This window comes from Equus caballus, chromosome 2 (genome assembly GCF_041296265.1).
Source record: "Equus caballus isolate H_3958 breed thoroughbred chromosome 2, TB-T2T, whole genome shotgun sequence".
Taxonomy (NCBI): Eukaryota; Metazoa; Chordata; class Mammalia; order Perissodactyla; family Equidae; genus Equus; species Equus caballus.
In genome coordinates, this window is record NC_091685.1 from 6,539,819 (window position 1) to 6,683,997 (window position 144,179).

Sequence of the window (144,179 nt, forward strand, 5' to 3'; positions counted from 1 at the left end):
CCTAAAGTACCACCCTCAAGGACAGTCTCCACTTCTCTGACCATTTGGTGCACATTCTTTTCTGTACCATTCATTTGATGCTTAATCACATATTTCCTAAGATCTAAGAAATCTCATACTATTATGTAACAATATGGTGGGGAGGGGGCACCCAGTGGATTCCAAGTTTGGAATAAGAATTGTAGTGCAGAGTCTGTCACTGACTTGCTGTGTGACTTGGGCAAGCTCATTTTACCTAAGACTTAGTTTCTTCAACTATAAAACAAGGTTTCTGAAACCAAAATCACTAAGGATTCCTCCCAGCCATGAGGTTCATGTGTTATACTTTGTTTTTTGGTAACCTCCTTCACTAAATTCACTTAAACAATACAAATTATATCAGTTAATTATCTCAATAGTTTTGTGAATGAATGTCAACCCAAATATTATGTTCTCTAGGAAGTCTCCTTGGACTGCCTAAGGGGTGCCCAGTTTGCATTAGGTGTGGTCTCTGTGCCTCTATAACAAGCACGGTGGACTGTCTGTTATACAATGTTAAATAATATTTATTTATCTGTTTACTTATCTTTCTTCTTCTCCATAAAGCAGTCAGTTCCAGGAGGGACTTATAAATTATATAAGTTGCAACATTTCAACAGGATCTAGCATACGTATTTAATGAAATGAATAAATGGAGCTCCAGTACTAGAAACATTTGCAGTAAAATCGTTGATCTTTTTCAGCAAGCAATTGTTACAAGTGGATAACTAAGGAATCTGAATCTTGCATTAGTATTAAATTGTAAAGCAAATGTCTAGAATCAAAGTAGACAAGACACATTACATAAAATTTTAACATTTATTTAGGCAAAAAAAAAAAAATTCCCCAAACAAAAATCTGTACACACAACATTAATACCTAAGTGATGTCCTGATTTAAAATATAGCATGATTCATGTACAGAACACTCCCATTCATCTGGCCACAGTGAGAACAGTGCCTTCAGTCCAGATAATTGAGAGAGCCTTTGAAATGTATACATATTATACTTTCTAATGAATTTTTCATATCTTTTGAAAGGAATTAAATTCTTCCATTAGAATTCAAGCAAAAGACAGCTTTTTCACACTCAAAGTCACTGAGAATTTGACAGTGGGACTTCTACACAAGTCAGGGATTTTTAAGTTGTATTCTCGCAGATTATCTGAGAGCATAAATCTTGATATAACATCCTCCCATTTTTAAAGGGAAAAAATGCTCTCAAGAATTTCCTGCTTTTATGAAAGTGTCTCAGCTTTTATTAGCTAAGTAGCTTCTTGCTTCTACAGTGATTAAAATCAACTTAAAAGAACCCAATTTGAACAGTTTTCCCAAAAGTAAGTCCCAAATTAAGCACATACTACTAATGAACTAGATTTACGATTTCCCATACAATAATTTTGATAAATTTGGGACTTTTTAGATATTCTTAACAGCCAGTCTGTCTAGCTATAAAGTTAGGTTGTGCTGTTCAAAAGAGCTTTGCTTCATCCTGAGAAATGAGAAACAGCACTGACTTTCCCATAATGAACCCCAAAAAACTGGGAAGGGGAGAAACAGGCAGAGAAAGCTCTTCTAAGGCTACCAACCAGTTAACATAGAGTGTCTTAGGTTAAGATTTGGAAATCGAAGAATGTAGAATTAGGAGTGTACCATGTCATGCAAAGTCTATGAAATACTAAAAAAGATAAAGCATTTACTCATTTAGAGCCCATTCAGCAAATTTTCCTATCATATTGCTATTCTCATCACTGGATGAAGGGTGGATTTGCATCATTCCTAAAATGAAGAGTTCATGAGTTAACACTAAAAGTTAAAAATGTGTCAATACAAAGCAAATGGTAAAGATTAAACATCCAATATCCACACAATCATGTGAAACTGCTACAATGGATCTGAGAGGGAAAGCTGAAGTTGGCAAACCTCTCCGTAAGCTGTCTTAGAACACTACTCTGAGGGCTTAGCCACATAACATCCCCAAATAAGTAACACACAGATAAAACTGCCCACATCAGCTGACAGTATGATACTGCCTTCAACTTACACGTTTAGTTTAATAATACTGTTTATCCCAAGATAAAAGTTGCATAATAATTAAATAATGTAAACATAACATTAGAGGGAGAGGAAGGGTGGGTTTCAACATACACAAAACAGTAAGTTTGTTTTCCCTGCTATTCATGACCTCTTTTCAACCTCGGGTGCTGCTGCACATTGTTCTATGGGGGGGAGGTGGGGGGTGTCATGCTTTAAAATAGTAAGTCAAAAGCATGGTTCATCAATCTGATCTACCTTAATTTAGCACATAAAATGCTAAATCAAAGTGACGAGGGAGAAAAAGGGCCAACTCAAAAGGTCCCGTTAGTAAGAGCAATTTCCTAGGCTGGATATATAGGATTGCTATTTTTAAATATGAATCTTTGATTACTTGGAAGTTCGCAAACCAAAGATATCATGAAATTAAGTTTCCATGGCAGCTTTACGGTGATTCACCTCCACCTTGGATAATTCACTTCAGTTGACTAGTGCCACTACATGGCATTTCCGTCCAGGAGTGAGGAGCAGCAATATTTAAGGTCAATTTCTGGAACTGTGGGCCTGATATGATTTTAAAAATCCTCGGCTAAGATCAGTAGTCACTGAGTCCTTGGCCAGAAAGTAAACCCATCCCTTATTATGACTTATTTCATATTTCTTTTCAACTACAAAAATAAAAAATGATTTTTTAGAGTACAAAGACCATAGCAAAACTTACTTGATGGAAGGAACGAGATGCCTTGATTATTTTTGCTTTAATTGTTCTTGTTTTATTCAATGACACCAACATGCATCATTATACTCTAAAATGTCTGTTTCCTTTAGTAGATCTAAACTTTGCTGCTGCTTGTGGACTGATGTAGTGATATTGTACAATATCTGAGCACACCAATGATTTGAGCAATGAGTGGTTCACCCTAATCTAAATTGTGCTTGAAACAGCACCTCTAAGCCATTGAAGAAGTCATCCTTGAAGGTACCAAGGACTGTTACATTGTAGCACACAAATGCAAAAGGAGGCCTGATTGATTCTAACTGTAGAGACAAGCCAGTTACGCCTCATAATTTCAATATATATATCTACTATATTTTAGCCAGATTCAAGACTTTACAGATGATTCTGTGCCTTAAACATATACACAATTTTAAAAACCATCCCAACCACAAAGGCACTACAATTTTTATATATTTGGGATGCAATTAATTATTTTGCTTTAAGACTCGGATGTATCTGGTCATTATTCACTGCTCAAAGTAGTAAACTTAAATTTAACTTTAAATACTTCTGAGTCTTTATCAACAAGTTATTCTGAGTAATGAAAAGATTTACTGTTTTCTGTACATTTTTAGCCATTTCTGAAAACAATTTATAAAGAGAAAAACCTAGGATTAGCCTATAAAACATGCACTTTTGTCTTGAACAGGATATGAGAAACTTGATGCAAAACGTCTCAAATAGGCTGTCTCTTAACTAGACAAGCTAAAAGACTTGGAAATGGTCGACATAGCTAGCAACTCCCAAGCTATTGTAGGTATCCTATCTTCTACATTTTGCCTTAGACGTTAAAATTCAGAAAAAAGAGGAAAAATTTAAAAGAATTTTCCATTTCCTCTGAAATAGACAATCTGTGAAAATTTATCTTGCATCTATAAAAATTCCTTACATCAATTAAGTCAGAATGAACCTACAATTTAATATGGTTTTTAGTGATTCTAAATACCTATTTTGTTTTAGTTTTCATCCCTGTGAAGGAGTACCAAATGATTCAAGTATGATTATTGTGATAGCGGTACGAAACGTGTATGACAAAAATGTTATCAGCATAGTAACAAGCCAGCTCCTTTCTAAATAAAAATGTTTCTGAATAATCACCATAATTCATATATACCATTTAAAAATCTCTACTGAAAACATTTTGGCCATCTATGAAAAAATTCAGTCATCTGAGATTGTGATTAACCTTATTCACAAACTAAAATTTAAAATGGGAGCCAGCCCTGGTGGTGTAGTGGTTAAGATCCGGCACTCTCGCTTAGTTCTTTCCTGGTCGTGGAACCACACCACCTGTCTGTTAGTTGTCAGACTGGAGAGGGCTCACAAAGAAAAATAAACTAACAACTAGGATACACAACTATGCACTGAAGCTTTCTTTCTGTTTTTTTTTTTTTAAATATAGGTGTTACATAGGAGACATTTTAAAGATTTTATTTTTCCTTTTTCTCCCCAAAGCCCCCTGGTATATAGTTGTGTGTTTGTAGTTGTAGCATGTGGGATGTCGCCTCAGCATGGCCTGATGAGCGGTGCCATGTTTGCGCCCAGGATTCCAACTGGCGAAACCCTGGGCCACCAAAGCGGAGTGCATGAACTTAACTGCTGCGCCCTGGGGCCGGCCCCCTGCACTGAAGCTTAAAAAAATTTTTTTTAATGGAAATTAAGTTCCATGGTGAATTGCTGCCTCTCAGCTGCCATTATTAATATAATGATAACTGATTCTTTACTATACTGTAACAAGTATCTTAAAAGGAAGGCAATTGTCTAAAAAATAACCCATCAAAAAATATTTCCTTTTATGCACTGCAACTAGAATCATTACTTCTAACAATAGTCTAATTCTTCTCGTTCATTTTTGGCAGTGAGATGTGGACATCTTTCTCCAACATGAAAACATTAAGATACATGTATTTTGAAACAAAAGGAAATAATTTCTTGTGGCAAAATTTACTGTTGTTAATTGTATTGTAACTGAGCAGGTAACACCATGTGTAGTCTATTCCACTGAACAAAATGACTTTGAAATAGAGGGAAAAGAATGCTCAGTTCTAACAAGAGACAATTTTTTCTAAAATTCACATTTTCACAACAATATGACATATAGAGATTCAGACACTTAATCTTTAACACAGAATGCTGTAATATCACACTGTGATGCTTGGGGAAATATTTCTAGAGAGTAACCAGCAGTCAATGTAGGAAGCGGCAGCCCATGCTTCCGGCAATAAAAATAAACTACAAACTACTGGTCACTGTCTCAGGAGAGGTGGGCCCCAGAAGGATAGCCTGTCCCGGTTTAAAAACTATACATACCATAAGAGCAGACCATTTCCCAATTCCTAAAATCTATTCTTCCTTAATAGTTTTTAATATATTTTTCTGCCAGCCATTCAGGCTCCAGCCAGTGAGTAGCTTTCACAAGGAGAGGACTCAGATTTCCATTCTTTCACACTAAGAAGGACATCTTATAAAAGGTACACAGAGAATAAAGGCATTTTATACAGAAGCAGTATAAAATTTACAACTGAAGCAGTGCCAGAAATCAGGTTAACAGCTTATCTGAAGCTGCAAATTGATTAGAAGGGACTTTAAGATCAAAAAAGTCTGGCCTAAGTGTTCGTGCAAACTTTATCATAAAACTGTAGAATTTCAAGCACGGGTAAGTTCAAACACTGAAAGATGTGGAAAATTTCCTAAAAGGCAATGATGAAGGAAGAGACCCTTCTTGCCTTGTAAGTTAAAAATCACAAGACAAATTAGAGACTGTTCACGTGGGCAGTACTGTACATCATCAACCCCTAACCGAGCTTTTGACTCTCGTCATGGAAGCTTCCAAGACATCACAGAGGGTAAGAGATTCCAAATGAACCTATCACAAAAAGGATCCCTGCGCCTCCGTTATCCAATTACCTATGGCTGTCAATTGAGTCTGGCCTGGGGCTGCTTTTTACAGGGAGGTGGTCTCCCATGGCGTACAATGTGTTTTTCTAAGCTGTCCAGAATGGCCACAGCAATCTGTTGGACATGGGGATCAGTCTGTTCATGTTCTTTGATGTTGTACAAATGCTGCAGCCCTCCTTCCTCGATCAGCATGCTGCAATACCTTGAGGCTGAAAGAAACAGGACAAAGAGCTTTTCTTAAAACCCTTAAAAATTATTCCACAAAAAAATGAGTTCTTTCGTTGCTTAAATTTTAGGTGTTTTGTTATTGACCACTAACATATGCTGCAGCTTGAGAAACACCTCTGTAACGATGTTATGTCTACACTGCAAGGCCCCACACATAAATGATACACATGCCATTTATATATATATGTATTTTAAATATTTTATATAATATATTTAATATAAAAATATATACATATTTTTAAATCATAACTTTAAGACATAGACAATCTGGAAAAAAAATTTCTTTGACCCAAAATCGTACGTAAGATAGGTACTACACTTTTATGCATTGCCTATGCTTTTTTTTTTTTTTAAGATTTTATTTTTTCTTCTTCTCCCCAAAGCCCCCGGTACATAGTTATGTATTTTTAGTTGTGGGCCCTTCTAGTTGTGGCATGTGGGACACTGCCTCAGCATGGCCTGATGAACGGTGTCATGTCCGTGCCCAGGATCTGAACCAGCAAAACCCTGGGCCGCCAAAGCAGAGTGCACAAACTTAACCACTCGGCCACGAGGCCAGCCCCTGAAAGTGCTTTCTTGAGATGAAAACTACTCATGGTGCAGATGCCGTAAACATTGTTGAAACGACAACGAAGGATCTAGAATATTACATAACCTTGCTGGGTAAAGCAATGACAGGGCTTGAGAGGACTGACTCCAATTTTGAAAGAAGTTCTACTGTGGGTAAAATGCTACCAAGCAGTATCACATGCACAGAGAAATCGTTCGTGAAAGGAAGAGACAATCGATGCGGCAAACCTCACTGCTGTCTTATTTTAAGAAATTGCCGCAGCCGTCCTGCCTTCAGCAACCACCATCCTGATCAGTCAGCAGCCATCAACATCGAGCAAGACCCTCCACCAGGAAAAAGATTTCACCTCGTTGAAGGCTCAGATGATGATCAGCACTTTGTAGCAATAAAGTGTTTTTTAATAAGGGTATGGACATTTTTAGAAATAATGCTATCACACACTTAAGAGACTACAGTATAGTGTAAACATAACTTTTATATGCACTAGGAAACCAAAAAATTTGGGAAACTCGTTTTTTTTGAGGAAGATTAGCCCTGAGCTAACATCTGCTGCCAATCCTCCTCTTTTTGCTGGGGAAGACTGGCCCTGAGCTAACATCCATGCTCATCTTCCTCTACTTTATATGTGGGACGCCTACCACAGCATGGCTAGTCAAGCAGTGCCATGTCCACACCCGGGATCCAAACCAGCAAACCCCCGGCAGCCAAAGGGAACATGTGAACTTAACTGATGTGCCACCGTTCCGGCCCCAGGAAACTCGCTTTATTACAATATTCACTTTATTGTGGTGGTCTGGAACCGAACCTGCAATATCTCTGAGGTATTCCTGTACATATGTGAGTTATAGATGTGTAATATTTTTCTACCTCTGGATGGTACTGTCAACATTAATTTGTAAAAAAGCTCCATTTGATTGGCCCAAAGAAAAATAAGTGCTTATATGAATTAAGTATTCCTAAAATTCTCAGAAATATAATAGAAACTGGGGCCGGCCCCATGGCCTAGTGGTTAGGTTCAGTGTGCTCTGCTTCGGCAGCCCAGATTTGGTTCCTGGGTGTAGACCAACATCACTAGTTGGGGGCTATGCTATGGCAGCAACCCAGATACAAAATAGAGGAAGACTGGCACAGTTGTTAGCTTGGGGTGAATCTTCTGCAAGCAAAAAGAGGAGGATTGGCAACAGACGTTAGCTCAGAGCGAATCTTCCTCAGCAAAAAAAAAAAGAAAGAAAGAAAAGAAATATAATAGAAACTAACTCAAATGCTTTTCTGGATCATGTGATCTGGGAAAATATTCAGTATTAAAGCTAATTTAAATTGTTGGTTTAACAAAAATAGACACATATATTTAGAGTTATTAGCATTAAATATAATACGAACATACACCTTTTATTTACCTGGGTTTATCAGTCAAATAAGCTCATGTTATCCCTGTTATGAAATTTGTCAGCAAGAAAAATAACTTGATCTCTGTGGTATGTCTATGTAAAAATAGTTTACAAATCTTTTTGGTAACCTAAAGCCTTAAAGTTTTGCTAAGTTAAATTAAACGATGGCTAGTCATTAAACATGTAGATTATTTCCAAATAAGATACTAAAACACTAATGATCGAACATAAGTTTACCCACTTTTGGTTTCCTTTTGCAGAGACACTAAAGATATTTGGGTCTATTAGTAAACATGTTTTGTGCCACATGAAAAATTACTAGGAGAAAGCACATTTCTAAAAATTATAAAAAGTATTTATACATTTGCCAAGCCACAGAATGCTAATGTAACAGTTCACAATTGTTTATTTCTTTATTTTCACTAGAAATTAAGGTTTTTAATGGTTAAAAATTTTAATACAGATAAGCTACTAGAAATGATAAGGGAAACAATGCGAGAAAAGTAAGATGTGTGTTTCCAGTAAAAGAAGAAACAAGGAGTGCAAATGCATTTTGGTGAGGGAAAAGAAAATAATTTTGTCCTAAAATGAGACTGGTTGTTTCAAAATGAGAAAGAGAAAAAAACATAAGACAAAATTTGAATGAAAAAAAGGAAAGACAGTTGTAGAAGGTTTATGGAAAAGATATCTTGGAAAAGAAATTTTATGTGTGGTCAAGCTGGCTAAGATTGGAATGGATATAATTAAGTTTAAAAAAACAAGAAATGAGTTTTATTACCAAAAGTAAGTGGGTGCAATATTAGAATTTGGGTTTCTCTCTGTTAAAAGGACAAAGTTTTCTTGGTCTATTGGTCTATAAGAGATTGGTCTGATAAGAGGTTATAAAAGGTTTTTCTTTACTTTTTAATTAATTTGCATAGAAAACAAAGATTTTCTGTCATATCAAAATAATTTCCTGTGTTTCATGGTGTCTTTTTTTCCTAATTTAAAATGTATAATTGAATAATTGATTTTTTTTTTCAGCTTTGTTGAGGTATGATTGATAAATAAAAACTGTATATATGTAGGTTGTACGACATGATTTTTTTTAAAGGTATACCTGAATAATTTTTTTTTTATTGAGGTAACATTGGTTTATAACATTATATAAATTTCAGGGGTAACATTATTATATTTCGATTTCTGTGTACATTACATTATGTTCACCACCGAAACAGTAATTCAATCCATCACCACACACACACACACACACACACACACACACACACACACACACGTGCCTAATCACCCTTTTTGCCCTCCTCCCTCCCCGCTCTCCCTCTGGTAACCAACCACCAATCCAATCTCTGTCTCTATGTGTTTGTTTGTTGTTGTGGTTGTTTGAGGAAGGTTAGCCCTGAGCTAACATCTGCCACCAATCCTCCTCTTTACTGAGGAAAACTGGCCCTGAGCTAACATCCGTGCCCATTTTCCTCTACTTTATATGTGGGACGCCTGCCACAGTGTGTAGGTCTGCAGCTGGGATCTGAACTGGTGAACCCTGGGCCACTGAAGCAGAATGTGTGAACTTAACCGCTGCACCACCAGGCCAGCCCCTGTTTGTTGTTGTTTTTATCTCCTATTTACAAGTGAGATCACATGGTATTTGACTTTCTCCCTCTGATTTATTTTGCTTAGCATAATACCCTCAAGGTCCATCCACTTGTCACAAATGGCAACATTTCCTCTTTTTTATGGCAGAGTAGTATCCTACTGTGTATATATACCACATATTCTTTATCCATTCATTCCTTGATGGGCAGCTAGGTTGCTTCCAAGTCTTGGCTATTGTGAATAATGCTGCAATGAGCATAGGGGTGCATGTATCTTTATGCATTTGTGTTTTCACATCCTTTGGATAAATACCCAGCAGTGGAAGAGCTGGATCATATGGTAGTTCTGCTCTTAACTTTCAGATGAATTTCCATACTGTTTTCCATATGAGCTGCACCAATTTATATTCCTACCACCAGTGAAAGAGGGCTCCCTTTTCTCTACATCCTCTCCAATACTTGATATTTCTTGACTTTTTAACAATAGCCATTCTGATTGGTGTGAGATGATATCTCATTGTGGTTTTGATTTGCATTTCCCTAATAATTAGTGATGCTGAGTATCTTTTCACGTGCCTGTTGGCCATCTGTATATCTTCTTTGGAAATATGTCTGTTCATATCCTCTACCCATTTTTTGATTGGGTTGTTTATTTTTTTGTTGTTGAGTTGTATAAGTTTTGTGGTTTTTTTTTGAGGAAGATTAGCCCTGAGCTAACATCTGCTGCCAATCCTCCTCTTTTTGCTGAGGAAGACTGGCCCTGAGCTAACAGGGTGCTCATCTTCCTCTACTTTGTATGTGGGATGCCTGCCACAGCATGGCTTGACAAGCGGTGGGCAGATCTGCACCTGGGATCCGAACTGGCGAATGCCAGGCCACTGAAGCAGAATGTGCAAACTTAACTGCTGCGCCACCAGGCTGACCCCAATATAAGTTCTTTATATATTTTGGTTATTGACCCCTTATTGGATATGTGATTTGCAAATATCTTCTCACAATTGGTAGGGTGTTTTTTTTTTTGAGGAAGATTAGCCCTGAGCTAACTATTGCCAGTCCTCCTCTTTTTGCTGGGGGGAAGCCTGGCCCTGAGCTAACATCGTGCCCATCTTCCTCTACTTTATATGTGGGTTGCCTACCACAGCATGGTGTGCCAAGCGGTGCCATGTCCGCACCCAGGATCTGAACCCGCGAACCCTGGGTTGCCGAGAAGCAGAACGTGCGAACTTAACTGCTGTGCCACTGGGCCGGCCCTGGTAGGGTGTTTTGTTTTTGTTGATGGTTTCCTTTGCTGTGCGGAAGGCTTTTAATTTGATGTAATTTGTTTATTTTTTGTTTCCCTTGCCTAAGGAGATATTCAAAAAGATACTGCTAAGACTGATGTCAAAGAACATACTACCTATGCTTTCTTCTAGGAGTTTTACAGTTCAAATCTTACATTCAAGTCCTTAATCAATTTTGAGTTAATTTTTGTATATGGTGTAACATGATGGTCTCCTTTAACTCTTTTGCATGTGGCTGTCCAGTTTTCCCAACACCATTTATTGAAGGGACTTTCCTTTCTCCACTGTATGCTCTTGGCTCTTCTGTCAAAAATTAGCTGTTCACAGATGTGTGGGATGCTAAGCCTTCCTTATGCTGTATTTGTCTGGGTATATAAGAGTCCTAGAAACTGTATGAATTTCCTAGAAATTTGATATGTCCTGGTATATCACTGGTCAGTCATAATTCTATTTATTGTCTTAAAATGTTGCATATCACAGAAATAACCAAATATCCTTGTCATTTCCATTATAACAAACTCTCATGAGATCTTTAACCCTGGGCATTTTTTTAAGTCTTTTGTCATTTACAGAGAGTTATTGTTTTACTATGATGCTTTTGCAAAAGTATTCCTACAAAAGCGCTTCATTCTCTAGGACATTCATGGAAAGGACTTTGACAAGTACAGGTTTCTAATACCTTTGTGATCATAAAACTGAACTAGGTAAAAATTTCTAAAACTAATAGAAAAACTAGATTCAACCAGAACAAGTATTAATTACACAAGACTGAACAAACTGAGGACGATGATTATAATTTTGATGACTTTTTATTTGAAACGTTGCTGGTTACTTAACGTTTTGTTTTTTCCAGATTTAAAGAAACCTTTTCGGGGTGGCCCCGTGGCCGAGTGGTTAAGTTCGCGCACTCCACTTCAGTGGCCCAGGGTTTCACCAGTTTGGGTCCTGGATGCAGACATGGCACCGCTCATCAAGCCATGCTGAGGTGGCGTCCCACATGCCACAACTAGAAGTACCCAGAACTAAAAATATACAACTATATACCAGGTAGCTTTGGGGAGAAAAATAAAAAATAAAATCTTAAAAAAAAAAAAGAAACCTTTTCTTTTAAGCTATCCATGGCTTACAGCAATTTGGTAAAGTATGAAATATTTACTTTTGCTCCCTACCTGATCCCTCCAGGATTTGGAAATTCTTGAATATACTTTTTGTTGCAACATAGCTATTTGCATAAGTTCAATCAAAATCTGTTCTCCTTATAACAGGACACAATTGGAAACATTCGCTGTATTGCCAAGGCTTTGACTAGAGTGCCATATTCGAGAGAGACGTGTATAGACTCAGATACAATCAGTAGCTTTAAGGAACTGCTGGGAAAAATCGGCCTGGTACCTTTCTTAAACGGTTCCCGGCAGCCTTACCAGGTAAAATCTGATGGCAAGTCCTTGCCTTGGTTTTTTGGACTCGGAAGATTTCAAGAGTTCATTCTGAGATTCCTTATGAAAAGTTCCAGCAAAGCAGTCTTAAAAAGAGCTTATATGGCCAATCACTATTCTTGTTGCACTTATATCAATATCAGGCCAAGTTTAATGCAAACAAATTAGTTTTAGTGTGATTATCTTTGGTAAGAAGACAAAAATGGGGGTAATTGCAGAGAGAAAAATTATGTTTGCACCTTTTATTTTTAATTAATTATTTATTTATTTTTTGAGGAAGATCAGCCCTGAGCTAACACCTGCTGCCAATCTTCCTCTTTTTGCTGAGGAAGACTGGCCCTGAGCTAACATCCGTACCCATCTTCCTCTACTTTATATGTGGGACGCCTACCACAGCATGGCTTGACAAACAGTGCCATGTCCACACCCGGGATCCGAATCAGTGAACTCTGGGCTGCCGAAGCAGAACGTGCACACTTAACCGCTGCACCACTGGGCCAGCCTGTTTGTACCTTTCAGACGTTAGATTTTAGTCCTGTTAATTGTTTTCGAGGTTTTGTTGTATATCTACAAACTTGACTGGACCCTGAATTATTCTAGTTTCCTCAAATTTCTGGCTACAACTCTCCAAACTAACATTCCCAATTCTCTCCCACTCTTCTCATTTGTAATCACTAAGAACGAAGACTGCCCTTCGATCTCCTTGGAAGGGACTATACCAGGTCCTCCTCACTAGCCAGATGGCAACCAAACTTCAGGGACTTGAACCTTGGGTACACATCTCACAGCTAAAGAAGGCTCCACTGGGGCTGGCCTCGTGGCCTCGTGGTTAAGTTTGCACGCTCCGCTGCAGGTGGCCCAGTGTTTTGTTGGTTCGAATCCTGGGCGCGGACATGGCACTGGTGATCAAACCCCACTGACGCAGCGTCCCACATGCCACAACTAGAAGGACCCACAACGAAGAATGTACAACTATGTACCTGGGGGCTTTGGGGAGAAAGAGGAAAAAAATTTTAAAAATCTTAAAAAAAAAAAAAGATTGGCGCCTGAGCTAACAACTGTTGCCAATCTTCAAAAAAATAAAAAATAAATAAAGAAGGCTCCACTTGACGTTTGGTCCTGTGCAGACAGTGGAGACCTCTGAATTAAACTGCTGATAAAGAGAAAGAGCTGACATCGATGTAGACTGCTTCCACCCAAGATGCCGGATCAAGACTTCATACTTTAAACATGAAACCCTTTCTTCTTTCTTTCTTTTACTCCGGCACTGGCTTGGAAGGATAACATCATCATCCATATCTCCCAGGCCATTGCTAAAGGAGGTGATCTTTCAGACTGCTGGATTTGTCATAAAAAACTCTGATCTGTCCATTAACAATGCCACCTTAGCAGGAGTGGTTTGTGTCCTGACAGGATTTATTTTTATCTGTGGCGGTTATCATGCTCCTTGGGCCTATGAATGTCTGGAGGGCTGGTGCATCACCAGGCAATGCCTTTTAGGTTACCTGACTGTGCCCCTGACTATTCACAGACAGACTGAGCCATCTCACTGGTCAACAACCCTGAATTGATACTGTCGAGTCAGAAAGGACCTACCAGGAGGGTTTCATGATTCGGAATTTCCTTCCTTTGGCAGGTCCCTACTTCACTGGTTACGAATGAGTACAAATGAGGCTATGATTAGGAATCTCTCCATAACTCTTGAAAATATTGCAGAATCTGTTGCGAAAAAGCGATAGCTGCCCAACAAAAATCCTTAGACTCTCTGGCCAAAGTTGTTCTTGATAATAGGATGGCCCCTGATCATCTTTTAGCTGAACAAGGAGGAGCCTGTACTGTAGCCAACACCATTTGCTGCATCTGGATTAACATTTCTGGGGAAGATGAAACTCAGGTACATAAGATCACTGAACAAGCCACCTGGCTTAAGAAAGTGACTCCTTCACTGGCGTCTTTCTTTGACTTATTTGATTCTGATTGGTTTGAATCTTGGGGACCATGGCTCTGCAGTACACTCTAGACATTATCCTGCTTATCACAATCATAGTAGTCTCCCCGGCATGCTGTATTTTCTCAAAAGCCTTAAATGCATGTTCACAGCTGCTGACCACCAAGCAAATGATCTCCCTAAGACTGGTATACCAGAAAAGCAATGAAGAAAATGACTGACTAAAAAATTATGAGCCTAAAAGTTGTGACCTGTGAATATAACAGAGATTCAGAAAAAAAAAAGTCATGGACTGTGAACGTCCCACAGAGGATGGGTAAGAGGTGGGACAAGAACTCAGCAGTCGCTGAGAGTGGCGCTAATGTCTTACATTTTTATCACATCTCTCAGTTTGGCTGACGGTCTGATCAAAAAGGGGTGATTGTTCAAAAAGAAACAACAGGCCCAAAATGGAGTAATTTGTGCTAAGCCCCACGTCAGCAAATCAAGACTTAACACCTACCCTAACTGCAGTTTCAGCCTCTCCCAGGAATGTGATCTTCAGCCAGTCAGTCTGGAATTACCTGGTCAGCACGAGCAAGGCAATCTGCCTGACAGAGCCCCACCTTCTCCCAAGGAAGGTGACCTTGCGCGAAACTTTCTGCCCTTTGTTTGCATAACTTCCTTGCCTCGCCTCTTTCTGCCCATGAAAGTCTTCCATTTTGTACAGTTTCTTGGAGCTCTTTTCTATGTAGTAGATGCTGCCCATTTCATGAATTGTTTAATAAAGCCAATTAGATCTTTAAATTTACTCAGTTGAATTTTGTTTTTAACACTATATTGTAGGTCCTTTGCATTTCTATATGAATTTTAGAATCAGCCTGTCAACTTCTCTTCAAAAGCCTGCTGAGATTTTGTAAATCTACAGCAAATTTGGGGAGAATTGCCATTTTAACAATATTAAGCCTTCTAATTTATGAACATGGTAGGTCTCTCCATTTAGTTAGGCATTCTTTAACGTCTCTCAGTAATGCTTTGTTCAGCACACAGGTCTTGCACATCTTTGTCAGATATATGCCTAAGTATTTCATAGTTTTTGATGCAACTATAATGTCACTTTTCCATTTATATTGGTTGTTGCTGGTATACAGAAATGCAAGTGATTGGTGTACATAGATCTTGTATCCTGGAACCCTGAGACACTCACTTATTAGATCTAGTTGCCCTTTTGCAGATTTCATGGGATTTTTCTACATAGATAATCACGTCATCTGCAAATGAGAACAGCTTTACTTCATTCTTTCCAATCTGGATGCCTTTTATTTGTTTCTTTCCTGATCCTACTGGACAGAACCTCCATTACAATGTTCGATAGTGGTGAGACTGGACACCCTTGCCTTGTTCCTGATCATAGGGAGAAACATTCACATTTAATTTTTCACTATTAATTTTGATGTTAGCTGTACGATTTCCTTATATGCTCTTTATCAGGACTGTATGCCAACATTTGTCAAATGCTTTTTCTGTATCTACTGAGAGGATCAAATTGCTTTTCTTTCCCGGTCTGGTAGCAGGATGAAAAACTCTGATTTTCAAATGTTAAACAACATTGCATTCCTGGAATAACCTCCCGGGATCCTTTTTATAAGCTGTTGGGTTCTGTTTGTTAAAAAATTGTTAAGAATTTCCTCATCTATGTTCATGAGAGATTGTTTAGTAATTTTCTTTTCTTATAATGTCTTTACCTGGTATTGCTATCAGGGTAGTTCTAGTGTTCTTTCTTTTTTTTTTTTTCAGCTTTCTTTCTCTCTAAGCTTCAGTTTGCACAGTTTCTGTTCAATTTCACTGACCTTTTCTTCTGTGTTATCTATTAAGTTCCTGTGGATATTTTTCATGTTAAATATTTAAAGTTTTAGCTGTAGCACTTCTGTTTTATCTTTTTCTCCTCTTATTATTCATTTGTTCTTTAAAATCTTGGATTATATCTATAAATATATGTTTTGAAGTTCTCTTCTGCTAATTCCATCATCACCATCATTTCTGGGTCTGTTTCAATTGCCTGATTTTTCTCCTGGTTATAGGTCACATTTTCTAAGCTTCTTCCCTCATCTAGCAATTTTTGTCAGATACTAAACATGTTGTTGACTGTCTAGATTGTGTTGTTTTTTTAAAAAAAGTGCACACTCTTCCGCTGGCAGATAGTTTATTTGCAGAGCAGCATGACCATTTCAAGACTTGTTTTTACACTTTGTTAGGGTTGCCCTAAAGAAGCCTTTATTTGGGGGCTAGTTTAATCTCTTCTAGTTCTTTTGACATCTGTAATGAATGCCTTGGGTACTAAGTTCTTTCTACTGTTTAGAATTCGAATATTTCCCAACCCTGTGTGACCTCCAAATGTTCAGTCAGCAGTTCCTGGTATTTGTTCTTTTTCAGGCCTCAAGGAGTCTCACCCTAGACATGCACAGCTTAGTTTCAGTCAAAGACTCAAGAAACCCTTATGAAGATTTCTGGAGTTCTTTCTAGATGTAGCTACCACCTCTGCATTACTCTATCCCACAAATTCCAGGCACCTCAGTCTTGCCAAACTCTGATTTCTGTCTCCTCAGTTCAAGGAGTCAATGAAATTGCTGTGCTATACTTGGTTTCCCCACCCTAAGCCTGGTCTGGTAAATGCCTCCAGGAAGAAAGCCAGGGAGACTGTAGAGCTCATCTTATTTGTTTTCCTGCTTTCAGGGACTGGAATCCTTGCTGTCTTTTGTCTAACGTCTAGAAAAAAACTGTTTCAAATTTCCCCTCCAGTTTTCTATTATTTATGGCTGGAGGGCTAGTCTGGTACAGTTATTCTGTCATGGCCCAGAGTATAAGTTTCTGCTTATATAATTTTCTGTCATATCTTCTTCACTTATAATGACATGCAAATATTCCACTGTCTGAATATTCCGACTTTATCTAACATTTCTCTATTGCTGGACCTCTAGGTTATTTCGTTATTTGCTATTATAAATAATGGTGCCATGAATATCTCTATAAAAACAAGCATTTGAGTATAATTTTAAAATTAAAAGGTAGACTACCTAAATGTTCAATAGGGAAATGGCTACATAAATTACTAAGTCCATTTAATAAATGGATAGCCATACGTTATGGATCATACTGTGTACCCCCAAAAGACAGGTTAAAGTCTTAACCCTCAGTATTTCAGAATGCGACCTTATTTGAAAATAGGGTTGTTGCTGATGGAATTAGTTAAGATGAGGTCATTAGGGTGGGCCCTAATCCAATATGACTGGTGTTCTTATGAAAAGTGGAGATATGGACACAGAAACAGACACACACAGAAGACGATGTGAAGACACACAGGGAGAAGACGGCCTTTTGACTAGAGAGATGTATCTACAAGTCGAGGAATGCCATGAATTGGCAGCAAACACCAGAAGCTAGAAAAGGCAAAAGAGGATTCTCCTCTCAAGCCTCCAGGGAAAGCATGGATCTGCTGACATCCTGATTAGACTTCTAGCCTCCAGAACTGCAAGAGAGGACATTCCTTTTGTATTAAACCATCTATCTGTGGTACTTCTTACGGTAGCGCTAGGAAACTAACACACCATATAGTAACGATTATGTGATTGTTACAAATGACAGTGTCAAAAACTTTCTAAAATATGGGAAAAGGTTCATCATAATGTATGAAATAGGCACTATTATTATTCCCATTTAACAAATGTGGAAACTGAAGCCCCAGGCTTAATAATTTTCTCAAAAGGGCATACATAGTAAGTGCTGGAACATGATTTGAATCCAGGTAGGTTCCTGTGTGCTCTTAATCACTATGCAATAGTATCTCTTAATCATTAAAAGCCATAAACGGCATTAAAACTTTTTAAAGCAAAGTGAGAAGTAAATTCCATTTAAATATAAACAAAACAAGCCAGGAGGGCAAGAAAGTAGGAACCTGAACTATCTGAGTTGAGATAAAATATTCTAACATTCCCCCAATTACAGTGCATTTTAGAATAAATTCTTTAGGGTGGTCATTCCATAGAATAAACTTGAAAGAATAGCAATACCTCAAGTATTAACAAAAATAAACAGTTATATGAAAAAGCACTATTATCTACTTATTATTTTTTATTTTCTCCTATGGAACTGTAAAAGTGCATCCTTGAGTAATGAGGACAGAAGGCTAGAGATTATAGAGGCTTGGCATAAGATGGGGTAGGCTTAATAAACTAGGGAGTTCTCACAACCTGTGGGTTCAGCACAAGAAGATAATTTTTAGTGCAGAGGCAGTTTAATGAGGCTAATGAGGCAGTCTTACGTTATAAACAAACAACTCTGCTTGTGGGGAATTTAGTAAGAGCAGCCAGAAACCCTGCCAGGTGGAAGTTCAGGTGGTTACAAAGCAGTTTCTCTGTCACATCCCATTCCCTAAACCCTCCTCCTCTGTCCACCTGACACAGACGACCTTTTGCTGACTTGCCTTTTTGTGGTACACACTGAGTTTTCATCAAAGAATGCAACAAGAAAGAATCTAACAAAATGTTACTGCTATTTGCTATAAGACTATTGTTAAAAACAACTCTTGGAGGGCCAGCCCTGTGGCGTAGTCGTAAGTTTGCACACTCAGCTTCGGTGGCCCAGGGTTTGCAGGTTTGGATCCTGGGCACTGACCTACACATCGCTCATCAAGCCATGCTGTGGTGGCATTCCATATACAAAAGAGAGGAAGACTGACACAGATGTTAGCTCAGGGCCAGTCTTCCTCACCAAAAAACACCCCCCAAAACAAAAAAACACAACTCTCAGGGCCAGCCCCACGGCCTACTGGTTAAGTTCAGTGTGCTCCACTTCAGTGGGCCAGATTCAGTTCCCGGGCACAGACCAACGCCACTCATCAGCAGCCGTGCTGTGGCAGTGACCCACATACAAAATAGAGCAAGATTGGCATGGATGTTACCTCAGGGCGAATCTTCCTCAGCAAAAAAAACCCAAAAAACAACTCTCATATTTCCTATATAAGGCCATTTACAATATGGCCCCTATTAAGGTCCTATAAAAGGAATTTAATTTGTAGGTAACTGCTCAGAAAAGCTTTACTTCCATCTGAGGATATGGAATGTTTTTTCCCCCTTATATGGAAAGAGAGCCATGTAGCTGATTATTTGGAGTCCAGCCACAAAAAAGTATATGAATCACCATGAACAGCCTACATATCTACATTCTATTTCTACTCTTTTCCCTCAAACCTTTAATGTTTTTTCAAATTATTTTTCCTTGTTCCTGATTATTTATTTATTTTTTAACATAAAAAAATTTATTTATTTACTTTTTTGAGGAAGATCAGCCCTGAGCTAACATCCACTGCCAATCCTCCTCTTTTTGCTGAGGAAGATTGACCCTAAGTGAACATCTGAGCCCATCTTCCTCCACTTTATATGTGGGACGCCTACCACAGCATGGCTTGATGACTGGTGCATAGGTCCATGCCCGGGATCTGAACCGGCGAATCCCAGGCTGCTGAAGCAGAGTGTGCCAACTTAATTACTACGCCACTGAGCCAGCCCCAGGAATGTCTTAAACAATGGAATTTAGTGTGGATGAGGCCTGGGCACTGGAATGCACCATAAACACTGGATCTCCTTAAGACCTTGTGCTCAACATATGGACTCACTGTAGGCTCCTAATCTCTATATTCCATAAGGTTAAAAGAGTGTGTCTCATTCACCAGTGTCATTCGGTATCTAGTATTGCCATTCTTTCATTCTGAAAGAATAAATCTAGTTTATAACCTAAAATTCTCTTACATTGTATTGTTTAAAGTCTGCGTCCCTAAAACTTACTTCAACACACAATTTAGAAATGGCTTTCCCATGTAAGGAGAATTTCACTTGAAACAGAAAGACAAATTTCTCTTTTTGGTACATACGATTTTTGCTGCAGACATGTTGCATAGCCCAAACTGCCCACAGCTGGACTCCTGGTGTCGTGAAACAGCCAAGTAATGGGAAAAATGGATTAAAGGACCTAAAGGTCAAAAGGAAAGAATAAAAGTTACATCTTATACTTAGTGTTATTTCCTAACACAATAATTCCATTCTAGAAACCACATTCTACTATTTTTAAACTAGTGTAAATGAGCTATAGAACATCTTTTCTTCGTCTTAGCCATTTGAAAAAGGATCATATTCACACAAAAGTCTTGGGACAGAAGATGGAAAGTGATCAAAACATGGTAGTAACAGAAAAAAAATTTTTTTTTAGATTTTTTTTTTCCTTCTTCTCCCTAAAGCCCCCTGGTACATAGTTGTACATTTTTAGTTGTGAGTCCTTCTAGTTGTGGCATGTGGGATGCCGCCTCGGCATGGCTTGATGAGTGGTGCTAGGTCTGCACCCAGGATCTGAACCAGCAAAATCCTGGCGCCACCGAAGCAGAACACACGAATTTAACTACTTGGCCACGGGGCCGGCCCAGAAAAAAATATTTTTTTCCAAAGTACTTTTTTGGTCTTGAAGATACATACTTGAAGAACAGCAGAACTTGGTTTGGAAACTTAGAAAAGGAGAAGTTAGCTGATAATTAACCGGTAGAACGCCATGAAGGTCTAGAATTAGCCTTTCCATTCCACTGGTCCTCTGCCCCAAAATGGATAGAACGTAAGTTGGGAGAATCAAAAACGTTGGCGGCATCAGCATTTATGAAGTAGACAACAAAAATAAGTTGTAATAATATTTATGCAGCAATGCGTAATACTTACATAGCTATCAAGTCACCTAATTGTCATAAACAGAGTTGGGAATCCAGTATGCACTTTCATAAATTTTTATTAACTGTTTCCTCAAACTAATCTGGTGTCTGGTTCTTTCAATGTCACCTTTTTTAGACCTCTGCATTAATACATTGTATCCTCTTCCTAAAATCTTCTGCCCTTACTTCTTTCTCAAAACTCAGCTCACAATCCACTTCCTCTGGATTTTCCAGGACAGATTTAAGTATCTAATGTTTAGTTTCATAGCACTCTTGTAGCACTTTCATATAACTAGTACAATAGTGAATTATACCTGATTCACATTTGGTCTCCCCTTACTAGGCTGTAAGGTTGTTGTGTGCAGGCACTGTCTTACTCATCTTTGAATTTCAAGAGTATAAAAGAAGTCCCTGACACTTGTCTTCAAAAACTGTAGAACGAAGGACTGAGGAATGATAGGTAGCAGAAAAAAGTAAAAATACTTTTTTTAAAGCCAATACAAAGATGGATGCCTCAGGGAAAAACTATACACCCAGTAGGAATGATCTCTAGGCAAGCAAAATGACTAGATTACTGGCTTAATATTATCTTGCTAATTACCTGTATGCTACCATCTCACACTCTGGAGTCGGCCATTTCAAAATAGCTGAATGCTGCAAGATACAAGACACAAGAAAGGATTACAACATTTATTTAGCACTGCATTATTGCATTATGAGGTTTTGATAGTTTAACCACTACAAATGTTGTTTATATGCTTCCAGAAATCACAAAATGACCCTACCAGATCATCCAGAAGAGAATTTCTCTGGCTACGGCTCAAAGTCCAAGCTTGTTCACCTCTAGATATTAAATGGGCAATAATTCCAGCTGCAAAGTAACTGACTTCCACTTCAACACTATGTAGAAGGCTGCTGATGTGGTCTATAAAATCCTTCCACATTAATTCAGAGTGCAATTCTTGTACTTCAGCTATATTGTTCTGGAAAAAAAAGAAGACATAAAAATCAAAGTTATATGTTTAGCAAATGGCTAAACGACCCCCAGCATTCTAAGAAAGAGCAGAGACTGCAATGATTTAAACATGTAGCTGCATATGGACAAAAGGTGAAGATTGTTGCTGTGTTAACACAGTGGGATTATGGGTGATTTTTTCCTCTCCTCCCCAAACAATAAAATAAAGAAACAGTAGTGGGTTCCTTTTCAGGCAAAATGGTGAACTAGATAACCTAAAAATTTACCGCTATAACATATGTAGAAATGCTGGGTGAAAAATAGCTAGCAGCCTTTAAATATCTAACTTTATTTGCTGGGATAAAAAGCAAACAAACCCAAACTAGAGCAGTAACAGGCCATCACTGACCTGCAGGAGCAAGAGAACTGGGTTTTAATAGCCGTGCAAGAGCAGAAGGTAAGGGCTAGAAATTGGAACTGAGACTTCGCATACAAGGCAAGGACTTTCAAAGCGTTAAACCTCAATAAAAGAGTCGACTGGCACAGATACGTGAAAAAGAAGCCTATTATATAACCTGGGCTCTGGCCTAAAAGTAGAAGTCTTCCCTTGTAATTTACAACCAGAGGCCTGCCCTCATGCAAGATTGTAGTTCAAATTTACACCATCTGTGTGGTCTGGAGAAACTCCAAGCTGAAAAGCAACAGCAAGAGAGGTAGGAAGAAAACCAGGAAAGTTTGTTTCTAGAAAGCAGAGAGGGGTGAGTGTCTCAAAAGGACGTAGAGATTACCAATTCTGAATAATGTGGAGAGCCTAAGTAAGATGAAGACAAAAAAGCATCCATTTGTTTGAGCAATATAGTGATCTCATGTCTTAAAAATTTCATAGCCTTAGACCTCCACCGAATGCCAAAGTTTGCCTGCTGGCCTAAAGAAGGTAGGTATCTGGATTTGGGGTGTGGTGGCTTCCCCAGGCAGTACATAAGGAAGACCTCTGTTCACAGGGGAAACAACTGAGGGGTTTCCAATTTATACTGTGATTGATCTCCCAAAGGATCTAAGATCTAACTTATCTCAGCACTCTGAAGATTAATCCTTATTCTTAAAACTTCATTTGATCTACTATGAAATCATAATTCTCTTCCTAACAGATTTATTCCATTTCTTAGAAACCAAAAACCCTGGTCTTTTCATTGTTAAGAGACTATTCACTCCCTAGCTTAAATCATTCTATAAGAAATGAAAATGAAAGGCATCATGTCCAAATGTATTCTTTGTAATGACCAACAAGTTTTCTTCTCCAACCATGAAAAAGAGTGAGGGTAGAAGAGACAAGTTTAACTATACTCACTACATGAATGTGTATAATCTTGTATTTTTCTATCGCATCAATGATTAATCAAGGTCTCCTATGTCCCTCTCTAATCGCACATATTTATACAAGAAAAGGCATTTCACATTAATTTTTTATTATTACATAATTACATAGCATGTATCATTTTTATAGCGACACAAAAAGAAAGGAAATATATGCCATTTAAAACAAACAAACGAGTAGGCCTCCATCTCCTCCAAGCTTGGGGAAGCTTGATAGAAAGAAAGACAAAGACCCCACACCCCTGGAACTCAAAGCCCCACAGAAGACACATCACAATGCTAAATTACTATTCACAATGAAAACAATCCATGACGAGTAAGAATCAACAAACAATAGTTGATTAGATCCCCCAAGAACCTCATATAATACAACTACAAGATAGTAACTGATAAAAAAAAGTAAATACACACACACACACACACACACACACACACACACACGAGAAAACACAAAGACAGGGCCAGCCCAGTGGCACTGCATTTAAGTTCACACATTCTGCTTTGGCAGCCCGCGGTTCGCCAGTTCAGATCCCGGTGTGGACATGGCATCGCTTGGTACGCCATGCTGTGGTGGGTGTCCCACATATAAAGTAGAGGAAGATGGGCACGGATGTTAGCTTAGGTCCAGTCTTCCTCAAAAGAAAGAAAGAAAACACAAAGACACCACTATTAAAACAAAACACAAAAAGGAAAAACTCAGAATAGAACAAAATAGAACATCAAAAGAATTATGGCCATTCTTTCCTGCCCTAAACAAGTTACCAGAAAACCAGACAAAATATATGAGAGAACTATTTTCAGACAGTGGATAATAGGCTATACAGGAATGTGATCCCTGAGAGAAGGTATTCAAATGGGGCAGTTTCCAGATTGCTGTGTATGTAAAGGAAATCTAAAGAGAAAGAATCTGGCAGTTTTGCTGAGTTGAAGAGACAGAGATCAGAGTTCAGGGTGGCCAAGGCAGCAAACATTTGTAGAACAGAGTACTGAAATGGAAAAAGCTTGAGAGAGAGAGAAAAAGAGTGAAAGACACCTGCAGAGGGATGCCTTCAAATCTTTGGTTGAGTATTGATATGGGGTGAAACTCCATGAGGCTAGGGAAAGAATCACCAGAAAGCAGTGCATGAACCAATCCCAAAGCCACACACGGTTAGGAATAGTTCACATTCCCATCAGCCAGAGTGAAGAGATCTCATAATAAACAAAACATTGGACAGTAGTAGGGTTAAATCATATATCAGTCATAGGGTAAAGACTGATCTGAACCATTCTAACAAAGTAGATAAATAACCTTTGAAAGGGATAACTTGATCTGCGAGTAACTTAACTGCATGTCAGACAAAATCCAAGATTCTTTAAAGGAAAACAATAAAATCCAGCAATTAGCAATGTAAATTTCACAATGACTGCCATCCAATCAAAATTTACCAGGCATACAGAGCAAGCCCTGATGGTCCAGCGGTTAAAGTTCCATGCTCACCACTTCAGCAGCCCAGGTTCACTTCCTGGGTGCAGAACCACACCACCCATCTGTCAGTTGCCATGCTGTGGTGGCAGCTCACATAGAAAAACCAGAACAACTTACAACTAGGATATACAACCATGTAGTGGGGCTTTGGGGAGGGGAAAAAGAAAATGGGAAGGTGGCAACAGATGTTAGCTCAGGGCCAATCTTACCCTGCAAAAAAAAATAGTTACCAAGCATACAAAGATCAGGAAAAAACATGACCCACAATCAGGAGAAAAATCAATGAATAGAAATGACAGAGATAACAGAATTAGCAGACATGGACCTAAAACAGCTACTATAAATGTTATAAATATGATTCAAGTTGAAAGGAAAATACCAGAAGGAGAAAAATGAAGATTAAAAAAAAGATCTAAATGTAACTTCTAGAAATAGAAAAAACATATATATATCTGAAATGAAAAATATACTGGATGAGGGGCCGGCCCCATGGCTGAGTGGGTAAGTTCATGTGCTCTGCTTCAGCGGCCCAGGGTTTCACCGGCTCAGATCCAGGGTGGGGACCTAGCACTGCTCATCAGGCCATGCTGAGGCAGCGTCCCACATAGCGGAGCCAGAAGGACCTACAACTAGAATATACAACTATGTACCTGAGGGCTTTGGGGAGAAGAAGAAAAGAGAAAGAAAAGAAGATTTGCAACAGATGTTAGCTCGGGGCCAATTTTTAAAAAAATATACTGGATGAGATTAACAGCAAATGAGATGCAGCAGGAAAAAAATCAGTGAACTAAAAAACATAGCAACAGAAAACATCCAAGTCAAAAGCACAGAAAGAAAGAAGAGAAAAACTGGGAAAAAAGTCAATAGGTACTTCTGTGACATGTGAGACAATATCAAGCAATCTAAGATATTTGTAATTGAAATCTCAGTAAGAGAGGACATGAGAGAGGGTACAGAAAAAAATTTTGGGGGGCCAGCCCAGTGGCACAGCGGCTAAGTTCACACGTTCTGCTTCAGCAGCCTGGGGTTCACTGGTTTGGATCCTGGGTGTGAATGTATGCACTGCTTGTCAAGCCATGCTGTGGCAGGTGTCCCACCTATAAAGTAGAGGAAGATGGGCATGGATGTTAGCTCAGGGCCAGTTCTCCTTAGCAAAAAGAGGAGGGTTGGTGGCAGATGTTAGCTCAGGGCTAATCTTCATCAAAAAATTTTTAAAAAAAGAAGAAAAAATATTTGAAGAAATAATGGCCAAAATTTTTCCAAATTTGATGAAAATTATAAACCCAAAAACTCAAGAGAAAAAAATGCCCAGTTAGACATCAATAGCCTGAAACAATTTACCTTTTGAAAATGAAAGCGAAATAAAAGACTTTTTCACACAAACAAAACCAAATGAAAATTCATCGCCAGCATACCTACACTAAAATAAAATTGTTTTTTTTGAGGAAGATTAGCCCTGAGCTAACATCTGCTGCCAATCCTCCTCTTTTTGCTGAGGAAGACTGGCCCTGAGCTAACATCCATGCCCATCTTCCTATATTTTATACGTGGGATGCCAGCCACAGCACAGCTTGCCAAGCGGTGCCATGTCTGCACCTGGGATCTGAACCAGTGAACCCTGGGTTGCCAAAGCGGAACGAGTGCACTTAACCACTGTGCCACCGGGCCGGCCCCTAAAGAAATTTTTGAAAAACTGATATAATATGGTTGGTGCAGCCACTATGGAAAACAGTATTGAGATTTCTCAAAAAATTAAAAATTGAAATACCATACAACCCAGCCATCCGACTACTGGGTATCTATCTAAAGAACGTGAAATCAGCAATTCCAAAAGTCCCGTGCACCCCTATGTTCATTGCAGCATTATTTACAATAGCCAAGACGCGGAAGCAACCTAAGTGCCCATCAACAGATGACTGGATAAAGAAGATATGGTATATACATACAATGGAATATTACTCAGACATAAAAGAGGATAAAATCGTCCCATTCACAACAACATGGATGGACCCTGAGGGTATTACGTTAAGTGAAATAAGCCAGATAGAGAAAGACAATCTCTATATGACTCCACTCATAAATGGAAGTTAAACATGTAGACAAAGAGAACAGATTAGCAGTTACCAGGGGAAAGGCGGGGTGGGGGGTGGGCACAAAGGGTGAAGTGGTGCACCCACAACATGACTGACAAACAATAATGTACAACTGAAATTTCACAAGGTTGTAAATGATCATGATCTTAATAAAAAGTAAAAAACAAACAAACAAACAAAAACTGAGTAATATGGGAAATATGTGGATAAATATAAAAGACAAATTTCTCATTTTTAAACCTATTTAATGGAAGATTGATGAGGACTCCTGCTTCTGGCAAAGATGGTGTAAAAGGGGCCAGATTTACTCTCCTCTGTGAAAGAACTGAAAAAAACACAAACGTGAAACAACAGTTTTCAAGGCACTGGACATTAGGTAATAAAGGACAGTAACCTTTAAAGATGGAAAACAAACAGGTGAGACATTGCCTTGAGAGGATTTCTAGGCTGCGGCACAAAGATACAGAACTGAAGCAGAGCCCAGTGCGGACTCATAGAGCTGAAGAGATGGAGCTAAGAGTCCAGGGAGCCCAAGGCAATTCACAGGACAGAAGAGCAGAGAGAAGAGCACTGCCCAGAGGGAAAATCCAGTCAGCTGCAGAGAGTGCCACTCGACGCAGCAGAGCACCGATCAGAGCACCGATCAGAGCACGGCTGTGAGGGAAGTATTTGAGGGCAGGAAAAGAACCATCAAAACAGAGTAGAGAGCAGCTCCCGGCACTCACCCAGGGCCAGGAATAGTGCTTGTTCCCACCATCCAGTCTGGAAAAACTCTTCATTCTCAGGGCACTGTGTGGAGGACTCAGGAAGGTCTTGTCTCAGTAGTACAGAATAATTAGCCCTAGCCTGAGCACTGCTCTGAACCCTCCTAATAAATCATAAAAGCAGGATCCAAAATGATCAAACTGTTTAAAAGTTAATTACATCCCAGGAGAAAGCTTAAGAATATTTTATGGGAGAACAAAAATATCCAGCACCCAACAAAGTAAAATTCACAATATCTGGCATCCAATCAAAAACTACCAGGGATACAAAGTGGCAGGAAAACACAACTCAAAATGAGGAGAATAATCAATCATTTGAAATTGACCCAGAACTGACACAGACATTAAAATTAGCAGAGGACAGTAAAACAGTTATTAAAAATATATTTCATATGTCCAAAAAGTTAAATAGAAACATGGAAGACATAAAAAACAAACCCAAACTGAACTTCTAGAGAAGAAAATGATAATATCTAGAATGAAAAATACACTAGATGGGGTTAACAGCAGATTAGACACTGCAGAAGAAACAATTACTGAATTAGAAGGCATAACAATGGAAATCATCCAAACTGAAACATACATAAAACAAGAATAAAGAAAATTAAAAGACCACCAGTGAGCTGTGGGACAATTTCAAGCAACTTAACATATGAGAAATTGGTGTCTCCAAAGGACTCCAATGGGTTGGGGGCAGGAGGAGCGGTGCAAAAAAATTTTTTTTGAAGAAATAATGGCCAAAAACTTTTCAAACTTGAAAATTATACACCTATAGATCCAAGAAGCTCCATGAATCCCAAATACAGGGAACATTAAGTAAATTACAGCAAGACACATCATAACCAAATTACTGAAAATTGTTGCTAATCTTAAATCTTAAAAGTAGACAGGGGAAAAAAAATCATGCATATACAAAGGAATAAAGATAATGATGACATCAGATTTCTCGTTGGAAAGACGCAAGTCAGAAAAAAGCTAATCAACATCTTTAAAGTACTGTCAACTTTGAATTCTCTACCTGGCAAAAATATTTTTCAAACAAAAAGGTTAAATAAAGATGTTTGCAGGGGCCTGCGCAGTGGCATAGCAGTTAAGTTCACATGCTCTGCTTTGGTGGCCCTGGGTTCACCTGTTCAGATCCTGGGCTCAGACCTATGCATCGCTTATTGGGCCACGCTGTGACAGGCGTCCCACATATAAAGTGGAGGAAGATGGGCACAGATGTTAGCTCAGAGCCAATCTTCCTCAGCAAAAAAAAAGAGGAGGCTTGGGGGTGGTTGTTAGCTCAGGGGTAATCTTCCTTAAAAAAAAAAGTGTTTGCAGACATACAAAAGCTGACGATTTCATCATCAGCAGACCCACACTATACAAAGCTTCAAAGGACGCCTTTTAGGCAGAAGGAAAATGAAACCAAATGGAAATCTAGACCTACACAAAGGAAAGAAGAGCATCAAAACTAGCAGCTACTTGGTAAACATATAAGATTTTAAAGATTATTTAAATCTCCTTGAAAGATAATCAAGATTTCAAATAAAAATAACAATGTGTGGTTTATAACGTATGTGAAAGTAAAGTGCATGACAACAATAGCATAAAACAAGGACGATCAGAAATGGAAGTCTATTACTGTAAGGTTCCTACACTATATATGAAATTGCATAAAATCACTTAAAGGTAAATTGTGATTAAAGATGTATACTATAAACTCAAAGAAATAATTAACACAACAAAGGAAAGAGGAATATCTAATAAGCCAAGAAAGGACATCAAATGGAATCATAAAAAAATACTCAACCAAAAGAAGGAAGAAAAAACAAAGAAGAGACGGGACAAACAGAAAACAAACGCCAGGGGCCGGCCCCGTGGCCGAGTGGTTAAGTTCGCACGCTCGGCTTCAGCGGCCCAGGGTTTCGCTGGTTCGGATCCTGGGCGCGGACATGGCACCGCTCATCAGGCCATGCTGAGGCAGCATCCCACATGCCACAGCTAGAAGGACCCACAACTAAAAATACACAACTATGTACTGGGGGGCTTTGGGGAAAAAAAGGAAAAATAAAATCTTAAAAAATAATAATAATAAAATAAAATAAATAAACAAATAAATAAATGATCCAAATAGCTCAAATAAAAAGCAAAGATTATCAGGATTGGATAAAAAAGTAGGATGCAAAGTATATGCTGTCTACAAGAAACACACTTTAAATACAAAGACAAATATAGGTTAAAAGTAAAAGGATGGAAAAATATAAACCATGTTAACATTAGGCAAAAGAAAGCTGGAATGGTTATAGTAAGAGGAGACAAAGGAGATTTCAAAGTAAAGGATATCACCAGAGATGAAGGTCATGTCATAATGAGAAAGGGATCAATTAATCAAGAAGGCATAACAATTTTGTTATTGAACCTAATAATAGAGCTTTTTTTTCACAGAGCTTTAAAACACATGAGGCAAAAATTGATAGAACTGTAAGGAGAAACAGACAAATCCACAATTATATTTGGAGATTTTTAAACCCCTATAGATAATCGCTAGAGCAAGTAGGCAGAAAATCAGTAAGAATATGGTAGACTTGAACAATATCAACCAACTAGACCTGACTGACACTTACAGAACACAGAACATTTACAGAATCGAACAACAGCAGATTACACATTCTCCTCAAGTACACATGGAACATTGACCAGGACAGACCATATTCCAGGCCACAAACACAACACAAGTCCCAATAAATTTCAAAGGACTTAAATAAAACAAACTATGTTCTCTGACCACAAAAAATTAAATCAGTCAATATCTCAAACTAAATTATTGAAAAAAATTCAATCACAGAGTAATGGAGAAAAATATGGAAGGGAGCATATGAGGTTGTATTAATTACCTCATGGAGATGAACATGATGGAAGGTTGGGGACAGAGTTTTAAACTTTTTAAATACATTTTTGCACTATTTCACTAGTTATAGTAAACATGTATCCTTTTTAAAATTTAGAAAAAAAAGATTTTAAAGCCCTATGAGATCTCTCTGAATCCTTAAAATAATTTCCCTTTTTCCTCTTCCGAAGACTTCAGCCAACTTCTGTATCTAAAATCCTATGAAGTCCAAATAAAACAATCAAATACTATAATTTATTTAATACTTCCCTATTACTAGGCATTTAGGTCTTTTTACATTTTCTACTTTAGACAACTAAAGCTATAGCGAATAGACAGGTCCTCCTTAAATGTCAGCCCTCAGCCTTTCCCAAATCCATCTCTCATTGCTCAGTATCTCATACTCTTGCATCCGGAGAACAAACATTAATCTACATTTTTTTTACTCACTAATCTAATCTACGCCTCCTATGATCTCATTCCTCAAGAGCTGAGGTCTGTTCTAAAATGGCTTTTATCAAGTAGGTACTTTGCCTGTTGCAGTGATTAAAGGTGATAAAAACATTTAATCCCTCACCTTTGACTCAAAATCCTAGAGAGCTCATTTTAATCTATATCCAATATCTTCACAGAATATCTTATTTGTTAAGCAGTCCTTTAAGCAGTAATCGTTAATTACCAAACATAGCATCTAAGAACCCTTGTTGGCAATATTTTTAAATAAGATCTGTTTTTTCTGATTATAAAAATAAAACATGCTCACGGTGAAGCTTTGTGCTATACCAAAAAATAAAAAGAAAAGTGTGTAATTTGTATTTTTCCTTTTAATGTGGTGAAAATCTTAATATGCATATTTAGTTTTATAGTCTGCTTTTTCACTTAATTATATTATATATACTTTCTAATGTCATTAAGTGTTTATAAATAGAGTATCAACTTTCAATGTATTACCTCAGATGGAAAATAATTACAGCTTAGAATTTAGCAGGAAATGCTTATATCTTACCAAAAGTCCTAGGACTTTCTGCTGGATGGATGACTCAGTTGGGAAAGACTGTAAAAGGAAAGAGAAACCTGTAACTATCTAAAGAACCAAATATAATAAATCAATGCTTAAATCAACCAACGTCAAAGCTGTCGGCTAAATTCCCATTCTAACCTCTAGAACCCTCATGAAGAGTTCTAACCCTTGGTTTTCAATAAAGTGTCTGCATGTGGTTGGCGATTCATCTGTGAGGTTCCAAAGTGCACTCAAAGTAAACTTCAAAGTAGTGTCCACTGAATTTTGATTGGTTTTCTGCTTCACTATTTGAAGAAGTTGCTGAAAGAAGGAAAATAGAATTAATTTCTCTTTATTGAATTGTTATTGCAATTAGTGGTAATAACCATAAGTCCATGAAGATTAGTCTCATGGCTTAAAACATTCCCTATAAAATGTTTTTCATAAGTACAACAAACAGTCTCTTGGATCAGACTTTTCCTTCAACGAGAAAAAAGTATAAGATCTTCATAAATATTTCTATATTATTCTGATAATACCTATAATCTAATTGCCTGTACATAAAGTGAACAACAAAATGATAAAGCTTAGGACCAAGTATCTTACCCAATTGGTCATAACATACACTCATTTCAGATCCTGGGATGAAAATAGTGGAGGGGGAAAAGGAGAAAGAAGCTAATATTTATTAACCATCAGCAAATTATTTCCTATATTGTAGTAATGTTATCCCCATTTTTCAGGAGAGGAAATTGAGTCTAAGAAATATTAAGTAATTTGATCACGGTTAGCTGAGTAAGAGAAAGTAAGAACTGAAAGACCCAGTTCTATCTAACTCCAAGTTTTCCTTAAGAAAAAAAGAAAGGACAAACTACATACAATAGTTAGAGAATTTAAGTCTATATTGGATTTAAATAAGATAATAGCTTTGAAATTCCATTTGTAAATTATTTCTCTCTTAGCTTTAAACTAAGAAATTTAAGTTTGAAAGATAAATGTTTTAAGACCTACATAAGGCATCCATAATTCCATTTTTAGATTACACTTCTGGGGGTAAAAGGGATCTCTACTAAAACATATAGAAGCAAACATTAATAAACACTATTACTTAAAGATATATAGAATTCAGGAAAACATTTTTAGGGAACACAAACATCTAGGTGCAATTATGTAACTTAACAGTATAGTGGCTAAGATTGTGCAGCACTAGAATCAAGGTACTCGAGTTTAAATGGAAACTCTACATCTGACTAACTTCACAACCTTGTTTGCCAATTGAATTCTTGTTTGCTCATCTGTAAATTGCAGGTGATAATTACGAACTAAAAACAGAAAAAAAAAGGTAGCTATCAACATCATTATTACTACTACTAATTCCTGCTTAAACCAAGCTTAATTTTCCCCCAAAGCATGAGTGGACTACTTTCTTAAAATCTTTGAATATATCTCCAGCCCAAATTACTGAAACACATGTATAGCAATAAAAAGTCATATTTAAAATTAAAATGTCATTCCTGAAAATAGTAAAAATCAGCATCCTTCTCTACTAATCTAACATATATTGTATTTTGTGTTAGGCACTTAGTATATATTCCTTTAATTAATCTTGTTTTCCTTTTCATTTAGTCTTCACAATAACTGCATAAAGTATTTTTTCTATTCTTTTCTTTCTTTCTTTCCTTTTTTTTTTTTTTCGGTGAGGAAGATTGGCCCTGAGCTAACATCTGTTGCCAATCTTCCTCTATTTTTTGTATGTGGGATGCTGCCACAGCATGGCCTGATGAGTGGTGTACAGGTCTGCACTCAGGACCTGAACCTGTGAACCCCAGGCCACCGAAGCAGAGTGTGCAAACCTAACTGCTACGCCACCAGGCAGGCCCCTGTATGAAGTATTTTTTATCACCCCTAAGAAAATTTATTGACTTGCCTCAAATTACACAGCTAGTAAGTGACAGAATTCGGAATAAACCCAGATATGTCGACTCCAGAATTACTACTCTTTTCATTACACCACCAGAGCCATCTCTCTTTACATTACTTTTTTTATTCATATCTATATTATTATACTTATTAGATTGTATTAAATTGTCTACACAGCTATTTTCTCTACCATACTGTGAATTTCTTATGGACAGGAATTATAGATACAATTCAGTGAATCCCTAACCACCAGTAAGGTGGTAGGTACCTGTTGATACTCCATACATATTTATCAAATGAATGACTTACTCTCTCATTACATACATGATTTGTAAGTCATAGAAAAAGGGAGTCTCTCCTTTGACTTTTCCATCTACTATATTATTGTTAAAACATGCCATGCCAGGATTGTAACAGCAAGCTCACTCCTAAGTGGACTTTTTGCCTCCAGTCCTCTCCAAGACACTGTTAATACTTATTCTCTTTAAAGCATCTTAACTTTTCACTGTTCATTATATTATTTCCACAACTAAGTGTAAGCAAGCAAAATCATATATCAGCTAAATCTTCTTCTTCCCAAAAGCATCTAGTACAATCTTATGCCTATAACAGTGTCTCTACATTTTCTTTATAAATAACAAAATCACAGAATTTTAGAACTAGATAGGATCTTAAGGCTCATTTAGGCCCCAATGGTTCAGGCAATTTGTCTAAATTCACAAATTGAGTTTACAAGCTAGATCCTAGGTCATCTGACTCCTAATTCAGGGATCTTTCCATTTCCAATAAGGAGTAAAGCTGTCTCTATGAAAAGAAATGAATACACTCATTTAGAAGTAACAAAAATAATTTTTTTTAATATAAAATGTCAGAAGATACACAACGCTGCCTGAAAACAATAAAATGAAAACTGTCTAGTGGTCTGCATGGAGGAGACAACAGACTTACTCTGACAATGAAGAGCTCAGCACCAAGCTGTGCAGTTTGTTCTGTAGAAAGCTGCAAGTGAGCAGAAGACAAAGTAAATGCCCAAAGACTCACTAGTGTGAGCTAACACCACTTACAGTCACAAAGACTACGATCTCTGATCGACTTGGAATTCTGCAATAGTGAATGCAGCTTGAATAAGCAGCCTGGCAGAGAGGCTTACAGACATTTCTGGCAAACAGATTTTGGGAAAAACAGTAACTAGAATGAGAAACAGCTGCCTACTGAAAATTATTCAACGAAAGTTCAGGTACCTTGGCAGCCAGGATGGAAATGATAGCAACTGCCATCCTCTGCATGTTTTGATCCTCATGGTTGCAGAGCCACTGCATGACAAGCTTGGCTGCCTCAAATCTGAAAACACACAAAGGGTTTCATAAATTAATCCTGGAGGCCCAGGTACAGTTTCAGAACTCCAGCTGGCAATTGATGCTACAATTTAGGTGAGTGAGAAGGAAAAGGAAAATTCCTCTTAACTGATAGAAAATAAAAATGACACTTAGTGTTTCGGAGATGGTACCTCATTATTAATTCTGACAACACTTTGTAAAGAAACAAGAGTTTGGAAACCATGGTCAAAACTATCTGGCATTCATCTTCTAGAATTATAACATTTTTAGTCTATATTTCTATTCTATAGTGATTTTTAAAGATTATATTTTTTCTTTTGCTCCCCAAAGCCCCCAGGTATATAGTTGTGTATTTTCAGTTGTGGGTCCTTCTAGTTGTAGCATGTGGGATGCTGCCTCAGCGTGGCCTGATGAGCGGTGCCACGTCCGCGCCCAGGATTCAAACAAGAGAAACCCTGGGCCGCCGAAGTAGAGCATGCGAACTTAACCACTCGGCCACAGGGCCGGCCCCACTATAGCGATTTTTATACTATAGTAATAATTGATTATTTTCTGGGCTCCTCACAGTACCTGGCACAATGGGAAGATTCATCACTCACAAACATTTACTGAGCCCATGCTTTGTGCCAGATACTGTTCTTGGTGCTGGAGACAGAGTAGCAAACAAGACAGAAAAATATTTCTGCTCTCATACAGTGTATTCTCTAGTGGGGAAGACAGATAATAAATTGTATAAATAAGTAAAATGTATGATATGATTAGGTACTGACGTGTGCTAGAGAGAAAAAAATAAAGCAGGAAAAGAGAGGATATGAAATGGTGAAATTTTATGTAAGGTAACTAGGGAAGGCCTCACTGAAACTTTTGAGGAAGAAAGAAGCCAGCCATGTGGATATCTTAGGGGAAAAGCATTCTAGGCAGAGGGAATGGGAAACATAACAACCTCTAAGTGGGAGTGTGCCTGGAGGTTTTGAGACAAGCATGGAGGCCAGTGCAGCCAGAGCAGAGAGAACAAGGGAAGGAGCAGCACTAAGAGATGAGGTCAGAGGTAACAGGGGATCCAGATCACAGAGTCTTAGTAAAGAATTAGCTTTTACCCTGAATGAGACAGAAAGCCATGGAAGGATTTTGAGCACAGATATGACAAGAACTGACATGTTTTTAATAGGATTATTCTACCAGCTGTGTTTAGAATAAACTTCAGGAGGGCAAAGACAGAAGCAAGGAGAGCAGTTCAGAGGCTACCACAATAATTCAGCAGGGAAATCACTTTTAGTCTAGCCCAAGTGGTAGAAATGGAAGTGAAGAGAAACTGTCGAATTCTGGATATATTTGAAGATAGAGCTGGATTTGCCAAAAGACTGAATGTGGGGTGTGAGATAAGGAGAGAAATTAAGGACAACACCAAGGAATATATCTGATTATCTTACCCATAATTTCATCTTTCAAGACTTGGCTCAAATAACACTTCCTTTGAGAAGCTTTCCTTGACAAGTTTATCATTGCCTTCTCACTGCTCTTTAGCGTGTGTTTGCAACTCAGAGAGCTGCGATTAGCTAAGACTCACCTGAATCCCCTATTGGCCAGTGAGGGAAGGGATCATATCTTGTTTAGCCCTTTACACCAAGAACCCAATATAGAGCTTTACACACAAATAGTGTTTTTTGTTTGTCTGTTTTGTTTCTTTAAGGAAGATTAGCCCTGAGCTAACATCTGCTGCCAATTCTCCTCTTTCTGCTGAGCAAGACTGGCCCTGAGCTAATATCCATGCCCATCTTCCTCTACTTTATATGTGGGACGCCTGCCACAGCATAGCTTGCCAAGCAGTGCCATGTCCGCACCCGGGATCCGAATCAGCGAACCCCGGGTTGCTGAAGCAGAGCGTGTGCACTTAACCACTGTGCCACCAGGCCGGCTCCACAAATAGTGTTTAATACATGTTGGCTGAATGATTATATTGATGTAAATTATTCCTCTGCAACTTCCCTCAGATGTACTGTTACTTCCTTTCTCTTCCCAAAGCCATCTCTGAGCAAGCCCATTACTGGCATGCCACAGTAGATTCCTAACGGGCTTCTCTGCCTCTATTGTTTCCCTTCATTTGTGCCAACACATTGGTAATAAATAAATCTGTCAGAGGACTCAGGTATGATGTCACTCCTCTACTCACAGCATTTTAAGACTCTAGCAATGGACCCATACACTCAAATCTTTTTTCCTGCCTACTCTATGATTACTGCAAAGTGGACTGCTCATTAGTCCCGAAACATGCCCACAATCATGAGGTAATATAGCCTGGCAGTTAAGGGCACAGATTCTGAAGTTGTTTGAATTTGGGGTTTGAATTCTAGTTCTACCTAATGCTAATGGTAATAATAAAATAAATTATTTTATCACGTGAGGCAATGCAGTGAAGTCGTTAAGAACATCATACACTTTGGAGTCAGCCTGGATTCAAACATCACCTCTATCACTTACTAACTTTGGGACCCTGGGCAAGTTCCCTAATCTCTCCAAATTTCAGTTTTCTCATCTGTAAAATAACAAGATCTATTCCATAGGACTGTTGTGAGGATTAAATGATATCACATACAAAGCTTAGACTTAGTATAGAACTTGGCACATACCAAGCCTTTGACACAGGTTAAGTTTTACTAGTATTATTATTGACTTCTTGACTTCCTCTATGCCTCATTCATGCATTTCCCACAACGTAAAACAATCAGCTCAACCAGTTCTCATCTTTGAAGGAATACAGCATGGACGTAAAAAGTAGAGGCTCTGGAGCCACTCTGGATTTAAATCTAAATTCTACTACTTACTATCTTCTCACCTTGAGCAAGTTACTAAATCTGTGCCTCTGTTTCCTCATCTGTAAAATGAAGATTACAAGAGCAACAATTTCAAAGGACAGTTGTAAGAATGGAATTAGCATATGTAAAGCACTTAGCACAGTGCCTGGCAATAGCAAGTGGTTCACACACGTTAGTTGTTACCTTTATTATCTCAAATGCCATCACTAACATGAAATCTTTAATGATCACCAATCAGATGGAATCTTTCCCTCCTCACCTGGGGGCCCAATGCATTCTGCCATCCTCTATTATCAGAAATTCTGTCTTCTATTTACTCATTCATTCATTCATGCATCCATCCATCCAACATCCATTTAAGCACTAGAGATAAAGAGATTAACCAATCACAGTCTCTGACCACAGAGAAGCTCAATTCTGCACGGTGCATTGGCAAACCACAGCCCACTCACAGTGACGTTATAGCTGTGGGCCCAGCTGTCTGTTTTCTAAAGCTTTATTGGAACATACTTACCCCATTTGTTCATATATTGTCTATGGGTGCTTCAGAGGTACAACGACAGAGTTAAGTAGTTGCAACAGAGACTCTATGACTCATAAGCCTAAAATACTTATTATCTTGTGCTTTAAGGAAAAGTTTGCTAACCCCTGGGCTAGTTTACAATTTTCTTAAGGGGAGTGACTATATCTTTCCTACCTATGACTTCATGTGATCAGTACAGATGCTCAATATTCATAAAATAAAATTAGTAATCTACATGAGATATACGTAGTTGTATTTTTATCCAAACTATTTATTTCAAAAAGTAGATGAAACACCTCATTCCTCAACCAGGCCAGATAACAGTGTACTGTTAGCCAAATAAAAGCAAATCACAGTAAAATTTCTGCTTGAGAAATATACTTTTCATTACAACATAAAATATAAATTTATTTTTGAAAATACCATTATTAAAAAACTATTTTAAAATAGTAAAATGAAAAAAATCACCTTTTCAGCTCCCAAATCATAACATCTCAGAAAACAAGGGAATCCTTTATACTTACTGGAATCCAACTATATGGCCTCCTTTAACCTCTGCTTAAAAAGTTTCTTCTATAATTCAATATCAAATAAACAATAAGAATAAGGTATGACACAGAGGAAAGTACACTGGACCTAGAACGAGAGATGTGTCTTTCTAGCCTTGCAGTTACGGGTCAAAAACTATGGGCAAGACACTGAATCTCTGTATGCCTCAGTTTCTTTGGCCCACAATATTCTAAAAACTATAAGCAATATAAATTATCAAGCATAGGGCTATGAAAACAGGGGCCAATCCGTATCATGAATGTCAAAGCACTAAATTAGAGAAGAAGATTTAGCATCCTATAAGGCAATGCCAATACCATCCACTTGATTAATTGTACACCAGGGATATTTAACTGGGAAGAAATGAGCCAAGACAGATTTTACCCCATTTTAAATTCTAGGGTTATCACTTGCCTGTTAAATGGAACATCTTGAAGGATCCGGTCACTGCAAAGTGAAAGGAGGCAATTCTTCTGTAACTAAAGAACCAAAGAGAGAAAAGAAAAATCATGAATAAAATATTGGTTTGTTATTTTCTAACCTGGGGTAGCCTCTATAAAAAAAGGAAGAAGCCACTGATGAAACACCACTTATTTCTTATTTATTCTGCCCACCTACTGTTGAAAGACTGATTTCCACTAGACACATATAAGTTTACTTGCATATTTTTTTTTTTGTCTTTTCCATTAGATGAGAAATAGGATAATTCCAGCTAATCTCCCTCCCTTCTGGTGACCTTTGGGTGGATCCTGCCTTGTCTTCTGTCTATCTGGCATCCAGAGGCCGCGAAAATCAAAGCCTAAAGTTCATCTAGTTCATCAACTGACCTCAATGAGCGAAGCTGGGTTTAATGATCCACTCACCAATCTGAGTTGCCAATTTTACTTGGTTTTCGGCCTCTGAGTATTTTTTACTAACTTGCCAACTCACTGCTAAATTTTAAGAGTTAAAAATATAATTCAAGCAGCATTTTTAGTTTTCATCCTGAGGACAGGACAGATTATGTAGTCCACCACACTGCTAGAAATAGAAAATCCACGTCTTACTCATTTCTGTATCCCAGGACTTGAGAGTGCCTAGCCGAGAACAGACGCTCTATGCCTGTTTGCTGAAATCATCACAAACTCAAGATCTGGGTGGAAGATGAGTTTATATGGCTTGCACTATTTCCTTCAACATTTGGATTTAAATACTTTTAAGCAGGGAATGCACTCTTTAGTTTTCTACTTCTCTGTTGTCCTATACTCAGTCATACCACAAGTTTATTACTTTACAGACGCCGAAGGCATTTAAATTGCCAGCCTTGGTCTGCTAAACTGAACTGTAGAAGGACTATCTGAATGAGAATTCCCACACGTCTACCTGCTGGTGATTGGGGAAATGTTCCATGGCTTTGAGCAGCAGATGGGTCACGTCAGCCAGGAGTCGAACAGGCATTCCTGCGGCGAGATCCTGCTTGGTTAAGTTAAACACACAGGCGCTCGCAGCAAGTTGCACTGGCAAATTCATAGGGTGGTTTCTCATCCCAGTAACCACAAGCTGGAAAAAGAATTAGTTCTCTTAATCCACCTTATAAATACAAGCCCTATTCACATAGCAACATTACCTTTGTTGATCTATAATAGGTTTTAAGATGTCTTAAGTACATCTTTTTTTTTTTTTTTTTTGAGGAAGATTAGCCCTGAGCTAACTACTGCCAGTCCTCCTCTATTTTGTTGAGGAAGCCTGGCCCTGAGCTAACATCCGTGCCCATCTTCCTCTACTTTATATGTGGGACGCCTACCACAGCATGGCGTGCCAAGCTGTGCCATGTCCGCACCCGGGATTCGAACCAGCGAACCCTGGGCTGCTGAGAAGCAGAATGTGCGAACTTAACCACTGCGCCACCGGGCCAGCTCCAAGTATATCTTTTTTATCCTCATGTGCAAAGAGCCTAGGACAAAGCAGTTACTCACCAATATTTAGTTCCTGCCCACCTGGTCAAGGTAGGTATCAAGCTGTTCATGTCCAGAGATTTTTCTGTCAGGCTAATGAATCTTTTCTATTCAGGTAACCTCATCTTTGTATTTCCAAGATCTAGTACAGTGCCTGTTACATGCTAAGCACTAAATAAATTCTTACTGACTTGACTAGAGTAAACTAGTGGCACACTTCACTTTGAAATTCCAACATTCACTTCTTTGAGAACAGCACTACAGTTAGAGTACAATAAAATCCATTCACTTCCCTCTGGCCTAGATAACTATTTCTCACTTTTTTCTTCTCTCCTCGAAATCCCAACAAATCCTCCCCATTCTTCACTATCAGCTGAAGACCTCGCTCCAACTATACCGAGAAAACTGAAGCCAATCACAAAAGAACTTCAGATTCCCACTACCACATGCACCCCCCTTACCAGCACACACACATGTATCTGCTGCCTTCCTGTCTGTTACCATAAATGATCTTTTTGGGCTCCTCTCTAAAGGTAACCCTTCTACTTATATGCTAGATCCTTCCCCTCTTATCTACGCAAGGACGTTGCTTCATCTGTTCTCCCTTCTCACTCCTACATCAATTTTTTATTCTGTACTGGACCATTCTTATCAGCATACAAACAAGCTAAGTTTTCTCCCATCTTAAAACAAAACAAAACCACCCAAAAACCTGGGCTGGCCTTGCAGCCAAGTGGTTAGGTTCGTGTACTCCACTTTGGTGGTCTGGGGTTTTCTGGTTCAGATCCTGGGTGCAGACCTACACACTGCTCATCAAGCCACGCTGTTGTGGCATCCCACATAGAAGAACTAGAATGACCTACAACTAGGATAATATACAACTATGTAGTGGGGCTTTGGGGAGAAAAAAGAGGAAGATTGGCAACAGATGTTAGCTCAGGGCCAATTTTCCTCACCAAAAAAGCATACTTTAAAAACAAACAAACAAACAAAAAATCTACTTCCTCAGCCAAGTATCACCTTTTTGCTTTGTTCCACTTTGCAGCAAAACTCCTTAAGAGAATTGCTTATATTCTTTTCATTTCTCTCTGCATCATTCTCTGAATGAATGAATGAGTAAATATTTCAGATCAGGACTAGAGGTCTAGTCTTTTGTTGCTCAGGTTCACAGTAACCCAAACTAAAAAACATAATGCAGAAAGCAAGTGCCAATATCTTCTGGTACGTATGGAAAGGGTAACAGGTGTTGGGGATAACATCCTAGGGACTGAAACATTACTGGCTCCTATGCAAGCACCCCGTTCTCAAAATTTAAGATACCTGGGAGGTTAAGTCATTTCTGGTTCTGCCATTCATTGATACTTAACCTCACAGACCCTCAGTCACAAAATCTGTAAAACAGAAGATAAAACTTATCTCTTGGGACTGTTGTGCCCACTCAGTCAGGTACCAAACATAACAAAGTCCTACACTCACTGGTCTCAAAATTGCACGGGCATAAAGATTATCTTGGGGGGTTATTAAAATGCAGATTCCTGTACCTCATCCAGCCCTATAGAATCTAAATTTCTTGGGTGGGGTTCACAATTACACTTTTTAAAATAAACAATATTCCAGACTTCTGGTGGACAAAGGACCACATTCTGACAAATAACTGCTCTAAGCCATCAACAAAATTAAGAATCTTCCTTTCTTAGCCTTCAAAAGCTGTCTTGGTTAAAATACTTTAATTGAGGAATAATACAGATTAGTTATGAAAGCATAGGAAGTTCATCAATGATATGGAAAAGTGCCTTCTGGAAATCCAATACTATATTTCATTTTTTTTTAAGATTTTATTTTTTTTAAATTTTTTTCCTTTTTCTCCCCAAAGCCCCCCGGTACATAGTTGTATATTCTTCGTCGTGGGTCCTTCTAGTTGTGGCATGTGGGACGCTGCCTCAGCGTGGTTTGATGAGCAGTGCCATGTCCGCGCCCAGGATTTGAACCAATGAAACACTGGGCCGCCTGCAGCGGAGCGCGCGAACTTAACCACTCGGCCACGGGGCCAGCCCCAATACTGTATTTCTAAAAAGACCCTATAAGGAAGCAATACAAGGTGAATATACAATGCAGTGTCCTGATTCCAGTAATATACTTCTATTTTCTACTAGCTGGTGAAAAAAGATCACACTGGTTATAGGTTTTAGGCAGTTAATATGAACAGGAAGGCATTTACATTGTTTAATGAGACTACTATAAAACTTCAATAACACTATGTAACTACGTTCTTTCTCCTTTATAGCTGATAACTAAAACCACACATCATCAATCCCATTACAAAGAAAAATCAAAGACTAAAAGCAAATTTTCACCAATGTTCTTCACAAAACTATCATCTATCCAGGGAGAGAATTTAAAAATTTCTGTATCCAGTTTCTTACTCTTACCTTTAAAATTTCTGGCTTTGTTTTTTCCATCACATGAGTCAGGCTAAACAGGTGAAACAGAGCTTCCCGGACAAAGAATGCTCGTTCACTGTACCGCTTCAATGCTTCTGCAATCTGAGTTTCATTGGCTTCTCCAGACACCTTTGAACATAGCCAGAGGTTAGCTTTTAGGATTCCTTTCAACTTTCTAACTTTCTTTACCCAAACATCACTTGTATAGATGGCATCCAGGATAGCTATGTAAGGCTTGAAACAAATGGAAATGATTACTTTCCAACCCATCCAGAACAGGCATCCTGTGGAGGGGCACAGATGCTAAAGAGATGTATTTTAGATAGGCTCAGACCCTACTATAATTCTGTGGGTAAAATTTTCTATACTCCACCTAAAATAAATCTCAAGATATCAAACACTATTTAGAAGGTCTTACTATGTGATTAGGTTCCTATTTGCCTGTTAAGGTAACCCTCTCCCCTAACTCACAATGCTATAGCTACATCGGCCTTTTTTTCTGATCTTTCAATAGGCCAAGCTCTTTCCCAGCAAAAGGCCATTATATATAATATCCTCTCTGACTGAAACCTTCCTTTCTTTCTTTGCCTGAGTAATTTCAACTCATCCTTCCCGATTCAAGTTAAATTATACTTCTTGAGAGAGGCCTTCCCTGACCCACCAATTTCAGTCAGGTCCCCCTGAAACATCTCCTTCATAGCTATTATCATAATCCCCCACTAGACGGACCCACTCACCAGTGTACCCCAACAGCTAGCATTATGTGTGACTCAGAATAAGCACTCAATAAGTATTCATCAAATAAATGTATTAATTAACTTCTCCAGATTTATCAAGCTCCCATTCAGCATCAAGAGGTTCTGTTCAAAATTAAGTCTATCTCAGAATCTCCCATTTACACAGGTTAATATACTTATCTTAAACTATGGTTCACGTACCATTGTGTAACCAAATGTATATAATGGGAAGTGGGTCTTAATAAAAGTAATCCAACTAATAAGTGAAGAAGAAATTATTAGAATATCACCATGATCCCCAATGAATTAACAGAATGAGGTATTAAGTGTCAACAACTGCAAACATCACAGAAAGAAAAACAACCAGACATTATTGACTTCCCTAATGAAAGAGCACAACACCTAAGGGTCCTACTGAAGGGATCAAACATGAGTCCAATTAAGCCTCCAAATCCAGTTACTGATTTCCACATAAGACAAAGAGAGAGAAATATGTACCATGAGTATACAATCCAGAAAGTTCAGATCGAGGGAAACTTCACAAGTCAAGAGCTAGATTCTTTAATAGACAAATTCTAAGGAAAAGAAAAGGGTGGAGACAGAACCTGTAAGCTAAAAGATACTCAAAAGACATATAATTTTGAAAAATGAGCAAGATTAAGTGCCTAGAGGTCAAGAGTTGGGTCATAAAACTACAAAGAAAAGCAAGGACATGATTATTATAAAAAGCAGGCTAGAGGTTGCGTTTGTAGAGAAGGAAGGCGTTGTGATCAGGATGGGGCACACGGAAGAGCTTCAGGGTAGCTGACAAAGTCCTATTTACTGTATTAACCTGAGAGATGGTCTCAAATGTGTTCACCTTATTTTCACTCATTAAGCTATACATTTGTTATTTACACTCTTTGTATCTGTCTTATTTTACAATCAGGTAAAAAAAAAAAACAACATGAAAAAAACCCTGTCATTCAGAGACATATAATCTTCTCATTAAGTTGGAAGACTGAGTCTTTTTTGGCAGTAGCATTATACAAGGTGACACAAAAATAAATACTTTAAAAATATATTACTCAGTAACTAGGTTTTATGTGAACGTATAGTATTCAAGTGGGAATGTGCAACTTTGAGGAAACAAAGGGCTGCATCATGGCTGACATTTCAAACACTGATATGATACGCTACAAAGGTCTAATATGAATTATACTACAGTACAGACATGTGCCAAGTGACACAAGGCACATGCTGAGTATTTGTAAGACTGTGGAAATAACAATGGAAATTTCTTTACAAAATGCTTTTTAAACTATGTATGTATAGTACACATATATACACATTGGTCTTAACTATGTATTCACATATATAAGCAGTTATTGTATAATAAAAATTTTGCAAAGTGTTCAGTTCTTTTTAAATCACTCTGAACATTTTCCTAGATTATGTTAGATTTGGAGAGACAATGAAATGCTATATGAGATAAAAGAGATTTTAGGAGTGACGTCAGCAACATGGCAGAGTGAGCTGTTCCCTTTATCTCTCCCTCTCTGAACTACAACTAAATGGATATTCATTGATCAATGGAGGATACCAAAACAGTACAAGTGGATGCCTGAGAGACCCACACAGCTATACATCTGAAGGGGGACAGACTACCCCCAGGAGGTGGTGGAGATAGGTGGGCACTCTCCAGCACCCCCAGCAGCCCTGTGCACACAAGTGACTGCTCTCCTGGCTGGAGGGCCCATAGCAACACTGTGGCCACAAGGGTGGGAGTGCACCTTGGTGCAACTTCAGGAACAGGTGACAGCAGCCCTGAACCCCTGCATGATTGCTTTCCTGTCCAGTGGAAGAGCCCACAGGCAGCTGCCACCCATGGCCCCAGGGAGTGGCCCAGGCTCAGACCCAGTGTGGAGGCCCTGCCCAGCAAGCACAACAGTTACTGAGACTTAGGAGGAGATGGCAGCAGATCTGTGTGCTGGGGCAAATAAGTTCCTGGCTGCCACGAACACCCAGAGTACTGCTACAGCCCCAAAGAGGGGAGTGGGTCTCGGCAGGACTGTGAGAACAGGCAGCAGCAGCTCTGAGCCCCTGCATGATCGCTTTCCTGTCTTGTGGGAGAGCCACAGTGCTGCTGCAGCCTCCAGGGAGTGGCCCAAGCTCAGATCCAGTGAGGAGGTCCTGCCCACCAAGCACAACAGCTGGTGTGACCGAGGAGGAGACGGTGGTGAATCTGCATGCCCAGGTGAATGAGTTCCCAGCTGCTGCAAATGCCCATAGTACATTAGACCGCAGCCCCAAAGGGAAGAAAGCATCTTGGCAGGACTGTTGGAGCAAGTGGTGGCAGCTCTGAGCCCCGTGTGATTGCTTTCCCATTTGGTGGGAGAGTCCAAAGGGCTGCTATGGTCCCAAGGAGTGGCCCAGGCTCAGACAGACACAGCTGACAGGGACTGCGGCGGGCTCAGAATACACAGCTTCTGCCTCCCGCAAGTGGTGGCAGGTGGAATCTGTGATCAGATATTATCACCATGCAAAGGCGCAAATCCATCCCATCAAATACTATGAAGAGGTATATTAATACTCCAGACCAGAAAGAAAAAGACAAACACCCAGAAATCAATGCTGAAGGCACAGAAATTTACAATCTAAATGAAAAAGAATTCAAAATAGCTATTGTAAAAAAACTCAACAAGTTACAAGGGAACTCAGAAAGACAGTTCAATGGAATCAGTAATAAAATTAATGAACGGGGGGCTGGCCCAGTGGCGCAGCGGTTAAGTGTGCACGTTCCTCTTCTTGGTGGCCTGGGGTTCGCCGGTTCGGATCCCGGGTGCAGACATGGAACTGCTTGGCAAGCCATGCTGTGGTGGGCGTCCCACATATAAAGCAGAGGAAGATAGACATGGATATTAGCTCAGGGCTAGTCTTCTTCAGCAAAAAGAAGAGGATTGGCAGTAGTTAGCTCAGAGCTAATCTTCCTCAAAAAAAAAATATTAATGAACAGAGGGAATTCTTCACAAAAGAGATTGAAAATATAAAGAAAAAGCAATCAGAAATGTTGGAGATGAAAAAGACAATAACAAGACAAAGAAAAATCTGGAGTCCTTAAATAACAGAGCTGATTTATGGAGGACAGAATTAGCAATTTAGAGGACAGAAATACAGAAATCCTTCAGCTGGTGGAGGAGAGTGAAATAAGACTAAACTGGCAAAAGTCAATGACAAAGAAAAAATATTAAGAGTAGCAGGGCAGAAGAAAATAAACTACAAAGGAACTCCTATCACGCTTTCAGCAGATCTCTCAGCAGAAACCTTACAGGCTAGGAGAGAGTGGTATGATATATTCAAAATTCTGAAAGAAAAAAACCTTCAGCCAAGAATACTCTATCCAACAAAAATATCTTTCAGATATGATGGGCAAATAAAAACTTTCTCAGATAAAAAAAAGCTAAGGGAGTTTATCACCACAAGACCTCTCCTACAAGAAGTGCTCAAGAAGGCCTTCATACCTGAAAAAAAAGAAAAGGTTTACAAAGCCTTGAGCAAGAAGATGAATAGGCAGACAAAATCAGAAAAGTGCAACTCTCTATCAGAACAGGTTAGCAAACAATCTTAACATTCAAGATAAAGGGAAGGAAAACATCAAGAATAAATGTAATCACTTCATTTTAACCACAAACTCACAACACAAAACAGAATAAGTTGTGACAACAATAACTTAGATGGGGAAGAGTAAAGGGATAGAACCTGCTTAGAATAAGGAAATAAGAGGCTGTTAGAAAATGAGCTATCTCAGGGCCGACCCTTTGGTCAAGTGGTTGGGTTTCCATGCTCCGTTTTGGTGGCCCAGGGTTTCACCGGTTCAAATCCTTGGTGCGGACGTGGCACTGCTCGTCAGGCCATGCTGAGGCAGCAGCAACCCACATGCCACAACTAGAAGGACCCACAACTGAAAATACACAACTATGTACTGGGGGACTTTGGGAGAAAAAGGAAAAATTAAATTTAAAAAAAAAAAAAGAAAAGAAAATGAACTATCTCATCTATGAGATCTTTTAAACAGACCTCACAGTAACCACTAAATGAAAAATCAGAACAGTGACACAAATGATAAATAAAGAGAAAACTGAGAAAACCATCATAGAGACGCACCAAACTGAACTGGCAGTCTGAAATACACAGGACAAGAAACAAGGGAAATATAGAACAACTGGAAAAGAAGTAATAAAACGGCAGCATTACACCTTCATTTATCCATCCAATCACTCTAAATGTAAACGGGTTGAATTCTCCAATCAAATACACAGAATGGCTGGATTGATTGAAAAAAAAAAGACCCAATAATATGCTGCTTCCAGGAACACATCTCAGCTCTAAAAACAAACACAGATTTAGAGTGAAGGGATGAAAGATGATACTCCAAGCTAAGAGCAAACAAAAGAAAGCAGGTATTGCCATACTTATATCAGAAAAACTAGAATTCAAAATAGAAAAAGCAATGAGAGACAAAGAGGGACAGTATATAATGATAAAAGGGACACCCCACCAAGAGGACATAACACTTATAAATATATTTGCACCTAACACAGGAGCACCAAAGTACATAAAGCAACTATTAACTGACCTAAAAGGAGATATTAACAGCAACAGAATACTAGTAGGGGATCTTAACACCCCACTTATATCAATGGATGGATCATCCAGACAAAGCCAATGAAGAAATACTGGAACTAAAAGAAAAACTAGACCAGATGGACTTAATATATATAGAACACTCTATCCAAAAACAGCAGAATACACATTCTTCCCAAGTGCACATGGAACGTTCTCAAAGAGAGACCATGTGTTGGGAAACAAGGCAAGCCTCAATAAATTTAAGAAGATTGAAATCATATCAAGCATCTTTTCCAACTATAATGCTATGAAACTAGAAATCAACTACAAGAAAAAAGCTGGGAAAGGGACAAAGTTGTGGAGACTAAATGACATGCTACTGAACAATAAATGGATCATTGAAGAAATGAAAGGAGAAATCAAAAAATATCTGGAGACAAATGAAAATGAAAATACACCATACTAATCATATGAGATTCAGCAAAAGCAGTCCAAAGAGGGAAATTCACAGCAATATAGGCCTACCTTAGCAAAATGGAAAAATCTCAAATAAGCATCTTAAACTACACCTAACAGAATTAGAAAAAGAAGAATAAACAAAGTCAAAGTCAGCAGTAGGCGGAGAATAATAAAAATTAGAGCAGAAATGAATGAAATTGAAACCAAAAATACAGTAGAAAGGATCAATGAAACTAAGAGCTGGTTCTTTGAGAAGATGAACAAAATTGACAAGCCCTTAGCCAGACTCACTAAGAAAAAAAGAGAGAAGCCTTAATTAAATAAAATTAGAAATGAAAGAGGAAAAATTACAACAGATAACACAAAAATACAAAGGATTATACAAGAATACTATAAAAAAATATGCCAACAAATTGGACAATCTAGAAGAAATGGATAAATTCTTAGACTCATACAACCTCCCAAAACTCAATCAAGAAGAAACAGAGAATCTGAACAGACCAATCACAAGAGATTGAAACAGTAATCAAAAAATTCCCCAAAGATAAAAGTCCAGGACCAGATCGCTTCTCTAGAGAATTCTACCAAACATTCAAAGAAGATTTAACACCAATCCTTCTCAAACTATTCCAAAAAATTGAAGAAGACGGAACAATTCCTAACACATTTTACGAGGCCAACATCACCCTGATCCCAAAGCCAGACAAGTACAACACAAAGAAGGAAAATTAGAGGCCAATATTGCTGATGAACACAGATGCAAAAATCCTCAACAAAATATTGGTAAACCAAATACAGCAATACATTAAAAGGATAATACACCATGATCAAGTGGGATTTATACTAGGGACACATGGATGGTTCAACACCTGCAAATCAATCAATGTGATGCACCACATTAACAAAATGAAGAATAAAAAACACATGATCATCTCAATAGATGCAAAGAAAGCATTGACAAGATCCAACTTCCATTTACAATAAAAACTCTCAATAAAATGGGTATAAAAGGAAAGTACCTTAACCTAATAAAGACCATATATGACAAACCCACAGCCAACATCATACTCAATGGGGAAAAACTGAAAGCCACCCCTCTGAGAACAGGAACAAGACAAAGGTGCTCACTCTCACCACTCTTATTCAACATAGTATTGGAGGTTTTGGCCAGAGTAATTAGGCAAGAAAAATAAATAAAAGGTATCCAAATTGGCAAGGAAGAAGTGAAACTCTTGCTGTTTCAGACAGCATGATTTTATATATAGAAAACCCTAAAGAATCCATCAGAAAACTATTAGAAATAATGGGGCTGGCCCCGTGGCCGAGTGGTTAAGTTCACGCACTCCACTGCAGGCGGCCCAGTGTTTCGTTGGTTTGAATCCTGGGTGCGGACATGGCACTGCTCATCAAACCACGCTGAGGCAGCATCCCATATGCCACAACTAGAAGGACCCACAACAAAGAATATACAACTATGTACCGGGGGGCTTTGGGGAGAAAAATAAAATCTTTAAAAAAAAAAAAAGAAAACTATTAGAAATAATCAACAACTACAGCAAAGTTGCAGGATACAAAATCAACTTACAAAAAAAGTTGCATTTCTATACTCTAATAATGAACTAACAGAAAGAGAACTCAAGAATACAATCCCATTTACAATTGCAACAAAAAGAATAAAATATCTAGGAATAAACTTAACTAAGGAGGTGAAAGACCTATACAATAAAAACTATAACACATTACTGAAAGCAATCGATGATGACACAAAAAAATGGAAAGATATTCCATGCACATGGATTGGAAGAATAAACATGGTTAAAATATCCATACTACCTGAAGCAATCTACATAGTCAATGCAATCTGAATCAGAATCCCAATGACATTCTTCACTAAAATAGAATAAAGAATCCTAAAATTCATATGGGGCAATAAAAGATCCTGAATAGCTAAAGCAATACTGAGAAAAAAGAACAAAGCTGAAGGCATCATAATCCCTGACTTCAAAATCTACTACAAAGCTATAGTAACCAAAACAGCAAAGTACTGGCACAAAAAGAGACACACAGATGAATGGAACAGAATTGAAAGCCCAGAAATAAATCCACACATCTTCGGACAGCTAATCCTCGACAAAGGAGATAAGAACACAGGTGGAGAAAGGAAAGTCTCTTCAATAAATGGTGCTGGGAAAACTGGACAGCTAGATGCAAAGGAATGAAAGTAGATGGATGTAAACGGATGAAAGACTTGAAGGCAAGATGTGAAACCATAAAACTCCTAGAACAAAATATAGGCAGTACACTCTTCGACATTGGTCTTAGAAGGATCTTTTCGAATACCATGTCTACTCAAGAAGGGAAACAAACAAAAAAATAAACAAATAGGACTTCATCAGACTGAAGAGCTTCTGCAAGGCAAAGGAAACCATGAACAAAATGAAAAGACAACTCAGTAACTGGGAGAAAATATTTGCAAATCATGTATCTAACAAGAGGTTAATCTCCAAAATATATAAAGAACACATACAACTCAACAACAACAAAAACAAACAACCCAATCAAAAAATGGGCAGAGGACATGAGCATTTTTCCAAAGAAGATATATAGATGGCCAACAGACACAAGAAAAGATGTTCAACATCACTAATTATCAGGGAAATGCAAATCAAAACTACAGTGAGATATCACCTCACACCTGTTAGAATGGCTATAATTGCCAAGACAAAAAATAACAAATGTTGGAGAGGATGTGGAGAAAAGGGAACCCTCATACACTACTGGTGGGAATGCAAACTGGTGCGGCCACTGTGGAAAACAGTATGGAGATTTCCCAAAAAATTAAAAACAGAAATACCATATAATACAGCTATCCCACTACTGGGTATTTATCCAAAGAAGCTGAAATCAACAATTTAAAGACTTATGCACCCCTATGTTCATTGCAGCATTATTCACAATAGCCAGGATGTGGAAGCAAGTCAAGTACCCATCAATTGATTAACAGATAAAGAAGACATGGTACACATATACAATGGAATACTACTCAGCCATAAAAGAGGACAAAATCATCCCATTTGCAACAACGTGGATGGACCTTGAGGGTATTATGTTAAGCGACATAAGCCAGACAGAGAAAGATAAACACCATGATTTCACTCATATGTGGAAGATAAACAAACACATGGACAAAGAGAACAGATTAGTGGTTACCAGAGGGGAAGGGGCTGGGGGGTGGGCATAAGCAGTAAAGGGGCACGTGTATGGTGACTAACAAATAATAATGTTCAACTGAAATTTCACAATGTTATAAACTATTATGACCTTAGTAAAACAAAAAAAATTTAAAAATTTAAAAAAGATTGTAAGAGGGAAAATGTATGACAATGAGTTCAGTCAGATGTCTTTTACCCACATTTGGGTTGATTCCAACAGCTTTATAATATCTTACATAAAATACAGCCTCAAGTTACCTTTGCATATAAATAAAAAACTTTTGTAACTGGAATGTTAAATACTCTAAACCAATTTCATTGCCTGTATGTTTTATTCAGTGATCAACACTTCTTTAGCCAGTAATAACCCCTCAAATCAAGCAATCCAGCTCCTCAAACTATAAGCATCTTCAATTCAATCATTTTCATATGCTTGATAAAAAGAAACAAGTGTCTGTATACATCAGTTCTGCAAACAATTTAAAACAGAGAAAATGTCCTTAATCACTAAAATAAGCCTTATTAATATTTAATATATGCATTAAAACTTACATTTTAAGGAAAAATTTTCTCATAGCACTTTGTACATAACTCTACTATAGCATCTCTCACACTGGATTAAAGCTATTTTTAAATTTGTGTCTCCTCTCCACCAGACTAGAATTTCTCAAGAGCAGGGGCACTAACTCAGGCATCTTTAAAAAGTACTTAGTAAATGTTTTGTCTGTTTTTTTGGTGAGATAGATTGGCCCTGAGCTAAAATCTGTTCCCAATCTTCTTCTTTTTCCTTGAGGAAGATTGTTGCCGAGTTAACATCTGTGCCAATCCTTTATTTTTTCTATGGGGGACGCTGCCACAGCATGGCTTGATGAGCAGTGTGTAGGTCCATGCCCGGGATCTGAACTAGCAAACCCCGGGCTGCTGAAGCGGAACGTGCACACTTAACCATTACACCACCGGGCTGGCCCCTGTAAACGTTTTCTGAAATGGATCAATTCCTCTGTTTAAAAAAACTTCTATGTACCTTCACTGGATGTTGAGTACTGCAGTTCAATATAGGAGTCTTAGTTCAAGGGAGGAGTTTAGGCTGGAGACAGAAAGTTAGGAGTCATCAGCACATAGGTTTAAAGACTGAGGCATGCACCACTCCAATATTTAGCGGTCTGAGAGAGGAGGGAGAACCAATAAAGGAAATTGAGACTGAGTAGTCAGAAAAGTAGGAAAAAAGCCAGAGAAGTGTGATATCCTAGGAGCTAAGCAAAAAAAAGTATTTCAAGGAGGATAAGATCAGCTGTGTCGAATGCCACTTTAGATCAAGACTGAGAAGTAATATTGGGTTTAGCACATTTCCAGTCATTCTCAGGAACTGGGAACCACAGCTTGGCAGAAAACCCCAGAATCTGGGAATGAGGTGGCCAAGAAACCTAAGAATCCTAGTTGTGGAGAAGTGGAAGGTTCAGGAAACTGATGGTGACAGAAGAGCAAATTGGGTGGGGAAGAAGCAACGACAAAGTTGGAAATGCTATGGTATGAAAACCCTCTGTGTTGGGACTATAAACTGAGAGGAAAACAAACAATTAAGACACTCAGAGGCAATGAGATGTGGTGGAAAGGACACATGCTTTGGAATCAAATAGTCTGAGGACCCAAGGGCAGGCTCCAATATCAATGTGACCCTTAAGAAAGGCACTCCCTTGGGGCCAGCCCCATGATGTAGTGGTTAAGCTCATGTGCTCGGCTTCAGCAGCCCAGGGTTCATGAGTTTGGATCCCAGGCGCAGATCTACACATCGCTCATCAAGCCATGCTGTGGCAGCATCCCCCATACAAAATAGAGGAAGATTGGCATAGATGTTAGCTCGAGGCCAATCTTCCTCACCAAAAAAAAAAAAGAAGAAGAAGAAAGAAAGAAAGAAAGAGAGAAAGCCATTCCCTCTCGCTGAGGACAAGAATACTTCCTTCACAGAGTCAAGAGATCAAAATAAGTTATCCATATCAAAGTGTAATACACAGACTGTTTGTTCTTTATAACCACCCACTCAGAGTACCACATAATGCCTTATAAAGAATACTGGAAAGTCACACTGTCTCTATTTCTTGCACCCTTTAGTGCAGCCTAAAAAACTGAGGCATGTAAAGCCAAAAAGTCAATCTAAACTAATGAAAAGCACCACAACACCAAGACAATCATTTCAGCCAAGTTTTTCCATCAACTTTGCTATAGCGGACAATTCTAAAAAGGGAGACATGGCAATCTCACCTCTCTTCCCATGACCTATTGTTTTCCAGTTCTCAAATCAATATTCAAACAAATAATTTAAAAGGAACACCAATTTCTACATATAGTTGAATAAAGAGCAAAGTTGTAATGATCTCTTTTTTAAAAAATTATTTTAAAACAATGATTGTCAACTTTGGCTGTATATTGCAATCACCTAAGGAGCTTTAAAAAACACTGATGCCCAGGTCCCACTTCCCTGTGGTTCTGATGTAATTGTCCAAGATCCCCAGGTGATTTTTTTTAATAAAAATTTTTTTTCCAGCTTTATCAAGATACAACTGACATGTAAGATTGCCTAAGTTTAAGGTATACAACATGATGAGTTGATATATGTATATATTGCAAAATAATTACCATGATAAAGTTAATTAACACATCCAGCATCTCACATAATTACCTTCTAGGTGATTCTCATTGTAGTCAAAGTTGAGAATTACTGCTTCAATGTCTACAGAGGTGGAAATTAGAGAATGATGGCCAATAAAGTAGATGCTTCCTATGGCCAAGATTTCAAAGCAGTAACAGTTCCATTTGTAAAATCAAACTGTTCCACAAAAGCATTGTGGTATACAGATGTCCTACTAGCCACAATTTAAAAACGTAGGCAATTCACTCTGTTGGTTGTAAGAAGAATCAGCAAAAATCATACTGTTTTGGGATCACAACTACTATAGGATTTTCCCCTTGAGAAGATTATTTAGCTTAATGTACCAGGAACACATTTCCTTCATCCTTTGGGATGCAGGTCAAGTTTACCTCTTCTAGGAAATCCTTCCTCAACTACCAGCACACAGGGATTTCTTCCCCTTTAATTTTTACAATTCTTCGCTGTCTGATCCATTTGTTAGAGAGTTAAGCAACATTAAAACAGTAATTTACATTTTTATGCTTCCTTCATCAACAAGCGCTGTGCTTGAAATCTATCTCGTTCCATAACAAGTTGTTAGGTAAGTTCCTCACACTTCTAGTTGCCCTGCACCTGGCTGACATGACCTGGCCACACCTGGCCCTGGCACCTACTTCTCCAGCCTCATCTTATCACTCTGACTTTCTACTGTTGAGCTCTAGCCACAGTGGCCTTCTTTTAGCTCCTTGGATATACCACGCTCCCTCCAACCACACACCTTTTGCATTTATTATTCTCTCTGCCTGGAATGTTGTCAACCAAGCTGCTCAAGATCTCCACTCATTCATCAACTTCTCAGAGAAGACTTAAACTAAGTTGAGTCTCTCTGGTAAATATTCTCATAAATAGCACTGTGTATCTTCCAGATTCTTAGCAGTTTAAAGCATATATGTGTGCATAGATTATATAAATACATATGTATGATACACAAATATACATATTTAAAGCACACACACAGCATATATTTGAATGTTTGACTCCATTACTAAATTACAAGCTCCATGAGGGCAAGACCATGTCTGTTTGGCCTCACCATCAAATCCACCATGTCCAAAACAGTGGCTAGTGCACAGAGGTACTTGACAAAATATTTATTGAATGAATAAATAAGAAAGTGACTCAAAATCATTAATCATTTTCTACATTCTTTTTTTTTTTTTTGAGGAAGATTAGCCCTGAGCTAACATCTGCTGCCAATCCTCCTCTTTTTGCTGAGGAAGACTGGCCCTGAGCTAACATCCATGCCCATCTTCCTCTACTTTATATGTGGGACGCCTACCACAGTATGGCGTGCCAAGCAGTACCAGGTCCACACCCGGGATCCAAACCGGCAAACTCCGGGCTGAGAAGTGGAACGTGTGTACTTAACCGCTGTACCACTGGGCCAGCCCGTCTACATTCCATTTTTTAAATTTTTTATTTATTTATTTTTTTGAGGAAGATTAGCCCTGAGCTAACTACTGCCAGTCCTCCTCTTTTTTGCTGAGGAAGCCTGGCCCTGAGTTAACATTGTGCCCATATTCCTCTACTTTACACGTGGGACGCCTACCACAGCATGGTGTGCCAAGCAGTACCATGTCCACACCCAGGATCCGAACCGGCAAACCCCAAGCTGCCGAGAAGCGGAACATGCAAACTTAACTGCTGTGCCACCAGGCCGGCCCCTACATTCTATTTTTTAAAGTCTAAATTTACAAATCTCAGAACTGAGATGTTTATAAGATGTTTATAACTAATCTTTCCTTCTTTTTTGAGATCAGTGATCATTGCTCAAAAAAGATACCTTGCCATTTTGGTCACAATATCCACTTCTGGGCCCTCCCTGACTCTGTGCCAGGTAGCAACAAAGGATGCTTCTGCTTAAGTGTTACAGGTAGTAAGGAAAAAAAATGGGCTCTGGAACAAGACTGATGCAGATCCAAATACTGGTTCTGAACAATAGTAAATCATATAATTTCTATGAGTCTGTGTTTTCCATATATAAAATGGAGTTAATACCTATCAATATAAAGCATCTAGAGGATACAGTGTATCCTTACCTGTGATCACATCATCACCACTCCTATCAGACTAAGCTCCACGGAGGCAGATCCTATATCTTTTTAATTTTTGAATCCCAAGCTGTACCAAGCCCAATGGATGTTTGCTAAACTGAATTTAAACCATTAGGCACGAGAAACCTTAAGAAAAGCAAAATTTTACCATTTCTACAGTAGAGATCTCCCTGGAGAACTTGATCTCCCATTAGATCCTTGATTCAATAAGGAGTTTCTTTGAAGTGATCCATTAGAAATGGTATGTGTAAGTGGCTCAAAATATCTAAACATTATCATCATGAGAACTATCATTTATCCAGGGCCTACTATGTGACTTGCACTTTACATGTATAATTATTAATTTTCAGAAGAATTCTGCAAGATAGAAATGATATCTATTTTATTAATAAAGAAACGGAAACAAAAGAGTTACATGATAGTTTGCTCTGGGTCATAAAGCAAGTAAGCTGGGATTTTAATTAGGACTCTGACTCTAAAGCAAGGCCTTTCCACTATACAATGACCTGTTTCATGAACTTGTTCCATATATTAGACATTCATCTTAAAGGAGTCTTATGCAACTAAGACATTGGTCAGCCTGACAAAATAATACATTTTTAAAGTCTAACCTTCAAATGTCCTTCGCCTGTGAGGAATTCAGAGTAACCAGCATCAGTGGCCAGCAAACCTACAAACTGCATGCTGGGTCGTTGTTGTATAAAGGCTTCAACAGCTTTATCTGTCACATGCTTTCTCCCAGAAACATCCAGGGAGACAAGGTTGGGTAGGATATCTTTTTGTTCTAGTAAGCGAAGAGCTATGTCTGACGTAAACTGTTTATCATCTGAAATATCAAGATGGTTCAGATGTTTTAGTTCCCGAACAACATCCAGTATCTGAGTAGTTGTCATTTTTAAACATTTCAAGTGGTGCATGGTTAAAGACTTGAGTCGGTCTTTGCAAGCCAGCAGAGCCGTGATGTCTGTGATCGAGGTGTTAGAAATATCCAGGCTCTCTAATCTTGGTAATGAGGCAACTTCAGCCAGGTCTTCATTATAAAAGAGAACGTTGGTGATGCTTAATGCTCGAAGGCCAGAAAGTCGGCTGAAGCACCGCTCATAAGGATCTTCAAGGGAGAGAGTTAATGAGTTCAGCACTAGGCACTGGAGATTCTGCTGGATCCATTTGTTACTGCCAAGCCCACTGATGATGTCTGTAATTGTGATGTCAGCATTCACTCCTGTGGCATCAAGTTCTACCAACTTGTGGTGGCAGAAAGCTTTCCGGAAAGCAACAGCAGAGATCTTGGCTTTGCGAATGCAAGCTCGCTTTAAGCGCATCTGGTTGCCCCTAAAAATACCTACAGTTCCATCATTTAGTAGACCTGGAAAAAAAACAAGCAGCACTTTAGCTTCAAAAAATGGTTAAGGAATAGCTAAAATTTCCAGCATACTTTCTATCTCCAAAGCACTCCCGTATAACAATATTTCATTTAATATACATAACAATTCAGTGAGGTAAAAATATTACTTACAATTTATAGATCAGCAAAATGGGGCTCAGAAAAGTAGCTTTCCAAGATCACAGTGCTAGCAAGTAGCAAGTGTGGTAGACATTACTGATATTCACTAACATCTGGTTCGCCTCACCTTCCTGGACACATGGACAACTACATTTCCCAGCCCACCCTTGGACTTAGATGAGACCATGTGTCTAGTTCTGGCCAATGGGCTACAGGCTGAAGAGCCAGTGCCTGATTTTCCATGCTATCTTTTCCTGCCATGACAAATGAGGAGCCTTCATGTTCTAGACAGTGTAGCTTTATGAGCGTGGAGCCTCCACCACCCCGGATCCCGGGGCAACCATCAACCAGAACCCTCCATGGACTTGTAGCACTTCTGTACCATGAGTGAAGTATAAAGTTTGTGTTAAGTTGCTGGATCTGGGGGGTTAATATGTTACCAATGCATTTCTAGCCTATCCTTTAAATTCACTATACATTATTATACACACAAACACATATATACACACACATATAAAGCAATGTCTATAACTCATTATTAAACTACTAGCTAGATCTGAAATCTCATCAAAAGGATCTAGAGGTTATAGTCCCTCCCTGTCAGATGAACTCAAATAAAGTAGACACAGTAACCTCTTGAAGTCCCTTAGAGATCTACCTAACTACCAATTAATAACACCAGAAGCATATGATGCTTTGGGGCCACATCTACCCCAGGAACAGCACATACCAACTAAACACTGACTGTGGGAGAAATAACAGCCATGCCAATCAAGGGTAGTCTAAGAACAGTCCAGGGCCAGCAAACAGTTGGCACCAGGTAAATAAACAGACTGGAGTCAAGGGAAGAACTCTAAGCGGCCCCTCAGCAGACTCATACTAAAGATACAGCTCAGGCTGCCAGCCACTCACCCTTAAATTAGAACTGAAGTATTTTTTGAAAGGGAGCACTGCTCTCTAGTGGATTTTGAAGATTTAATTATCGTTAAAGAGTTAAAATTTAAAAAAAACTTTTACAAAACCTGTCACAATGGACAAAAATGACTAATTATATGTTAAGAATTCCATTATTCTAGGGACCAGCCCGGTGGTGCAGCGGTTAAGTTCACACGTTCTGCTTCAGCGGCCTGGGGTTCGCCGGTTCGAATCCCAGGTGCAGACATGGCACCGCTTGGCAAGCCATGCTGTGGTAGGCGTCCCACATATAAAGTAGAGGACGATGGGCACAGATGTTAGCTCAGGGCCCGTCTTCCTCAGCAAAAAGAGGAGGATTGGCAGCGGATGTTAGCTCAGGGCTAATCTTCCTAAAAAAAAAAAAAAAAGAATTCCATTATTCTAGAGCTATGCTGTCTAATACAGTAGCCATTAGTCCCACATAGCTATTGAGCACCTGAAATGCAGACAGACCAAACTGAGGTATGCTCTAAGGATAAAATACAGGCCAGATTTTGAAGATTTAGTACAAAAAAGATAAGAACGCAAAATATCTCATTAATAATTTTCTATATTGACCATGTTGAAATGGTATTTTGGATATATTGGGTTGAATAAAATTATTAAAATTAGTTTCACCTGTTTCTTTTTACTTCTTAAATGTGGCCACTAGTAAATTTAAAATGAGAGACATGGCTCTCATTTGTGGCTCCTGTTATATTCCTATTGGCAGTCTATTCGAGACAGTCTTTTAAACTAGCTGAACTCCAATTCAGGGGGTAAATTTCACGGTGGGGGTTCCATCTACTGAACACTGATTAAACAATTACTATATGTCAAACACTACCAAATGTTGTGGCTACAAAGAAATATGAGGTATGCCCCTATACTCAAAGATACAAAATTCCATGGAGCAAAAAAGTCTCAAACATGGCAAATCTCAAATTGAGATATATGGTAGACCAGAGCCAAGTACTAAGTACATAGAAGAAAAGAAAAGGAAGCAATCCAACACACCTAGAGATCTGGAAAAGATTTGATGGAAGAAGTGATCTTTGAGCAAGTCCTTCAAAGATGAAGGAAAAATTCAAACATGGAGAAAGAAGGTGAGGGCTATTAAAGGAAGAATAAATGGTATAAACAAAACCTTAGAATACATTTATCGAATCATTATGTTGTACACCTGAAACTAATAAAATGCTATATGTCAATTAAATCTCAATAAAAAAGTGCAAAAAAAAGGTCTTAGAGATATGAAAGCACATCACATGGTTAGAAAATGGCTAGTAGTTCTATATTGCTTGAACATAAACAACTAGAGCTATAAGATGATTCTTTCCCTGATAAAGAGGGAAAGAAGAACACAGATAAAGACCTACATATGAGTGAGAATGTGATGCATTTCTGGAGATTTAAATATGCAAGTGAGGTGAGACAAGAAATGAGGCTGAGGAGGTGAGTTGGGGCTAGACCACTCTGAAAGGTCAAGAGAAGAATATGGACCAGCTACGGACCTTGGAACCCAAAGAACAACATGGTGGAGCTCCTGGGTTTTGTTCTTGCCCCATACATCCCAGACTTGAAGAAGTTGGCAACCCAGAAATGTCAACAGACAAAAAAAGATCCAAAAAAATCTGCTCACTCTAGCCAAAGCACCAGGAGAGGGGTAGACTAGCAAGACAGAAAACTTTTAGAGTAACTAACTTACTTCAGCCAAACACCACAGAAAAAAATTGTGGCCCCACCCTCACTCACACCAGCAAAAGCCAAGAGGGGAGGCTAGACTTTCACCCTTGCTGGGCTTTAACTAGTTGCCCCAATCTCCCAACAGGGAGGTGTTAGAGAAGGCATAGTAGGGAGCCAGCGCTTTCGTTCCTGCTGGGTGCTAAGAGCCACTCTCTCCCCTGTGACGTCAGTGGAGCCATCTGGGGAGCCTGGACTTTCACACCCACCTGGCAGCAATGAGGTGCTCCTCCTCCTCCCTGCTTGGGTGGTGTCATAGGAAGCCTTGTGAAGAGTCACGACTTTCACCACTGCCCAACAGTAATGAGGCCACCGCGCCCCAACATGGTGTCAGTGCAAGCCAACTGGGAAGGGAAATGAGGTAGTCACACCCCTCTCAGCTAGGGAGGCATCAGTAGAGTCCTATAGGGAAGCAGAACCCCAACCCCTGCACAGGAGTAGTGAGGAGCCCCACATCTTGGGTGTCAACAGATATCAAGTGGGAAACCAGAACATTTACCCTAATTACAAGGCAGTGCCTCAACCCTCTGCTGCTGGAGTGGAGTGAGAGACAAACTAAAACAGAAGAGTCTCATAACATAGTACCTATAATGTCTAGATTTTAATCAAAAATCATCGTCGTACCAAGGACCTATAAGATCTCAAACTGAAAAAAGACAACCTATAAATGTCAGCACTGAGGTAACAGAAATGTTAAAATTACTTGACAAATATTTTAAAGGAGCCATCACAAAAATGCAGAAGTGAGGGATTACTAATATGCTTGAAACAAATGAAAAATAGAGTCTCAGCAAAGAAATAGAAGATATAAAGAAAAACCAAATGAAAATTTTAGAACTGAAAAATACAACAATGGTTGGGTTCAATGACAGAATGGAAGGAACAGAGGAAAGAATCAGTGAACTAAAAGATAAAACAATAGAAGTTACCCAATCTAAGCAACAGAAAAAAAAGAGACTAAAAAAATACTGAACAGAGCTATTTGTCATTGAAGTCACAGAAGGAGAGGAGAAAGTGGGTGGGGTTGAAAAGGTACTTGAAGAAATAATGGCTACATATCTATCAGATTGGCTCAAATAAAAAACTAGTAATAACACCAAATGCTGGCAAGTAGGTGGAGAAACTAGATCAATCATATGTTGCTGGTAGGAGTGTAAATGGTACAGCCACTCTGGAGGACAATTTGGCAGCTTCTTAAAACCCAAACATGCAACTACCACACAACCCAGCAACAGCATTCCTGGGTATTTATCCCAGAGAAACTAAAACTTATGTTCACATATGCTGTACATGGATGACTACAGCATAATAATAGTCATAATACTGGATATTATATTCATAACAGCTAAAAACTGCAAACAGCCCAGATGTCCTTCAGTGGATGAATGGTTATACAAACTGATGTATCCCGTAACACTGACTACCCCTCTGCAACAAAAAGGAACAGACTAACACAAACGACAATGCGGATGAATCTCCAGAGAATTATACTGTGCCCAAAAGTCCAATCCCAAAAGGTTATCTACTGAATGATTCCCTTTTTACAACGTTCTTGAAATGATAAAATTATAGAAATGGAGAACAGAAATGGTTGCCAGGGCTTATGGAGGGGGAAGAGGCAGGAGAGAAGTGAATGTGGCTATAAAAGAGCCACATGAGGGATCCTCGTGGAGCTGGAAATCTCGACCATATCATGTCATAGCCTGGCTGTCACACTGTACTATGGTTTTGCAAGATACTACCACTGGAGAAAGAGGCTCATCTGTGTTATTTATTATAACTCCATGTAAATCAACACATAAAACATGTAAAAAATGCAAAGTTTAATTTTAAAAAAAGAGATAACTGAGGAAAACTTGAAGGTGTGTTGACATGGAGTTAAGGGAATTCCATCTGACGGCTTCAATTTTCTTGGCAAGGATAAATAGCAGAACGTCTGAGAAGAGCAAAGAACACCTGAAACGACCGTTAGGAGCACTGGGTAGCTGATCAGGAAATACTCAAGAATTCCTGGGCAGTGCCAAGAAGCCCCACCTTTATATTGCCTCCTTATGCAGGTTTCAGCCTCGTTATTGCCTCCTTGGAGAAGCTTTCTCTGACCAGCCAAGCTAAAGCAGATGCCTACCTTTTTTATCCTCCCTTAGAGAACCATGTTCTTTTCCCCTCGGAGAATCTACCACAAGTTGTAGCTCAGGTTTGTTTGCTTCTTAATTGTGTCTCCCACTGGACTATATGCTCCATGACGGGCAAGATTCATGTTGTGTTCAATATTGTACACTCAACACCTAACACAGCGCCCGGCATGCAACAGGTGTTCAACAATTTTCTTCTTCTCTGGAGCTTCCTTCTCATACATTTTACTTTTATTGGGCTTCTGCATCTTCTAGTAACTCCTTTCACAATACATTAAGGACATTCTACTAAGGACCCTTGTAAAAATCAAACATAAAAAGAGACCCTGAGATAAGATCAATGTTTTCCTTGTTTATGCCACAAAATAAATTCACACTTTTTTTTTTTGAGGAAGATTAGCCCTGAGCTAACATCTGCCGCCAATCCTCCTCTTTTTGCTGAGGAAGACTGGCACTGAGCTAACATCCGTGGCCATCTTCCTCAACTTTATATGTGGGACGCCTACCACAGCATGGCCTGCCAAGCAGTGCCGTGTCTACACCCGGGATCCAAACCGGCAAACCCTGGGCCGCCAAAGTAGGGCATGCGAACTTAACCGCTGCGCCACCGGGCCAGCCCCAAATTCATACATATTTTTAAATGTTAGTTTTGTTTTTAACAGCTGAAACTTCAGACTCTTCAGTTAATTAAGACTGATTTTAACCTTATAGTTACTATCACAGTGCCTTACGAAATCTGCTCTCAAATTTTGAGACTGTATACCTACATTTAGTAAAATGGGTAACCCCTGACCTCTTTGGGTCAGTCTACATTAACTGAATTTTTCTAATAACTAAGTCTGAATAAGTGTAAACGCCTAGGTTCGAGAGTAACAGAACTAAAAGAGCAAGGAATTAAAAAAAAAAAAAAAAAAAAAAGAGCATCAGATCTAGAAACTAGTCCTGTGTTTTTGAGTCCTGGTTCCAACATTTATTTGCTAGTTGACACTAAACACTACACGAATTTCTCCACAAGTCTAAGATTCCTTATCTGTAAAATGTGAATTATATCTCCCTCACAGGAATTGCTGTGAAGATTAAATAAGGCAATATACATAAAGAGCATCTTGCAAACTGAAAGCACACAAATGTCATTAACCATATCTGAAGGAAATCTTTCTAGATTACCTTTTCTTTCTTTTAAAAATAAACATACTGGGGGGCCAGCCCAGTCGTGTAGTGGTTAAGTTTGTGCACCGCTTTGCTGGCGGCCCAGGGTTCCCAGGTTCAGATCCCACGCATGGACCTAGCACCACTCATCAAGCCACGCTGTGGCAGCATCCCACATAAAGTAGAAGAAGATTAGCACAGATGTTAGCTCAACAACAATCTTCCTCAAGCAAAAAGAGGAAGATTGGCAACAGATGTTAGCTTAGGGTCAATCTTCCTCACAAAAAAAGAGAAAAAATAAAAAAATAAAAAGAAACATACTGAAGAATCACCTGTCTTTCTCCATGAACAATAATCGTACTTACTAACTGTATTTAAATGAAATCTTCCTTTCCTGTCACACTATCCACTTGGGTTATTAGTTAGCAGCCTGTCCCCTTCAGATTATCAATTCTTAATTTGCTATGGTCAGAGAACCAAGGTAATTAGAACTGTCTATATTTAAGAATCAATATACTCGGGCTAGCCCCGTGGCTAAGTGGTTAAGTTTGCCTGTTCCATTTTGGTGGCCCGGGGTTTGGCCGATTGGGATCCTGGGTGCGGACATGGCACCGCTCATCAGGCCATGCTGAGGCGGCGTCCCACATGCCACAACTAGAAGGACCCACAACTAAAATATGCAACTATGTACTGGGGGGATTTGGGGAGAAAAAGCAGAAAGTCAAAAACAAGACTGGCAACGGTTGTTAGTTCAGGTGCCAATCTTAAAAAAAGAAATTTTTAAAAAAGAATCAATATGCTCTAAATGTGGGTTTCTCAAGGGCTTCTTTCAATGAGTAAAGGACAGAGCCTAAATAAAAAGATTTTGCCCCAAAGTATGTTTTACTTCTTTCTGGTTTAGGCTATAGACAGCTGGGCTGACCAGGATTGTGACTTCCAAAATAAGTGGTCAGATAAGTGACCCCCAGATAAAGGGTACTAGTCTGGGAGTACAAACCTTCAATCACCTAGAAAATCTATTTTGCTGTTCAAAGATACAATCCATAATGTTTCAAAAGATATTCCTCTTTTCAATTTAATCCCAAACCAAAAGGCTGAAAATGTCAAGGTGCATCAATTTAGATTAGGTAGACAGTATAACACACAGGCATTATCATTAGATGGCAAAATTCTTATTCTGATTCCCGGCTCTTACACACACCTTTTCTGGAAAATCTTTAGCACCGAGACACAGAATGAGCAAAGATTATGACACGAGAATCATAGATCCCAATAAATAAAACTTGTCAGCATCAGGCCTATTTTAACAAAGACTGCTACCAATATCATTAATCCTTCAAAACGGGTAAATAAGTAAAAGATTTTAAATGTAAATAATATGTTAAGTATTTTCTAAAATCATTATGTTATTTAAAAAATATATTACCAATTTTAAAAGCATTCATGGAACAACTTCTTTCTCAAATATTTTATTATGAAAATTTTCAAACAGAAAAATTTATGAAACAGCTTTTAAAAATTGTGACAAGAATTGGCAATATGTTCTTTTGCATATTATCAATAGTATCCACTGTTGATTGTTTGAAGGTGGATATCATTTTTACAAAGAAATTAAATAATTCAGAACACTTTTTGATGAATAAGGCAGATAATCACATTGGAGTAACACAAATAGGGGCAGCAAGTTACTTCTCTGACCCTCAGTTTCCTCATCTGAAGGCAGCTTGAAAAGAAGCAGCAGAAAACACATTTTGATCAAGCATATAACCTCTCCTCTCCAAGATACTACTCTGGAGGACAATTATTTAGTTACACTTACTTAACACAACTACTTTCATTATTTTACCTATATGAAAGTATTTGCCACAGTGTCTGGCAATGTCTTACAAGGTTTCAATAAATGTTAGCTGCTATTATTAGCTATCAGTAGCTATATTTCAAAAGGGATCTGGCAAAGTTAAAACTTTAGTTAACATTTTATTCTTTTGTTTTATAAAACTCGTTATATGTATATATATTTAAATTGAATATGCTAAGCATTATCATTAAATTGAGACTAAAAAGAAACGTTAGCACTGGCCTAATCTCTTAAATTGTTGTGCAGTTTTGTATGGGACCTCTAACATATATAGTACCTACTGAAATTTACCCTAGTTCCTTTGGCAGGTTGGAAGAATTCAAAGAGACCATAGACTTGAGCAGTGAAAATCAAGGAGTGCAGATGTCTTCTTCTTTCTTAAATTATTCCAAAATGCCTCAATTACAGCCTCATTTCTCCCATCTTTCCTTGGAATGCATTTTCTGCATTCACGATTGATACATATGTATATATGTGTGTGTATATATAAAGTTACAATACAAGCGTATAGCATGACCTGGCATCTAGGAACAGGGATACCTTTAATGTAGGTGTAGGAAGGTTGTGTTGCACAGTGAAAAGAGCAAAGATCTGGAATCAGACACATTTGTATCTGAACCAAGACTTCACCATTTACTAGCAGTGTGACCCTTAACAAGTTACTTCTCTGAATCTCAAGTTCCTTATCTGTATATAAATGGGATAATAATAGCTACTTTACAGGATTTTTGAGAAAATTCAAGGAAAACATATAAAATGCCTGGCATGTAACAGGCAATCAATAAGTGCTAATTATTATTATTGCCACATTTTCATTCTATTTTATAGTTGTAGACAAATTATATTTCCTACTTGTAAGAGTTTATAAACCCTAAGTATACAAAGGGTATTGCATGTCTTTCAACTTAAAACTTACACAGAAGTACCAAAACTCCTCAATATACATAACCAGAATTCCACAGATAAGACTTTCTCAACTTATTTTCAGAATTCATTTTGGAAAATAGAAGTACTAAATTAGCTATTATTTCCGATTTCAAAAGTCAAAAGCAGAAACTAGTTTTCCATAACAGTATTTATTGATTCTCCCACTGCCAAAAAGAGATGTAAGGTATTTTATACCAGTAGACTTCTAAAAGGATATTTTGGAAGTTAGAGAAGTTATTTTTGCCATGAGAATGGCTTCCCAAAGCAAAAAAAAAGAAAAGAAATGATTTGCCCAGATTAGAAAACAAAAATGCTTATTCCAAATTACACAGTAAATGGCAGGAAAGGCAAAAATAAATGAAAGCCTTTTCCTGGAATCAGGCTCATCTAGCCTTTTCTGTTATTTCTAAGAAAATAATTAAATGGCACAGCAGTACTGCAAAATCCAATGCCAATTAACAGCACATAATTTTTGTTTCCTCTGTTTATTTTTTACCATGAAAAGCCATGGTCTGAAGCAGTCGATCAGCCACCTCCTGTGGGAATACTCCAGGCTCCTGCAGACACAACGTTCCATCTTGTCTTTCTGAACAGAACTTCTCAAGGTGAGTAGTCAGGAAATTCAAGCAGATATCAAGTAAGGAATAGGGAGATGCCTCCTCCTTGGAACCCAGGTAGAAACATAAAGGGAACACAAAAGTCAACAAGTTTAGTTTCCAGAAAAGAAGACAGCAAAACATTCATTTACTCCTTCAACAAGTATTTTTACTCAGTGTCTATGTAATAAATACTGCATTTTTTTGGTTTGTTGTTAGTGCCATCAAGTTGATTCTGACTCCTAGCGCCCCTGTGTACAGCAGAGCGGAACCCTGCCCAGTCTTTTTTTTTTGTCTTTTTATTAAGATTATGATAGTTTACAACCTTGTCCTGCCCAGTCTTTTTGCTCCATTCTCTCATTTTCCGGTACTATATCAGACAATGCTCCGCTGCTATTCTTAGGGTTTTCACGGCCAAGTCTTTCAGAAGCAGGTGGCCAGACCCTTCTTCCTAGTCTGTCTTAGTCTGGAAGCTCCAGTGAAAACTGTCCACCATGGGTGACTCTGCTGGTATTTGAAATACCAGTCGCATAGCTTTCAGCATCACAGCAACACACAGCTGTCATAGTATGACAAGCGACAAATGGGTGGTGTGGTTTCCCTGATCGGAAACGAATCCGGGCTGGGGTGGTGAGAGCACCAAATCTTAATCACTAGACCACCAGGAGCTGGCTAGATACTGTGTTCGGCAGTGGGAATACAACACGTAAACTCAGGTTCTCAAGAAGCAGAAGAAGTGAAACATTTAAACAAATATTTACATAAATACTATTAAATCCTATAATTGAGGACATATTAGGTAGCATGTAAGCACATAGCAGGATGCCCTAATCAGTCAAGGATGGACAGAGAAGACCTCGGAGGCACAGCAGATTAATCTTCCCAAATTACCCCTAAGACCCTCCCCTGCTCAAACCTTCGATGGACTTCCATGGGTCTGAAAACAAAATACAAAATTCTTAGATTCTTACACTGTTGCCTGAGTCCTTCCAAAATCTAGCCCCAGTTTACTTTCCAACTTGATCTCCCACAGAATCCCCATCCCAACTGGATAGTTCAAATATGATAAATTTTTTTGGGTAAAAGAATTTGCTATAGGTGTTAGCATCCTAAAAAAGAAAAAGGTTAATTCAGTTATTCCAGTCTGAGGAACAAAGAACTAATCAAATAAGCAGAAAGATTTAAGTGTAAGGGTTTTAATTATAAAAATAAACACTCTAGCTTTGGCAGTGGCATGGGCAAAGTATGGTCCTCTGCTGATCTTCTCCACCTGTCTTGGAAACCACACCACCTTTGAGAGTGGTAGAGCCCTGACTAGCGATCCCAGAGTTTATAGGAGCCAACTTGATATATATGAAGTAGACACCAGAGTTCATATAAATCTACCCATTTGTTAACTGCAGCCCTTTTAGTGTTCTTTTAAAAATGGCGATGTAATTATGTCATCCTGATACTTTAAACTCTTCAACAATTTACCAGCATTTTTAGAATGAAGACTGAAATCCATCCCATGATCTTCAGGGCCCTGTATGATCTAGCCCTGCCTCCTTAGCATTATCTCATGTTATTTCCCCCTGCACTATCTTTCTTCAAGTCACATCAACTTTCTATTTCATGAAAGACACATTCTGTTTCTCATCTCAGGAGCCTTGCACACGCTGTTTCTTGTACCTAGAATAATCTTATCTCCCTCTCCTTTTTCTAGCTAATTTCTAATCATCTCTCAGAGCATAGCATAAATTTCGATTGGCAACTGGCTCCTTCACTTTCTAATATGAAGTCAAGATCTCCTCTACTTCCGGAAATCACTGTGCATCTTATTATTTTTTTAGTAATAAGAGTTGGAATAAAATAAAGAACTTTCATTAATAAGAATGTATCAACATGGGTTCATTTATTGTAAAAAATGTACTGTACAAATGTAAGAGGCTAATGACAGGGAAAACTGGCTGTTAGACAGGAATGTTCTGTACTACCTCTGCAATTTTTTCTGTAAATCTAAAACTGTTCTAAAAATAAAGCTCACTTAAAAATAAATATAAAAAATAAAAATAAAAAAATAAATAAACACTCTAAATGTCCCCCAAAAACAATAATATAATGAAAATATAACTACAGCAGCTACCATCCACCAGGTGCTTTCTGTACGACTCTGTGAGTGCTCTACGTGAACTATCCAACATTTCATTGATTCCTCACCCCTATTTTACAGAGTACTCAAGCATTACCTTCATTTTTGCATAATGGAAAACTGGCTCAGCAAAGTAACATCTTTCTCAGCATTCCAAACACAGTAAGTGACAAAGTGTAGCTTCAAATCAAAAACTGATTCAGGAGTACAACCTTAACCACATTATACTACACATGTGGTATTTTAATGGCTGAATAATATGCATTCTTTAAAAATTAATGTTCAAAGATAGATTAATCACATAGAAAAATACTCATAATACAAAGTAAGGTACAAAAACTAGTTTATAGAACTTTCTCGACCTGATAAAGGACATCTATAAAAAACCCAGTTAGTATCATACTTCATATTGACAGTCTGAATATTTTCCCCCTAAAATCAAGAATAAGACAAGACGTCTGCTCTCACCACTTCTATTCAACATTGCACTGAAGGTCCTAGAATTAGGCAAGACAAAGAAATAAAAAACATACACATTGGAAAGGAAAAGTAAAACTACCTCAATTTGCAGATGACGTAACCCTGTATAAAGAAAATCGTAAGGAATTAACACACACAAAAAAACTATCAGAACTAAAAAAAAATAAGTTCAGTAAGGTTGTAGGATATCAGATCGATATAAAAATATCTATTCTATTTCTACACATTTACAATAAACAACCTGAAAATGAAATTAAGGAAACAATTCCACTTACAGTAGCATCAAAAAGAACAAATACGGACAAATTTAACAAAAGAAGCATAAAGTTAAAAAATTAAAGACCTAAATAAATGGAAAGACATTTGTATTCATAGATCAGAAGACTTAATGTTGTTAAATTGATCTACAGATTCAATAGAATTCCCATTAAAACCCCAGCTTCATTTTTTTGCAGAAATTAACAAGCTGATGTTAAAATTCATATGGAAATACAAGGGAACTAGAACAGCCAAAACAATCTTGGAGAAGAACAAGCTGGAGGGCTCAAACTTGTCAATTTCAAAACTTACTTAAAAGCTACAGTAATCAAAACAGTGTACTGGCAGAAACAGACATATAGATCAACAAAATAGAGTGGAGAGTTCAGAAATAAACTCTCATATTTAAGGTCAACTGATTTTCAACAAGGATGCCAGGACAATCCAATGGGCAAAAGAATAAGTTTTTCAACAAATGGTGCTGGGACAACTGGACATCTACATGTAAAAGGATGAAGATGGAGTCCCAACCTCACATCATATATAAAAACTAACTCAAAATGGATCAAAGACCTAAATGTAAGAGCTAAAACTATTAAGCCCTTAGAAGAAAACACAGGTATAAATCTTTCTGACTTTGGATTAGTTTCTCAAATATGACACCAAAAGCACAAACCACCAAAGAAAAAAACAGATAAATTGGACTTCATAGAAATGAAAAACTTTTGTGCTTCAAAGGTCATCATCAAACAACAAAAGACCCCAAATAGCCAAAGGAATTCTGAGAAAAAAGAACGAAGCTGGAGGTATCACACTCCCTGATTTCAAAATATACTACAAAGCTATAGTAAGCAAAACAGCATGGTACTGGCACAACAACAGACACACAGATCAATGGAACAGAACTGAGAGCCCAGAAATAAACTCACCCATCTATGGACAGCTAATTTTTGACAAGGGAGCCAAGAACATACAATGGAGAAAGGAATGTCTCTTCAATAAATGGTGCTGGGAAAACTGGACAGCCACAAGCAAAAGAATGAAAGTACACCATTATCTTACACCACACACAAAAAGTAACTCAAAATGGACTACAGACTTGAATGTAAGACATGAAACTTCTGGAAGAAAACCTAGGCAGCATGCTCTTTGACATCAGTCTTAGCAGCATATTTTTAAGTACCATGTATGACCAGGCAAGGGAAACAACAGAAAAAATAAACAAATGGGACTACATCAAACTAAAAAGCTTCTGCACAGCAAAGGAAACCATCAACAAAACAAAAAGACAACCTAACAATTGGGAGAACATATTTGCAAACTGTATATCTGATAAGGGGTTAGTATAAAAAATATATAAAGAACTCATACATCTCAATAACAAAAAAACAATCCAATTAAAAAATGGACAAAAGATCTGAACAGACATTTTTCCAAAGAAGATATACAGATGGCCAACAAGCACATGAAAGGATGTTCAACATTACTAAATGTCAAGGAAATGCAAGTCAAAACTCCAATGAGATATCATCTCATGCCTGTCAGAATCGCTATAATTAACAAGACAGGAAATAACCAGTGTTGGATAGGATGTGGAGAAAAGGGAACTCCCATATACTGGTGGGAGTGCAAACTGGTGCAGCCACTATGGAAAACTATGGAAATTCCTCAAAAAATTAAGAATACAACTACCATATGATCCGGCTATTCCACTGCTGGTACTTATCCAAAGAACATGAAAATACGAATGCATAAAGATATATGCACCTCTACATTCACTGCAACATTATTCACAATAGCCAAGACTTGGAAGTAACCCAGGTGCTGATCAAGGGATGAAAGGATAAAGAAGATATGGTATATAGACACAATGGAATACTACGCAGCCATAAAAAAGGATGAAATCTGGCCATTTGTGACAACATGGATGGACCTTGAGGGTATTACGCTAAGTGAAATAAGTCAAAGGGAGAAAGTCAAATACCACATGATCTCATTCATAAATAGAAGATAAAAACAACAACAAACAAACACATAGAGACAGAGACTGAATTGGTGGTTACCAGAGAAAGGGGGAGAGAGAAGGGTGAAAGGGGTGATTAGGTACATGTGTTTGGTGATAGACTAATTAGTCTTTGGGTGGGAACATGATGTAATCTACACAGAAATCAAAGGATAATGACGTACACCCAAAATTTATATAATATTATAAATCAATGTTACCACAATAAAAAAAAAAGGTCATCAAGAAAGTGAAAAGAAAATCTGTAGAACAGAAGAAAATATTTGCAAATCATACATCTAATAAGGAATTTGTATCTAGAATACATAGAACTCAATAATAAAAAGACAACTCAATTAAAAATAGGCAAAGGTCTGAATGGACATTTTTCCAAATACAAATGACCAATAATCACACGAAAAATGCTCAACATTATTAGTCATCAGGGAAATGCAAATCAAAATCACAATGAAATAACACCTCACACCCACTAGGATAGCTATAACAAAAAGGCAGATAATAACAAGCGCTGGTGAAGATGTGGAGAAACTAGAACTCTCATACATTGCTGGTGGGAATGTAAAATGGTGCAGCCACTTTGGTAAACAGTCTAGCAATTACCATATAACTTAGCCGTTCCACTCCCAGGTATATATCTAAGAGAAATGAAAACATATGTCATATAAAAACCGGTACGTGAATGAATGTTTAGAGAAGCATTATTCGTAACTGCTGAAAAGTAGGAACAACCCAAACGTCTATCAACTGATGAATAGATAAACAAAACATAGTAAATCTCCACAATGGAATATTATTCAGCAAAAAAAAAAAAAAAAAAGAATCCTGATAACATCATACAACATGGATAGACCTCAAAAACATTATGCTAAGTGAAAGAAGCCAGTTACAAAAGACCACATGATTCCATTTGATTTATGATTGCATTTATACAAAATGTCCAGAACAGGCAAATCTATAGTAGAGACAGAAAGTAAATTAGTGGATACCTAGGGCTGGCGGAGGGAGGGTTGGAGGACAATGAAAAGCGAATGCTAACAAGTTCAGGGCTTCTTTTTTGGGGTGATGAAAATGTTCTGAAATTGCTTGTGGTTATAGTTTCACAACTCTATGAATATATTAAAAACCATTGAGGGGCTGGCCCCACAGCCAGAGGGTTAAAATTCTGCATGCTCTGCTTCAGCAGCCCAGGTTCACGGGTTCGGATCCAGGACACAGACACACACCACTCGTTAAGCCATGCTGTGGCAGTGCCCACATACAAAATAGAGGAAGACTGGCACAGATGTTAGCTCAGGGCTAATCTTTCTCAGCAAAAAAAAAAAAAAAGAAAGAAAGAAAGAAAGAAAGAAAAGAAAAAGAAAAAAACCCCATTGAATTGGATATACTTTAAATGAGTGAGTCATATGGTATGTAAATTTTATCTCAATAAAACTGTAATAAGAATTAGTTTATAAAACTGTAAACACAAGACTAGAAATAAATACATCAAAATGTTAATAGTAGTTAACTCTGGGTGATATGCTATCAGTTGTCTTCTCTGAATAAATCAAGCTTTCTATACAGCATGTGATTTCTATCATCAAAAAGTTATCATAAAATACTTACAGGTTATTTTACAGTTTACAAAGTGCTTCCACATTGACATATTTGATTTTGTTGTAACTGAGTAAGGTAGGTATCAAAGCCACTATTTTATAAATGAGGAAACAGACTTCATAAATGGTTGGCCCAGTGTGGCAGACTGTTAGCTGCCAACTATAACATCTCTTCTTCCACATTAATACAATCTTTTATTTTCACCTGAGCACATAACTCCCTGTAATAAAGCTACATATTCCAGGCTCCTCTGCAGCCAGATGTAACTAGGACACATTAGAAAAAATTCAGAGGAAATAATTCATCAAATTCAACTTCTGCCTCACAGAATTTTGCCTATTCTTATTTCCTGAATTGTCACTATGAATTCTTCCTGCTTTTTCTACTCTTCGTTGTATCATCCTCCTAAATTTTAAAATTCATCACCCAGATGGTAAATTACACCTTTCACCTCAGTTGGTAAATTTCAAGATAATCTAATAATTTCGCAGAAGAGAAAATAAATCAAAGTTGGGTAACTGTCAGAGGGGAGACATATAAACCTTCTAAGTACATAATTTTTAGAAGCTATTTTAGCAGAACAAACCCAGGCAGTAATATATGAACACTCAGAGTATTTAATTAATCATTCTAAAAAATTTTTTCCAACTGGTAAAATTTGTTCAACACGGAACAAAAGCAGGTTTTTGGAACCCACAAATTTTTCTTTTCAAAGAAATTCCCCCTTATCTCTGTCAGTTCCTATTAGTAAGCATAAGACTTTCCTAGTCAGCTGCTCTTCTGCTGGGACGTGCATCTGCCTAATAGTTAATAGCCTGGGCTTTGGAGCTAGAGTGTAAATCCCAACTTTTCACTTGCTAACTGTATGATATTATAGAAGATACCTAACCTTTCTGTTCATCAGCTTTCTCATCTTATAATAAGGATAATAATACCTACCTCATAAAGTTGTTGAGAGGATTAAATGAGATAAAACAGGAACCAGAGAACTTGGGATAATGGCAGTATGTCTGGAAACACACTGCTTGTAAGGGGCGGAGCCAGGATTCAAACCCAGGAAAAGTGGCTCCAGAGCCTATGCCCTTATCTGCTGCAATATACTATCTTTTCAACTTTAAATACTAATTCCAAAAATATTATCTTACCTGACACTCAAAGCAGGTCTGTGTTGTGAACAAGGATAATCACCCCCATTTAAAGACAAAGAACAGAGAGGTTACATGTTAAGCCAGTGACAAAACTAGAACTATACTCAGGTTATCTGAAATCTACTCCAAAACCTACGCTACCATCGTGATTTCCCCAAATCCCCGTCATTTAAGCTAACAAAGAGGTACTGAGAGATCATGTTTCCTATTTTATTCTTAAACAAATAGGAGCAGCACAGGAAGACTACCAAAGAAAGGATAAAGCAGAAGCTGGAATTCAGTGTCTAAACAATTCATCTCTTGGAAATTCCTGCTCAGAGGGATTTTTTCCTTAACCAACTAGGCACGCCCCAGGCAGAGCAAAAACAAAGCTCCTACTAAAAAAGTAGAGGAGAAAGGAGGTCAAGTCTGACTCCATTTGATCAAAGACTAAACAATTCCTAGGAAGAACAAACAGGAGAGTTCTTTTTAATTAATCAAAATGGCTTCTACTCAATCTGGCCCAACCCGGCTCTTTAATACACAGCTCTTATCCTAGCACTCTTCGTCTAAAGAAATGATCTCACTGACAAAACTGATACGACCAGGCAAGGGATTATTTCTTCAGGAGAATTTGTTGTATTTGTTTAGGCAAGAACAGAAGAGGAACTAACGCTTTGGTGAAAGAACTAAGCTGAACATACAGTTTGAAATATCACCCCCTAGTGGTGACAGCTGAGTAGTAAGAACAGAGAAACTCTCAGAGGGAGTGATCAGAACAGAGAACTCAACCCTAGCGTCAACTATCACAAGCACAGCGGGCAGAAGGGCAGGGTCCCTGAACCACGGCTGAGAAAATCTCCTATGGCAAATAGGAAAACAACAACCCCAGCCTGGAAGACCAGCACAGCCCTTTATTGAACTTTTTTTGGTTAACATGGTGTTTTCTGGAACAGGATATAATCCTGACATTGTGAATCATTCAAATAAAGTTTGCCCCGATTGGTCCTCTCAAATTCTATGATGGCCAGATTGTAAATTGGCACAATTTTTCTGGATAAAAAAGATTCAATAACAATCTTAAAAAAAACCTATACTCTTGATCCAGTACTTCTTCATCCAAGAATTTACCAAACAAAGGAGAAATAATCAGAGATATTAACAAAGACATTTACAGAAAGAGATTAATCACAGTTTTTCTGACCAAAAAACCCCACACTAAAATAGGGGGAAATGGTAAGCAAATTATGTTATATCAACTTCACAGAATATTATACAGCAATAAGTATGTTTCTGAATAACTTTTAATGACATGGCAAAATGCTAAGAATAAAATATTAATCTAAGCTAAAAAAAAAACCCTGTATATGCAACAGGATTTCAATTAAACATCTATACAGGCATAGGAAATGATATTGCCTGAGAAGTTATTTCAGAAGATTATAAATCCACTTCTAAATTAAACAATATATTGTGGTAAATCTATAGAGAAGAACAAGGAAAAGATTTAAAAAAAAGGACAGTGGATACCTTGGGGGTGGGGGAAATGGCACAGAGGAATGTGGCCCACAGGGAAAAACATGGCAGTGGTCATGTTCTATTTCTTAAGTTGGATGCTGGGTTTTTAGGTATTTATTTACTAGGTTCCATGGATTACATAAATCTTTCCTATGGTATTCTAAGTACATCAAATTATTAAAAATGGAAAAAAGACAAAAACAAAAACTTGTGGAAATTAAAAAAAGCTGTGTTCACGCTTCTGCTTTTCAAATATTATAAGATAACCAAACAACAGCATCAATTTTATCAATGGTGGTCATATTTTTCAATAATATATGTATTCAAACTAGTAAGAATAGACTTTTTAAATTAGATTCAATAAAATTATTTTAATTTTGAAGGAGAATGTGTGTTTGTGTCCACACACGCACACTTATTTCTCCTCAATCTGCTGTAACGTAGCTTCTCACCACGGTTCTTATGCCCTTTCCCTATGCAGCCTTATGGTCCCCAGAGGTTTTCCCACCTGATAATGATGGACTGGGTTGGAAGGGAGTTTTGAGAGGGTTTTCAGGGGAAAGGTAGGGAAGCAGCTATGATGAATAAGGGAAGTACATAGGAATAAAGAGGGAATTTTTAGAAGCATATCTGTGAACTCTACTATACTTCACAATGTTCCAAAATTTGCCAATAAAGACTTGGAGTTATTTTGAAATGACTTTTGAGCTGCAGGATTATGTTCCAGGGATTATGACCTTACTCTGAGACTAGACTACATAGTCAAAACTTAACTAGTCATACATAAGCAATTAAGGACTTTCTCCCACTATTAAAGCTAGGTATACAGACACATCTTCTCTTCTGCTCTTGCCTTTAGATATCACAGAGCAAGGCTTTGAAGGAACAACAACAAACAACAACAACAACAAAACAGGAGAAAAGAATGACTAGACTGAAAGAAGGTCAGCGGAGGTCTTGACATGCATGGCACTACCTACAGGAGACACAGAACACTCTCAAATGTTGAAAAGAAAGAAAGAAAAGTAATAAGGAGAATCTTCGACATTAAACATCTGTCTAGCACTTTAATTTATAAAGTCTTTTCAAAACAATCATTATGACTCGGTGAGGTAAGGAGAACAGAGATTATTTTTGCTGAGGTTCAGAGAAGGAAATGTTACCAGTGGTAGCTGATGAGGATCAAGGCCGCCCCACAGAGAGAAGGTCAAGGCGTCCTGCGCTACAGAGCCATCTATATCATCCTCCAGGAAGCATAGGATGTCCTGACCTGATCCGACCTGATTTGTATCCAAAGTTATAGGACCATCCGATAACCAGACCCCACCTGCACTGATATCATTTTAACGACTTTTTTACATAATCTTTCCCTTGTCTTTTAAAGAAATAACTCACATACCTATGCCTTATAAATTTAGCCTTACCCTCAGCCCATATTTGCAGCTCTTCACTGCCCATGGGTCCTGTCCCCATGCTATTCTCTGAATAAAGGAGCACTACCACCAGAACTTGAGAGTCCAAGAAATCTTCCTTTCGACTCCTCAGCTCACCGAGCCTGCATCAGTAGCCATGCCTCCCTTTCTTTAGATATGCTGTTCCTTCTCCTTAGAATGCTCTTCCTCACCTGTCCATCTGTCAAATTCCTACTCACACTACAGGAGCCAGTAGATATGTTCACTCCTCCATGAAGCTGTCCCTCACATCCCAAAACCCAGGCAGAGATAATCACACGGCAGCTTGTGCACAGTTCAATTACAATTATCTACTGTCTAACTTTCATTTGCTTAGAAGGCTGTCTCCCCCTCTAGACTATGAGTTCAAGGAAAGATAGTAGTTCTCAAAGGTTTTTTGTCTGTAGCCTACTTAGGTGGGGCAAAAACCTTATGGTCTACCAATCTCTCTCGGTTCCCAAGTTTCAGAGGAAAACAGCATTAACTATGAAGTATCACTACAAGGAAATGCTTTTTTCCTTTGGAGAATTAACTTTGATTTTATTGTACTGGAACTGTAGATTAACCCTGTTCACTACAAGGAAATTGTATAGACATCTGCTTTAACAACAAGAACATGGATGTTTTCTATTTGAATAACAATACATTGTCAAAGTCTAAATTTAGAAATTTTTATGTCAAAAGTACTATCAATGCAAATATACATCATCACACACTAGGTTAACCAAATAAATCACAATAAATGATAGCAATAATAAAGTTAAATTAATGATAATTCATAATTAAGATACAAAACTAGCAACAATATAAAAGTACCACCAACTCAGACAACACTACTGATGCATCGATTACAAAGCTCTCTCCTGAGAAATCAGGAATCCCAACAAGCTACATTTGTACACATGTAGTAGGAGCTCGCAACACTTCAAGTGTGAGACAGACTTCTTCATAAAAGACTATAGTCCTCAGTAAACTCTAGTAATCTAACTTTAGCTACATGATTACTAAATTGTAGTAATTCTTAATAATTCACTAAGTAGTTCTCCAGTATGGAACCCTTAATAGAATATAAAAATTACTAGCGTGGAAAACCACATTATTTACCAGGCCCTAGAAGTTAAGGAAAGAATTTTTAGAATAGGTCATCATCCATCAGGAGCTCCGTGTCCTAAGCATGGAAAACCACTGGGGTTAGGACCCATACCCTATCCATTTCTGTATCCCATGCTCTGGCACAGAGCAAATGCTCAGTGTCTATTGAGTAAGTGAATAAATGAACTACCTATAAGCAGATTCCCCACTTGTGAACTACTGCTTCTTATAAGAACATGGCACACCTGGGGGCACGAGGCAATGAAACAGGGCAGAAAAGGGAGTAGAATAGCTCCTCAAAACAGCTTTTCCATCTTACTACTTTTTGAGGCACATACTAATTTCTACTAACAAGAAAATGTCTGACTGAGACATCAACCCTCTCGTTCTCTCTCTCTCTCTCTCACACACACACACACACACACACACTCCAGGAAAGACACACATGCACGTATTAGCAGTATATCTTTTTGGTTGGCTTTCCATTTCTTCAGAATCCAGCTCCTTACCTCCCTGACAACAAAGAAGATCACTACTTATCTATCATTCATTAAAATTCTAGGTCCAGTATTCCTCCTCCTAACTGCAATGCCTCTGGCGAAGCTACTTCATTTTCATGCCTCAGCTTCCTTATCTGTAAAATGAAATTTGTAATACTTTTCCTTTCACTTCATAAGGTTATTGTATCAAATGAAATAAAGGACACAAGTATGCACTGTTTACTGTAAGACATTGTTACCAGCATCATCCACAATGTGTGTTTTTCCTTGCAACTAACCAGAAGAGAGACCTCATTACTCAGAGGTTCTGAAGGCCACAGGCTCTGTCTTTCACGAGTCTCACACACTCACTAACTCTTCCTAAACCTTCTCATGGTTTTCTTTTAATCTCCCTTATAATTTTTTTTTTTTTTTTTGCTTTCTTATACTCCCCTTCCTTGAAGTATTTAGTCATTTACACAACACTCAGCTTAGAGGCATTCTCAGTCACTTGCACATCACTTAGTTATCTATTTTGTTGGTTGGTTTGTTTTAGATATTTAAAAGCTTTCTTCTGTTACTGTACTGCCAGGGTCATGGCAAGGAAGCATTACAATATTCTAGGCAGTGGCCCATCCATTTCTACCAATCGGGGAAGTGGGCGACACTGGGAATTGACTACTTATAGCAATTGCAGTCTCCTGTTGGAGGGTTTCCATTGCTGCTGGTGTGACAAATAATGAAATAGAGCCTCACAGATCAGGCATCTTCTATTCTTGGGAAGTGAGGCCCCATAAAATGCATCCAGTAAATTACTTGTTGAAAGAATTAGTAAATTACTACATGCTAACATCTCAAAACTCATTTTATTTCTCCCCATGAGACAAGACTACAGGAAACACCTGATATAAAAAGTCATAAAATTGCCTTAATTCCTCAAGACAGAGCTTGTGGACCTCAGAATCACTGAGTGATAAGGTCTCTCTTTTGGTTAATTAAAAGGAAAAATACACTTTATGGATGATGCTGGTAACAATATCTTACAGAAAACAAAGCAAATTCATATCCTTTATTTCATGTGATATACCCAATAACCTTACAAAGTGAAAGGAAAAATACAAATTTCATTTTACAGATACGGAAGCTGAGGCACAAAAATGAAGTGACTTTTCCAGAGGCATGTGGTTCCCAAGAAGAATACTGGACCTGGATTTGAATTCTAGTGGTGTTACACTCAAATTATCTAGCTTTTCTAACCCTTGGTTCTGTCCTTTGTAGAATGGGGATAATATTAGAACTTATCTCTTGATGTTAACCTCAGGATGAAGTGAGAAAGTGCGTTTAAAGCTCCCGGAACAATGCTTGACAGAGTAATCACTCAGAAAATGCTCCCTTCCCACTTGCTAGCCGTGACCTTGCACTAGTAACATAAACTTAAGTTTCAGACACACAGGACAGCAGTTCACGGTTGTAGATTCTCAAGGGAGACTTTTCCCATCCAGAGTCCACGTCAAGACAAACAAGCTTCTTTGTCTCCCTACACCATCTGCAGATATTTTTCAGTCCACCTTTTCATGAAGGGTTTGGGCATTTTAGGGTCCTGGCTTTACGTAACTGCCTCAGTCCCAACCGAATCAGGCTCAAAAATCTCATCTCCTGCCTGAAAGGTTCCTAAGACTGACAAATCCTTCAACAGAAGACAATGGCTTTGATACTACTATTTTTGCATCCCTGGATGATTTTTTTCCTGAAGATTGGGCCAGGAACCAGGTGACTACAAATATTACAAACTTGACAATTTTGATTAGAAATAAAATTTTTATTGATATCTCTCTGAAGGACTATGTAATACTGTGGTGAAAAAATGTGGGCTTGGGCATCAGATTGTCTGGATTAAAATGCCAGCTCTACCACCTACAAAACGATGTAACTTTAGGCAAGGTACGTAATCTCTCCACACCTCAGTTTCATGATCTGTAAATGCAGACAATAACAGTACCTACGTTACAGGATTGTTGTCAGAATTAAATAAATTCTAAGTGCAAGACACTTAGAATAGTGACTGGCATATATTAACTGCTCAGTAAATGTTAGCTATTATTATAGAATATAAACTCCATCGAACAAACACTATGTTTTGTTCACTGCTGTATTCCTAGAGCCTAAAACAATACCTTCTACATCGTGGGCACTAAATGTTTATTGAATGAATAATGAACAGTCAAGCACAAATTTATTGTTAGATGTATTTAAAATACTTATTTGCCCCTAGAGAAAGAGACTATATGTCCAGAGAGAAATATTAAGTCCCAAGTCTAGCTATGAAATTAAAGAATAAAATCGAAAGGCAGACAAGCGTCATTTGAGTTCACAGGTATAAGAAACTTCAGATACTGGACAATCTTCGACTCCTCATTTTAGTAGTACTCTATGGGAAATCTCTTCTTAGTTTACGTGGGGTTTTTTCCCCTAGTATTTTCTACTACTGATTCAACCAAGTCAGACTTCCAGGAATAAACATCTAATATAACCTTAGATGTGATCTAATTCCTTTACCTTCCCCTTCCCCAAACACAATCATTTGACAAACGAGGAAGAAAGTCTAGAAGGTGCTATCAAGGACACAAATATATTGTGCTCGTGGGCACAGATACACTGAACTATCTGGCATGGACTCTGGGGAGTTGTTTTCTTTTTTAAAAATCACGAACCACTCTTCAGAGATCTCTAGACGCCAGATAAAAATGCAGGTAAGGCAAGGTCCTTGCACATATCACTCCAAGGCCTGGTCAGTGTGGCAAATGGCTATGTGCTAAAGGGCAAGGAGCTAGAATTCTATCTAAAAAAGAACAAGGCCTGGAAAGGTACATAAATCCCCTTCCCTTCCATCCTAGCTCATGCATAAAGCTATTCTAAGAAACAAAACAAAAATTCAGGTCAGTGATCACCAAGCAGATGAGCAGATCATAGGAATCGCTAACTCAAAAAGATACTTTAAACATTATTTTCCTCTTAACTACTAGCATGAGTTTTGAAATATAATACGGTAAGCAGAGAAGCCAGGTTAATAATGGAAAGAGCACTGGGCTTGCAGTCAGTCCTGGCTCTGCTACTTACTAGCTGTGTGACCTTAGGAAAATAAATTAACTTCTCAGTTTTCTTATCTGTAAAATTGATGCTAAACCTCTATCTTGACTACCTCACAGAATGGCAGTGAGGAATAAATGGAATGTACAGGAAAATATCTTTAAAATACTAAAGTACTATGCAAATATTAACATAATTGAATGAAGGGTTTCTGGTATGAAAAGTTCGGTAATATATTCAAAGAGATAAGAGATCAAGTTTACGCAAAACTTAAACCTGTAAAAGCAGCTTGCTCTGATCCAACAGTATTATAGTTAATAGAATGTATCTACTAGAACAGTTACGTTTACCTTGCTGGAATATTACTACATTTTTTAAGAGGTGGAAGGGATCATAGAGAGGATTGAATACAACTTCTTCATTTCAGAGATTTAAAAATGGAGGCAGAGAGGTGAAATTATTTGCCAAAGACCTATGAAAAGAAAACAACCGACATTACATAACCAAGAACATTCAAACCTTTTTTTAATGCCCTTAGAAAAGGAGAATATGACATTGAACAGGCATTCAGATGCTGGAGGGCTAAGAAAAATGTTTATACAAAGGAGAACTGGAGACAGGAAAAAAGAAAAACCAAAAGATCTTTATATGGAACTAAGAAAATGTTTAAATAACTAAGCACCCCTCTACCAGCAACTGATTCTTTATTATCTGGGTTTAAATATTCTATTCTCTGGAAGGACAACTTCACAAATTATAGACAAGTAATTTGTAAGTATTTAAACAAAGTGATATTGCCTTGCAATTCATCTCGAAATAAGTTGGCTTCCTCCCCAACTCTTCCTGCTGAACTCTCTGGACAAAAACATTTATCCAAGGTCAAAGGTACCACTTAGGCTAGTCAGAGAACCTACCTGATCCAACATTTCTTACCCATCAAACCTCTTTTTCCCCTCAGGGGATCTGTACAGAGTGTTCACCTTCCACCCCGCCCGCCTTTCATAATTCTCATCTGCTAACATCGCCTTATGCAACTCTTTACAAAGTACACACATTCTTTCACTGAACTAATATTTATCTACTTATTTATAAGGCAGTATGCTAAGTGCTTAAGACGTGAAGTTGAAAAAACACAGTACTGTCCTTCCCCTCAGAGAGCTCACAATCTGGAAACACAGTCACCCTCGTTAACACCACCACCACCACTGCTGTAACCCAGGCTGTATAAAGTACAGAAGAAGCAGATGGAAAGGAGGAACCCAAGGCTGTCTGGAGGTAAATGAAGGCTTCACAAAGCAGATAGGGCTTAAGGGGACATTTGAAGGTTAAACAGATAAGAAGTCACAGGGGAGACAGCATTCTAGTCAAAAGGAAAAGTGTAAGCAAAACTTGGAGACAGGCAAAAGAGCATGACGTGTGCTCAGTATTACTGAGCATAAAATGCAAAGACTAGTTCTCATAAAATGATTACATCATTAAAGGATGAGATCACAAGGGTGCTAGTACACTATGCAAAACAACTACTTGCTGAGCCCCTACTATGTGCCACACACTACCAAATACACAGGAAACAAATCTTTGTAGACCCCTTGCTATCCATATGTCTGGTCACCTGAGTTGTGCAGTACAGCTTGTACGGCCACAGCAGCCCCATAAGACCACCGTAAACTAGCAGGGCCCCAACTGCAGGCTCCTTAAGTATTGGGAAGAGTCTACAAATTCATATGCGTACAAGTATGCTCTGTACACAGTAACACCTTAAAACATACACTATTTTCAATGCATAACAGATGCTGTTAGAATTAGAGTACAATATCATTTTTAAATAATACTGAAGTCCTACCAGGCTTTTGCCTTTTTTCCCCTCAACTAGTGTATTCTGAAAGTACATTCCTGTCATGTCTCCCTAACTGTTCAATGGTCACTAGTGAAAGGTATCTAAATGCTAAAGACAGAATGCCATTCCATATCTGATATTCTCCTTCGAGTGACTTATAAAAGGCAATTTGGCAATATGGATCAAGAACCAAAGACCTGCACACTCCCTTTGACCAATTTTCTTTCAATAAATATCAATTACTTTTATAATGAAAACAATGGTACAAACATTTTAGATGCCTGAATCCAGTTGATTCCTACAACCTCATAGAGTCCAGGGAAGGTGTCTGAAATAGCACAGGCTTGGAGGTCAGACAAACTTGAGCTTGAATCCTGCTCTGTCACTTATTAGCTATTTGACCACAGGGAAGTTGCTTGAGTTCTCAAAGCCTCAGTTGTCTTATCTGTGCAATGAGAAAACATGATCAACCTCACGGAACCGTGAAGATTAATTAGTACATCATCTGATACATTGTGTGCTCACTAAATGAAAGCTATCGTATGAGATCATGCTTCTCTAAATACATGTCCCAGCATTCAAGAATTTTGTTTTAACATTATTTCTCTATTTTAATTATTAGCATTAAAAATATCTTTTAGTTCATTGCAAATGATGACAACTTTTGCCACTTATTGGTTAAATGTGTTTTTTAAGGGCTAGCTTTAGAAGCTATGAACAAAGTAGCATTCTAGTCAGCATTTCCCAATTCATGGATTGCTCACGTCATTAAATTCAATATTGATGTCTACTTCAAATTGTATATTTTTGACCATTTACTAAAGTAATTATTTAAAATTTTCTTCTTAAAAATGAAATAAGTTTGAGAGTATCCAAAAATATATCTACTGAACATGTGTGAATTAGTGGAAATTAGGAGACTGGCTCATGATATTATAATCACTCACTTGTTATAACTTCATCTGAACAGCGAACATCACAGTAGTTTTAAACTATTTTTATTCTTGTAATGAACTGTTGGTTAAAGACAGAAAACACAAGCTACAACGATGATGAAATAAGCGTAAAAGAGTGCATTTATTTCATCAGAATTCTTAAATGGTACATCAAGACATCTCAGTATTTTTTTAAGCCTTAAAAAATGAAATGTGGTGATAGTTATATCCAATTTGGATTTTCATTTATTCAGAATGAACTATTCATACTTCCAATGTTTTATTTGTGGAGACAGGCTTGCAAGCAAACCTGCAGCCTGGAACTATTCCTTTTATTTTGTCATTTAGAAACAAAACAGAACAATTATAAAAACCTGTTGATTTTTTCAATACAAAAATGCAAGAATTCCAAATTTAAGGTTAAAAAGTTAGTTCTTATCTATTTTGATGACATAGACATAATTTCAACCTACATTGTAATATATATTCATTTACAATATGACAATGCTTATCTTATGTTAATGTATCATGTTAAACAGGAAAAGGTTGAAATTTGTTTTAATGTATTTTGTCCAATGTATTATTAAATGAACTACATATGTAACTTAAAAATAAAATATATTTTACTTAAAATTACTCCTTTCTCATACTACACAAAAACTATTAAACAAATTAAATAAAGTTGGGAAGTGTTGATTCTCTCTACATGACCTTTGGGAGACCAGCTTGTAAACAAAGTGCTCTGATATGATAAATTTACTTTGTTATAATAGTCTCATAAATCCGTCAAGGCAGCATATATGAAAACTGAGGCCCAGTGAGCAAAACTGCAAAGCTATTAGTGATTCTGTGCCTCGTCTATAACTCTATATCAATCCCTGTACGAAAAATTCACTTAGCCAAAAAGTGGTGTGCCAGAACTTCATATTTCATTTCCCTAATATTCTCCTTCCTCTAGTTTAAATGACCACCACCTAACAAGGTTAGGGTGCAAGTTCACACACTTACTTTTCACCCAGACTAGTCTAACAGCTCTTCCCACTCCAAATCATATTTCACATTGATTTAAAGTAATCATCCTCAAAATCTCTTAATTATGATATTCCATCACACAATAAAACCTTTCAAGGTACTCAGGGTCCTTACAATGAGGCCAAAACTCCTGAGCCTACGATTCAACGTCCTCCATGACCTGACCCTAGGCTCACCTAGCCTCATCTCCCAGCACTCTCAATGCTAGAGTCACATCATTTCCCAGAACACACATGCCTGCTTCTGTCTCAGCTTCTACCCTCAAGCTGGTCCCTTTGCCAAGAATGGCTTTCCTCCCCAAACTCTCACCCAATAAAACCTCACTTGTTAAAGCCTCCAATTCAAATGTCCCTCCCCAACAAAGCCTCCCTGACTTTCTGATCATCCCCAAAATCACTCATTCACGCAACAAATATTTATTGAGCACTTATTATGCACCAGGCACTATGTAAGTGTTAAGGATACAACCACGAGCCAAACAAACATGGCCTCTATCTTCACAGAGCTAGTACTAATCTCAGTGAGTTGCTATAAGAATTAAATGAGGGGCCAGCCCGGTGGCACAGTGGTTAAGTGCGCACGTTCTGCTTCAGCAGCCCAGGGTTCGCAGGTTCGGATCCCAGGTGCGGACATGGCACCACTTGGCACACCACGCTGTGGTAGGCATCCCACGTATAAAGTAGAGGAAGATGGGCATGGATGTTAGCTCAGGGCCAGTCTTCCTCAGCGAAAAGAGGAGGATTGGCAGCAGTTATCTCAGGGCTAATCTTCCTCAAAACAAAAAAAAAAAAGAATTAAATGAGATAAAATATGTAAAGCACTTAAAATAGGGCTATATACAGTCATGTTCAATAAATATTAGCTATTAATGTTGCTGCCTAACCATACCATCTAAAAGTTGCCATACTCACATATACAATATCACTTTCTATGTTACCCTGATTTATTTCTTCTTAGCACTTACAACTACTTCTCATTATAAATTTGCTTTTTATTGTCTACCCTCCTCCCCCACAGGGATCATGTCTTTTTTTTAACTACTGCAACCCCAGTGCCTAGACCATCACCTGGCCCTTAGCAGCCGGTCAAACACCACCTCTTTAACAATGCTTTTTATAGTCTGGGAGTGGAGACAGACATTAACCAAATAATCACAACAAGAAATATAAAATTACCATTGATATGTCTTCTATGAAAGAGGGTTACCTAAGGAGTACGACTTAGGTTTTTTTGAGGGATAGGCAGGGCAGACGGAGTTTCCTTGAATTCCATGAGCTTAGAACTCCAGGATATGCAGAGCTAAGCAGGCAAGAGAATCCCACCACAGGTCATTCACATATACCATTCCTTCTATTTGGTTTTCCACAACACAACTCTTATAATTTAACCCTTCACTTTTCTTCCTGTAAGTAAGACCCTCCGGGAAGCCATCTCTGACTATCCCATACCATGACCCCACAATTTTTCCTTCCTTAGCACTCTTCACATTAAAAATTACTCCTTTTGCTTGATATCTATATTATCCACATACATGAGATACAAAAAAGGCAGGGACCACATCTGTTTTATTGTTTGTAACATCCCCAATGCCAACACAGTCAATGGCACTCAAAAAACTGTTAGATGAATAAAAAGCAAAGTCTGTATGTTGGACCAGTTGTTCTCAAAGTGTGGTTCACAGACCAGGAACATTAGCATGACATGGGTACTTGCTAGAAATGCAAACTCTCAGGCCCTTGTCTAGACCTAATAAATCAAACTCTGGAAGTGGTGGCCCTCAAATCCTCCAGGTGATTCTGATTCATGGTCAAGTTTGAGAACCCCTGTCTCAGATATCTCAACTATTCAAAACACAACAATGAAAATTTTGAAAAAACAAAGCTTTATAATAATGTCCAAGTCTATTTATTGAGTGTGTACTACATATATTGCACGAGGAAATTTTTAAAAAGTAAACTCTACAGATAATTCCCAGCTCATAAGCTAATATTTTGCCTTCTCTTCACCTATCCCATAGATACACTCTTACTCTGTGTGTGTTTTAACGAGCAAGGAAAAGTCAAACTAGTTGGAGGCAAAGTCTAAACCATAATCATGCCTAATACATCTTTCTAGTCTCATTTTCTACTACACATCCTCATTCTCGCATCTCTCCATGCTACATAAAGGTAATCCTGCAATAAATCCTAATTACTTTCTACTCATCTTCATAACAAAGCATCCTTCCCCCTTCCAAAATGATCTATATAAATCCTATTCATCCTTCAGGCCCAGCTCAAATGACACTTTCGGATCCTAAATACCCAAAAAGGTGTGCGTAATTTCTCCTCTGTATTCACATGTTCATTCTCAGTGGGAGGGTCAACACTTCCAAAAACAAGCAATTTAGTGTTTCAGGTAGGACAGCTCTTTATTCTGAAGAAATCATCACATCTTTCTAAATTTCCTTTTTCACCAAAAATAAGATTCTCAAACTCACTTTTTCCATGTAGTCCACTAGTTGTCTGAAATTTCAGTTTAGGATTATACTTGTCAGATAGGAAATGGGATCAAAAAGTGAATCATTCAAGCATCTACTTGGCACCCTGGGCACTGGGAATGACAGGAATAAGTAAGGCACAGTTGCTGCCTAGAACTCACATTTCAAGGGGAGAAACAGGTTAACACACAATGACAGTGTGATAGGTTGAGAATGTGAAGGGCTGTTGTGGAGGCAGACACAGGAGAACGACAACCTAAAAATGCAGAGTCAGTGAGTTAGGGAAAGTTCACAGATTAAACGATTTTATAATAAACTACTTTCAAAAATAGATGAGGGAAAAATAGAAATTGACTAACCTCCTTGGATAACATGATTACAAGGACTCAGTTTTGACTAGAAGGTCTTATTCCTCCCAGAGACCAAAATTTAGATTGCTGCATATGATGGAGCAATGTGTTCATTAAATGTACTGCAAAGCATGTGTAACCCAACTCAGTGAAAAACCAACTGAAGCCCCAACCTCTTTTGCAAGGGGAAGGAGAAAATGAGCAAATATAAGGGTCTCCCAACTAAAGGCAGAGAGAGCAAAACAAAGGAAGGCATCAGAAGGTATTAAAGAGACTGTCACAATCTAACTGCCAAGCTGATTTTCTCTCTTCAGACGCCCTGGACTCTGCCTCCAAACAAAAACAAAACATTTGTTCTGAGGAACAGTCAAGCCTGTAAATAAACATTTTTAAATTTCCCAAACTGCACCGCCACATTAAACGACGCTCAAAATAAAAATACATTTCAAAACATTTTTAGTTATTTCTGTCAAAAGGCTGGGTGTCTCATAAGGTCATAGCATGCATGTCACCCCATGTCTCACTCCAAGACACACTGCCACTCAGGTTTTGCAATCCCACTCGGTAACAAGGCTTCCAAGCTCCCTCTTCCCCTCTGCATAAAAGAAAAGGAAGAAGAAAGCCTACGAATCCCTCTCCGCCCGCCCTACAGTTCCTGGGAAGCAATCGCCCTCAAATTGTTCCTGCTTAGACCCCTGAAGCCCATAGAAGGAAATGGGGACAGCTGCAGGCGCGGGGGAGCGAGGACATCCGATCGGGGGAGAGGAAATGTGGATGATAGAGGACGAAGGGGAGAAAAGAGCCGGAGAGGAGGGCGCAGTGGAGATAAAATGATGAAAGCGGGTAAGAAGCGAGAGCAAAGAGCAGGAGCGAAACACAGGGAGGAAAAAGAGGGAAGGAGCAGAGATCCCCAAAGAGACGAAGAGGCAAAATAAAATGGTCGAGGAGAAAAGGAAGGTCGGGATAAAGGACGAGGAGGGGGCGGCAGAGGGGACCGCGAAAGAGGCTGTCACAAGGGTGATAAAAAAGGGTGTCACCAGGGAGGAGAGAGATTAAGGGGGGGGGGGGTGTCACCCCAGCAGGTGGCCGGGGAACGCGGGGAAGGAGGAGCGAGTCACGAGCGCGCGGTAACAAGGGGGAGAGGTAAAGGCAGGGCGCAGAGGGGGCCCCAGCGCTGGGGAGGCGCAGGCCCGCGGGGGCCGGGCTCGGGCAGGCCTCGCTCCCTCACCATGGCTGCGCCGGCCTGGTCCTCGGGCGTGCAGCCTCTGTCCCGGGTTTGGCGGCGGGCCGGGCCTGAGCCCGCCCCCAGGCTGAGCCGGCGCGGGGGCTCCAGGAGGCTCGGGCGAGCGGCGGCTCCGGGCTCGGCCCAGGCCTCGGCCTCCTTCCCTCACAGGCTGGAAGTGCAGCAGCCGCAGCCGCAGCCGCAGCCCGACCCGGAGCGCAGACTCCGCCCCCGAGACGCCCCGCCCCTGACCGCCAGCCCCAGCTTGGCGCCGCCCCCGCGCCCGCCGCGCAGGCTCAGCCCAGCAGCCCGGACCCGGCTCCCGACCTCCGGCTGCTCCGCGGGCTCAGGTCCTTCCAAGAGACACCCCCTCAACCCTGTCTTCCTTTAAAAATAAGAGCTTTAAATATTACGTCATAACCGGAGACTAGAGCGCTCACTCGTTTCAGTCACCTGTAGACCCCTGTGCTTCAGGTTCATTGTCATTTGTTGCTATTGTTATAATTCTTGGTGATTTCAGTTCTCTTAGATGATTCTTCCAATGCCCTGATCTCTCGGCTCCTCTCCTCCAGGCATCGCGCTCGCCTCTGCCTGTCACTTCCATACTCACACCTTAGGTCTTCTCGTTACAAATATTTGTAACCCTTCTGTAATCTCAATTTTAATCATCCAACTCACCACAACCTCTTCCTTTCTAGCTCTCTTTCTGTAACACCAAAATCCAAAAGTTCTGCAACTCCGCCAAGACTCAAAATCCTCTGATCCTACTACCTTTTCACTATTGCTCACACTACCCTTATATCCTCACTTCCTTCCTTGAAAGCTTGGATTCTCCTGTCCATCATGAAAATCATTCTTTCATTTCTCCAGTCCTGCTCTCCTTTCCTTGCACTCGGCTGACGAACTCTAATCCTGAACCTGCAGCAAAACGAGGGAGAGTGGAGAAAAATCCGAAATCCGAAACCCGAAACCGTACTGACTGGTCTCCCTCTAAATTTGATATCATCCTCCTCCAACAGGCCCCTAATGCTTGGCTGTGCTACTGCATTTCTCCAGTTCCCTACGCTCTCCTACCTTGGTGGATAACTATTTCCCATCTCTTTTCAACCATTCCTCCTTCATCCTCACCTGACTGATGATTTTGTTACCAATTCACTGAGAAAATGAAGCAAAAATAAGAACATCTACAAGTTCCCATGTGCCACCATGACTTCCAACTGACGTATGACTCTGCTCTGCCTGTAACCACGCTCCTACGCTCTGCCTTCCTTTCCTTACTGCAAATGAACGACTTGTATTTTAGCTGAAGTCAAACCCTCCTCAGTTCCTCTCAAACTATCTATGCTAAAAGACTTGGCTTGGGTTTTTTTCCCCAATCAATCACAAACCTAATTTTTGTAAAATGCAATAAAAATTAATTACTAGAAAAGTTAAATTTAAAAACAGACATTCAAAATGCAAGCTCAGATTTTTTTGCCATCTGAATTATTTTTAAATGTACCGTTCAAGGGCAGTAAGTACATTCACCATCACCACCATCCAGCTCCAAAATTCTTTTCTTCTTGCAAAACTGAAACTCTGTACCCCTTCAACAATAACTCCTTATTCCCTCCTTCCTCCAGCCCCTGATGACCATTCTACCTTTCTGTCTCTATGAATTTGACTACTCTAGGTCAGATTTTTTATTATTAGATCCAACAGACATAACATTTTTCTGTCAAATTGCTATAAAAGTTTCTAAATATTTACTCTCAATTTCTGCCACCAACTGGTGACAAACTGTTCAGAGACCATCCCTAGTCCACAGATCACACTCTGAGTAACAGAGTGTTAGGTCTCATAGTCTCATTTTCTCAAAAACATCTATCCAGCAATTCTTCCTCTCTTCTACATCATCATTTTTCTATTTTTCTTTCCCATTGACTTACCAACATGAATTTATTTCTTCTATCTCAAAAACAAACAAAAAAAACCCCACCTCTCTTGACACAGCTTGACCCTCCATCTACTGCCCCATTTCTCTGCTCTCCTTTACCGCAAAATGTCTCTCAAAGGTGGCTTGTGCTGTACTTGATGTCTTGATTTCCTTTTTCCCATTTTCTGTGGGACCCTGTCCAGTTAAGCTTTTACCTCCACCACTCTACTGAAATGCTCTTATTAAGGTCACTAGTGACATCCATTTATTAACAACAGTCAAGTCTCAGTGTTCCTTGACCTATCAAGAGCACTAGACACAGCCGATCATTTCCTCCTTCTTGGTTACCATGACACTCCACTCCCCTGGTTCTTCTATCTCACTGGCTGGTCCGGGTTTCTCCACATTTCTTTGACCTCTGAATTACTGCAGTGCCCTAGTCAATACTTTGACCTTTGACCTTTTCCATTTATACTCACACTTTGGTGATCTTATCCCATCACATTACTTTAAATCTGATCTGTGTAGTGATAATCCCCAAAATTACACCTCCACTCCAGACCTCTCTTCTGAATTTCTGGTTTATATATCCAACTGCCAGCTAAACTTCTCCCCTTGTATGTTTAATAGATTTCTATTATTCCTAGTAGTCACCCAATAGACTTCCCCTCAAGTCTTATTGGCCATGAATAAACCAAAAAATAGCAAAGAGAATAAGACCACCAATATTAGCTTAGACCAAACATGATTTACTCTCTGTGTCTGACCTGGGAACCACCTTCCCTGAAAACCTGGTGGTAGTAGAGGAAAATCATCATTAAACAAAGCAGGGTCTGCCATCAAGAGAGAATGGAGGGGCCGGCCCCATGGCCTAGTGGTTAAGTTCGCGCGCTGTGCTTTGGGGGCCCAGGGTTTCCCTGGTTCAGATCCTGGGCATGGACATGGCACTGCTCATCAAGCCATGCTGAAGCGGCATCCAACACGCCACAACTAGAAGGACCCACGACTAAAAATATACAACTATGTACTGGGGGGTTTGGGGAGAAAAATGAAAAATAAAAATAAAAAAAGAAAAGAATGGAGCCACAGTTGATCTGTAATCAATGAGACAGAATAGAAAATCCTAAAGTACATCAAAATATACATGGGAATTTAGTATGATAAAGGTAAAATTTCAAGTCAGTTAAAAAAAAAGGTGGAATTATGTTTGGTATTAGAATAACTGGATAGCCATGTAGAAAACTTAACTTGTATCTACACCTCACACTATTCACCAAGATAAATTTGAAATGCATCAAAGATTTAAATGTAAAAAAAAAGTGAAATCAAAAAATACTTGAAGGAACCATAGGAGAAGTTTTTATAATTTCAAAATGAGAAAAGTCTTTTTATAATCTCAAAGAGAGAAAAGTCTTTTAAAGTACAAAACAAAGCCTAAATGCTATAAAAGATTGATAAATTCAACTATGTAGAAATAAAAAATGTCTATAAGGCAAAAAGCCACTATAAGAAGAGGAAGGTGACAAGTGACTATATACATACGTTTACATTTCCTATCATAGGAAAATGGATAATTTTCATATTTATATACAGAGCTAAAATCAATAAGAACAAAAATACAAGCGGAAAAGTGTGCAAAAGATATGAAACGATAGTTCACAGAAAAAGAATAGAAATGACTCTTAAATGCTCACTCTTACTCCTAATAAGAGACGTGTTAAGTAGAATTCCTTTGAAATGCTGTTTTTCACCTATCAGATTGGCAAAGATCTATAAGACTGATAAGACACTATGGGGGCAGTTTGACACGTACTCTCATATTTTGTTGGTGAGAGTATAAATTGGAACAACTTCTGTGGAAGACAATTTGGTGGTGATATTAATCAAACTTTTAAATGCATATTCCCTTTGACTCAGAAGTTCCACTTCTAAAAATTTAATCTTCACATATGCTTAAGCATATGTACAAGCTTTGTAATAGCAAAAGATGAGAAACAATTTAAATGTTTATTAACAAACATTAATAAGCAGTTTATTAATAAACTGCTTAAATAATAGTGTATTCCTACAATGCATACTCTGCAGCTATGAAAAAGAATGAGAAAGTCCTTGGTGTACTGATATAGAATGCTCTTCAAGATCTAGTGTTAAGTGAAAAAGCAAGGTCCTAAATGATGTATATTGCATACTCTCATCCCTATAAGAAATGATGGTAGTAATATATATTCCTAATTGCTTATATATGCAGAAAATATCCCTGGAAGAATTGAACAGAAATCAATATCATCGATTGTCCAATTGCTGCTAGGGAGGACAACTGGATGGCAGGAGACAGGCAGGAGGGAGACTTTTCAGAATATAGCCTTTTGTGTATTTTGATTTTTATAATTACAAGAATGTACTACCAATTCTAAAAGTAAGTAAAAATTCAAAAGATAATCATTTTGAAGCACTTATTTATTTTACAAGTAAAATAATTTTTTGCAATGAGGAAAGACTTTATCAATGTTCCTAATTTTATGCGATTTCTTACAGGCTTTTATTCTTGTTGAGTTAATTAGGGCTGGATCCGTAGTTACTCATCATCAGTTTGGTGAATATAATCAACCTCCTTTGGCAAACAAAGTTTATAACTTAGTGAACCAATATCATTTTCTACAACAAACATTCTAACAAATGTAGTTGCCTATAATAATTCATAATCTCAAGATTACAAATCGAAGTTCTTTGGAACTTTTAAAATAAAACTTTGGATATTATTGGGAAGCTCTGCTCCTTTTGATAAACATAGAAACAACTTTATGAGGAAAGATTCAGAGTAAGTATAGCTTTAACTTAAATTCAATGACAAATGGTATATAATTACACACTATTCTTTCCTCTTATCTATGTAAACAGAAGTTAATGGTTAATTCAACGCTTTGCCCTCTCAAAAATACTTGTACCCTTTCAGAATTCCTGCTATCAAAGTTTGTGGCCCTTGGTCTCAATCTAACTATAATCGAGAGTTGAATCTAAGGTATTCAGGGCTTATGATAATTTATTTTCCCAGAAAGTTAATTGTTTACAGAATTTGAAAGATTCCTTTATATTCTTCTTTTTTTTTGAGGAAGATTAGCCCTGAGCTAACATCTGCTGCCAATCCTCCTCTTTTTGCTGAGGAAGACTGGCCCTGAGCTAACATCCGTGCCCATCTTCCTCTACTTTATATGTGGTACACCTACCACAGCATGTCTTGCCAAGCGGTGCCGTGTCTGAACCCAGGACCTGAACTGGTGAATCCTGGCCACCGAAGCGGAACGTGCACACTTAACCGCTGCGCCACGGGGCCAGCCCATTTCCCTCATATTCTTGAGTGATAGCTGTTATTATTATTATGAAGAGAATATCAAGTTGTTCCATTTTGCTCTAGAAGATAGAGCTAGAGGCAGAGAGGAGGGGAAGCTATAGGAAGGAAGATTTCAGTTCAATAAAGGGAAGAACATTCTAAGAGCAAGAACTATCCCACATGGAATGGGCTAATAGTAAACTCTTGGTCACTAGGGATGTACAAAAAGGGGCCAACGGACAAAATGTTGGGAATAGATAGAAGTTTAAAAATGAATTTGATGATTGCTCAGATTCCTTCTAATTCTAAAAGTCAATGGTTCAAGAAAGTTAAATGGGAAAAGGCAAAAGCAAAGATTAGGAACTTCAGTACAACTCACTTATTTCCAACGCAGGATTTCCTGTTATTTTTAACATTCAGTGCCCTGACTCTTTAAGGGAAGGAATCATTGTAAATGTCTACTGTCTTTTGTACTACTCTGTTGGATCATGAAAAAGACTCCCAGTTAAAAATAAACAACTCCTTCTTAACAATTTAATAAGGGGAAGACAAACTACTGAGTGTGATGAAATTTCAGCAGGCTACTACTGAGCATGAGGTAGTGAGCTACATTCCAACCACTCAGAACCTGAGACTCAAGGTAGAAGTTTCCAATAAGCATCATCTATTAAGAGAAGTGCCCCCTGGTTGGTGGCTGGCTACTCTCTGTGCACAGCTAGGCAGTATCAAAGGGGTTTTTCCAGGGCTGAAAATAGCAATCCAGATACTAACTCTAGCAATCCCTCACAAAGTCACAGCAGATAGTTTTCAAGAAAGCAGTTATCAGCCAGCCTCACATTTAATCCTCACAACGATCCCCTGGGACTGGTAGAAGGGGTTATTATCCCATTTGATAGGTAAGAAAACACAGGCCCAGAGATAGGAAACCTCACAAGTCAGCTGTGGGCGAGCTAAATCTGGCCCCAGAGCTCATTCGACTACTTCACAGCCTTGGAGAGGACTGAATTTCTCTCTAGGCTAGGAAGGCCCAGGTGAACAGGAGGTCTTGCTAATGTGGAGTTAATTTGTTACTATAATACAAAGTAAACTTTAGTGTCTATCGGAATCAGCTGGAGCGCTTGTTAAAACAGTTTGCTGGGTCCCCGCCCTGCCCTGAGTTTCTTTCTTTCTTTTTTTTTTTTTTTTGAGGAAGATTAGCTCTGAGCTGACTACTGCCAATCCTCCTCTTTTTGCTGAGGAAGACTGGCCCAGAGCTAACATCCGTGCCCATCTTCCTCTACTTTATATGTGGGACGCCTACTACAGCATGGCTTTTTCTAAGCGGTGCCATGTCCGCACCTGGGATCTGAACCGGCCAACCCCAGGCCACCGAGAAGCGGAACATGCGCACTTAACCACTGCGCCACCGGGCCGGCCCCCCAAGTTTCTGATGTATTAGGTCTGGGCTGGGGCTCAAGATTTTGCATTACTAGCACATTCCCAGGAGAAACTGATGATGCTGGTCCAGGAAGACACTGGTAGAGCCACTTTCCTACTCTATCCTTCATACTGTCTTCTACCAGACACCAGAGGGCAAATGAAGATGATTTGAATAGAAAAACACAAGGGTTTTACACCTCTCTAGATTACTGCTGAGGCACAAGTGTACTGTCTCAGGATGAGACTGAGGAGCACTGTGCCAGGAGTCAGAAGAGTTGAATTCTAATCCCTCTTCTGACACCGGGCAGGTGGGATTTGATACCTTTAAGGCGCCTTGGAACCCTGAGATGCTGAGGCCGTGGGCAAATCTTTCCTTTCTCCAGGGTGGTCTGATCGTCTATAAAATGTCCTGAGGAGACGAATGATCAGGAGGAGTGACCTCCATGGTCTCCACCGATTCTAACGTTCTGCTCTGTACTTGTCAAGCCGGAGTCTTGACTTCTCCAGTTACCTATACCTCCAGGGTGGACAGAGAGTAGCCAATATGTAACATGGGCCACAGGAACTCTGAGAAATCAGAATATGCACGGAAAATGCTCTGCACATGACAGCATCGAGACTTCATGGGGGAGTTGGCGAGAACTCCTGACTGTAGAATTACAAACCCTGTCTTCGGAGAAGGGAAATGGGTATTAAAAATCAATTAAGTATCTTCTTGTCCTGTCTTAACTAAAAAGGAACAATGTATAGAGGGTTTTGTACAGAAAGGAAACAAACTCCTTGGACCTATAAGTACAGTGATGTCAAATGAGCCTCCTTCTCTGACTAATTGGGCTGAGGCAGAGGTCTCCAGTATGATTTTACTATACATTTTACTATACTCTTTGAATATAAATTACAAGTCACTCCTAGATTTTCCTGACTTCTAGTGTAGATAGATAAGGTTAATTCCTAAAGCTTGTAAAATATGTTTCAGAGAGTTGCATAAGGGCACAAAACATATTTACTGTGAGAAAGGGCATTAGTTTGAGAAATATGCCTGGTATTATTGACCTAATCTATAAATGACCTCTCTGGTGTTTTCTTTTCCTTTTCCTTTCTTCATTCCCCGACACATAGTGAAATCTCTGGGCGTAGAAAGCAGTTTGGCAGTTCAGTTTTCTTTTTCCTTCTGAAGTTGCTGGATTTATAATAAAGGTGTCTTTAGCTGTTTTTGACTCAAACATCAAGGTGAAGTGTATTCCACGGGATAAGAGATCAAAGCCCTAGGATGCAGAGTTTAAAACTTTAAACCAAGGAGGGGAGATGAAGGCTGCCCAAACTTCCGGTGTAAAGGGTAGGGAGAAGTATGTGCCCAAGGTGGGCAAAGAACTGACCAGCAGGTGAAGTGTCCAAGTGTCAGAGCCACATTCTAAGTCACCTGTTTAGGGATGGTGTCTCTCCCTCTTCATTGTTGTTATCAGCTAAACACATTGGTAGAAGACCTTGGTCACCTGACTCAGCCTTCACTCTATCGCAGTAATTGTCACAGTGGGGTCCCCAGACTGCCAGTGTCAGCATCGCCTGGGAACTCATTAGAAATGTAAATTTGGAGCCACCAAGACCAACTAAATCAGAAACTCTGGGTGTGGGGCTGAGAAATCTGTGTTTTAACAAGGCTTTCAACTGATTTTGATCCACACTAGTTTGAGAGCCACTGTGCTATTGCAATTCTACAACTTGGGTGACTCCACCACTCACCTCAGTGATTCATCGGCTCTCTGCTCTTTGACCTCCTTGATTCTCATGACTCTCCCTCCCACTGCAGCCACCCACTCCCACAGCTGCACCCTGGACCTTGTCAAATTCAGAATTCCTTCCTGTCTGAAGTCTGAAAACATCCTATACAAACTCTTCATCTTTGTACTCTCTGTGCTTTTCTTGAATGGTGACAAACTCTTCGATGGCTTCATGGCTAGCTCTTCATGGCTTCCATGGCTTCAGACAGGGAGCAGCCAGCCCCGTATTCTGATGAGTCCAAAATTTTTCTCCCAAGCTTCAGACCTCCACATCCAATGCCAAATGCGGCCTGGATCTCCCACTGGTATCTCATAGCAACAGATCAAAAGACTAACTCCTTAGGTTTCCCCAAAACTTGTTCCCTTTTTTGTGCTCCCTGTCTCAGGAGCTGAGGCCCACAAGTGAGTTCTTTAAGGGTGACCTGGGAGTGATCCTTCACACCTTCCTTTCCTTCACCCCTTACAACAAAGCAATCAACCAAATTCCACCAATTTTACCTCCTAGGGGCTCATATGCAATTATTGATTTATTCTTCAGCAGATATTGAGGCTTTTGCAAAGCCCTTCCCAGACCAAGAACTCTATGGGTGATTTCTCGTCTGTTCCCTCCCCCTTGATATCCCTATCACCAGTGCCTATGTTGTTCTCAACCCTGACTTCATGTTAGAATCACCTAGGAGGCTTTCAAGACCACAAGGCCTTCACCCCCCACCCAGATAATCTAATTTAACAGAACTAGGCTGGGATTACAGAATAGGAGGTTTTGGTTTTTTAAAGACTTTTTTTTTTTCCTTTTTTTTTTTTCTCCCCAAAGCCCCCCGGTACATAGTTGTGTATTCTTCGTTGTGGGTTCTTCTAGTTGTGGCATGTGGGACGCCGCCTCAGCGTGGTTTGATGAGCAGTGCCATGTCCGCGCCCAGGATTCGAACCAACAAAACACTGGGCCGCCTGCAGCGGAGCGCGCGAACCTAACCACTCGGCCACGGGGCCAGCCCCTTTTTTAAGACTTTTTTTAGGGAAGTTTTAGATTCACAGCAAAATTGTAAAGAAGGTACAGAGATTTCCCAAATACCCACTGCCTCTACACATGTATAGCCTGCCCCATTATCAAAACCCCACACCAGAGTGGTACATTTGTTGCAACTGATGAACTTACACTGACACATCATAATCACCGAATGTCCACAGTTTACATTAGGGTTTACTCTTGGTGTTGTACATTCTATGGGTTTGGACAAATGTGTGATATCTATCTATCGTGATAGTATCATAAAGAGTATTTCCCCCAACCTAAGAATCCTCTGTTTTCTGCCTGTTCATCCTCTCCTCCCCTCAACCCCTGACAACCACTAATCTTTTTACTGTCTCCATGGTTTTGCCTTTTCCAGAATGTCACATGGTTGGAATCAGACAGTATGCAGCCTTTTTGATTGGCTTCTTTCACTTGGTAAAAGTGATAAGCATTTAAGTTTCCTCCACGTCTTTTCATGGCTTGATAGCTCATTTCTTTTTAGTGCTGAATAATATTCTATTGTCTGGATGTACCATAAGAACTGGAGTTTTTAATTTTAAGCACCCCAGGTGACTAAGGGAAAGCTAATTCTAGACTTTATCTTTTCGCACCCTCTAGAAGAATTTGGAGAAACTACGGTCCTCCTCATGCATTTTTAATTTGACAGCTACATTTTTATTGTCAGTTTAATAAGTGCTTACTGAACACTCTTGCTTTGCTGTCCTGGGACTCTGCCTCGGAAGCCCTGTATATTCAAGTCATCTCTTTCAATGGTACTCCAGACACTTTTACCCCCCGCGCAGTACTCTTACAGTAATATTCAGGATAGGTGAGAGGTATATCTTTCCTTTAAGGTGAGAGAAAAGTTGTTGTGAAAGAGGAGAAATAAAAGGCATATTATCAGGCAGATTAATTTTAGGAGAGCGTACACATAAAAGTTTGGGATATAGAAATTATTCATGCTTGTGTACCCCTAGAAAGTCTTCATATACCTCCAGGATTGTGGGTTCCCCTGTTTGGAGACTGCTGCTTAGACCATTTTAAAGACTTTTTTCCCCTTTTTCTCCCCAAAGCCCCCCAGTACATAGTTGTATATTTTTAGTCGTGGGTCCTTCTAGTTGTGGCATGTGGGATGCCACCTCAGCGTGGCCTCATGAACAGTGCCATGTCCGTGTCCAGGATCCGAACTGGTGAAACCCTGGGCCGCCAAAACGGAGTGCACGAACTTAACCACTCAGCCACGGGGCTGGCCCCTGGTTAGACCATTTTAGTAGCCTCACTGGTCACTCTGCCACCAGTCTTTTTTTTGAATATATAATTCATGTGCCATGAAACTTACCCTTTTAAAGTATATAATTCAGTGGTTTTTAGTACATTCACAAAATTGTGCAACCATCACCACTAATTCCAGACATCCATACCCAATAGCAGTCACTCCCCATTCCTTCCTACCCCCAGCTCCAGCAACCACTAATCTATATTCTATGTCTATGGATTTGGCTATTCTGGACATTTCATATAAATGGAATCTTATGATATGTGGCCTTTTGTGTCTGGCTTCTTCCACTTAGCATTATATTTTCAAGGCTCAATTATATTTTAGTTTGCGTTTCCCTAATGACTAATGATGTTGAACATCTTTTCATGTGCTTAAAAGCTAGCTCCAGTCTTAAACTTCTAATTCAACCCCCATTGCTATCAAAATTATCTTTCTAAACCATATTGCACTCCTGTTTGGAACTTTTCAATGGCTCTACGTCTCCTATGGGATAAGGGCCAAACCCCTTAATTTGACAACTGGGGCACTTCTCCACCTGGCCTCTGTCTATGTCTTGGGCAACAACACCTTCATTCCACGTCGCCTAGCTCCATTCTAGCCATACTGAACTACTCGTAGTTCTTGGAATATATAGTGCTATTTCAAGGCCCCGTGCATTTGCTCATAACATTCTCTCTGCCAAGGAACCCTTTCTTGCTTTCTTAAAATATGTCTTCCACTTGCTCTTTGATTCTAGACTCCTGTGTCTCCTCCTCTGGAAGGCCTTTGCTGATCAATCCCTCCATAATTAAGTTAGATGTCCCTCATGAGCTTCCCTCCACAGCAGTACTATATTGGGGTCGTCTCTTTTGCTTGTCTGCCCAACTAGGCTGTGAGCTCCTTGAGAGCATTGACTAGATTTGATTTATCTCTGTCGTCAGGGCCCAGAACACGTCCTGACTGGAGAAATTAATTTTATAGGATCCTCATGGCCCTCAAATGCCCACTGGCTGAAGTGCTAAGAGCTTGTTCCAGTTCCTCAGGAGAAGGCAAAGCCAGCTTACCTTTAGGGCATCTTAAAATAGCCCAGACTACTCAGACAGAAACCTTCTCCAATCACAGGAGTATGTAACAGGTGAAAGATAAGATATTTTTAAAAAGAGTAATATCAATAATGGATTAACATTAATCCATTTGGGGCTATCTCATCAGCTACGGGTACTGGAATACCTTTCTTACTGTCAGGATGTGTTATGCACGGCTTTCACTCTCACGCAATCATCTTATTGAAGAGGCCACGGAGAGCACAGTGCTGGTTCAGAGCACAGACTGTGAGTGTCTGCCTGGGTTTCACTCCCAGCTCCAGACTTACTAGCTGTGTGATCTTGGAAAGGTTAGGTGACATTTCTGTGTTTCTGTTTATCTATAAAATTGGTATGAAAATTACATTTACGTCTTCGAGTTCTAGTGAGGATTGAGTTACTATATATAAAGCTTTTAGAACAGGACTTGGCAGGATACGAGTATTAACTATTAATATAAAATCCTTCTGCCAATCCTACAAGCTAGATATTACTATCCCCATTTTACAGATGAGGAAATTGAAGTTTAGAGAGAGGAGTGACTTTTTCAGACTCCCAGGTCTGGTAACTGACCCAGACCTCATACTTGATGTGCACATTTTCTCACCTTTAACCCTTCCCTTCTGCCATTCTCTGTCAGGGCAGGGTGGGAGAAAAGAAGTGGCAGCTAGTTTGGAACAGTCGCCCCAATCAGACTATTGTAGCTTTGTCCCCAGGGTACCCTCTGTAGAGGGACATCTGTCCATGTCCTGCAAATCATGCCTCTGCCATGCACAGTGTATGTGTGTGTGTAAAATTCTACTTCCCCAGGCATCCTGGCCTGTCTTCTACTATTCATTGTCCTAGCCTTTTCCTAGGAGGCCATATGCATATAAATAATTTATTCTCCAACAAATATTACATGAGGCTTTGCAAAACCCTTCTTAAACCTGGAATTCTATGGGTGGCAAATTCCCCGACTAAGGATAACTTTTTTTTTCCTGCTGAGGAAGATTAGCCCTGAGCTAACATCTGCTGCCAATCTTCCTCGTTTTTCTTTTTCTTTCTTTCTTTTTTTTCTTGAGGAAGCTTAGCCCTGAGCTCACATCTGTGCCATTCCTCCTCCACTCCATATGTGGCTTGCTGCCACAGCATAGCCAATGAGAGAAGCAAGTCTGCTCCCAGGATCCGAACCTGCAAAGCTGGGCTGCTGAAGCGGCCCGTGCCAGACTTAACCACTACACCACAGGGCCAGCCCCATGATAACTCTTTTACTCTACATTCTTTCCACTGGATCATGTGCCCAGAAAATAATTCTCCTTTGTGTCATGTTATATGCCGGACACTGAGGACACAAAAATGAATAAGACTCAGTCCCTGCCCTCAAGGTGCTCAAGTCTTGCGGGGGGAAAGGATAGACAACAGCAAAAGAATATGATCACTACTCCTATGTGGGGCTGGCCTGGTGGCGCAGCGGTTAAGTTTGCACATTCCACTTCGGCAGTCCCAGGTTTGCCAGTTCGGATCCCGGGTGCAGACATGGCACCACTCAGCAAGCCATGCTGTGGTAGGCGTCCCACATATAAAGTAGGGGAAGATGGGCATGGATGTTAGCTCAGGGCCAGTCTTCCTCAGCAAAAAGAGGAAGATTGGCAGCAGATGTTAGCTGAGCGCTAATCTTTCTCAAAAAAAAAAAAAAGAAGAAGAAGAAGAAGAAGCATGGCACCTACCACAGCACAGAGGAGGCATCCAGCCCAGCTGAGGGGTCAGAGCAGGCTTCCTAGAAGAGGTACTACTTGAGTGAGGCTTTGAAAGAGGAAGAAGAATTCCCTAAATAAGAGAAGAGGAAAGAGTATGCTAGGTACAGGGAACAGGTGTGAGAAGGCACTGGATCATGAAACCAGATAACTATGTTTAGGCTTTAGAATAGTCTGGGATGCGGCACAAAGAGTATGCATCGAAGTGGAAGAGACAAAGCTGGAGAGGCAGGCTGGGCTGGATTACAGCAGGGCTTGGGGCAAAGGTAAGGAGCTTATAATTCATCTTTAATGCTATGTGACATTTGGTTACAACTCTCTTCCTGCACAACTGCTTTTTTTCTGACAGTCAGCATTCAGTTGCGTTTAGAAGTCCAGGTTAATCTACCCGTTTATTCATTCATTCACTCATCAATATGTACTGAGCACCTACTTGTATCAGTTCTTGTGTAGGGACAGGAGGCCTCAGGAATGGACGTTTGGGATATGACCCCCGAAATCTTGAAATCTTGTGAGTTTTTTAGAGGGCATTAAGTCTCAGCCGAAACTTGAGGTGATTTACCCTGACACTTGATCCCTTCCCTGCCCTTGATGTTGCAACCCGTTTTGTCATTTGGACTTCCCTGAGAATGCTGCAGTGAACCAGGTCGGGGGCACATTGTGGGAATGGCTACAGTTGCAACAGCTGAACCCGTCAGCCTGGGTAGTGAATAAGTGCTGACTGTGCTCAGGCACATGGAGCCTCAGGATTGAGATGCAGGAGGAAGAGAATGTTAAGTCTCTGCTCTCCGGGAGTTCACAGTTTAAAAATGCAGAAAGTCAGACCTGGAGGACACATTAGAAACCATTAGTCTCATGGGATAAATGGAGCTCTTCCAAAGTGCTGACCATGTATTGGGACCTGAGACCTGGTTCCTATCATTAAGAAGCGCACAGTCTGGTTAAACAGGTGATGTAGAAACAGGTAATGACCACAGTGCTTCAGGAGGCGGAGGAGATCTCAGCTGGCTAACCACAGCCCACTGTCAACCAGTTAGGAAGGTGTCCTAACAAGGACTAGGCATGTGATGTCTGAGCTGGCATCAAGGGTGTCACAGTCTGAGTTGAGGCTGGAGGAAGTGGGAAGAGAAGCCCACACAGAGAAAACAGCCTGAGTTGTTCAGAGAAGAGGAATGGGTCAGAGTGATTGGTTTGTCTAGTACAGGTGGGGAAGTATCGGGTGGAGTGGTAATCAGGAGCCTGATGAGAGGACCTTGAATGCGGAGCTAAGGATGTGAGCACTGTGGAGCCATTGGTTTCCAATACGGGGGTGACACTCGTAGGTGTCCTATGAGTCTGATTTAGAGCAATGCTTCTCAAACTTTATTGTGCATCCAAGTCACCTGCGGATCCTATTAAACTGTAGGTTCTAGTTTAGTAGGCCTGGGCGGGGCCCTAGAGTCTGCATTTCTACCGAGATCGCAAATGATGCCGAGGCTACAGATCACGCTTTCAGCGACAAACATTTAGAGTTGTTTCCAATCTATAAAATTTATCAGTTGAAAGTTATCTGATTAGAAATAGTATCTTAATTTTTCCAGCGTTTTAAGGTTGACAAAGAGATATACCTACGTTATCTCCTTTACTGCTTCAGCAATTGTTCCAGAGAGGTAAGATAAGGAGACGACATATTCCTGCTTGTGTGAAGCATCCTTCAAACTTAGGTATTAAAGTTAGTCTATCTTCTCCCAGCATCGTGTGGGGTAGGGACTGAGAGTCCCATTTCACAGATGAGGAGACTGAGATCTGAAAAGAAAATGGACTTAGTCAAAGCCACACACTATAGCAGCGGCAGAATAGGAAGCAGAATTGAAGCCTCTTGCCTATTCCAGTGCTATTTCAGCAGGTTTCTATGTTGCTTCAGACATCCATTCATTCACTCAGTACAGATTTATCATACACCCACGACATTTCAGACCCATCACAACATGTGAATGTGCAGAAAGACATCTTTCAATAGCTGGAAAGAGTGAAATATACAAATGTAGTAGGAAAGAAAGGCTTATTGGAGAGCGGTGGCTTGTCGAGCTGTCAGCTCAAAGGTGGATTATAAAAGAGGAGAGATATCAGACAAAAAAGATACCAATATTAATCTCTGACTTTTGTACATACATACATCAAGTATTTACCAAGCCCGACTCTGCACCAGGCCCTATGTTAGATTTTGATGACACAGGCATGAATCAGACAATTCTCAGAGAGTTCACAGTTTAGTTTAATAGAGCATTTCACTGCTTACAAGCCCTTTCCCCATCATTAATAGCTGCCATTGGCTGAGTGCATAGAATGTGCCAGTGCTGTACTAAGGTTTATATATCATTATCATAATTTTCTCAACTAATCCTCAAAAATCTCTTTCGAATGTACGCTCCATGAGGGCGGGGATTTTTGTCTGTTTTGTTCACTGACGTATCCTTAGAATCCAGCAGAGAATCACATAATAGGTACTCAAAAAAAATTTGTTGAGTGAATTAATAAACAACCCTGTTACATAGATGTAACTATTACCCCATTTCACAAATAAGTGATCTAAGCAGCAGGTAGGTAAAACGCTTTGCTTGAGGCCTCCCGAGCGGTAAAAGACAGAATTAAGATACTCTTAGAAGAACCCAGGACTGTCTGACGCTAAACCCAATGGTTTTACCCTGTGTATACTGGTGGTTCTCAAACGTTAGCATGCATCAGAATCACCTGGAGAATTCGTTAAAACACAGCTTGCTGGGCCACAGAGTTTCCGATTCAGTACATCTGCGGTGGGGCAGGAGAACATTCATTTCTAGCAAATTTCCAGGTGATTCTGATGCTGCTGGTCCAGGGACTATGTTTTAAAACCACTGCTCTATAGCAGACTGCCTCCCAATTTCTCATTTATTCCCATAAAGTAAAAGTAGAGATTAATATCCCATGGCAGATGAGGAAAATAAGGCCAGAAAAGTAACACAACTCATCCAAGTTCCCACAGCAAGTGTGGGTTTCCAAGGTCAGTGTGGTTCTAAAGTCCTTATCATTCTTGATGAAACTTGCTGCCTCAGATGGGCAAAGGACACAGAAGAAACAGGAGGCAGGGAGGAGGGAGGGGATGTGTTTGTCAGGAGGAGGTGAAGATAAAGTTGGAAATGTTACCATCCAGCTTGCTGCCCTGAAAGAAGAGTCCATGCTCTGCTGTTAACTTGCTGTGTGGCCTGGGCCAAGCCCCTTACTCTCTTTGGACCTCAATCCTCTTCTCCATAAAGCAGAGCACTTTCCAGCGGGCAGCACAGCCCGGGAACCGCAAAGACAGGGAAGTAGAGTTTGCATTGAGTCCTGTTTCTAATTGCTTTGCGCTGGCTCGAGGCCAGGCAGGTCATGCCGGGACTATGCCAGGTGCAGTCACCGGGGCTGAAGCGCCAGTCTGAGCAGGGCGGAAGCCGGTCACGGCCTTTGCCTGTCTTCGGTGCGAGAGATGCAGGGAGGGAGGGCTGCAGGCTATGCCGGCACGGGCATGGGGGATTACTGGCCACAGCAGGAAGGGCGGGGCGCCTCTACGGCTAACCCACCCAAAGCTGAGGGTGCCGGTGCGACCTTTAGAGGACGGAGAACTGATGCCCCCCACGGCAACTCCAAGAAAGCCAAATCATCCCAAGCAGGTGCACCGTCCGGCTCAGTTTAGACAAGAGCACCAATCCCAGGCCTTCAAAGTGACCTCATAGCAAACATGATTGGTCCCGTCTCTCTGCACCAGGAGGATCCTGTCTGCTCACTTAACCTTTGAGGAAGGCTTGGCCGGCTGTGTGACCTTGAAGAAATCACTTTACTTCTCTGAACCTCCTTTATAAAATGGAGATATGAATACCTACCCAGAAATGACCCATAAGACAGTGAACGTGTCTAGGGGAAGACATCATGTCTTTAAAAACTACTTTTCTTATTTTGTTTGCTTACAAAAGTGGTGTATGATTATTATAACAATAAAGATAGAATACAAACCCTGGAAAGTCCCCTGTGCACTGTCCCCTCCCTCCTTCCCAGCCCATAGTTAACTATTAACAGTTCAATGTATTTCCCCTTGGAATTTTTTTCTATGAATATACAAAAGGTTTTTTTCAAAACAAAAATTAAGTTATACAAGTTTTTTTTTTCACTTAATGAGTTTGAACATCTTTCAGTGTTGGTCTGAGTAGACCTTTTTCATTCTTTTTAATGTCTACATTGTATTCAAATCCCCTCTTCTTGGATATTTGTTGTTTCTGTTATAAGAACAGCAGCAGGAACAACAACCAAAACTACAGCAAATATTTATTTGTGTAGGAATTTCTGTAAGACATATTCTTGGAAGTTGAATTTCTGGCTCAAAAATATAAGCAGTGGCCGGCACCGTGTGTGGTCGTATAACTTTAGATATGAGTCGGGTCGTCATGTAGATCAGCATGTAAGCCAGGACGCCATGGGCTTCTCTCTCTGGGGCAGCCTTCATCCACATCATATTGTACACTTAAAAATTTTTAAGAGGGTAGATCTCAAGCCTTCTTAGCACAGTAAAATAAAACTCAAACAAACTAAAATACAACGTGGCTATAGCATTTTGCTTTCCGAACAGAAACATATACAAGGGTTCCAGTTTTTTTACATCCTCATCAACATTTGGTATTGTCTTGATTATAGAATTCTAGTAGCTGTGTGGTGGTATCTCATGGTGGATTTTTAGTTGCATTTCCCCATGCTGAGCGTCTTTTGTGTGCTTGTCGCCTATCCATATGACTTCTTTGGAGAAATGTCTACTCAAATATTTTGTTTAAAAAATATTTTAAAGAAATTTTAAACATTGTCTTCTTATTGTTGAGTTGTAGGAGTTCTTTACATGTTCCGGATGCGAGTCCATTGTAGGATAGATGGTTCGCAAATATTTTCTCTCACCGCCCCCAAATACATAAGCACATTTAAAATGTTAATAAATATTACTAAATTGCCCTCTAAAGAGGAGGCACCAATCTATGTTCTCACCAACAATATGAGAAGCCTGGTTTTTCAGCATCCTCACAAACATAGGATGCTAATCTTTGTTAATTTAAAAGATAAAAAATATCACACTGTAATTAGCCTTCCTTTGATCATTAGGAGAATCTCATCAAATGTTTATTAACCAGTGCTTCTCCTCTTTAAGAGTTGCATGTTCTTGTTGAAAACTTTCATTTTTCAATTTTTCATCCCTTACGCCCTAGTCATTATTAAGCATCCAGGGAATGTTTGTTGAATGAAGAGTAATGCTGTGAAGAATAAATGAGATAATGTATCTAAAGTGCTAAACTCATTATTAGTGATCCATTAATATGAATTGAATCTAAGCCTGGAGTTAGGAAGTGAGTGCTACAATGCTCTTGAATTCCCCCCATGTCACCCCAACCACACCCCCACTCCCCACCCCCACTCCCGATCCAGGATGGTTGCTGTGAGGTCTAGGATTCCAAGAGGCCTGGTTTCTCCCAGTCCTCTCACTGTATGTTTTAGGGTAAATCGCTTAACTTCTCTGACTTTCCATTTCTCTGCAACAGTCTGAACAGTGTCTACGAGCTGCATCATGCTTATTGAAAAGAGTTATTGGGTATGAGATTAATTTACAATAAGCATATATTCATGTATTACTTGAATAATTAAAACAAATAAATTTAAAAAGTAAATGCAAACATTTATAAGAATAGGGGGTTATAAACCTACAGAGACAAGGACAGGACTAAAAAAAGAAGCTGGCTGCTCTTTTGATGACCTTAAATTTCCTTTAAAAATATGTGACTTCATACTTGGCCCAGCCTCTCTTCCATCTTTCTGTCGCTCTCTCTGTCGCTCTCTACTGCTCAGGTGGTCTCACTTCAGTGTAGTTCAACTCAGCAAATACGAATAAGGGAAAAGTATTATTTGCGGCTGGTCCCTGACTTTAGTTACCCACATCACCATCACCAAGCCCTCCTTTGTTCTTGGCTCTGTGACTGGCACAAGCGACACAGAGCTCACAGTCTGGTGGGGGACACAGACTTTCATGCCGTTATGGGAATGACAAGAAACATTTCTGGAACAGGAATGACTCTGAGCCAGGCACTATGCTAAGAACATTGCACACATGAACTTTTAGTGTTACTGACAGCCATGCAAGGGATCTGCATTTATAGGAGAGGAACCTGCCTCACAAATGTGATTGGATCAAGGTCACAATTTAGTAAACATGGGACATGGATTCTGACTAAGATCTGTCTGCTCTCCAAAGCCAGTCCTTTCCTGCTACATTATATCAGAATAAACCAAGTGATATGGAACACTGAAGTGGGAGCATCTAAATCTACTTTGGGAATGTGTGGTTGTTGCGCCTGGGAAGGCTTCACAGAGGAGAAGACGTCTGATTTGGGCAGAGAATGGTGGTCCAGGCATCAAGAGCAGGAGTAAATGGTGACACAGACTTCAGACCTATTCAGAGAATAGAAGGTTGGGTGGGGTGTCAGGAAAGAGAGGCAGGAGATGAAGCTAGAATCAGATTGTACAGGGCCTTGAAGGCGAGGTTAAAGAAATGGACTTGAAATCAAAGGGTAGGGGTTCCCTATCTGGGGCATGTGTACTGGGAGTCTCCAAAGGTGATCAGGGGTATGAAAAACCACAGCTAAATGTGGCATATCACCTGAAATGTCAATTTTACTACAAGCCTTTGGGAAAAGGCAATCTCATCTCATCCTATGAACGATGTATTATAGAATTGAATGTAAAATTATATGAATTTTTAAAATAAAACTGGGATTTCAAAGACATTTCCCAGTTGCAGTAAGCTGCTCCCCAATAAGGAAGTGGTTGGAAGAAGGCCACTCTCCAATGCCATTAGGGACAAGTTAATGGTGGAGCCAGTTGGGAAGCGTTGCTATAGGTGATGGCAAACCATGGATTGAGCTCCTCTGAGGTCTCTAGACTAGGGCTGGACGGGATTCCAAGATGGATAGGAACTGACTCTTTGGAGGGTTTTCAGTCTAGGTTTTATGGAACTGATGATTCTGAGCAGAACAAAGCAAAACCAGGTGACGTTCCTCTCTCTTGCCCTCTCCTTGACATGTTCCTCTTATACCTTATTATTTTATTTAATATTTATTGCACTTCCTGTGTGATCTTGGACAAGTTACTTAACCTCTCTGTACCTCAGTTTCCTCATCTGCAGAATGCGGATAATAATACCTACCCCATAGTGTCACAGTGTCATCGTGAGAATTAAATGAAAATTGTATAAAGCTCTGAGAGCCTGAAACAAAGTTTAGCACTGTTTAAGCATTAGCTATTATAACAGCATTATTACTACACCGTCTACAGCTGCTGCGTTCCACTCATCATCTCCCACAGCCATTCATTCCTTAGGTCATTCGAGTTGGGGGCAGGGCTAGTTCTGGGAGGAATACTACGCAGATGAACCAGACTTCTCATTGCACTTGTACAAACTTACGAATATTGGTTTGTTCAGCTACACCTGGCACATAGTGGGTGCTCAAGCGCTTGCTGAATGAATAACAAGCGTCTTCCTACTAAACTGCAAGCTCTTTAAAGGCACGGACCATACTTCCTAGCTGTTGTATTGCTAGAACCAAGCACTTGGTGAGGCACACAGTAGGCGCTTAGGGATTACCGAACTAACGAACCAAAGGATAGAGGAAGGATAAATGACTGCAGGCAGAAAGTCATTAAGGCCACAAAGTTGGCACAGATGAAGCGCTGCAGAAAGACCGCCACCAGCTCTAGGAATGTGCTGAGCAGAAGAGACGCCACGCCCAAAGACCTTAACAGCGCGGAGGAAGCCGGGCCGCTGCCCTGGCCTTCCCGAAGGCCCCCGCGAGCGCCGACCTCGGCGGCACGCCCCGCCCCCGGCCCCGCCCCCGGCCCCGCCCCGCCGGCTCACGTGACCACGGGGGCGTGCGCGCGGCCCGGGCGGCGCGGCGGCGAGACCGCGGCTTGGCAGCCGGGGCCATGGCTGGTGTGGTGGACTTCCAGGACGAGGAGCAGGTGAAGTCCTTTCTGGAGAACATGGAGGTGGAGTGCCACTACCAGTGCTACCGCGAGAAGGACCCGGATGGTGAGCGCCGCCGCACGGCCGGGGCACACGTGGGGCACGTGGGGGAGGGGCGGGGGCTGGACGGGGCACGCGGGCGACCTCTGAGGGCGTCTGGAAGGCTCTGTGGGACCCTGACGACCTTGTGTGCGTCGCGGAGGGGCGGAATGGGTTCCACGAGGACTTGCGGGGCTCGCAGAGAGAGAACGCTCCGCCGGACCGAGCCTGGAGGCCGGGGCTGGGGAGGAGGAGGGCAAGTGCCTGGACCTTCAGGGTGGAGGGACTGGGGATGCGTCAGAGAACAGATAAAATCCCCTGTCTCCATGGAGCTTACATTCCAGTGGGGACAGCTGGACAAGACACATAAGCCAATAAATGAAGTAGTGTGTCGAAAGTGATATATGTAATGGGAAAAAGAGCTGACTGGGGTCTCGGGAGTTGAGTAGGGCAATATTAAATTGAGCTGTGAGGGGGAATTATTGAGAAAGTGGCCTTTGAAAGAAGGCTTGAATAAGGTCGGAGAGATCTGTGCCAGGCAGAGGTAACAGCTAATGCAAAGGCCCTGAGGCATGAATGTGCCCCGTGTGTTCTGGGAACGTTGAGTTGACTTGACTTGAGTGTGTGAGTGGATGGTGGGGCCCCGAAGGGGCCACCCCGAGCAGCCAGTACCATTGGGTGATTTTCTTCGTCGTACCTTATTTTTATGACGGAAAAAAAAAGTGGCAGCGGCCCTACCTTCTAATAGCTTGAGTCTAGTTTCCAGAACATGATATAGCTATTTCGTGAAGCTGACACAGAGTTGCTTGTGGGTATGATGGTTTAAAAAGAACCCAGGATTGTTCTCTAAGGGCTGGCCCATGTCCTGAGTGCGCGGAGAATTCACAGGAGTTGGAGTCACTGAGGAGCAGGATGGTTGGGGAAGACTTCTGGGGGAGGTTGGAAGGAACAGGCAAGTGTTGGTTAAGTGGAGGAGAGGGTGGGAGGGGAAAATGCTGTCTTTTGGAGGTTGAAGTAAGAATGTAGTCAAAAAAAAGATTGAAGAGGGAGCCTGGGCCACAATGTATCAGGCTTTGAATGCCACGGTAAGGCATTTAGACTTTATTCTGTAGGCAGTGGAGAGCCACCTGTGTTTTGAGGAGTGAGTTCATGGTAGTGTACTCTGGGGAATACACTGAGCAATGGAGTGGGGAAGGGTAGGCATGGAAGGATTGTCCGTGGCGCTTTACAAGGGGAGTCTGAGAGGAGGCTCTGGTTACTGTAGCTACTGGTAAAGTAGTTTCCTTCAAAGCCGTCATCATGCTCACATGGATTACTGAAATAGCCTTCTAACCTGACTCTGCATCCTCACTCCCTTGGAGTCTGTTCTTTACTTGCAAACTGATGTTTTAATTTTAATTTTGTTATCTTACATGTTTGTTTATTAGATTTTTCAATAACAAAAATAACATGTTTGTTATCAGTGCTGGACTGTGTCCCTTCATGCGCTTAACTTCCTCCGTATTCATCCAGGCATCTACAAACCTATTTACTACAGTAACCTTTTAAAAATGCACGTGGAATCATGTCACTGCCCTTCGTAAAACTCCAGTGGTTTGCTAGTGACTTGGGATAAAATCCTAACTCCTTCATATGTTCCACAAGGCCGTGTGATCTGGTCCCCGCCTTCCTCTGCTTGTTTCCTGCCCCTTTCCTCCTTGATCCAGCCATGTATACCTTATTTGTGTCAAGCTTATTCCCTCTTTTGGGTCTTTTTATTTACTGTTCCTGTGCCTGGGACTTTCTGCCCCCTTCTCATTTCATTCTCTTTAGATAGTAGTTCATTCCTGTCATTCACATCTCAGCTCAGCCCTCACAGCCCTCAGGGAGGCCCTCCCTGACACCCAGCTGTGTTAACCATTCCCCCAACATGCACGGCAAACCATCTTATCATCCTGTTTGATTTCAGTCATAACATTTATTACTATAAGAATACATCTTGTTCACCTATTTACTTATTTATTGTGTTTCCTCCTCTAGAATGTAAGTTTTAGGAGGGCAAGTGACTGCATTCCCAGCATCTAGAACAGTGTCTGATAGATGCACATGGATGCTCGAATATTTGTTGAATGAAAGTGAACGAGAGATGAGTGTCGTGGTGGTTGAAGAAGAAGGGACAGAGGGGAGAGATGTTAAGGAGAGGCTTGCTGGGACTAGAGACTGCCAAGGAAAGAGGGTATTTCCAACTCTGGTAGCTGCTGTTTCTACTCTATCTCCAGGGTTCCTGTTCCCAGCCTCGCCAGGGAGTAAGGTAGCCTTCTGCCGAGACTAGCCCCTGGGCCCTTTTGGTTTGCAGTATGTTACTGCTAAACTTCCTGAGAATTTCCGAGGCTAGCAGAGTTTCAGTCATGGAAGTCAGTGGGTCTTTGGGCCTGGCTGAGGGGGAGCAGAAGGATGCTGTCAGAAGGACTGGTGAGTGGTGGACCCAGCGCAGTGGCTGAGGTCTCCCCAGTTGGAACATTGCTCAGTCCCAGGCTAAGGGCAGACGACGCCATTTGTAGAATACTGAACACCACCTGCATTCCTTGGGAAGGTCACCTTGCCACACCTCGGGAGGAGAGAGGCTGGTCCTAAATAAGACATTCTGGCCCACCACACGTGGACCCTGCCCGCTGCCGAGCAGCAGCCCCAGACGTGGAGAATAGCCTTCCCCTTTCCTCACAGGTTGCTATCGGCTCGTGGACTATTTGGAAGGGATCCGGAAGAATTTTGATGAGGCTGCCAAGGTGTTGAAGTTCAACTGTGAAGAGAACAAACACAGCGATAGCTGCTACAAACTGGGAGCCTATTATGTGACTGGAAAAGGTAAGGAGGCTCTTGCTTTCTTTGGTCCCTGTCATTGATGGTAGTGCTAGCATCACGTTCCTGGGCCTGATACTGAGGCCTCTATGCAGAAGGGTCCTCACAGGCATTGCGGAGGCACTTTGTAGGAAAATTTGGAGACGAGTTTGGCAGAGTGATGAGGGGAAGAGCACAGCAAGTTAGGCAGCCCTTAGAGAGTCCTGTTTGCAGGTAGTGAGACCTTGAACCAGCCACTTTAACTTTGTACCTCACTTGTATTACCTGTAAAATGGAGAAAAAATAGTACTTGCTTCATAGGGTTATTGTGAGGGTTAAATAGGATAATGTAGGTAAAGGCACCACCATGTGCCTGGCACAGAGGAGGGGACCAATAATTAATTCCCTTCTGTTTATCTTTTCTTCTCATGTCCTGGTTGCAGTTATCACTAGAATAGTGAGTAGTGTTGAAGCTATCTTTTGCTAAGTAACAAGTTATCCCAACAAACATTATTTCACATAGTTTATATAGGTTAGGAATTCGGGAGTGGCTTAGCTGTGTGCCTCCAGTCTCTCATGGTTGCAGTAGGGACATTAACCAAGGAACCAAGGCTACAGTCATTTGAAGGCTTGACTGGAGCTGGAGTTTCCAATTCTAAGATGGCTCCTCACAAGGCTCTTGGTGAAGGCGTCTGTTCCTTGCCAGCTGTTATCAACAAACCTCAGTTCCTTGTGGCATGAATCTCTCCATGGGCTGCTTGTGAATCCTCATGCCATGACATCTAGCCCCTCTCGAGTAAGTGATCCAAAAAAGAGCAAGATGGAATCCACAATATTTTCTTTTTCAGGAAGATTGGCCCTGAACTAACATCTGCCACCAATCCTCCTCTTTTTGCTGAGGAAGACTGGCCCTGAGCTAAGATCCTTGCCTGTCTTTCTCTACTTTATATGTGTGATGCCTGCCACAGCATGGCTTGCTAAGCGGTGCCATGTCCACACCCGGGATCCAAACCAGTGAACCCTGGCCGGCTGAAGTGGGGCACGTGAACCCAACCGCTGTGCCACTGGGCCGGCCCCACCACAGTGTCTTTTATGACCTACCCTTGGATGTCACACGTTCTTCATTTCCGCCACATTCCATTTATCAGAAGTGAGTCAGGAAGTCTAGCCCACACTAAGGGACGAGAATGTAAATTCTACCCCTTAAAGGAAGGAATATCAAAGAATTTATGGGCATATTGTAAAACTGCCACAATAGGGAGTACGACCTTTGACAGGCAGCTGTTCTTTTTGCTCACTAGATCTTGAGCTTCCTAAAGATGGTATAATTCATTCATCCCTTGTTTCTGGTGCCTAGCCAAGCCTGGTTAGAGAGAGATTCAGTGAAAGTTTGATGAAGCAGATGTCTTTAGATCTCTGGAGCCGTGTGGATGATTTCCGCTTTCACATGCACATGGGTTCTGTGGTAGTCTCTGTTTTGAAGAAAGTTTAGCATCAACAGGAATATCATCGTTCCCTGGTGGAGCAGAGGGGCATTTCTTTGATCTAGTAATTCTCCTACTGTCCTTTCCTTAGGAAGTAACTGGAAATGCAAATAAAGATTATGTGCATAGATGCTCACCGAGCATTATTTATCTGGCAAAATTTTATTTTCATTAATTTATAATTTATAAGTAATACATAACTGCATATCTTATTTTTTTAAAAAACCTGTGTGCCAACAGCAGGTTAGTTAAATAAATAATATTACTTCCATTGGATGGAATCTTATTTAGCTCATTAAAAAATAATGTTTCTAAAGAGTTTTTGTTGATATGGGGAAGAGCTTTTGATATAATGTTCAGTGAAGAAAACTAAATATAAAATTATATATGGTGTGAACTCAACTATATAATACAGTGTGCAAAAAACAAACATGTTCCTAGCTATTTAGTCTCTGGATTTGTGTTTTGGTAAAGTTTTGGATTCCTTTTGTCTTTATACCATATTTTATTATATTTCCACAAGGAGAAAGTTCCTTATTGAATTAGGGAAAACAAAAGAGGCTCTGAAATTATTTTCCCTTCTCTTGTTATGTGATTAATGATTGTGTACTGAGACTTTTTTTTGCTTAAGTGCCCCTTTGTTGAGCACACTTTAGCCTCTACTGTCTGCAGTGAAGTAATGAATTAGATCTGGACCAGTAGCAGGGAAGAAATACACTAATACCTGTTATACGTGGGAGAGCTTCATAAGCATCTTCAGAGAGAGAGAGACGTGTAAAGTACTGTGGGGATTCAGTGCTGGGAGCGTATCATCATCAGGTGGTGCTGTCGTGAGGAGGAGGCATTGAAACTGGTCCTTGAAGGACAGCCTAGATTTTGTTGGGTGGAGGTGGAATAGAGTTATGTCTCAGGCAGAAGGAGGGTGAGCAGGTGTGAAAGAACACAGAATGTTTGGAGAACAGTCCTTAATCCTCTGTTAAACTGACATTCTTAAATACATTTCTCCAGGTGTTTAGACCAAAGTGGTCACAGAGGATCCTGTTAGCTGATCTTAGCTACTCGGGCTGTTTTGGATTACTGTTTAGCAGAACTTGAGCCCTGCCATATCTAAAAGCCAGTACTTTTGGCTCTCCCTGCCTAATTCTGAGGCAAAGGATTTTCCAGTCTTTTTGATTTTGCCCTTTGTTCCTGAAAACACACCCAGTGCCCTTTCTTGACACAGACTGGTTAATAACTCTCCTTTTACCAGGGATAGCTTGGGACAGGGGAAAAAGTGGGAGGCCAAAGAATCCACTTTTAGTCCTGAGCACTAATTGACAGTGTGTTATTAGGCAAGGCATTTTCCTTCCCTGAGCTACAAATTCCCCACTGACAAAATTAGAGTAATAACGTCTGCTCATACCTTGTTCATAGGATTTTTCTGAGCATCAGATGAATCGGATGTGACTGCTTTGTTAAACTGTAAAACACCAGTGTGAACAGGTCTGGTTTGTATTGGTTGCTGCAGAAGTTACTATGGCTTGCACACTTAGAGTGACCCAAGGGATGTTTTGGCGACCTGTTCATCTATGGAATCAGCTTAAAGTATTTTTGTGAACCAATCTAAATGTTCTTTGAAAGGAAATAGAATGTAACCCTGACACACATCTCTTTGATAAAATATTACACAGCCAATAAAACAGATTTAAGGTGCTGGCCCCATGGCCCAGTGGTTAAGTTCGCACACTCTGCTTTGGCAACCCAGGGTTTTGCTGGTTCGGATCCTGGGCGCGGACATGGCACCACTCATCAAGCCATGCTGAGGCAGCGTCCCACATAGCAGAACTAGAAGGAGCTACAACTAGAATGTACAACTAGGTACTGGGGGGCTTTGGGGAGAAGAAGAAGAAAAAAAGAAGATCAGCAACAGATGTTAGCTCAGGTGCCAACCTTAAAAAAAAAGAGAGATTTAAGAAGGGTTTCTAGTGAAGAAGGCTCATAATTATGATGTATAAAAGCAAAACGAAACTACATGGAGAACATTCTAGGAGGAAATACACCAAGAATTAAATAGTGATGGTCTCCAAGTGTGACAACAATGGATGATTTTTTTCCTCTCTATTTAAGTCTTCAATTTCCTCTTCTAAAAAGTAGGATTACTTTAGAAAAGGAAATGAAGGCTCAGATAAGTTAATGGTGATAATCGCAAACAAATACTTATCTCTAGTCAAGACTGCTCTTGTGAGCTCCAGACTGCATTTGGCTGACTGCTCACTGGAGAATTTGCTTGGAGTTCTCACAGCCATCTCAAACTTAGATCAAATATGGGACTCTTAATTGTTTTCTTCTCCCAATTTATTGTGCCCCTGTTGTCTTCCACTTTAGCAAGTGGTTTCTCCACCTAGTAGCTCATGGCCATTGTATCTTCAAAATATGTCTCAAATCTGTCCTGTCTCTCCCTGTCCTGCTACCATTCTTAATCCAAGCCACCCTCCTCTCCTGCTTGGATTAGAGGTAGGAGATAATGCAAGTCTCCAGTCTTCTTTCCATAAGGCAACTAAAATGAAATTTTAAGAATATAAACCATGGATTAGATAAAATATGTGAAGCAACTGTTTTCAGACATTGGACAACAGGCTGTGCAGTACTGTGATCCCTAAGCAAGGGAGATACGTAAGGTGTGTCCCATCCAGGATTATTTTGGTTTTCTGCCTAGAAGTACTTTCCAGATTTTGCACAGAGGTAGAAACCAAGTAGAGCGTGATGTGGTAGTCTTGCTGAACTGACCAGGCAGAAGTCAGAGTTTCTGGCCACCGAGGCAGCTGGAATTTGCAGGACAGGATACTAGAGAAAAAGGAGCTACACAGAGAAGGAGATCAAGAAATCCACATGGGGTGCTTTTCAGTCTTTGGCCCAATGTTAAGCTGCACATGCATAGAGGGGGACTCTGAGAGACCTTGCAGTAAAAAGTTAGTGGGGAGCTATGTACTGAAAAGAGATTTCAGAGGTATCACAGTGCTGGGAGTGGTTTGAATTCCAACCAGCCAGAGTGGAGAGACCTCATTGGACAACACAGATGTTCATCTGAGACTCCAGAAAGACCATGTCTTAGTAGGAAGACTATTCTAGATCTACTCCAACAAAACTTAAACACAAGCCTCAAAAGGATCAGGCTGATTCGCCAGTAAGTTAGCTACCGGCCGGAATAAAACTCAACAATCTTTAAAGGAATACAACAAAATCCGGACTAAACAAAGTATCATCTACAATGCCCAGCATAAAAATAAGAAATTACTAAACAGAAAAAAAGCAGTCACTAGAAACAGACCCAGATATGACAGAGATGCTGGAATTAACAGTCAAATATCTTCAAACAGGTGTAATAAGTATTTTTAAGGGTTTAGATAAAAGATGGACATAATGAATGATGGGAAATCTCATTAGAGAAATTGAAACTTTTAAAAAGAACCAAATGAAACCCTACAGTTGAAAAACATAATATTTGAAATGAAAAGTTCACTGGACAGGCTTAACAGCAAATTAGACACTTCAGAAGAAATTAATCAGTGAATTGAAAGATCAGTGAACTTGAAGACAGGATTATAGATATTATCTAAACTGAGGCACTGAGAGAAAAAACAAAAAGAATGGAATAGAGCCTCAGCTGTGGGGTTCAGTATCCATCAATTTAACACATGTACTGGAGTCCCAGAAAGAGAAGAGATTGAGGCAGAAAAAAATGAAGAAATAACAGCAGAAAAAATTTCCCAATTTGATGAAAAATATCAGTCCACAGATCCGTGAAGCTCAAGGAACCCAAGCAGGATAACCATGGGAAATTACACCTAGACACATTATTACCAATTTGCTGAAAACCAAAGAGAGAAAATCTTAAAAGCAGTCAGAGAAAGAAAGACATTGAGGGGAACAATGGTGAGAACAGTGACTTCTCATCAGAAGCAATGTAAGCCAGAAGAAAAAGAACATATTAAATGCGGGGAAAAAAACTGTCAACCTTGTATGCTCCTTTAAGCAAAAATATCTTTAAAAATGAAGATGAAATAAATTCATTTTCAGGTAAACAAAGGCTGAAAGAATGAGTCCTTAGCAGACTTATGTTATAAGAAATCTTAAAGGTGTTTGGGTTGAAGGAAGATGGTAACAGATGGAAACTAGGATCCATACAAAAGAATAAAGCAAACTAGAGTACGTGTATAAATATAAGACTTCTGCTGAGAAGGATTGGCCCTGAGCTAACATCTGTGCCAGTCTTCCTCTATTTTGTATGTGGGACGCCTGCCACAGCATGGCCGCCATGAGTGGTGTAGGTCTGTGCCTGGGAACTGAACCTGGGCCGCTGAAGCAGAGCATGCCGAACTTAACCACTGGGCCACAGGGCCAGCCCCAAGACTTCCTTATTTCTTAATGTCTTTAAAAGACTATACAGCAAAAATAATAGCAATATATTGTGAGGCTTATAATATATATAGAAGTAAAACAAAAAAGTAATATATATAGAAATGAAACAGGACAACAATAGTCCTAAGGATGGACATGTGGTAAATGAATGAAAATATACTGTTGTAAGGTTCTTACATTTTATGTGGTATAATACTAATTTATGGTAGATTATGAAAAGGATATGTATTGTAATCACTAGATAAACCACTGAAAAAAGAAGTATAACTAAAAAGCCAGTGATGAGAATGAAATGGACTATTAGAAATATATGATTCAAAAGAACACAAGAAAAAAAGGAGCAAAAAACATTTGGGACAGATGGGAAACAAATAAGATTGTAGACTTCAACCCACCTCTATCAAGGATTGCGTTAAATGTAAGGAAACACTCCGGTAACAGGCGTAGATTGTCAGGCTGGATTGAAAGCAAGAGCTAACTATATACTGTTTAAATATAAAGGTGGCAGGAATATATTCTCAAAAGAACTCAGAGGATATAGAGTCTATGAACTTTTCTAGAAAAATCTATGTGAAAACCAATAAAGTTAATCAAAAGAAATAATTCAGGAACGGAGAAGCTGTTATGAAAAGACTGGTGATGAGCAGAATCCATTTAGAATGAATATTGGGCTAATTAATTAGGGTTACCGGATAGAATGTAAATAATATAAAGCTTTAGGGCATGGAAACACTGTAACATTTATTGAGCACTTATTATGTGCCAGGCTCCTTGTAAGAACACATTTAAGCTTCCAACATACGGAGTAGATGCTATTGTCCTTATTTTACAGATGAGGAGAATCTTGTAGGCTTGAGGAGGTTAAGTGGTTTGCCCAAGGTCACACAGCCGGCAAGTCATGGAGCCAGGACTGGAGCCGAGGTTTTCTGGCTGCAGAGCCCAGACTACATTAACTACTATGCTGTGCTGTCTCCCTAAGTTGAAGTGACATAACCAACCAAAAGTACAAGGTGGGGAAGGGCTGGCCCTGTGGCCGAGTGGTTAAGTTCGCGCGCTCCGCTGCAGGCGGCCTAGTGTTTCGTTGGTTTGAATCCTGGGTGTGGACGTGGCACTGCTCATCAACCCCCGCTGAGGCAGCGTCCCACATGCCACAACTAGAAGGACCCACAACGAAGAATCTGCAACTATGTACCGGGGGGCTTTGGGGAGAAAAAGGAATAAAATAAAAAAATCTTTAAAAAAAACCAGTTTAAAAAAAAAAGTAGAAGGTGGGGGAGGAGAGATGAGAGGAAGTGTGAGATGCCAGTATCCTCACCTTTTCTAGTTGTGAGTCAGTACTGTCTAAAATTCCGTTAAAGAAAATAAAGAAAATAAAAACAATGATTCTAACCTTTTAATATTTTAAATAATCTCTATAACTCCAGGGGCCCATTTAGGAAATTTCTCTGTTGAAGAAATAGTCATTTGAAGTTCAGCAGGTTCTTCAATTTCACTTCAGTTTGGTTTTCTTCTGATAGATTCAAGTAAAATCTAAGTTAAAATTGTTATTTACGAATACCATATGTAATCCCATTTTTCAGAGTACTTCTATCTAGCTGTCCGTTCAGCCCACCAGCATTTAATCTGAACACATGCTACAGACATGACTGGATTGGGGTTCTCGAAATGATGATGGTTATTTCTAGGTGGTGGATTTGGAGTGATTTCTTTAAAAAATAATGTTAAAAGATGGTTAGAATGTTTATGTTTTTAAGAATGGGTGATGGTACATGGGGATTAGAAATTTTCTGGAAAAAAAAACAAAACCTAAAGATAAAAGTGGGCCCTGTCACCACCTCTGCTTGAAGTGGCCCATCAGCAGTGTCCCATCGCTCCTGGGATTGAGTACAGGGTCCTTAACGAAATGCAGTGGACCCTGCGTCATCGGGCCCCTGCCTGCCTCTCCAGCCTCCTTTCCCCAGTGATTTCTGAGTTCCAGCCACATGGGCTCCTTTTCTCTCTCTCTCTTTTTTTTTTTTCAAAAGATTTTTATTTTTCCTTTTTCTCCCCAAAGCCCCCCAGTACATAGTTGTGTATTTTTAGTTGTGGGTCCTTCTAGTTGTGGCATGTGGGATGCTGCCTCAGCATGGCCTGATGAGCGGTGCCATGTCCACACCCAGGATTCGAACCAGTGAAACCCTGGGCCGCCGAAGCAGAGCGCGTGAACTTAACCACTCGGCCACGGGGCCGGCCCCTCCTTTTCTCTTTATGTCTTATTCCTGCTGCCTCGAACAACCCTCACCCCATATTTTCTTTTTCTTTTCCATTATGTCACTGCTCAAATGTCGCTTCTTTGGGGAAGCTGCCTTGACCTCACCACCTAGTCTAGGTCAGAGCCCTGGTACATTTTCGTAGCACCCTGTACTTTTCCTCTGTGCACTTGTCACACTTACAATCATATGTTTATTTGTGTGATTGTTTATTTAGGCCATAAGATCTGAAAGGGCAGGGGCATTGTCTGTTCCCCAGAACCTAGCACAGTTGTTGGTAAATAATAGGCGTTTGTATGTATGTAAATTAATGAACATTTGGCAAAGTGCTTGTAAGATGCCAGGTTCTCACTGTAACCCCATGAGGTCGCTGTTATTGTCATTCCCACTTTTCATCTCTTTTACGTGTTTGGGCTTCCTTGTAAGATGTCATTTGAACAAAAGATTCCATGGCTAAAAAAGCTGGAAGGTCTGTGCATTATGCCAGGCCACCTTCCTTTCATGCTGCCTTAGCTCAAAGTATGTGAACTTTATTCGAGAATCGTTCCCTAACTTTGGCCTGAGACATTCAGGTGCTCCCTGGCATGGGTTTACTTTTTTCTTCCCTTTCCTTCTTCCCAGGTGGACTGACTCAGGACCTGAGAGCTGCCTCCAGCTGCTTTCTGATGGCGTGTGAGAAGCCTGGGAAGAAATCTGTGGAGGCATGTCACAACGTTGGTCTCCTGGCACATGATGGACAGGTCAATGAAGATGGCCAGCCCGATTTGGGGAAGGCCAGAGACTACTACACAAGGGCCTGTGATGGCAGCTATGCCTCCAGCTGCTTCAACCTCAGTGCCATGTTCCTGCAGGGTGGCCCCGGCTTTCCCAAGGACATGGGCCTGGCATGTAAATACTCAATGAAAGCCTGTGACCTGGGCCATGTCTGGGCCTGTGCCAATGCCAGCCGCATGTACAAGCTGGGGGATGGCGTCGATAAGGACGAAGCCAAGGCTGAGGTGCTAAAAAACCGGGCCCGGCAGCTGCACAAAGAACGGCAGAAACACGTTGAGCCTTTAACGTTTGGGTAGTGAGGCCCACCCTCTTCTCAACAAGCAGCTTGGGGCTGGCACCTCTTATTTCTGAAGCAGCTCTTGGAGGTCAACCTGCTGGAGCAGGAAGACTTGAGACCTGGTGTCAGTAGCTCTGGTTACACAGACCCGTTGCCCCAGAGTGTCACCTACTGGGACGTAGCCTGAAATGCTTATTTCAGTCTGTTTTCCTTTATCTGGTGTGTTCTGTGAAGACACCCACGTTTATGGGCTCTTAGTTCTCATACTCTTGTAGCCTTGTGAAAAACCGCAAACTAGAGAGTCTCAGAGATTGGGGTGGGGTGGGGAGGAGAGGCGAAGAGCAGGAGGTTGGGAAAATTTGCAGCCACAGGGCCTGAAGGAATCAGACGTTATTAGTAGTTGGGAGGGTTTGAAAATCAGAAGGTAACTTGACTTACATGTTAGAGGGCTTCAGGAGCTGAGAACACTTAAATAGTTAGCACTGCCACCCTCTAAGTGGAGCCCACGCCATATGTAATCACTGGTGTGGGCTCCAGTTACAACTGTCCCCTCTAACATATGTAATCTTTGCTGTGGGCTCCCCTTTTGCCTTTAGCGTCAGGTATTTCAATAAATGCAGAGATGGATGTGCTACATGCAAGTTAAAGGTCCTTACGCTTCCGAGTTACTAAAGAGGAAACAGCCTTCCTTTAGTGGAGATGGTCACAGGTGAAAGTCAGCATCCCCCTCCGCTCACCTGGTGCTGCTCCTCATGCTGAGGGAGCAGATTATTCCCAAGGTGGCTTCAGCTGGGAATTTGTAAGCAAGGGCTTTGTGACACATTTTGTCCCTCAGAACGGAACTTCCTTAACTGTCTCTGTGAATAAACTATTTTGATTGATTAGTACTTTGTGTTATTAGTGTTTTCTCCAGCTTCTGGGTAGGGTGGAGAGACTGTTCTTCATAGTGGTTGTGACTTTTAAGAACAGTTGCTTTTTCAATTTTCTCCCTAACTTGTCACCAGGGGGCGAGCTTGTCATTTTCCTGCTGAAAACAGGACCGTTATTTCTGTCACCACCTGCTATTTTGGGGCTTCAGTTTTGCAGCTGTCCTAGAAGGAATGCTTGCTGTGTGGATGAAGGTCTGTAAGCACAGTTGATAGTTGATACAGGAGAGGGACTTCCCCAAGTGCAGAGAAGAAGCTTTGAAAGTGAATTTATTTGGGGCCGGCCTGGTGGTGCAGCGGTTAAGTTCGCACGTTCCGCTTCTTGGCGTCCCGGGGTTTGCCGGTTTGGATCCCAGGTGTGGACATGGAACAACTTGGCAAAAGCCATGCTGTGGCAGGCGTCCCACATATAAAGTAGAGGAAGATGGGCATGGATGTTAGCTCAGGGCCAGTCCTCAGCAAAAAGAGGATTGGCAGTAGTTGGTTCAGGGCTAATTTTCCTCAAAAAAAAAAGAATTTATTTCAAAAATGTACAATAGCTTCTGTTGTGTTTAAACTCTGTAGGCCAACAAGCATATGAAAAGATGCTCCAACACCACTAATCATCAGAGAAATGCAAATCAAAACCATAATGAGATAACTACCTCATACCTGTCAAGATGGGTATTGTCAAAAAAAAAGAAGTGTTGGTGAGGATGTGGAGAAATTCAAAGTCTTATACATTGTTGGTGGGAATGTAGAAATGGTGCGGCCACTGTGGAAAACAATATGGCAGTTCCTCAAAAGAATTAAACATTTAATAAACAGAATTACCATATGATCCAGCAATTCTACTTCTGGGTACATATCCAAAAGAATTGATAGGGTCTCCAAGAAATATTTGTACACCCATGTTCACAGCATTCACAATGGCCAAAAGGTGGAAGCAACCCAAATGTCTATAGACAGGTGAATGGAGAAACCAAATGTGGTAGCTACATATGATGGAATGTTATTCAGCCTTAAAAGAAGGAAATTCTGACATAACATGGATGAACCTTGAAGACGTTGTGCTAAGTGAAATAAGCCGGTCACAAGAAGACAAACACTGTACAATTCCACTTAGATGAGGTATTTAATACTCCGACAGAAAGTAGAATGGCGGTTGCCATGAGCTGGGGGAGGGGAAGTGGGGAGTTGTTTAATGGATATAGAGTTTCAATTTTATAAGAAGAAAAACTTCCGTAGATTACTTGTACAAAAATGTGAATATACTTAATATTACTGAACTGTCCACTTAAAAATGGTTAAGATGGTAAATTTTATGTTGTTTTACCACAATTTTTTAAAACTAAACATTTTAATTTTTTAAAAATGCAGGATATGAGTGTTTTGGTTATAACAGTAATATGGTCTCATGAAAGGCAGTTTGGAATGTAGCAGAAGAAACAATTATTACCTCACTATCCTTTACCAGCTACAGGCATTCTTTGGCCTAGTAGTGGTGTTTAACCATTTTTTAAGAATCGTATCTTTTCAATCTGATAATGGGTTTTGTAATTTTGAAGCATTAGGTTAACTTGATTTTCGGTGGCAGGTCCGCTAGGTTATTTTCTCTGGACCAGTTCGTTCCTGGGACCCGCAGTGCCTCCCTTTGGATCACATACTGAGGTGGGCTGGGAACAATGGAGTGAGCATCAGTAGTGTCAAAATGTTATATTTTACTAAAATGCAAAGAAAAATAATTTACCGTCCAGAAGGGTCCAAGGCCATTTCATTCCTGGGCTGCTGTGGGAAGGAATGGGTTGATAAGACCCTGCGTGACTGAGTTTCTCACTTTTGTGCAACCTTTGAGGCAAAGTTTGAAAATGGGTTTTCAGACTCTGGTCACAGCAGGAGTATCATTCCTGTGTCTTCTGGCCAGCAGGCATTTGAATCTTCGTTAGTAACTATTTCCAGTAGTTTCCCTCCATGCCGGGCTTGGGTTGGATGGTCTAATGGGAAAGAAGTTTCATAACTGACTAGTGGTTTGTGTTCTCGTTAGTGTTCTCACTGAAATCTCACAGAGCAGTGCTCAAGTGCTGAGAGAAAGGGAGGCAAGCGTCCCAGAGAGGGAGGGGGAGGCCGGAGGGTCTAGGGGTTGGGTTCTATCTTATGGGTCATGTGGAGTCACTGAAGAGTTTTGAGCAGGAGAATGAAATGATCCCATTTGGAAATCAGATGACCCTAGTGCAGAAAATGGATTGGAGGGCCATGTGGGGGTGGGGAAGGGTGCAGTCAATCGTGGGGTTAAGAAACCTTCCAGATTTCTAGCCTGGGCACCTTAGTGGACAGGCTTATTCATGTTGATTTGGAGCCTATGAGATTGATAGGGGAACAAAAAAGCTTTTTTAAGCTGTTTGGTAATTTTTAAAAAAACTTAGAAATACATTACATTTTAATTTGTTAGAGTTCTATGAAATTGCCTGAAAAATTTTGTGAGGCAGCATGGCAGAGGGAGAATGCCTGGACTTCAGAGCCGACAGCTGTGAGCAGCTCTGGATTAGTGAAAGGCATACTAAGCATGAGCGTTTAGGGCACCTAACAGAAGAATAGGAAAATATACATAAAAATTAATTTTATGTTTTTAAAAAGCGTCAGGTAATCACCTTGGGGGGAAAAAAATGAAAACTTTTTTGGCTTCCTAATGTTGATTTTGCAGTTTAGATCTCTTTTACTTTGAGTTCTACGTTAGGGTTGGGGGGCACCAGACTCTTCTTTCCGGTTCTTAGATCTAAAGGTCTTAACCTGGGTTCCCAGCTGAGTTTTGCCTTTTTTTTTTGAGGAAGATTAGCCCTGAGCTAACGTCTGCTGCCAATCTTCCTCTTCTTGCCGAGGAAGGCCGGCCCTGAGCTAACATCCAACCCATCTTCCTCTGCTCCATATGTGGGACTTACACAGCATGGCGTGCCAAGCGGTCCCATGTCTGCACCCGGGATCTGAACCGGTGAACCCCGGGCCACCGAAGTGGAACATGCAAACTTAACCACTGCACCACCTGGTCGGCCCCTGAGTTTTGCCTTTTATTGGCTATGTGACCTTGGGCAAGTTACCTGACCTTCTGGGTCTTAGTTTTGTCACTTCTTAGATGGAGGATAACAATGCCTTCTGCTAGGGTTGTTAGAAGGATTAAATAGTAGCTCTTATCATAGAATGATAAATGTTTCTTTAAGAAGATTTTTATGGGACTAGATTTTACAAGTAGATAATTATTTTTCTAAGTGACCATGTTCCTTTGTGAAGGAGACTAGCTTTTAAAACAGGCTGCTTTTGCTGCCATTCTTTTAACCTCCAGGTAGCTGATGGTGAGGCTCTGTAAGGGTATTCTCTGCTTCGAACAGCTGCAGGAGGCTGGCCTGGAGAGGGTGGGTGGGGCCTGCCTCCTGCCTCCTCCTCCTCTCTTGCCCAGTGGAGAAGGAGTCCGTGAGAAGACTTGCACCTGCTGGGGGCCCAGAGTGGAAACTATTCCCAGCGGTGCCCCTCTCCAGGCTTGAAGAATGATATTATATTACAGTTTATAAATCAGGCCTCCTCACTGTCTAAGGGGAAAGGCCGAAATTCATTGCCCAGCATGTCTCCTCACCCACAAGATACAGTGCCTGCCACCATATTTAGCCCCATCTTGTTACTAGCTTGCGCTTCTGCATCAGGGAACTGTAGTCTCTGCACCACGCCAAAAAAAAAAAAGCAACAAGAAAAACACCCAGGCTGGTTCTTACTGCCACGCATCTGTGACGCTGGCTCATCTCTCTGGAATGCTCTTCATCTGTTAAGCCTAGAAGCTGATCACACTGTGTCATCATCTGTGTACTGATGTCTCCACTGCCCACAAGACTGAGTTCCTGGAGAACCGGGGCTTAGCCGGCTTCATCTCTCTCATCAGTGCCCAGAGTGAGGATAGGCGCATGCTGGGCCATCAGGGGCTGCTTGCTGAGATGAGCAGCACAGAGTGGTACCTTAGCAGCCTTCTGACCCCCCCAAGACACATCAGGCTCAGGCTCCTTTTCAAGCCACAGGGCTGTACTGGTTTTGAAACTGCTGATCAAAGAAAGCTCCGGTCTAAGCTGGAACTGGCTCCTGATGGATCAGTACTCTTTCTTGAGCTCTGTTGGGGAAAGCGTCTTTAAAAAAAAAAGGGGGTTGAAACAATGAAAGAAAAGAACCCAACACAGAGCCACCCTGGCACCCTAAAGTACTTGCTCAATAACTTAATGCCGACAAATCAGTAATAATATCCTCACGGCTAGAGAATCACAAGTCCTAGTATACCGCATACTTTTCTTGGAATACTAAGAATTAATGGTCTTTGCTCATCATTATAATTACTTGTTTCCGTGTTTGTCTGATTAGTCTATGAGGCTTCAGTGACAGGGACCGAGAATTCTATCCTCTTTGAAATCCTTCAGAGATTTCTCGTCCCCTCAGCAGTGATGACCACCCTCCTCCTCGGTCTCTTGGGGCACCTGCTTAAAATGGAGATCCTCGAGTCCACGTAGATGTACTAAATGAAAATCCAGATTTTCGATAAGCAAACCCCAGGAGATTCGTATGCATATGAAAGTGAGTAACCCACTCCAGTGGTCTCAAGCCCCTGCTCCTTAGCTCAGCACCACGACCTCTCTGTAGTCTGGGCCCCTCAGCTTCAGCTCTTTGCACAGCCATTCACCAGAACGTCCTGCTTTCCCACCCCTCTTGGCACAAGCCTGGCCAACTCCTAATGGTCCTTCAAAACTCAGCCCACATGTCGCCTTCTCCAGGAAGCCCTCTTGGACCCCCCCAAGTTCTGTGGTGCTCTAGCAGTCCTGTGCTTCTCGCTCTCAGTTCTTTCCACCTGGTTGGGGACAGGCTGTAAGTGACTCAAGGGCATGGATTATATCTGACTCATCTCTGCTCCCAGTGCCTAGCTCAGGACCTGGTACAGATAAGGTACTTAATCTCTATTGAAAGAAAGGGAAGGGAAGGGACTCTGGGAAGAAATCTATCTTCCTCTGGATCCATTGAGCATTGCAAAGGTAGTGTTTTGGAGAAGGATCTGGATTTAAATAATTTCTCATGATTTAAATGTTATACCAATGTGTCATGTTACCTCTCTGAGCCTCATTTTCCTCATCTCTCAAGTAAGGGTAATGCTTACTTTCAGGACTAATGTGAGGGTTAAAGAGTTAAATGAGATAAAGTAGGTGAGGTGCTTAGCTCAGTGCCTGGCACATTCTAACTGTATAATAAATCGCCGGAAGACTCTTCTGGAAGGGGAACTGGGCTTGTTCTGTAAGCCCCAGAGAACAGAACGAGGCTCGATGGATGGAAGCTGCAGGGAGACTGGCCTCAGTTCATAGAGTCTGATTAGAAGAAAAAACTTTCCACGTGACAGGACGGGAAGCCTTAGGAGGAGGTGAGCTTGCTACCACAGGAGTGTGCGAGCTGAGGGTAGATGCTCACCTGTTGGGCTGACGCAGCGGGCCTGATTCTACGTGGGATTTGGGGTGAGTGTGACGGAAGATGGGAGCCTAAGGCGTTTCCACTCAGTGCCTTCCATAATGCAATATTTACTCAACCCACACTGAGAGTGTCCTCTGGGCTGGGCCCTGGCTTGGGCACTGGGGACACAGAGCTGAACCTGACAGGTTCCCTGGAACTTAGGACCTCACAGTCTATATGGTGGTCATTTATTGAGCGTCTGCTATGTGCCAGATGCCTTAATCCTCTCAACAACCCTCTGAGGAAGCTTTTATTCTCACCATTTTTCAGGCAAAGAAACTGAGGCTCTGACAGACGGAGTGGTTTGCAGAGACACATAGACCCAGTGATTAGTGCAGCTGGGATTACAATGTAGTCCTGCCTGTCTCCCAACCGCTCTTTCCACCTCCCAGGGCTGCGTGTCATCCAGATGTTGGAAACTCTGCAGTCTCAGGGAGATCCCCAGACAGCACCCAGGGCCCTTCTGGGCACCAAGTAGATGCTGACAAACGTGAGTGAAAAGGCTGAAGTCAGCTTCAGGAGGACGTGGTCTCCCTGCAGCACGCTCTGTGCCCCAGGCGCTCTCCAGCTTGGGCCATGTGGAGGGCCCAGGAAAACATGCTGAGGTCAGACCTCGCTGCTCACATGACCAGCCCAGCTGCCTGGGCCGAGGCTCCCTGAGGAAACCTGAAACCCGGCGGGGTTCCATCAGCTCCAAGAATAGCAGCTGACCCTACTCTCCCTGAGCTGGTGGCCTCGATCAGGTTCCAGGAGGCCCCAGCCGACTCCAGACATCAGTGGCAGAAGCTCTGACCTTGAGGTTGCTCTGGGGAAGGGTAATAACAGCTACATTCACTAAGGGCCCACAGTGTGCAGGGCATCTCCTGGAGCAGGGGACAACCTTTAAGAGAGGTCTCGGAAGTACAGAACCCATTTTACAGATAAGGAAAATGGGGCTCAGAGATACTGAGACCTTGCCCAGGGTCACAGTCAGTATGTAGCAGAGCAAGATTTGAGCCTGCCTCTGCCAGTGACACTGCTTCTGTGAAGAGAGAAGAGTATGCTTGAGACCTCAGAGGAGTCCTGGGCAGAGGAGACAAATTGCATCAGCTTTCAAAGTGACGTCATTCCAGCCGAGTGGGGCCCAGGCGCCTAGGAACGCAGGATTTGAGAGCCAGTAGGGCTTCTGGAGAGCATCCCTGTTGGCTTGAGCCTATTTCCTCATCCATAAAGTCAGAAGCACAGACACATGGCAGCTTCAGAGCACAAGCACAAGCAGACTTTAAAGCCAGGCAGATGTGGATTAGAATCCTGGCTCTGGCATTTCCTACCTACGAGACCTGAGACAAATCACATCACTGCCTCTCTGAGCCTCTTGCCTCAGTCATTTGTTCCACAAATAGCTTTTGAGCACTGACTATGTGCCACGTGGCATTCCAGCAGCTGGAGAGACACAAGTGAAAAAAGCAGACAGAAATCACTAGCCCTGTCAAGTTTAAATTCTAGAGTTTTGAAAAATACCTCATAGGATTGTCATGAGGATTAAATGGAGGAATGTAGAATGGAGTAGTGTGTCTGGTAATGTAACAGTCTGGTAAATGATGTGTTCAGTTTAATGGTCTGATTATTACGATGTGAACATGCCTGGTCAATGATCAGTGAAAGAACATTTAATTTGATACTGAATTCAACCCTTTCATTTAATAGACAAGGAAACTGAGACCAGAGAGGGCATGAAATGCCTCTTGTTGCCCAGCAAGGCAATGGTAGATTTCCAGCTCCTAGTCTGTTGTTTCCAGCACCATCTACTAAACCCAGGGGGGCTATCTATGACAAAGGGAGCCAGGGAGGGAGGTGGGCAGCCTGAATCTTACAGCCAGTGAGGTCAAGGTAGGCTTATAGCTAACTGATGGACTCCAGAGCCCAGTGAACTTTGACTCTCTTTGTGTAAACACTTCCTGTGTTTCTCAGGCGTGCCAGGAGCTTCCCAGGCTCAGCCTCCACATGGGCTCATGGCAGGTTGGGCTGAAGGTGGGATGGGGTGATGAAGAGCTGAAGATACAGGGTGCTGCCCCTTGCTGGCTTCGTGGATGTGCCACCTGTGCATTTGCACAGGGCCCCACACTTGGTTTAATGCTCTGTTGTCACTGCCTTGAATTCCTTAATAACTTCTGAACAAGGCCCCTGCATTTTCATTTTTATTTCACTGGACCCCAAGGATTATGCAGTTTATTTATGTAGGTGCTGTGCTCTGGGGTGGAGGGTAGCAGGCCCCAACCTGAAATGGTTCTGGGACTTGTCAGAGGCTTGTTGATACTATGGGCCAATGGCTGAGTTGCCAACAGACAGGAAAGAAGCCAGACAAAGCCCCACCGTACAGGTCTGGCCTGTGACGGCAAATCTCTGTGACCATAAGGGGCAAGGGAGACGACAGGCTCTAAGGAGATTCTGGGGGTAGAGCTGGAGCCGACAGAGGAGCAGCATGATCTGAGGGGATTTCAGCTCAGTGTGAGGAAGACTTTCCTAACGGTCCAAATGTAATCATAATATGTCAACTATATGTCAATAAAGCCGTTAGAAATCTGATCATCATACTGGCATCATACTGCCGTACTGTGATCATCGACTGGGTGCTTACTGTGTGCAAGGAGTTATGCTAAGCACCTCACTGAAAATCTGGAGGATAGCAGAGCAGTCAACAACACCGGGTCTCGAGCCCTGCTGCCTGGGTTCTATCCTGGCTCCACTGCTTATTAGTTGTGTGACCTGGGGCAAGTTACCTGACCTGTCTGTGCCTCCGTTTTCTCATCTGGAAAATGGGGATAAGAATGTTGCCTACTTCCCAGAGTTATTGTGAGAATTAAATGAGTTTGATGCCGGCCCTGATATCAGTTCCCCTACATTAAACCCAGCATATATGGGGTTAAAACCAAAGCACTCTTTCTCTGTTTACTTCCTGGCTCCCTGGCTCCAGAATCTACTATCTGCCATGGAGACAGACACAGCCAAGGACAACCATCTGGATTCCTTATCATCTCCTTTTCCTCCCAAGGCCGAATGCAGCCTGGTGGGAAAGCTCCGACCAGCAAGGCCACTGACTTCCTCCACCTCTCTGCAAGCAGCCACATTCCTCACAAACCTTTAAAACCCCTTGCCTCCCCTCTTTTAGATAGATGAGATGAAACAAGACAAATTTGAGGGCTCACTCTCGTCTCCCAGCTGATATCATCTGAAATAAAAACCCTTTCCTTGGGGGTGGCCCCGTGGCCAAGTGGTTAAGTTCACGTAGTCCGCTTCAGCAGCCCAGGGTTTCATGGGTTCGAATCCTGGGCGCGGACATGGCACCGCTCATCAGGCCATGCTGAGGAGGCATCCCGCATGCCACAACTAGAAGGACCCACACTAAGAATATACAACTGTGTATCAGGGGACTTTGGGGAGAAAAAGGAAAAATAAAATCTTAAAAAAAAAACAAAACCCTTTCCTTGCCATAAGCCTGGTGTTCCAGTTTTTGTTGGGCCCCTCTTGTGTGGCGGGTAAAGAACCTATGTTTGTAGGCGGTAACAAGTTTACACATGCAAAACACTTAGCATAGTTTTTGAGGGGCCGGCCCCGTGGCCAAGTGGTTAAGTTCACGTGCTCCGGCTCGGCGGCCCAGGGTTTCGCGGGTTCGAATCCTGGGCGCGGACATGGCACTGCTCATCAGGCCACGCTGAGGCAGCGTCCCACATGCCACAACTAGAAGGACCCACAACTGAAAATACACCATTATGTGCCGGGGGGCTTTGGGGAGAAAAAGGATAAAATAAAATCTTTAAAAAAATAAAAAATAAAAGAATAGTGTTTGACATAGATCTACTACTGTATATAAGTGTTAGTTATTGATTTAAGCCTCAGGACAATCCTATGGTGTAGGGAGTTATTTGCATTATGCCCATTTAACAGATATGTAAACTGAGCCTTAGACGAGGTCAGTGGCTTGCTAATCACAGAGTTGGTAAAGGGTAGAGCTGGGATTTGGCCAGCAGTCAAGGAATCTTTGAGGAGATTCCACCTTAGGAGTTAGGTCAGACTAGTTGACCTTCATGTCCAGTGTTTAGAACAGAGTAGGCGTCTGGTGAGTTTTTGTTAAATTAATCAATTACTGTTTCTTTCACCTCTGAGATTCTAAGCCTCTGGGAAATGTGTGCCCTGAAGGAGGAAAATTCAGGAACCCAGCTGCTTGGGATTTCTTACCAATTGTTGGCCTCAGCATAATTAATATCGAGTGTTGAGTAGAGCATGCTTTACCCTAGGCCTTCTGGACTCACTGCCTGTTTGCTCCCTCCTGTCATCCCTGTGGGCACTGCCCGGGCTCCAGTCTCATCTCTCCGGACTCGGAGCTCAGCACCACTGCACACCAATCCCGGTCTCTCACATCTGCACAGTCCTTCACCACATACTAAAGGTTTTCACATTCAGCGATTTGTTGCTCTGTGTGGCAGACAGCTCAGTGCTCGTGCCAGGCCTCTGAACAGAATCCAGCCAGCCAGGGCCGACTGCATGGGCAGGGGGGCGCGGTCTGGACACTTGGGGACACTCGGTGAGTTGTTGCTCTCTGGGTGTATTTGGGGATCTCCTGAGCCAAGGAGCACTGAAGGGGCCAAGCTTCTCACCAGGGAGTGTTCCCTGCTGCTCACACTTAAGAGCTCAGACTCAGAAACAGTGCTCGGGGAATGCTGTCTGAGGAAGGCAGGCCCTCGGCTCCTCTAGAAGTTTAGCAAGTATCCCTTCATGAAGCTCCAGCTACAGAGGGCTGCTGCCCTAAACCTCGTCCTGCCACAGAATCGCTTTTTCCCAAATTGTCATCAACCTATATCCAGGTTTGCTGTAGGACGTACAGCAGAGTGCCGCCACATCTATATTAAAAACAGTAAGAGCAGACACTCTGTGTCAGGTACTGTTTGAAGTGCTTTGTAAATATTAACTTTTAATTCTCACAACAACCTTATGAGATAGAGACTGTTTTTATTTAACTTACAGAAATTCAATTTTACTTGCTGTGAATAAAAAGAGACAGAGAGATGGAAAGAGAAAGACCAGTAATCTATTAAATACTATTTCACTCACTCAACAGGTGCCCCAGGATCAGAGTGTCCTGGGAGAGGTAAATCTATTTCTCCCACTGGTATCAGTCCCTATACGCCTCATAAAATCCTCAGCGTGTGCGCGTTTGGCCACACTGACTGTGATTCTAGAGTTTAAGGATATGTCTCTCCCCCAAGCAAGCCAATCTCTTCATCAGATATCCCACCAAGGAAAACGCAGTCTGCTCCCTCGCTAGAGGAAAACCGGCTGTGCTGTTGAGAGGTGCTTCTATACTCTACTTAATGGGTGATTGAAAGGCTTTCCAAGGATAATTTTGATTATTCACTATATTTTAGAACTTTACCCTCGTAAGCTTTGACTGAACTACAACTCACAAATAAGGTGACCAACCTTCTCAGTTTGTCTGGGACTCGAGGGTTCCTGGCACAGGAGACTTCTAGTGCTCAAACTGAGAGAGTCCCAGGCAAACCAAGATGAGCTGGCCACTCTGCCACAGAACGCCCCTCTGCGCCTATCGTGAGAGCTGGCTGAGGCTGTGGTCCATTGTATCATTCTTTATGAGGACGTCAGGAGAAATTCTTGTCTGGTCTTCAAACCAAGAATACTTGTATGTCCTCTAAGGAGTAAATGGTTTGTTTTTATCTCGTGAACACTGTGAACTGTGTAAGTGAATAGGTTACCCTATTTGCCTTGGCTGCTGGAATTCTTAGAGCTAAATATGTACAACACAAATTGAGCTGTGCAGGTCACTGCGTTCTGCACTTTTTGCACCATTCCAGGCTCCACTCTGTCCTACCTTGTTTTTTTCAATCTTATCTTGTCCCATCCTAAACTTAATGATCTTGTTTTACTTTAAATGTCTTTTTTGGATTAAGGCAGGGTAAAATTAAACAGTTCTTGACTTAGAGTCCATGTACTCTGCTGAGAGTCGTTAAAAATCTGAAATGTTATGCAAAATTTATATCTATATACATTTTTTTTCCTGCGGGGAAGAAGACATAGATTTTAAATATTTCTTGAAGGAGTCTATGCTCCCCAAAATATTAAGAGCCATTGGTATAAGTGAACCAAGGAACAAATAAATGCTTTTAGTAGAAGGAAGTTGGAAAGTCGAAAGTTTCAACTTTAGTCCTGATATTTAAAAATATTGGAGAGATGGTATGGAGGAATGTTGGTGGGGCACAATATCGGAATGGTGGAGAGAGGAGTGTTCGTGGGGTGGAATGCCCCATAACGGAATGGCAATGTAACTGAATGTGGTGTGCTGGAACATTAGCATGTTAGACTATTAGTATGTTCTGGAATGTTGATGTACCTGAGTCCCTACAACGCTTCCTTCCAGATGTCCTGGCATCCTCCTTGCTTAGTTGTACCTCAGGGTTGGGCCTCTATCTGATTCAACCTGTAAATCTCCCATACCCCCTATCTCAGTGCCCTGTAGGAGCCCAGCAAAGATCCAGTTGGCTGCTAGAGCCTCTCAGTAAAGATCCAGTTGGCTCTTAGAACCAACCACCTGGCTGGTTCATGGGCTTCTGCCCACTCCACACTGAGATGCCTATTCCTGTCTGACTTTGCCCACTCTCCTTTAAGATACATCTCAAATACCTTGCAGACTCAGGATCCCAGCAGACTACCTTGTCCACTTCTGTGTCCTCAGTGCCTGTCTCAGGGCCTGCCCAGAAGGCATGCCAACCCTATGGCTACTCTAGGGCAGCCGGGCTAAGCTGCTGGCCAGAGGGTTGCCCGCAGATGGGGCTCTCAGCACTGGAGTTCAGCTTCTGGGGACTTCAGGCTGAAGGCAACTCAGATCCTTGGAGTTGCTCAGGAGCAGGGGGAGCCAGGTCAGAGTTAGTTGGGGGAGACAGTTGAGGCTTCATTACTGGAGGAACTGGTTCAAAGGCCAAATCGAAGAGTCGGGGTAGGACAGAGACTGACGTTCCTCAGCCTGGAGTGTCGAGTGGAATTAGATAGAGGAGGAGTTGGGCTGAGGGCTGGGATCCTAGATGTTCCCTCCTCTTTTTTCACTATCCATTCATTCAATTAGCTATCATTTGCTGAGGCCTCTCTGTGGCAGATGTGTCCATACCCTGAAGTTAATAGTCCGTAATGGAGGAGACAGGCACATAGACAATGACAACCCAGTGTGGTCAGGGATGTGACATAGGACAGACGTAGGGACTGTGGGAGACCAGAGTACATCCCAACCCAGTGCGGGAGTCAAAAAATTTTCCTAGAGGAATGCTGTCTGAACTGACTCTGGAAGGAGTCAGGAGGGGTGGGGGTGGGGGGGTATCCGTGTGGTAGGTAGGCTGCCTCAAGGACCAGGGCATGTGGAAATTCCCCAGTGTCTAGGTGTGGGCCTCATACGAAGGTGCTAATGATCACAGTCTGTCCAGTTCTTTGGGCTGCACAAGTTTGACTTGTCCAGGTCTAATCGAATTGCCTTCAGATCCCTCTCCCCAGCTATTCCAATAACCCACAAATGTGTCTGTTGCAATCAATTCCAACCAGGAGAAGATAATTGGCTCTTAACGTTCGGAGACATTTCCTATTATGAGAGAACAGGATTTTCTGGAGGTGCAAAGCCTCCTACCTTCCAGCCCTCCTGCTGCCATGTCCTTTCCTCTGGGCCCACACCTTAGCCAGGCCCTCATCCAAACAGCTGGTGGGCCATTTACTCTACTTCTGTCCATCTTAGTCACATCAGCTTTAAAATGAGCTCCATAATCGTGCGGAGAATGCTCACTAAACAGGGAGGCAAGAGAACTGTATTCAAACCCCGGCCCTTGTCCAGGGGCTTCACAGAGGGCTGGCTGTGTGAGGTTGGGCTGGGCACTTCCTCTCTCTAGGCTTCAGCTTTCCCATCGGTGAAAAGGGGGAAGGATGCAAAGATTCTAAGGCCTCTTCCTGCCTTGACATTCTGTGTCTGCACTGAACCCTGGATGTCCTGTTTTCAGCCTGCTCCTTTGAAACAGAGGCCATGTGATAGTGCAGACTCTGGAGACAGGAGACCTAGATATGACTCGGGTTCTGACTTGCTTTGTGAGCCTGGGACCACTACTAAACCTCTCTAAGCCCCACTTTTATTTGGTGAACTGAGGTAATACCTACCTCACAGGGTTTTGTGAGGCTCCAATGAGCTAAAAGTAGTATAATGATGGTGATGGTGATGGTGGTGGCGGTGGTGATGATGGTGGTGATGATGGTGATGATGGTGATGGTGGTGGTGGTGATGATGGTGATGATGGTGATGGTGATGGTGGTGGTGATGATGGTGGTGATGATGGTGATGATGGTGATGGTGGTGGTGGTGGTGATGATGGTGATGGTGATGGTGGTGATGATGGTGGTGATGGTGGTGATGATGATGGTGATGGTGGTGGTGGTGATGATGGTGATGGTGATGGTGGTGGTGATGATGGTGATGGTGATGATGGTGATGATGGTGATGGTGGTGGTGGTGGTGATGATGGTGATGGTGGTGGTGGTGATGATGATGGTGATGGTGATGGTGGTGGTGGTGATGATGGTGATGGTGATGGTGGTGGTGATGATGGTGATGGTGATGATGGTGATGGTGGTGATGATGGTGATGATGGTGATGGTGGTGGTGGTGGTGATGATGGTGATGGTGATGGTGGTGATGATGGTGGTGATGGTGGTGATGATGATGGTGATGGTGGTGGTGGTGATGATGGTGATGGTGATGGTGGTGGTGATGATGGTGATGGTGATGATGGTGATGATGGTGATGGTGGTGGTGGTGGTGATGATGGTGATGGTGGTGGTGGTGATGATGATGGTGATGGTGATGGTGGTGGTGGTGATGATGGTGATGGTGATGGTGGTGGTGATGATGGTGATGGTGATGATGGTGATGGTGGTGATGATGATGATGATGGTGATGGTGATGGTGGTGGTGGTGATGGTGGTGATGGTGATGGTGATGGTGATGATGGTGATGGTGATGGTGGTGGTGATGATGGTGGTGGTGATGATGGTGATGATGGTGATGGTGGTGATGGTGGTGATGATGGTGATGGTGGTGGTGGTGATGATGATGGTGATGGTGGTGGTGGTGATGATGGTGATGGTGATCTGTCTGCATAGCAGTCAATCTCTTGGAATAAATTACAAATGCGAGTGTTGTTAGGAAGTTAGGGGCCAGCTCCAGAGTCACAGGAAAGGTGACAAGTTTTTGAAAGCCTTCACCATGGCTGAGCAAACATTCCTGGCAAGAGCTAGTACTGAAGGGGAAAAGGCATTAATCTTTGCTGACCCCCTATATCCATTTGTTTCTTCCATTCCTGTGAGGTGGGTGTTAGTGTCCCACTTACTGGCTGGGTGACCAGTAACAAAGCCCTTCAGGGACTCAGTCCCTTCATCTGTAAAATGTAATGTTACCTGACCCGAGGTTGCTGAAGGCTATAGTGGACACTGACTGCTTTTGGCGTCCCAGCATCCAAACGCTTTGCCTACTTTGGAGGACTTCCAGGCTACACGGAAGCTGAAGGGGGCAGCAACTCTTCCCCTGACCTCTGTGGGGCTGGGCTGGGCCAAATTGGTGCCCCACCAGGGCTTGAGTCTGAGGTTACTTCAGGAGGCTGCAGTGGGGACAAGAGCCCAGCAGTGCAGGGCTGAGCAGCACGTGGCTGTGTGGCTCTAGGTGGAGTATGTCCTAAGCAGACAGTTCCTGTGGCAGGACTTTGGCTATGCCCAGCTGCCCCTGATTCCTGTCCAGCTCGCCAGTCTCCCGTCATTTCAGTGATCTATCCAGTAGCCTTCCAGGAAAGCTCCTTTTTGCATAGTTTTTCCAGAGGTGTTTTCAATTGTTTACAACTGAGAACTCTAACTGGTACAGAGTAAACCATGTCCTTGCCAGACACAGTGCCCAGTGTATGGTAAGCTCTCAAAAACTACATACATACTCGCGCATGCACACATGGAAACAAAGGTTCAGAGAAGTGCAACGACCTGTCTGAGGTGACACAGCTAGGCAGTGGTGCTGGTATGGGGCTGACCTCGAACATCTTAGTGGTACATTGTATTTACATATGACTTTACATCATAACACATTACTGTTGCACAATTATTGTTGGGTGAGTCACTAGCTGCCTGTGAGGCCGTCATGGAAGGAACACCAAGTACCAGAACTTGCAGAAAGGAATGCTCCTGTAACCACTATGCTTATCTGGGGTTTGGAGGAATAAAGGGAGGGTGCTTGGGGTACAACATGAGGATGGGGAGGGGACATATGGCGTCATCCTAAACTGGGACCTCCTCTGCCGGGCCTACCAACCAAGGGAGGTTTTGATTCCTGCAGTGTCGGCAAAGTGGATTAATCGAACCTAATGGGAGAAAATGTGTAATGAATATGGATAATACAGGTGATGAGGCCCCAAGGAAAGCTGGCTGGAGGAAGGGTGAAATGCTGAAGACAGGTCTGAGAGGAAATAGGCTATGGCTCCAGGGGTGCGCACAGGGACAGCTGCTCCTCCCCAGGGGCCTAGGACCATCCTGCTGACCTGGTCTCCACCCTGCCCTGGCCTTCAGACCTTCCCTTCACACTTGCATGGAATCAGAGAATGTCAGACTCACAGGGTTCTGGGATTAGAATCAGGCTCAGGATTCTAGAATCATAGACCTTTAGCATCACATACGTTAATCATAGAAAATTTCAGAATGTAACAATCTGACATTTGGAGGCCCTGGGCGAAAAACTCAGGAGCTCCTTCTCCAACCTTCATTTAATAACAGTAATTAACATCTGTTGAGTATATCACACCTTCCATAGTCCTTTCCATGTGTCCGGCCATCACGGGGGAGTGGGCGGTCTTCTACCTTCAGGTTAAGTAGTGTGCAGATGGTCAAAAGGAACTGCGTGGGACGGGGACCCAGCTCTGCAGCTTATTTTCCATATGCCAAGGTTTTGATACCCTTGTCTTCTAGAGTTATAAAAACACTTTTAACTACTTGGTATAATGTGTCCAAATTATCAGATGCTTGTTGTAAAAATTTTGCATGGTCATGTACTGTTTTTCTTAATTCTGGCATATTGCAATGCTCAAAATCACAAAAATGTGATTATCTTTGTTGTATCAGCATAATTAAGGCTAGTACATCCTGTGATAGCTTTTGGGCAGGTTTTATCATCCAGCAGTGTTTTCACAAAGGAGTTAATATATCCAAGATAGATTTAAAGTCACTAACGTAAAGACTGAACTTCAAGTCACTCTAGGTTTAATTAGAACATGTTCTGATTTCCTTAGAATAAAAAGTTAAACTACCAAAAGAAAGAAGATAAAAGGCAAAAGCCTCCGTGGACAGGAGCGCTGAACGCCACACCGAGGGGCGAGGTGCGCCTCCCGCAGGGAGGAAATCTGTGTAGGATTTTGCCAGTAACAGGCGGCGGGCAGCCTGGGGCAAATCCCTGCCCTCCTCTGGGTCTCAGTTTCCCCCGATTTCAAACGAGGATAACAATTCCTGTCCTGGGAAAGTTCAGGAGTTTTCAGCCCTGGGAGAGATGTGCCGCCACGGGAGAAACAGCTAAGAGAGATGGCGAAGGGGGAGGGGCGCGGAACAGCAGGGAGCTGCGAGGGGCTTGCGGTCTCCATGGTAACGCACCGCAGCCCGGAGAGGAGGCGGGGCTTGGGAACCCGGGGCTGGAGGTTTTGAAAATGGAGGTTTCACAAAGAAAGCTCCCTGCTCCCTGGAGAAAAGCCTCCTCGAAGACACAGCTCGGCCCTGGAGCAGCCGTCTGTGCCGGACGGCGCAGCGGTTCTTGCCCTACGTTACAGATGGGAGAACGAGGCCCGGGGGAGAGCCGGAGCTGTCCGCAAGTTATCGGCAGGGCAGGCATTTGAACCCTGCTGTCCTGACATGCAGTCACTGCCCTTGTCGGTACCAGCATGTTGTTCTTTGAACCTTGGTTTCCCCATCTGTATCATGAGACATGGAAAGGAATAGGTTTCTGAGGGCCCTTCGAGCTCTGACAGCGTTCAGTGAAAGTATTAGCAAACACACCCAGACGGTGAATATTAAGGTGAGGATCACGGGTCCGTGAGGCCTGGGCATTGTCTGATTTGTCTCTGTGTCCCCGCCCCCACAAGTGGGAGGCACAGAGTGGACGTTTGGTATTTGTGGAATGAATATTTATGCAAACGGAAACATTCGTTCTTTTGTTCCACAAGGTTTAAAGAACCTGCCATGTGCCAGGTACTGTGATAGTTCAGAGAAGGGCTCATGCACCGAGGGCCGGACGCTGCTGGAGGAGGAAGCCCTGGGCGAGGGAAAGGGGAGCCAAGAGGGCACAGGTGAGGGAGAGGACTCCGCTGCCGGGACCCGCCCTACAAAACGCACTGCATTCCTGTCCTGGGACTTCCCGGGCAAGCATGATTTGCCCCCATCCCCAGTCTCTGGAAGGACAATTTCCTTCTCAAGGTTCCTGCTGGGCAGGGAGGCAGGCAGAGGGCCAGGACCTCCGTTGAAGAAGAGGGTGGGGTCCCCTTTGTTTTTTGTCTTCTTAGGGCAGGCATATGGGAGTGAAGGTGTGTGGAGGTGGTGCTCTTCCTCACCTGTATGGCAAAAAGAGCACTGGATGGGTAGGCAGAGACCTGGATTCAAGTTCCGGGTACCTCCAGCTCAGTGTGTGACCTTGGGCAGGTTGTTTTCCTTCCCTGGTCTTAGCTTGCTAAAAACTATCTGGGGATAGTGCTTTTGGTAGTTGTGTAGCGAGAATCGAATGGGAAAATGGTTATGAAAGCCTTCCGACCTCCTCACTGAAGTCGTATTTATCATTTACTGTGAGCCAGACATTTTACAAACATTATCTATAGTCTGAGCAACAATCTTGCAGTGTTGGTATTTGTTATCTAAATTTAACATGTGAGGAAAATGAGGGTCAGAGGAATGAAGAAATTTGCCCGTGGCCACACAGCCAGGAAGCCACAGGGCCAGGATCCGGACCCAGGTCTTTCTGACCAAATTCATTCTCAAATTCTCAAATTGGATAATTTGAGAAGAGTTTAATAAAAGGATGATTTAATACAGAGACAAGTAATAGGGAGTTCTCCAGGGTGAAGAAGGTTAGGGCGCTAGTTACCACCCTTAGGCCCATAGCAGCAGGGGAGGGAGCAGTTACTAGAACCTGGAGACAGAGAGCTGTGCTAAGGGCAGCTTGACAGGAGCTATGTCCCTTCCTTGGTTGAGAGATGCAGCCAGCCCATGACGTCACTTCAGGGAGGAAGCGAGGGGACTATATACTCTGCTAGGACTCCAGTTGGCCAAACTTGACCAGAATCCAGAGGGCAAGGGAGCCCCTTGTAACCCATAGAAATCATCCTCCCAAGGTGTGGAGCCAGGTCAAGAAGGGAAGAGTGGATCTGGAGTGGCAGACAGAAGATATTCCCCACAAAGACAGGGTCTTTCCTCTGAGAAGAGCTCACAGACAAATGA

The 144,179-nt window shown here is 40.8% G+C and overlaps 2 protein-coding genes across 6 annotated transcripts; one reads left to right on the forward strand and one right to left on the reverse strand.

The window, feature by feature from the left end:
* Positions 1-640: 640 nt before the first annotated feature.
* ZYG11B (zyg-11 family member B, cell cycle regulator) lies at positions 641-91,031 on the reverse strand. 5 transcript variants are annotated; one of them, XM_070259956.1, is made up of 16 exons: positions 90,636-90,811; positions 89,219-89,313; positions 84,882-85,056; positions 67,433-67,598; positions 57,302-58,056; positions 42,926-43,066; positions 39,925-40,101; positions 38,977-39,041; positions 34,582-34,681; positions 34,289-34,339; positions 31,580-31,741; positions 31,427-31,474; positions 21,680-21,877; positions 21,496-21,548; positions 20,076-20,173; positions 641-5,936 (listed from the first exon to the last, which is right to left on the reverse strand). In XM_070259956.1, exons 4-16 carry the CDS (start codon positions 67,443-67,445, stop codon positions 5,746-5,748), a joined length of 2,052 nt encoding a protein of 683 aa, XP_070116057.1. In that variant the 5' UTR covers positions 67,446-67,598; positions 84,882-85,056; positions 89,219-89,313; positions 90,636-90,811; the 3' UTR covers positions 641-5,745. The 5 variants fall into 5 exon arrangements, with proteins under 5 accessions (XP_070116057.1, XP_070116058.1, XP_023485717.1 ...); XM_070259957.1 differs by lacking the exons at positions 84,882-85,056; positions 89,219-89,313 and adding an exon at positions 59,107-59,498 and having other exon boundaries at positions 90,636-90,994; XM_023629949.2 differs by lacking the exon at positions 84,882-85,056 and having other exon boundaries at positions 90,636-90,867.
* Positions 91,032-112,096: 21,065 nt separating this feature from the next.
* COA7 (cytochrome c oxidase assembly factor 7) lies at positions 112,097-125,123 on the forward strand. Its single transcript, XM_023629964.2, has 3 exons — positions 112,097-112,264; positions 114,941-115,081; positions 123,807-125,123. Exons 1-3 carry the CDS (start codon positions 112,159-112,161, stop codon positions 124,253-124,255), a joined length of 696 nt encoding a protein of 231 aa, XP_023485732.1. The 5' UTR covers positions 112,097-112,158; the 3' UTR covers positions 124,256-125,123.
* Positions 125,124-144,179: the final 19,056 nt, after the last annotated feature.

Excerpts from the sequence above, each read along its gene's own strand:
- ZYG11B (XM_023629944.2), bottom strand. Across the intron at positions 31,475-31,579 it reads TCTTCATGAGGGTTCTAGAG|TCTTTCCCAACTGAGTCATC; the intron begins GTTAGAATGGGA and ends TTCCTTTTACAG. Across the intron at positions 21,878-31,426 it reads AGAAAGTCCTAGGACTTTTG|AACAATATAGCTGAAGTACA; the intron begins GTAAGATATAAG and ends TTTTTTTTCCAG.
- COA7 (XM_023629964.2), top strand. The coding sequence starts at position 112,159 with ATGGCTGGTGTGGTGGACTTCCAGGACGAGGAGCAGGTGAAGTCCTTT. Across the intron at positions 112,265-114,940 it reads CCGCGAGAAGGACCCGGATG|GTTGCTATCGGCTCGTGGAC; the intron begins GTGAGCGCCGCC and ends CTTTCCTCACAG. Across the intron at positions 115,082-123,806 it reads CTATTATGTGACTGGAAAAG|GTGGACTGACTCAGGACCTG; the intron begins GTAAGGAGGCTC and ends CCTTCTTCCCAG.